The sequence below is a fragment of the Salmo salar genome, chromosome ssa10, assembly GCF_905237065.1.
Source record: "Salmo salar chromosome ssa10, Ssal_v3.1, whole genome shotgun sequence".
In the NCBI taxonomy this organism is placed as follows: Eukaryota; Metazoa; Chordata; class Actinopteri; order Salmoniformes; family Salmonidae; genus Salmo; species Salmo salar.
Genome location: NC_059451.1, coordinates 31,498,134 through 31,620,029, shown reverse-complemented (window position 1 = coordinate 31,620,029; position 121,896 = coordinate 31,498,134). Strand labels below are relative to the sequence as shown.

The following is a 121,896-nucleotide window of genomic DNA, read 5'->3' as shown; positions in this document are numbered from 1 at the left end:
GTTGATTACTTTTTTCAAATCCAATGCATTTTCCACGTATATTCCACTACACAATAAATTGTAAAAACATTTTCAAATCCAATGTATTTTCCACGTATATTCCACTACACAATAAATTGTACAATTATGTTGAAACAACATTGATTTAATCCGTTTGTGCCTGTGGGATGACACAGCCAGCGTCATCTGGGTTCTTTGCAGCGTCCTCTAGTTCAGACAACATCCAAACATATTTCTGACAAACACTGACGACATTCAGATCCTTCTGTTCTCCGCCACTGCCCTGCCCACCTCCCTCCCCTTCCTCTCTCTGTTCTCTCCTTTCCTCCTCCTGAATAACGGTCAGAAACCGACTTCCTCTGACCACGCGCAGAACGGGGCTGTGTGACTACCCGGGGCAAGTGTCCTGCCCTGCCCACACAGCAAAATAAATTCAATATGTCGACCGCGATGTCCCGTTATAACGGATTTAACGGCTCTCTGGCAAAGCAAGCGGGATGAGTTTTAAGTTATAGCTTGCTCGGTTGTTTGGAACATTTTGATTCTTGACTTTCTTCATTTTTGTTTAGAAAACAATAAGATCCCCGCACGCCACATGGAAAGCAAAAAGGAAGTGCAACTAGCTGAGGAAAAATGGAGTAAAAAGAACACGGAGAGGTTTAGAAAGTAAATAATCATCTCCTTATCCTTTATCCCTGGCTCGGCACTGGAGAAGCCTCTTCAGAAGGTAAAGTAGTGAGATTATATGTGCCCTCCGACAGTTCATTTAACACGTGATCATCTGATAACTCTCAACCCTTTGTCTTTGATCTCTCTCTCTCTTTCCTTCAGATTGTGAATGATGGTGTGATGGTGTTGGAGGAGGAGTGTGGAGGTGTGTGTGAGCCAAGCCAGGGGGAAGCACCATGCAGGCAGGAGGAGAGAAAGCGGCCATCTCCCCAGGGTGTCCTGCTATCTCTAGGCCCGGTGATGATGGTAGGAGGGGGCCGCACTCTAGATGTGTGTGTGTGTGTTTACTACCAAAATAATATGTTAACTAAATTGTAGATGGTGTCCTGGCTTACTGTGTGTGTGTGTGTGTGTGTGTGTGTGTGTGTAGGTAGTAGGGGGTTTCCTGACTTTCCTGACTCTGCAAGGTCCAGGGCTGTGGATGGGGGTGCTGATGGCTGTTACCGGGGCAACACTGACCATCGCTGGGCTCTGTATTTTAATGACAACGCTACAGGTGTCGGATGTACCTGGACACTTCCTGTTACACCCCCGCACAGGAACGCGCTATAGCCCACACCAGGCCCTAGCCATCCAGAGGTACAAACACACCAGGGTTTCTGTTAGCCGGTAATAGCCGGCTTTTGGCCGATCGGAAAATAGAAAAGCCGATTAATAAAATTCACACCGGCCAATTGTCCGGGAGAAGAAGAAAAAAATCCCATTGAGAAATAATGCCTTTTAGCCTATTCATTGATGTAAATACCAGTCGATGTAAATACATTTGACTTATCAAGCTTATCGGTCTATAGGTTAAATTGCATTATAAATTGGGTGGTTTGAGCCCTGAATGCTGATTGGCTGATACCATGGGTATGACAAAAAATTACGTTTTACTGTTCTAATTAAGTTCGTAACCAGTTTATAATAGCAATAAGGCACCTCGGAGTGTGGTATATGGCCAATATACCACAGCTAAAGGCTGTATCCAGGCACTGTGTTGCGTCCTGCTTAAGAACAGCCCTTAGCTGTGGTTAATTGGCCATATACCACACCCCTCTGGCCTTATTGCTTAATTATACCATGGCATTGTTGAATACTTGTTTCTGATTGGCTTGAAGGGCATTCTAGAGCGTGCATTATTTCCCTATAAGGCACAGTATCATTGCACCTTACAGTTCAAAGGCTATAGTTAATTCTTACATGTTCTATGTTTGAGCTGCTTTTGAAAGCAAAAGTCGAATTGAAAACATTGTCATTATTGAATTCAATTTTCATAATGGCAAGCTAGGACTGATGGTTTGGTTAGCTAAACTAACAAGTCTGTTTGTTTAGTTGCCACAGCAACTACTGTAGCTATCTAGTAAACTTGCCAGCTACTTCAGTGGATGCTGAACACATTTCTATCAGCAAATTAACACGTTTTTAGCAGCAAATGTGTTAAACTATAGCCATGGTATAAAAGGGATAATCAACTCAGAGCTTTATGTGTTCTCTGGAAAATAATGCAACTCCGTGAAAGGTTCATTTCTATAGAACGCATAGCCACTTGCTGATTATCCCGTACTAATTTAGTGCAATTAAATTAGCGCGTCTGTACAGTATATTCGTTATGTATTGTATGTTATCACACGCTTACAACATACAGATAGAGAGCCTTTGACCGGAAAATCTTTCAGACAGCGTGAGAGCAGCTGTTACATCTCAAACAGCAAATGCATCGGCACCGGAAGGCAGGCTTTATTAGTGCGTCGCACACCACTTTGCAAATAAGCAAGAGGCAGTATGCATTTTGAAAACATACTTAATTGTTTGAAACCTGAGCGTTTTACTACATATTATGAGGTATGTCTTACCTTGCTTCAAAGTAGCCTAGCCAAAAGCAGACCATATCCGTGGAGGTAATTATTTAAACATTCTGTCATTGTCCAATAGCCAAAGGCACAAAGGCTTTTGACAATGGTGTTTTTCCGCTAATTGAATTATGGGACAAACATTCGCACGTAGCCTACTGCCTTGTGCGCACTCCTGTGGTTTTAATGTGAAGAAATAATAGTTTATCAATGTTTTAAGCTAAATGTTCTAATATGTTGCATCAGACTCATTGGTCACTTATTCTAATATCTTCAAAGTGCGCATCAGAATTCGGTAAGAACGACCACACACAATTGCATCCTGGAATTATGAATTACCATAATATAGATGTCATTGTTGTCATTCTGAGCACCGTGGGTGGACACCCTAATCAGGTTACACACCCAATGCATATAGGTCTGGTAAATGTCTCAAATGTCCGGTAAAGTAAAATGCTGCCCGTCAAATGTCAGGCACCACATTTTCCTTACGGAAATCCTGACGCACACACACACACACTCCCCTATCCTCGCCTGCTCTGCTCTGTTGTAACTGTCAGTAAGTTTAAACAAGGTTAGTTCTGCTCAGTGTCCAACCGACTCATGCACGAACACATACATGCATGAGCGCTCACACACACTTACACACAGAGAGAGATAAAGAGAGCAGAGTAGCAGCCAGGAACACTGAGCCATCAGGTTATTATTATTGAAGCAGATGTTGACCAGAGGAGCTCAACACTAATAAACTGTATCTTTTAATCTATTCTTCAGTGGGTACATAGATGGGTTAGCTGACAACTTCACGAAAACAATGCGCATGCCTTAAAGGGGCAGAAGTCCGTGAGGTGTTGTGATTCTGGACGGCCAGATGGCTAGCAACAATGACAAGAAACTATCATGTGGAGAATCGTGGCTTGTTTCATCTAGTTTCATCTTGTTCTTGATACCATGTCTTGTTTTGAGGTGTTTTGATTGATTTCATGTCAATACTAAAATGGCTAAAATTCGCTATCTAGCTAACCAACAACTGTAACGATGTATTTGAGAGACAACAAGTGGTCATTGTACACATTTATTGCAAAATATCGTTTCCAAAATATCGTTTACATGTTGTCAACATTCTTCTGTTTTGCCCCATAGTTTTGCACGCTCGTGCAAGCAAGTCACTAATGCTCGTGCAAGCAAGTCCCCGCAGCAATGTTCCAACATCTAGTAGAAAGCCTTCCGAGAAGAGTGGAGGCTGTTATAGCAGCAAAGGGGGACCAGCTCAATATTAATGCCCATGATTTTGGAATGAGATGTTCGACGAGCATGTGTCTACATACTTTTGGTCATGTAGTGTACTTTGTCCAAATAATCCTTCCCTCTCTCCCTCTCTCTCTCTCTCTCTAGAAGGTTGGACCGGATACGCAGAGAGATGTCTGAGGACTCTGTGCGAGTGCCCCCCTCTCCACCCCTCCCCTTGCCCCCCACCCCTCCTCCCTGGGACCTGGAGGCACCCCCCTCCTACGACTCTGTCATGAAGAGCCGGGGTCCCTCTGACCTCTGAGGGCTGAGGAGACTACTATACTCTACTGTTCTGTAACTTTGGACTATTCCCTTTGTGCCATTACAGTGAAGTAAATCAAGCACACCCGTGCTGGGAGAGACGTTGTTCTGGAATGGAGGGGCTGTAAGGGGTTGGGCGCCTCAGCGTTGTTTACATGTTAACATGACAGGTTTACATATTTGTTTGAAGAATGAGGAGTGTGTTTATAATGCTACTATTAAGACTACTACAGTGTGGTACACTGCACTCCTATAAAGACATATATAACAAATATATTTTTTTTTCTTACTTTCCACCACCTGAAGTTGTTTATGTCACTTTTCAAGTCCGCTCGATGCCCATATATTTGTAGTGGCACACTGAGCTACACCAGGCAGCGAGGCCAGCTGGCAGCATCTACCCAGCACTAAGCATTCTCTATGCAGCAGCACTCAGCCTTTATTACCAGTCCAAATGGATAACCCAGCCTTTAAAACCACTGTCTGACTTTTTTGCTGCTTTGGACTCCATTAGCTGTTTGTGCTGTGACTGCTTGGGGAGGTTGTGTCATTCTCCAGTGTGTGAGTGCGGGTGTGTTTCTGTGGTCATGTATGCACCACGGATTCTTTCTATTCACACAGCTGACATCAGGATAGACGGAAGATCTCAACCAGAAGTGCCTTGTTGTTACAGCACTAGACGCTTGTTGTCACAGCACACGGTTATCCACAGCATTATTCTCTCTCTCTCTGCCCCATTGCTGCAGGGTTCCATTCTATCCACTGTTGCACTTCCTGTTTGACTGTGATGTCATGATCAACTTTAGTAAATGAATAGCCAAAGATCTCTGAGTGGTTCTTGTCTCAGTTGGACTAAGTACAGTGTGTTATTACTCAGTTTCTTTGTTCTGTTCTAACCTCACTTACACTTGAAGTAAATGCTTTCTCAAGGAGAGAGGAAAATAGGACAGAGAGTTGGGGAGCTGAGCTGTGGGCAAGGTGACACACTAGCCAACATACACACACACACACACACACACACACACACACACACACACACACACACACACACACACACAACCCCTGCTCTACAGTCGTCTGCAGGCTGTGAGAACCAGCAGAGTGGAACTGTCTGCCCTCTCTCCCCCTCTTCCTTTTCTTCTCTCCCTCACCTTCAGTGTTTGACCCAGAGACAACAGTCTAACTTAGAACTAACACATACATTAGTATAGCTTAGCTAACTCTAATAGATCAAATCTTAGCTAATACAGCACCTGTGATTAACCCTGGGTTAACTAAGCTGCATCCTAAGGCTGTCCCTGATAGTGGGTTACGGTTAGAGGTCAGGTTTAGGGTAGCAGTATGGCGGAGGGGAAGCCATAACTAGGGACCCAGTTGCTAGGGACTCCTTTTTGGAAGAAGCTAGCTAGCTAACGAAGAACAACAAAGAATATCTAGTTAACAGAAGAAAAGAAAGAGAAAATCAGGACAGAAGAAAAAGGATATCAAAGTGAAACAGTTCTCTAAAGACACAGGAGACAATAATACAAGAAACAACACTTCTGTAGCTTGTCAACTATGTGTCTGTCTATCCCTGTTCTCTCCTCTCTGCACAGGCCATACAAACGCTTCACACCGCGTGGCCGCTGCCACTCTAACCTGGTGGTCCCAGCGCGCACGACCCACGTGGAGTTCCAGGTCTCCGGCAGCCTCTGGAACTGCCGGTCTGCAGCCAACAAGGCTGAGTTCATCTCAGCCTATGCTACCCTCCAGTCCCTAGACTTCCTGGCGCTGACGGAAACATGGATTACCACAGATAACACTGCTACTCCTACTGCTCTCTCTTCGTCTGCCCACGTGTTCTCGCATACCCCTAGAGCATCGAGCCAGCGGGGTGGTGGCACTGGAATCCTCATCTCTCCCAAGTGGACATTCTCTCTTTCTCCCCTGACCCATCTGTCTATCTCCTCATTTGAATTCCATGCTGTCACAGTTACCAGCCCTTTCAAGCTTAACATCCTTATCATTTATCGCCCTCCAGGTTCCCTTGGAGAGTTCATCAATGAGCTTGACGCCTTGATAAGTTCCTTTCCTGAGGATGGCTCACCTCTCACAGTTCTGGGTGACTTTAACCTCCCCACGTCTACCTTTGACTCATTCCTCTCTGCCTCCTTCTTTCCACTCCTCTCCTCTTTTGACCTCACCCTCTCACCTTCCCCCCCTACTCACAAGGCAGGCAATACGCTTGACCTCATCTTTACTAGATGCTGTTCTTCCACTAATCTCATTGCAACTCCCCTCCAAATCTCCGACCACTACCTTGTATCCTTTTCCCTCTTGCTCTCATCCAACACTTCTCACTCTGCCCCTACTCGGATGGTATTGCGCCGTCCCAACCTTCGCTCTCTCTCTCCCGCTACTCTCTCCTCTTCCATCCTATCATCTCTTCCCTCTGCTCAAACCTTCTCCAACCTATCTCCTGATTCTGCCTCCTCAACCCTCCTCTCCTCCCTTTCTGCATCCTTTGATTTTCTCTGTCCCCTATCCTCCAGGCCGGCTCGGTCCTCCCCTCCTGCTCCGTGGCTCGACGACTCACTACGAGCTCATAGAACAAGGCTCCGGGCAGCCGAGCGGAAATGGAGGAAAACTCGCCTCCCCTGCGGACCTGGCATCCTTTCACTCACTCCTCTCTACATTCTCCTCTTCTGTCTCTGCTGCTAAAGCCACTTTCTACCACTCTAAATTCCAAGCATCTGCCTCTAACCCTAGGAAGCTCTTTGCTACCTTCTCCTCCCTCCTGAATCCTCCTCCCCCTCCCCCCCCCTCCTCCCTCTCTGCGGATGACTTCGTCAACCATTTTGAAAAGAAGGTTGACGATATCTGATCCTCGTTTGCTAAGTCAAACGACACCGCTGGTCCTGCTCACACTGCCCTACCCTGTGCTTTGACCTCTTTCTCCCCTCTCTCTCCAGATGAAATCTCGCGTCTTGTGACGGCCGGCCGCCCAACAACCTGCCCACTTGACCCTATCCCCTCCTCTCTTCTCCAGACCATTTCCGGAGACCTTCTCCCCTTCCTCACCTCGCTCATCAACTCATCCTTGACCGCTGGCTACGTCCCTTCCGTCTTCAAGAGAGCGAGAGTTGCACCCCTTCTGAAAAAAACCTACACTCGATCCCTCCGATGTCAACAACTACAGACCAGTATCCCTTCTTTCTTTTCTCTCCAAAACTCTTGAACGTGCCGTCCTTGGCCAGCTCTCCTGCTATCTCTCTCAGAATGACCTTCTTGATCCTAATCAGTCAGGTTTCAAGACTGGGCATTCAACTGAGACTGCTCTTCTCTGTGTCACGGAGGCTCTCCGCACTGCTAAAGCTAACTCTCTCTCCTCTGCTCTCATCCTTCTAGACCTATCTGCTGCCTTTGATACTGTGAACCATCAGATCCTCCTCTCCACCCTCTCCGAGTTGGGCATCTCCGGCGCGGCCCACGCTTGGATTGCGTCCTACCTGACAGGTCGCTCCTACCAGGTGGCGTGGCGAGAATCTGTCTCCGCACCATGCGCTCTCACCACTGGTGTCCCCCAGGGCTCTGTTCTAGGCCCTCTCCTATTCTCGCTATACACCAAGTCACTTGGCTCTGTCATATCCTCACATGGTCTCTCCTATCATTGCTATGCAGACGACACACAATTAATCTTCTCCTTTCCCCCTTCTGATAACCAGGCGGCGAATCGCATCTCTGCATGTCTGTCAGACATATCAGTGTGGATGACGGATCACCACCTCAAGCTGAACCTCGGCAAGACGGAGCTGCTCTTCCTCCCGGGGAAGGACTGCCCGTTCCATGATCTCGCCATCACGGTTGACAACTCCCTTGTGTCCTCCTCCCAGAGTGCTAAGAACCTTGGCGTGATCCTGGACAACACCCTGTCGTTCTCCACTAACATCAAGGCGGTGACCCGATCCTGTAGGTTCATGCTCTACAACATTCGCAGAGTACGACCCTGCCTCACACAGGAAGCGGCGCAGGTCCTAATCCAGGCACTTGTCATCTCCCGTCTGGATTACTGCAACTCGCTGTTGGCTGGGCTCCCTGCCTGTGCCATTAAACCCCTACAACTCATCCAGAACGCCGCAGCCCGTCTGGTGTTCAACCTTCCCAAGTTCTCTCACGTCACCCCGCTCCTCCGCTCTCTCCACTGGCTTCCAGTTGAAGCTCGCATCCGCTACAAGACCATGGTGATTGCCTACGGAGCTGTGAAGGGAACGGCACCTCCATACCTTCAGGCTCTGATCAGGCCCTACACCCAAACAAGGGCACTGCGTTCATCCACCACTGGCCTGCTGGCCCCCCTACCTCTGAGGAAGCACAGTTCCCGCTCAGCCCAGTCAAAACTGTTCGCTGCTCTGGCACCCCAATGGTGGAACAAGCTCCCTCACGACGCCAGGACAGCGGAGTCAATCACCACCTTCCGGAGACACCTGAAACCCCACCTCTTTAAGGAATACCTAGGATAGGATAAAGTAATCCTTCTAACCCCCCCTTAAAAGATTTAGATGCACTATTGTAAAGTGGTTGTTCCACTGGATATCATAAGGTGAATGCACCATTTTGTAAGTCGCTCTGGATAAGAGCGTCTGCTAAATGACTTAAATGTAAATGTAAATAACAGTATGGTCTGATCGGGGCGGGGCTGTGTGTGTCGTTAGTTGGTCTGTTTGTTATGACTCAGGATGGAGCCTATTCCAGTGCTACCCTAAGGTAAGGACATACAGGTGTGTGTTTAGGCAAAGGTAAAACAAGAACTTACCTCGAGGAGGCAGCCAACACAAGTTTTCAGGTCTCAGGTAAGGTTACCCTTCAAGCAAACACTGAACCACCTTGCATCTGTTTATAAAAGAGAGAAAGTGTTGAATAGGATGGAGGTTTATACAACTGTGATGTAGTAGCAGCGTGTGGTCTTTGTCTCCACCATCTTTCCCAGAGACATAAACATAAAATGAGTGTTCGCAGGGTAAACAAATCGCATAATCAAATCTTAGCTTGTGTTTCTGTGTCAGGTGGTGTTGATCTCTCAGAGCCCAGAGGAGAGGAACTGAAGACAGCATTGATGCTGCTGCAGGGGAGAAGAACACCATGTACTGTATACACACACTTGTAATATACTAATATGTAGTATTACTAGGAAGTAATGTGATCATAACTGTATATTGACGATGCGATGTAGCTTCAGGGAGAGATAATCTTCTAGACTAATTTCTCTCCCTTTTCTCAGCCTTCACTCTGTTCCACTGACGACAAGGTCAGCATCTGTGGCCCTGCCCTCTCGAGCTCCTGACCAACCAGATTACTGACTCTGGTTCTGTGCCTCTGGTCCTCCATTCCTCCCACAACTATCCCATACTGCAACTAGCTTGACCTGAAATAAACAGTGATTTTATATTTTACTGTGATCACTCCTGCTTCACACAGACACACAAAGAACACAAAGTGTACAAAAGGCTGTGCATTCCAGTTTATTTTATATCAAATTTCCCCATAATCAAACTCTGATGTACAAATGAAAACTGGGATTCAACATGCAGGGTTCTGCCTCAGCGGACTGGCCATCAGCAGGAGTAATGCTCAAAGCAGACAAACTGACAGAATAAAATCCTGGATCCATGTCATTCCTTCCCTCCTTCCTCACCCCTCCCTTATCACACAGATAAAAAATAAATTATTGATTAGTTGGTACAGTTGAGAAGGACTACAGGTGCTGCTGAGGGTCAACCAACATTCTGCACTGTGAGTGGGGAGTGCTGTGTCACTGGCACACCTGACCACTCTGACAGTCTTCTGAGACCAGGACAATACGCAGCATGGTCACACATTCACACAGTTCATTATAGCAAGTCATCTGTGGACAGGTATGGGATTGGGGTGAGAGGAGGGACAAGGGCCCGAGGCGCGAAGAGGGATGAGGGGAGTTGGGAGATGAAGGCACTTGAATTCTCCCAGGGGTTGGGCTAGGTCAAGAGGTTAGTGGTCAGAGTGGGGTTGTTTGATGTCAGAGCATATATATATATATATATATATGAATGGACAAAGCAATCGATCACATGACACTATTCATTCCTATGTGAAGATTCAATAGCGCATTTGAAGCTAAGGAAGTCGTTAAGATGGTGTCTCGTGTGGGAGATTTATGTAGACATAACATGTGCAGTTTGAGTTACGTTGCAGGCTAGCTCAGTGCTGCCCCCTCTCATCGACTCTCAAGTTGAAGGCAGAACAGGGTATTACAGGCTACTATACAATTTTAAAATAATCGGTACAAGGACATATATCTGGTGTAATAGAAGCAATTATTGGTACCATGATTGTCTTCCATTTATTATTACATGAAGATTGCCATATTCCCATTCGCTATAATGGGGGATCTTGTTTTCTGCAAACAATGCCTGCAGTACCATGGTCAGCCTTGAACTTTGTGGTGTCAATAAGAGGGGTTTAGGTGTCAGAGGTCATGCCACTCTGTGTGTCCCAATGGCAAAGATAAACAAAGGCAAAGAAAGAGAAACCCAGTTTGCAAATAAGCTCCTGAATAATGATAATGTAATGATCAAGCACAGAGGGTACGCTGCGCGTGTGTGTGTGTGTGTGTGTGTGTGTGTATGTATGTATGTATGTATATATATATATATATATAAATAAGAGGGAGAGTATTTCATTGGCACCCAAAATTTAACTTGCTTCTGATCTCACCTCTGGTTGGCACGTTGACCCTCTGCTGTCTTGTGTGTGTCAAAGGGCAGCTGTGGTGGCATAAGGCATGAGTACAGTGATGTCAACTGATAAACAAATGAAACAAAAAAAATAACTAAAATCCAGCACTGTGAGTCACTGTTCATCAGCTGGACGGGGAGGAGAGCGCAGATTGGTTCCTTGGCTTGGTTCCATTTGTGTTCTAGAACCCTCCATAGACTGCATTACCATAAATCCCACTGTGGTTAGTGGAGTGATAGACACAGCCATAGGAGCACGTGTTCTCTATGGAGGAGGTATCAGCTGTGTGTGTGTGTGTGTGTGTGTGTGTGTAAAGCATTGACAACTCAGTTTGATGTGATAAAAGGAGGTGTGTGAGGAGGGTGGTTAAGCTGGTCTAGCAGACCTAATCCCTGCTTCTCTACTTCAATATAGACTGGGGTGGACTATAAAGTGCATACTTAAAAACCCCGGTTAAACGTGTGTGTCACTTCCTCCAGCGCAGGTTATACCTTATACCACAGCCTCACACATACACACCTCTACAGACTGGAGCACAGGACACTTTAAAATATCTTACACTTCAAATTACAGCTATGGAACAGCTCTTTACAATAATGAATGTCTATTTAGTTACAATGGCAAATATGAGCAACAACTTAAAAAACAAACAACCCCGTCCCTTCCTTGTGAGACAATACTGGCTACATCTGAAGACACCCTACTGCCTATATATAGTGCACTACATATGTCACTGAACCTTTGGTCAAAAGTAGTGGACTATAAGCAACAGGGTGACGCCAGTGGAGGCTGGTGGGAGGAGCTATAGGAGGACCGGCTCATTGTAGTGGCTGGAAAGGAATCTATGGAATGGTATCAAACATATGGAAATCACAGTTTGATGCCGTTCCATTTCAGCAATTACAATAAGCCCGTCCTCCTATAGCTCCTCCCACCAGTCTCCACTGGGTGACATTTCAGACTCCCAGTAAGAGGACAAACTGCTTTGTAATCCATTAGTCAGGTCTCTAAACTCTCCTCCAGCTCTGATTCCATTAGTCTGGTCTGGCAGAAAGTCACATGATTATTCACGCATCCTTTGTTACCCCAGCTACCAGGAGAATAAGTGTTCTGATTGGCTGTAGCGGGCCCCTCTCCCTCCATATTCTGGCCAATCAGAGGTGAAAAGCAGTCTTTGATTGGCTGTATGAAGCCGTGCGGTCTTGTCATTGTGTCTGATAGGAGGATCTAAGGGTCAACATCCTCCAGATCACTCTTTGAATCACCAAGCATCATGGGAGACTCGGAACCCTGAGATAAAGAGAGAGGGGAGAGAAGGATTACATGAGACGTGGCATTTCAGAGTAAAGAGATATGTAGATATAGTTTTTATGAAATCGATTCATACGAAACTCTCCAGCCTATATTTAGAGGCCCGTTCTGAGAAGTGACAATATCTCTATTCTTGGGCTGTTACTGTTCTCTTTATACATTCTACCTCTGAAGTTTTCCATAAACACACTGTCAGACTGTGTGTACCTGTCGGAGGCTGCGGTCGGCGTTCTCGTTGGCTGGACTACCGTCAGAGCCGTTGCTGCTGCCAGACGGCTCCTTCTCGTTGAGCAGTGCAGTGGCATAGGCCAGCGTGTCCTGGGCTGAGATGGTGCGCTGGAATGTTTTGGCTGTGGATGTCTCATTGGACACGTTGCTCTGAGGAGTCCAGTAGTGTTCTGACATCTGACAGAGAAACACACTGTTAGTCTAACGCATACTCTACTTTCCCACACACACACACGCCTCACGCATGTACACTCACACCACAGGAGGTTGGTGGCACCTTAATTGGGGAGGACGTGCTCGTGGTAATGACTGAAGTAAGTGCAATGGAATCATATACATCAAACTCATAGTTCAGGTGTTTGATGCCATTCCATTTGCTCTTTTCCGGGCATTATTATGATCTGTCCTCCCCTCAGCAGCCTCCTGTGACTCATACGTACATATGAGAGACAGGTCTGAAATAGTGTGCTGGATTGTGTGTGTTATATTGTGCTTGATGCTTGCCTTTTTCTGCAGCCATTGCACTGCCCAGCTCCAGTGACCAGACAGATCTTTAAAATAGTCCTTAGCAGGAACACACCTGGAGACAGACACACACGTTAGGTGAAATCAGGAAGTGTGAAATGAGAGGTTTTCACAGAACTGAAAAATGTGCATTACTTTGATGTATTTGCTGCAACAGTCAAATCTACCCCCATTCAATATTTTCAGCCTGAGACAATTGTGGCGACATATTTCTCAAAACGGTCTCTGGAGAAACTCACTTCTGTGCCAGGGTAACCAGGAACTTGACACACTGATAGCAGCGGCTGCTGTCCACATTGTTACTCTGGTGCATCAATGCTGCAAACAAGAGAACAGAGTCACACACGCACACACAAAAGCCCAGTGAAGGGTGGAAGGTAGCCTACCTAGCAGGCCTTTCTCTGACTCGAAGGCGTACTTCAGTCTCTGAGTCTGAAGAGGATCCTCCACCACCTGAGAGCACACACACACATTACACACGCAGTCTGGAGCTGGCATTACTCCAAGGACACGCAGAAAGGTTTGATTGCCAGCTGTCACTCACCAGCAGCTCCTGCAGCAGCTGGAACACGTTCTTCAGCTCATGGGGCGGAGCGGTCTCCAACTGAGTCTACACACACACACACACACACACACACACACACACACACACACACACACACACACACACACACACACACACACACACACACACACACACACAGTATTGGATGCGTTTTGTGCTGGGATTTGTAGTTATCTGTGATAATGGATTTGTTTAGGGCTGGGAGTTGTAGTTCTTACCTTGAGCAGCTGTAGTACTCCCAGGGAGAAGGGTTCGTTACAGAAGGAGCAGTACGTCATCATCTCTATCAGCACAGTCAAAGGGCCGGACAACTCCCGCACAGCAAACATCACCTACACACACGGAAAAAGTTACAAATACAACCTCTTCCATATAGATGCGTCAATGTGTGTGTGTGCACATGAGACTGTATGTTACCTCCAGCAGGTAAGGCTGTCCCTCGGGGGTGAAGAGCGAGGCCATGATGTCAGCGTTGAGCTGGAGGAGGGTGGAGGAGGCAGGGACACTGCTCACATTCAGCTTACACACACCTTGATCTGAGAAAAACACACAATCACGTCAGGTTACACACATCAGCGTATTATGGAAGCATCCTAACTGTGGTAATGTGTCTTTGTGTGTGTTACCATGTGTGCACTGTGTGTGTGTGTGTGTGTGTGTGTGTGTGTGTGTTACCATGTGTGTGCTGTGTGTTGAGGTCTGAGTGGAGAGTTATCAGGGCCAGAGTGGAGTGCAGGTGCAGGAACTCTCTGGCCTGGGCTGGACTCCACCTCCGATTCTAGAGCGAGAGAACGAAAGAGAGATAGAGAGGACGCAAGATGGAGGGAGTGGGAAAAAGGTGATGAGCTTCCAGAACCATCAACAACATCCTGTCATATCCATTTCTCTGCAGATGAGCAGGAATTGAGTGTGTGTGCGTGTACCTGGTTGTTCTGTCTGTTGGGTCCGAGGAGGAAGATGAGCATCCTGCGATACGCTGAGTGTTTCAACAACAACTGGCACGGCCCAGAGCCCTGGGAGAAAGAGATACTGGATATCAGAGTGGGTCTGTCCATGTGTGCATGTAATGTGTTCATATGGTGCTTGTGTGTGTTACCCTCTGAGCAAAGTTGCTGAAGAGGCTGAAGTATTGGTTGCAGTGTTTGACGTTCTCAGGAACGTCTTTGTCCAATAGGGAGAGGAGCGCGTCGGTCAGGCTGTCCAATCCAGAGTCAGCGAAGTGGAGCGCACTCTCTAAGGTTTTCTCCAAGATGGCTGCCACTACGACCCTCACCTCCCTCACCCCACACTCCAACAAACACACCCTGGGGGGAGGAGAGAAAGAGAAGATCAGTTGGATTGATGAGTAGTAATGTAAGTACTATAAGCAGTAGTGTTATGTTAGTACTGCAGTGGTTCTGTGTGGAGTGTAGTAGTATTATAGTTGTACTGACTTGGTGATCTCTCGTCCCTCAGGTCCCACCAGGTACTGAGCCATCCAGTGACAGGCTTCACTGCTTTTAGACAGCAGCACCTCCACCGTAGCCATCCACTCCTCGGTGTCCACCCGCAGCTTCTTCTTGGTGTGGAGGTAGGTGTGGAACAGGAAGTGGACCGCCAACTGGAGACTCTCTCTGGCCATGGCCTGGTAGGCTGGGTGCTTCAACTTCGTCTGCAGTACAACACACATTGCTTATAAGACCAGTTTGGAGAGGCAGGCACCACTTGAATTATGCTGACACCGTCTCTGTTTATCCTACACACACACACAGTCACACACACGTACCGCGTTGACGGAGGCCAGTGACAGAGTGAAGTTGAAGTAGTCGCTGTTGTACACATCTCTGTTCTTCATAAACTTCAGGTTCTCATCTCTCACCATCTACACACACACACACACACACACACACACACAAAGACAAACAGAGAGAGAAGGTTGTCTGTGTACCACAAGAGAGTCTGTTAGCTTTTTATAGCTAAAGCCTAAGCATGAACACAGTGTGCTATTAAAGTCTTCTGGTCTCAAGCCAGGTTATTGATGAAAAACCGTGGTCCACTGAACCAGTGTATTTACCTGGTAGATCCTAGCAGGCATCTTTTCCACAAACAGTCCTTTCTTCTCTCCCTTCCGTACGAGGCGGGTCAGGACAGAGAGACGGTCATTGTTGGCCCTGGGGGGCCGAGGGGACGACTGGGGACTGACATCTGGGCTAGAGGGTGCCGAACTACATGGGAGAGAGAGGGTTAAAGTGTGAGTTGTGTGGGTGTATGAGGTGTGTATATTTAGACTGTGTGTGTGTGTGTGTGTGAGAGACTCACAGTGTGAGGTCTTCTGCCTCTTGCCTCATGGCGCTGACTCTGCTCTTCTTGGGAAGGACAGGAGAGTTCTGGTCACTGATCCTCTGGTAGAACAACATGTAGGCGTTCCAATACCGGCGCCGCACGTCAGGGTAGGGGTTAGCTACACACACACAGATACAGACCAACACACACACCTAGAATGGGATGTTTGATCTTTCATGTCATTAAAGGTGCACTACGCAGAAATCGCTCCACCATTTACTGGTTGCTAAAACTAATAGTTCGCCAAATTTCAGTTTATGTTACAAAATAAGATAGTATAGTGTAGAGAATCATTGTACCATCTAAACCACTGTGAAAAACATTCTTGTTCCAGCTGGTGTACAAAACCGAAAGTAAAAAGACACAAAAACAAAACTTAAGGGAAGCATAGAAATACTGCACATAGAACAGATATACTGCTTCTTAGACTTGCTTTCAAATGGAATGATTGATCTATAACTCCCATTTCTATGTAAATTTGGTCGGGTCGCCCAAAAAGTTACATATTACCACTAATGTACAGAAGGAACTGGAAGAGAGGGGGACCAAGGACGCTACCCGAGGGACATCACAACTTTTGCTGCTGAGAATGTTTTGTTGACATCCACTACTTGGTCTACCTGTTAAATAGGACTTACACTGGTCGTAGACTTTAGGCCGGTACTCTCCTCCAAAGCACTCGTACTCCAGAGTCTCGTCATTCATATCAAACTCCTCGACCACGTTGTCATTAAACTTATACCACCTTCCCCTAGCACTGCTGAGGACAGGAGAGGAAAGGAGGGAGAGCAGAGAGGGAGAGGACAGGATGATAAGTTGATCATTTGTGTTAAAAGTACAAGTACTTGTCTTAAACATGAGATATTTTTTATGATACTTAAGTGTTTGTTTGTGTTTGTGTGTGTGTGTGTGTGTCTCTCTCTTACCGTCTGTCTTTGATGAAGGAGTAGTAGTGTCCAGCATGTGCCTGTCCACTGTGGACTACAACTCCCACCAGTTCGTAGTTCTCTGAGATGGTCACCTTCTTCCTGGGTGAGCCCCCTGCCTCGCCCCGGCCGTCTCCCCCCTCCGCCCCCCCATCCTGACGAGCCATGCCAGACACTGTGTAGGGCTCCATGTTCAGCACCCAGGGAAACCTGATCTGCTCGTCGTATTTGATGGAGCGTCCGCTCTCCCAGTCGAAACCGAAGCGCATCAGATGGATACAGAGAACACTGGGTAGGGACTTTATGCAGGTCCGCTTCACTGTGGTACGCTGGAGAGATACGCACACCACGTTAACATACATGTACACCAACACTGGACAGCGACTTAATAAACACCCTCTTTACACACACATTAAGACACACACACACACCTTCTCCTTGCACTTTTCGCAGTAGTAGGCGTTGGTTCCTTCTAGCACCTCCCCCCTGACAAACTGGTCCAATGAGATCTCCAGACTCTGACAGGAAGTCACACCCAGGTTCAGCGCCATAAACGTCTCCTCTCGCTCATACCTATGATCAGGGGTCACAGGTTATAGTTAGGAGTTTATACGTGATGGCTGCCTTTGTGTGTGTGTGTGTGTGTGTGTGTGTGTGTGTGTGTGTGTGTGTGTGTGTGTGTGTGTGTGTGTGTGTTGGCGCTCACCGGTGAGGGCAGTCTTTGCAGATCTTCTGATCAGAGAAAATTCCCTGGAAAGTATTTTTGAAGATCTGCTCACGGCCGATTTTCTGAAAAACAAGACAGACCCAACATCTCTATAATAATAAAGGTGTGTGTTGTGTTACATTGTAGTACACACGTGTTAAGTAGATGTGAATAGTGGAGAGTGTGTGTTACATTACATTTGACATTTTAGTCATAAACTAGCTAGTTGAGACAACACATCACAATCGTATCAAGTACATTTTCCCTCCACAAAGTATTTATCAGCAAAGTCAGTGCTAGTGGGAAAAGACAAGTGCCTTTTGCTATTGTGTGTTACCTTGAGATGCTCATCCAACTGGTCCACCAGTGAAGTGAAGAACTCATAGGCATCCTGCTGCTCCCGTACATACAGCTCCTTATTCCACATCTTAAAGATCTACAGAAACACATACAGCTGTTATTTCTGACCCAAACATGGTAGTCAGTTGGGTATGTGCTGTGTATTAAAATTAGTGTGTGTGTGTAGTGCGTGCGCATGTTTAGATGCCTTCCAGAAGTTCTCAGGGACGTAGTACTGCAGCCTACTCTCCATCAGGTGTCCAAACAGAGACTGGACCTGACAGAAAACACTCTCGTCTGGCTGCTCCGTGTCGTCCTCTATAGACAGAAAGGCCTCAGCCAGGCCAGGCTGCATGTACAGCTGCTGGAATACAGCATTCATATAGCAGGTGGCTCCACCGTTCTTTAACCCTACGAACCCTGACACAGAACAACTGTCCACCGGCGGGAGGAACTGAGAGAGGGGCACAGAGTGAACAGAAGAGAAAGACACGTTGAAGGTAGACTGACTATATCAAGAAGACCTATTAGCCTTTCATACAACGTTCCACACCTGTAACACATCAGTTCTATCACGCACCTGTAACACTTCAGTTCTATCACGCACCTGTAACACTTCAGTTCTATCACGCACCTGTAACACTTCAGTTCTATCACGCACCTGTAACACTTCAGTTCTATCACGCACCTGTAACACTTCAGTTCTATCACGCACCTGTAACACTTCAGTTCTATCACGCACCTGTAACACTTCAGTTCTATCATGCAATTCTCCATTCACTTCTGTTTCTTTGTTGTGTGTGTGTGCAAGCATGTGTGGGAGACTCACGTCAAACTCCTTGCTGAGCGAGGGGTCTGACTGGTGGTGCATGGACAGCAGTTCTCTGGTGATGAGCTGTAGGTTGGCCACAGAGCTGTCTGCCAGCATCACCAGCACCTCGTAGGCTGCCAGTCTGCTGCTGGCCGTGCTGCACTTGGGGTGGAAGTCGTGACTGGGGGGGGAGCTAGAGGCGGGGTCAGACGTGTTCAGGATGATGCGGGACGCTCGGAACAGGAAGTCATCCAACAGCTGCTGGATCAGAGAGGGACCTGCGGAGAACACACACACACAGAGACTTCAGAACACACACCGTCTACGAGCTCCAGATGGCCGTACGACCTCCCAATCAAAATCTCAAAACATGCTTGTGTGTGTTCTCACCCAGATGTTCCTTCTCGGTGCCACAGAGTGACAGTAGTGTTTTGATGAGGCGGAGGTGTCCAGCCTGCAGGATGTTGTCAGCCTCACTGGTCTCCATCTCAGAGCTCCAACTGGGCTCAAAGTTATCCAACCAGCTGATCTCATCTTCCAACATGGCCACCGCACTCACTGACAACACCTCCATTTCTGAACCTGAGGGAGGGGGACAGGAGCATTCCTCATGCGTCAATGACAGTGTTGGAAAACTGTTGGTGCGTGTGTGTGTGTGTACACGCGCGTGTTGTAAACTCACTGGTCAGATCATCCAATAGTTGACATCGCAGTTCAAAGTACTCAGTACACTGAGACAGCAACCTGGACAGACAGAACAATATTATACACTCAGATATAGACAGATAGACAGGCACACACTGAACAAAATGGGCCCTGGCGCTATACATCCAAATACATTTATAACCAACTATAGCTATATGACGCTACATATCAGCTTCCAATTATATTTTCCATTTAGTCAATCTATCATTGGTCACAGACAATTTGGCACCATCTGCTGTCAAACATAACTTCCTACTGCCTCCCAGCAGCAACGACAACAGGTGTGTGTACCTCTGGTTGACTCCTCTCATGACAGACGTGGGGCTCCAGAGGGGCAGCTGGGAGGTGAGGACGACTTGCAGCAGGAACACGTTAGGCTTGATGATCTCAGGGAACGCAGACGTGTCCGATTGGCTCAGAGTGTACAGCTGGTCACACGCCACGCGCCGGATCTGACATAGAGACACGGGTTATAAGACACACACTCAGTTCCACCCCCCCCAAACACCCTAGCTACCTCTCCACTGGCTGATCCCAGCAGGATGTCGATGATGAAGTCGCTGACACAGGGGAGGTTGTAGAATGACCCTGATAGAGAGAAACACTGTTACCATTCGGTCTTCACAAGATAGTGTGTGTGTGTGTGCGTGTGTGTGTGACGTGTTACCTAGCTGCTGTGTTCGTAGCTGTAGGCAGGTGACCAGTAGAGACAGGGCCTCTCTAGCGATGATGCAGTCTTTAATAGAAACACTCTGCTGCTTCACACATATCCCAGCATGCAACGCTGTGGGCGGCGCCTCACCCTCACTGCTGGAGCTGCAGTTACTTCCTGTAGAAAGAGAAACAGACATCAGTAGAAGGCAAAACAATCAGAATACCAGAGAAACAGGCGATAATCCATTTCATTGCTGATAATTCAGGCTGTCGGTGCCATTATTATCCATCAGTTTCTTGTGTGTGTGTGTGTGTGTGTGTGTGTGTCTGTGTGTGTGTGTGTGTGTCTGGTCTCACCAGTGCTGCTAACACGGCTGCGGACCACGAGGGGGAGGAGTGAGCTGTGTTCCGGTCTAATTGGCTGAGGACTGCCGACGAGGTCCAATCGGCCGGCAGCTGCTGCCCAGGTTAGACGCATGAAACACGCCACCGTCGAGGTGAAGTCCCCCACCTCCATCGTCTACAGAGGAGAGACAGGGTTAGAGGTGTGTGTGTTTATTAGTTATGCATTAGAGGTATGTGTGTGTGTGTGTGTGTGTGTGTATTAGGTATGCATTAGAGGTGTGTGGTAGGTATGCATTAGAGGTGTGTGTGGTAGGTATGCATTAGAGGTGTGTGTGGTAGGTATGCATTAGAGGTGTCTGTGGTAGGTATGCATTAGAGGTGTGTGTGGTAGGTATGCATTAGAGGTGTGTGTGGTAGGTATGCATTAGAGGTGTGTGTGGTAGGTATGCATTAGAGGTGTGTGGTAGGTATGCATTAGAGGTGTGTGTGTACCTGTATTAGGTGTGTGTGGTAGGTATGCATTAGAGGTGTGTGTGTACCTGTATTAGGTGTGTGGTGTAGGTATGCATTAGAGGTGTGTGTGTACCTGTATTAGGTGTGTGGTAGGTATGCATTAGAGGTGTGTGTGTGTACCTGTATTAGGTGTGTGGTAGGTATGCATTAGAGGTGTGTGTGTACCTGTATTAGGTGTGTGGTAGGTATGCATTAGAGGTGTGTGTGTACCTGTATTAGGTGTGTGGTAGGTATGCATTAGAGGTGTGTGTGTACCTGTATTAGGTGTGTGGTAGGTATGCATTAGAGGTGTGTGTGTGTGTACCTGTATAGCTACACGTGCAGCAGGGATGATCTCCTCTACTCTGATGGAGGAGCGTTCAGACAGAGACATCTGTCTATAGGAGCTCTTCTCAGGCGTTCCACACAGCGACAGCTGTCTCCCCGGTCGCCCTGCGTTACGGAATGGCCGACTAGATAGCGTGTCGCCCTCTCGGATGACATCATCATCCAGCAACGATGGCATACTTTGGCCAACCAATAAGAACCTGCAGGGAAAAGGAAGATCCAATCACATTCAACCTGTCTAACAATGTACACTGCTCAAAAAAATAAAGGGAACACTTAAACAACACAATGTAACTCCAAGTCAATCACACTTCTGTGAAATCAAACTGTCCACTTAGGAAGCAACACTGATTGACAATACATTTCACATGCTGTTGTGCAAATGGAATAGACAACAGGTGGAAATTATAGGCAATTAGCAAGACACCCCCAATAAAGGAGTGGTTCTGCAGGTGGGGACCACAGACCACTTCTCAGTTCCTATGCTTCCTGGCTGATGTTTTGGTCACTTTTGAATGCTGGCGGTGCTTTCACTCTAGTGGTAGCATGAGACGGAGTCTACAACCCACACAAGTGGCTCAGGTAGTGCAGCTCATCCAGGATGGCACATCAATGCGAGCTGTGGCAAGAAGGTTTGCTGTGTCTGTCAGCGTAGTGTCCAGAGCATGGAGGCGCTACCAGGAGACAGGCCAGTGCATCAGGAGACGTGGAGGAGGCCGTAGGAGGGCAACAACCCAGCAGCAGGACCGCTACCTCCGCCTTTGTGCAAGGAGGAGCAGGAGGAGCACTGCCAGAGCCCTGCAAAATGACCTCCAGCAGGCCACAAATGTGCATGTGTCTGCTCAAACGGTCAGAAACAGACTCCATGAGGGTGGTATGAGGGCCCGACGTCCACAGGTGGGGGTTGTGCTTACAGCCCAACACCGTGCAGGACGTTTGGCATTTGCCAGAGAACACCAAGATTGGCAAATTCGCCACTGGCGCCCTGTGCTCTTCACAGATGAAGCAGGTTCACACTGAGCACATGTGACAGACGTGACAGAGTCTGGAGACGCCGTGGAGAACGTTCTGCTGCCTGCAACATCCTCCAGCATGACCGGTTTGGCGGTGGGTCAGTCATGGTGTGGGGTGGCATTTCTTTGGGGGGGCCGCACAGCCCTCCATGTGCTCGCCAGAGGTAGCCTGACTGCCATTAGGTACCGAGAGGAGATCCTCAGACCCCTTGTGAGACCACATGCTGGTGCGGTTGGCCCTGGGTTCCTCCTAATGCAAGACAATGCTAGACCTCATGTGGCTGGAGTGTGTCAGCAGTTCCTGCAAGAGGAAGGCATTGATGCTATGGACTGGCCCGCCCGTTCCCCAGACCTGAATCCAATTGAGCACATCTGGGACATCATGTCTCGCTCCATCCACCAACGCCACGTTGCACCACAGACTGTCCAGGAGTTGGCGGATGCTTTAGTCCAGGTCTGGGAGGAGATCCATCAGGAGACCATCCGCCACCTCATCAGGAGCATGCCCAGGCGTTGTAGGGAGGTCATACAGGCACGTGGAGGCCACACACACTACTGAGCCTCATTTTGACTTGTTTTAAGGACATCAAAGTTGGATCAGCCTGTAGTGTGGTTTTCCACTTTAATTTTGAGTGTGACTCCAAATCCAGACCTCCATGGGTTGATAAATTGTATTTCCATTGATTATTTTTGTGTGATTTTGTTGTCAGCACATTCAACTATGTAAAGAAAAAAGTATTTAATAAGATTATTTCTTTCATTCAGATCTAGGATGTGTTGTTTAAGTGTTCCCTTTATTTTTTGGAGCAGTATATATTTATTTGTGTTTGTGTGGGCTTGTATTGCTATCCTCGTGGATACCAGAAATCCCCAGAAGTCCCCACAAGGATAGCAAAACAAGGAAAACCTCTCCCTCGTGGGAACATTTCCCATGTCCCCATGAGGGCAAAAGCTATTTTAGGCTAAGGAGTTCAGTTTAGGAGTTAAATGTTAGGGAAAATAGGATTTTGAATGGAAATAAATGTTAGCCCCCCACAAGGCTAGAAAAACATATGTGCTGTGTGTGTGTGTGTGTGTGTGTGTGTGTGTGTGTGTGTGTGTGTATACCTGGCCAGTTGTAGACAGATGGAGTAGACTCCCTGTCTGGTCTCGTAGTCCACCTCAGAGGGAATAGAATCCCGCTGCATCACGTTCACCACCAAACTGAGTCCTCCTGCTTTCAGGAAGTTCTCACAGAATGACTTGACACTGGTCTTAGCCATCTCATCATCTGAGGTCGGCATCAACTTAGAACTCAACACCTATTGAGAGAGAAAGAGAGATTTCAAAGGAAGAAATGTGTCCGTGCACAAATGTGAGTGTTGTGTGTGTGTATATTTAGTGTGTGTGTGTGTATATATTTAGTGTGTGTGTGTACCTCTAGGTTGTAGAGGACTCTGAAGGTGGACATCCCGGGAGCAGAGGATCTGAAGAGTGATTCTAAGATGGAGGCAGCACTGGGCTGGTGCTGCTGCTTAGAACCCAGAGACGGAGACCGAGAGCCTGACCCCTGACCCAGGGTGAACAATGTCTTCTACAGGAGACACACACACACGTTATCACACTGGCTCAGGTCAGAGGAGTTTAACTCTCCTCATCATAATTTCAACCTAAACACAGCCTTACCCACTGGGCCCGACCTGATGGTTGTTAGTACAGGACTAGAATAGAATAGTACTGATGTGTTAGTAGCTAGAGAACTAGTTAATATATATGTACCTGGTGACTCCAGACACTGGACTCTTTGGGAACAAAGTTATCTAGAGCGTCCTGAACCTCTGGGTCTGTTGGGATCAGCAGCAGCAGCTTACGTACACGCAGAATTATCCTGGAATACACACACACACAGAACGTTATACATTTCTGACCATTCGGGAGTCAGGTTCAGATCCTTGAAGTATCTGCGTGAGTAACTCACCGTGGTTCGTCCAGGTTGGCCAGCTGGTAGAGCATCTCAAACACGTTACACACCAACGCCATGACAACACCTGGAAGGGACTTCTCCTACACACACACACACACACACACCGTTAGCACATAATCAAACATTAACTCAACGTGTTTCTATATACATGTGCGCGCATGTGTGTGGTGTACCTGTTCCATAGCATAGGCTGAGTTGAAGACAGCGGAGCTGGAGGAGGAAGCGGAGACGGAGGACTCTGAGCTGCCACCAGAGGGTGTCCCTGTACCAGAGCTCTTCACTGTCAGAGACTGCTCATCACTGAACCCCAGCTGGGACAGCAGCTTCTGGTCCCGGTTCATTGTCAACTACAGACAGAGAGAGAGTTACACAAAACACACACATATGATACACAGTCACACACACACACACACCCCCACCAATCTTTTGGCTTACAGAGACACAAATAACACACTCACCACACTGTCGTTGGCAAAGATCTGAACGTTGTCGACTGGACAGTTGAGATGCTCAGCGATCTTCCAGCGGATGCTGCCTACAGTCTCGTTACTGTGGGCCTCCAGGGTGAAGCTGTCTTTGGTGGACTCATAGGTGACGTGTAGAGAGACAGGGTGGCCGTTGAACGACGCTCCGTGAGGTAGAATGGTACGAGGCACAGAATACAGGTCCTACACATAGAAACACAGAGTCATCTTTTCATGTGTCCATCTCGTTCTTTCACCCCCCTTCTCATCACTCAAATGCAAATAGTTTGTAACTATGGGTGATATGTTGGGGGGTGAAAACCAGTTGAAATTGCTTGGTTAGTGTGATGTCAGAGCCAGAGAGAGGACTACCTCGATAGTGATGACATAACGCTCAGCCAATAGCAGCAGCCTCTCAATGATCACCAGCTTGGTGGACCTGGAAGGTGATTGGACAGACGTGGCTACAGTCGGCATGGTGGTTGCGGTCAGCATCTTGGTTGCCCTGGTAACAGCATGAGTCAACGTGGGCCCTCCTAGAGCTGAACTGGCCGCCTGAGAGAGAAAGAACAAGGCAAGGAGACTTAATTTCATCAAGTCAGTAAGCTCTATTAGCATAGTATGTAATTATCTTATATAAGAAGTTAAACACATTCCATCTGATAGTTGTGATGAATGAAGAACTCACCTCCAGTCGTTTGTAACAATCAGCAATGAACTTCTTGTGTAAAGACACAGAATCCTACACAGACACAAAGAGTGAATACCAGAGACTGTAGTCCTGCTACACACACACACACACACACACACACACACCTTCTTCATCTTGGGGTTGAGGTTGGTGTAGCTGTATGTGATGATCAGCTGTATGGCCTCGTTAGCGATCTCCTCGTCAGGCGTTTCCATGGCGATGCGCCAGATAAAGTCCATCCCAGCCAGGTCTAGCCGTTCCACACACTACACACACACACACAACAGGGTTAGGGTTTCTAAGTCCCACACATGACGCCACTACATGTCGTCATGTGATAACATTTTATAAAATCCTTGAAAGTAACAAAAAATGGTTTTACAGGTTACTAGTTCTATCTTCTCCCTTGGCAACCCTAGTGTGGACTGACTCACCAGTTGAGTCCCCTGGCGTTTCAAGCGATGGTCACACAGGTTGACGTTCTCAAAGAAGGTCTTAAACAGATTAAAGCCTGAAATATCCCAAATAAAACACTGGTTAAAGCCACTATGTAAGCTCTACAGTGCATTCGGAAAGTAATCAGACATTTTGTTACGTTACCGCCTTATTCTAAAATGGATTAAATGATTTATTTCCTCTCTTCAATCTACACACAATACCCCATATTTTAGAATAAGGCTGTATCGTACCAAAATGTGGAAATGTCAAGGGGTCTGAATACTTTCCGAAGGCACTGTATAAAATATTAAAAAAGAGTGGGTCATCAACAAAAATGTTAACGAAATAATGTATCAAATGTGTGTGTGATTGTGTGTGTCTCACCATTCATAGTAATCTCGTAGGGCTCCAGTTTGAGGATCTTCTCTTTGAAGAGCTGCTGCTGAACATCACTCTCCAGATCATGCTGGCCCTTAGTGAACCACTCAAAACACATCTACACACACACACACAGCCAAAGTTAGTATATAGATGGAGTAGACTATGGAATATAGAGTATGTAACACGTGCGTGTACCTCTCTGTCCAGCTCGCAGACTTCGGGTCCAGAGACCAGGCAGTCCCATAGTTCTTTGGCTCTGTTCCAGACCAGGTAGAGGCTCGCCTCCTGGAGGAAGAAGGCCAGGAACCTCAGGTGGCCATCTAGATACTGGAGGGGGAGGGAGAGTGAGTCAGGAACCAGCAAGGACTTCATGTGTTTATCTCACAGATATCAAAATCCTCAATCCATCATCCAGCATCTCAAACCACATAAACTTCTACCAAAGCAAATCAGACAGACAGAACTGTACCTCCTGGTAGGTGTATCGTCCGTCCACTAGTGTGTGTCCGGTCAGTCCATTGTTCCCAGCGGCAGACACCGCTAGTCGATGACAGACCACCAGAGATCCTGTAATCAGTTTGACGATCTCAAAGTTTTTCTTCAAGTCCTGGATGATGCTCTGCTGGGGGAGCACATGTGCTATGAAGATGTGTCTGTGGATTTTGATGTCTGTAACAGAGCCCGACTTATCGGTTGACTGATATTGTCGACCAATATTAGCCTTTTACCGATGTATTTGTATCAGCGTTTAATCCATTGAAAAGGACCGATATAAGATGCGGAGAAAACGCTGTTCTTCATAGAAGTTGACGGTTTCTGCATGTTGTTATTTGTACTGAAGAGGTCGCTCTTTAAATAGCTATAAGCCTATATTGCTTTGGCACGCTACACTAAAAGTAAATTTATGCTTGATCCTGAAATGTGGTCGGAGGCTTTGTATGGCGGGTGCGACGCAATTACAGAGCTTCTGGAGACATACAGAGGCCAAATCCAGCTCCGTACCCTTTCACCATGTGCCTCAAGTTCTGTAACAATGTGGAGGGCTCCGTATGGCTCCGCATTGACATGATTGGTTGATGGTAGTTGAAGGTGGGAAGTCTTGTATAAACACAAAATCACTTCCTTAACAACTTCCTCCACAACAGCTCTGTGCTGCTCCGTGAAGCACAAGAAGTATGTTTTGCTACAAATTGGGCTACTTTCAAAACGATGTCGTGGGTGAAAATGGATGAAAATGTGTTGGTCGCGGGTTGGAGGTTTTTGGGCTACTTCTAAATTGCACCGCGGCCGCCATGGCATTTTTCTTAAAAATATATATTTCACTGTGACCTGCTGCTGCTTACTATCAGGTAGTAAGGCAGCCTGTTGCTGAGTGTGTGAGTGGTGGGGAGGGGGCGGAGACTGAGACTATGTTGAGACTGAGCGCTGCAGCACGCAGGAGTCACATGAGCAGCACGCGCGCACGTCATGACAACTTTTTACCAGTTGTAGGTAGGCCATTTGGATTGTCATTATGGAGACACCTATTCCCAACCGTATGCTATTTGGATTGTCATTATGGAGACACCTATTCCCAACCGTATGCTATTTGGATTGTCATTATGGAGATACCTATTCCAACCCTTTTTCTATAAAACATTAATGTGCTAGAACTGAAATAAGGCGACAATGCTAAAGAAAACGACTTTAGGCGCTCTAGAGCACATTAGATGAATTCGATTGGAAGTGGTTTAAACTGCACTCTAATGTCGACTTTGCTTATGGAAAACCATATCAAGTGAAGGGTTTTATGCATGCTCCGTTCTTGGGTCTCGAGTGCTACACAATGAAACTGACATTGAATGTGGAGTGATACATCTGATACATTCATTTCTATGCCATGTTTTATTTTATTCTTTTTACTTAACTAGGCAAGTCATCTAAGAACAAATTCTTATTTACAATGACGGCCTACCCCTGCCAAACCGTAACCCGGACAACGCTGGGCCAATTGTGCGCCCCCTATGGGACTCCCAATCACGGCCGGTTGTGATACAGCCTGGAATCGAACCAGGTTCTGTAGTGATGCCTCTAGCACTGAGATGCAGTGCCTTAGCCTCCCTAGTGGCGTAGCGGTCTATGTTGAAATGACGATATCACTGGAGTCATTGCAAATCAATGTGCCACTAGCGTAGCCTACCTGGAGCTGGCAAACTGATTTAATACATAGCCTTTAACTTCAGTTCATTGTTGTTGTAGCCTTGTGTTATTATGCAGTTATTAATTGCCATGTTTCGTTAATGAAATTGGAAGTTATCAATTGTGATCATGGGTCACAATTCTATCACAATTGCAGATCAGCTGTTGTTACAATGCATTAGATTGAAAAATCTGTCAGATTAGGCTACAGGTAAACATAAATAAAAATAAAATAAAAAAACACTGGCTGTTGTTGACAAGCCTTTTCAGTTCATATCCATATTATTAATATATGATTCAGTGATTGAAATTAAGACCCCATCCTCAGTAGCCTCTTCCAGCAGGCTATTGGGCAACAGAAGCACTTCTTACCTCGAAATCACCTCGTTATTCATGTTATATACATTAGTCTGTCAATATGAACTAAGCAAGCTGTTAAATCATTCATCTTACATCTTGCCTAAGCTAATGTAGGCTATCAGGGGCTATAGGCTAGCTAAACCAAGTTGAATTACAATCATAAACCCTGATTTTAGTAGGCCTAGCCTAAGCCTATTGAAATCGCAAATAGGCCATTTATAACGGTTTGTAGTCTTAACATCTTGCACATAATAAGACCGCAATTGCCAGAAAATAGCCTAACATTATTTTGAAATTTGTCCAAGTGTTTTTTGAACAGAGATTTTGAGATCCTCTGTCAAACTTTCCCCCCGCAAACTCCTCGGTTGGATTTATCTACTGTTATGGACATGCGCATAAGTGATTTTTTACAGTCATAAACTGGGTGGTTCGAGCCCTGAATGCTGATTGGCTGAAAGCCATGGTATATCAGACCGTATACCATGGGTATGACAAAACATTTATTTTTACCCCTCTAATCACGCTGGTAACCAGTTTATAATAGCAATAAGGCACCTTGGAGGTTTCGTGGTTATGGCCAATATACCACACCCCCTCGGGCCTTATTGCTTAATCATAGCAGTCAAACAAGTTAAATCAACATCAATTGATGGAAAACATCTGGCGAGTTTAATAAGGGCAAATTATCTTCTCTCTTGCAGCATATTCAAATTCCATTATTAGTCACGTTGGCTGACAATAATTATTATTTTAATGGAAAACTAAATTTTGCTTCTTATGTCAACCTTATGGAAAAAGGGTTTATTGGCTAAATGTGGCAACTCCTCTCTTGCTGCAGGAAAAACATTTTGGGCTAGTTTTCAGGCTTTGTGGGCAGGTTTTGAGTAGTCATTGGGCTAGAAATTTTAGCTATACCTGGCAACCCGGGAGGAGAGTGAACTATTGTGAACAAACTACTGTTTCTATGGTGAGTGCTGAGTAAAGTGCCAAAAATGCACACGGCCATATAGTGTAACATATAGTGTCATGAAACAACAATTGATGCTATGCCCAAATGTAAAGTACGTGCCGTTACAGCCCTTTAGTGAAGCCAGTGAAATCTGGGGTGTTATATTTGCTCATTGCGAAGGTTATTCCTCAACCAGTTATTCAAATGTTTTCAGAGACAAAAAAAACTACCTTTACAGGATACAAAGTAGAACTTCGTAGCTACGTTTTGATGTATGGGTTCATTGCCACTTGATAGGGACTGGTCCAAATTCACGTTTCACCAATCATCATCCCCCTTTCCATGACATGTACTAGCTAGCCAACTAGCTGTGTGAGAGAGTACTTGACGCCGTTCACGGAGGGTTAGTGCTATCCAGAATCCTTGGGACCCTAACCCAAACCTTAGCGTAACCATTTGTAGGGGACGTCCCACGGATTCCAGATAGCACTTAGGCAACGCTTGGTGCGAGATGCAGCGCTGTGCCAGCGAGTAATTTTGTGATTGAGGTTTTTCCTTAAAGTGACAACTACCAGAATTTAGTGGCTAAAGCCCTACAATCGAAGAAAACATAGCTAAATACTAATACATTGAAAATGTGTCCTATGTCGTTGTTTTCCAGCTGGCTAGTATGAGGAAGCACATTCTTCAGAGCCAAGTCAAATCTTTAGCTGGAATCAGTGCAGTTTATTCTATTTTTACTAGACTAGAGGAATACACAATTTTTCCATAAAAAAAAATCAAATTTTTCTCAGTGCTCCTAAATTCTATGTGGGGCTTACATTCACTTTCTTTCCTCAAATGTAAGAAATCAACTTTGAGTATCTTTGTAGGGCTGCTTTAAGCACAATCCATATAGACTTAATTTTTTCCCCAGCTATATCGGTTATCTGTGAAAATGTCAATACATTTTTGTAATTTTTATTTTTTTAATCGGAATCCAAAAATCACATATGGGTCCGGCTCTAGTCTGTTAGTTTTAAATGCATTCCGTTAATGTGCTGTATTCATGTATTTTTAATGCTGTCGACTGCTGCCATCTTGGACAAGGGCTCTCTTGCGAGAGAGGGGGTGAGGGGTAATGTGTGTGTGAGTGTGTACCTTGTCCTGTTTCTGGTAGGTCTGTTTGATGAAGGAGCGTGTGATCTCATGGAGCTGCCGCAGAGCTGGAACCACCCAGACCGCCTGGGGACTGCCCTGTTGAGAAGACTACACACACCCACACAGGTTAGACACCCATCTACCACCCCACAATGTTTGTAAAGTTTGGTGGAGGAAGAATAATGTTCTGGGGCTGTTTTTCATGGTTCGGGCTAGGCCCCTTAGTTCTAGTGAAGGGAAATCTTAAAGCCACAGCATACATTCTAGACAATTCAATTCTGTGTTTCCAACTTTGTGGCAACAGTTTGAGGAAGGCCATTTCCCGTTTCAGCATGACAATTCCCCCGGGCACAAAGCGAGGTCCATACAGAAATGGGTTGTTGAGATCAGTGTTGAAGAACTTGATGTGCTTGCACACAGCCCTGACCTCAACCCCATCGGGTCAGAACTTCTCTGCAGGCTTCACTAAGCACATTCCAATATGAATAAAACAAAGGCATTCCTTCCTCCTCTCCTTTGTGACTGCTGTAATACAGAGCAGATGAAGGAAGGAGAGGATAAAGCAAGGTGTCTAATAGTACTGGAACATTGTCTTTCTCTGTGTCCCCCCCACAGGCTGTTGTCCAGTTTGTTGTGTTCTGTGATGCTGCGTTCATGCACACCCTGCCTGGTAAACATGATGTGACAGAGGAACTGACAAGATTGACAACAAGGGAATGAACTGTGTGTGTGTGTGTGTGACTAAGGGGTAAAGGAAAACAAGGACTGTGGAGAATGTGAGAGAACATTAATGCCCATGATTTTGCAATGAGATGTTCGACGAGCAGGTGGGTGTCCACATATTTTCGGGAGGTAGATTTTTTTTTATTTGAGCAAAACATTTGAGTGAACCAGCAATTCATAATGTTTGAATGGATTTTCTGACTGATGCACGCTACATTTGGATGGGTTTGAGGTTCTATGGACCGATGCACTCAGATCTTAAACAGTTGGACCGGGACCGATGTGTATCGGTGAGTCGTTACATTCCTACTATACACGCACGTCACTTATCCAATAACTCACCCCTCACACCTTGACTCGCACACATACCCCTTACAACCTCAATGAAGCCTGGCCCAACCCACACCCACTGTAGTACTGGAACAGCTCGTTAAAAAAATCAACAATACAGCAATCATTCAGTTACAAATCAACCCCCCCATCCAGCCCTCCTTCAGGATTGGTTTGTGTGAGCAGTGAAAAGATTGTAGGTGAATGCTGATTGGTCATTAAGAGTTTTAAGGAGGGGCTTCTCTTACTTTGGCCAATGAGTTCTCTTTGGCTTTCTTCTTGCCCCAGGAGCCAGTAAGAAATGAGGTCTGAGTGTCGCTGGTTTTACCCTCCTCCTCAGTCTGAGTCTATAAACATAAACTGGCTTATTCAGGTTGTGTGTGTGTGTTCAATTGATATTAGACTTGAACTCGAAAGCTGTGAGTGACATAGCGCTTCAACCTTGAGAGAAACAGTGTGTTTCTCACCTTCTTGATGTCCTCTATACATTTGATGATGTAGCAGCGTTTGACAGTCTCCTTCACAGCGTATGCGTCAGTGAGGATGGCCAGGTGTTCCTCAGACGCCTGCTGTACCAGGGAGGTGGGCAGGGTTGGCAGGTGGGCTAGCTCCCACAGCACCTCCAGCACCTTCCCTGTGGTGGCCTCAGAGCGGGCCTCTCTACCAATCCTCCCGATCAGACTGAGCAGCTTCTGCCTCACACGGTCACTCTCTACCTCCCAGCTCTGGAACACACACACACACGTTACACCCAATCATTACTAACACATACAAACACACACAATTTACTGTCCCACAGAAACGTTCCTAAGCACACATACAGACCTTCTGTATAAGGACAAACAGGTGGCTGAGCTGCTCGAAGTTGAACTTGACGGCAGCCGCAGCCATGATGGTGTGGATGTTCTCAATCACAGTGGACGACTGTCCTGCCTGTATCATCCAGATCTTGGAGAGCTCGTCCAGAGACAGTTTACTGCCCAGCAACTCAATGATACCTTTTATTCGATCACAATACTGGGCCTGGTCTATGTTACCTGGAATACACACTCCACAGTTATATTACTGGTCTATGTTACCTGGAATACACACTCCACAGTTATATTACTGGTCTATGTTACCTGGAATACACACTCCACAGTTATATTACTGGTCTATGTTACCTGGAATACACACTCCACAGTTATATTACTGGTCTAGGTTACCTGGAATCACTAGTCAAGATAATAGAATAACATTAACAGTAATAATATGTTGTTCCATTGTTAACATTAAGATTGTCTTTACCCTCCAGTGCTATTGAGAGGACAGAGTTTTCCACCAGCCAGTCCAGCAGTCTGTCTGTGTCAATGGCATTCTTCACCGTCTTAGACACAGTACTCTCCTCAATCAGCTTAGTCACCTAGACACACAAACACATTTTATAAAGTTTATATAACAAGAAACGTCCACATGGACAGTAGCATAATAATAAGGAGAGCGGTTTGACCTCTAACTCTTGACATTGCAACCCCTGACCTCTCACCTCTTTGAGGGAGTTCATTTTGGTGGAAAAGTGAGGAGTCTTCAACATGCGTAGCAGAGTGTCCAGGCGCAGGTCGTCCACCACAGTGACCAGGGCGGTCTGGAACCTCATACACAGCAGCTTGATGGCCGACAGCAGCTCTGGGATGCTCACCAGCCTCTACAGGAGGTGAGGGGAATATAAATGATGAGGCATCACCTTACGCTGCGTTCATAGGAAACTCTGAACAGTCTGACTGGGAAACAAAGAGTTGCTTCAGACATGGAAGCTCATAATGAACAATTTTGGACACATATTTCTAAAGTTCCCGGGAGCTTTCCAGGGTATGTAGAACAGGGCATTGTGGTACCTTGTCTTTGAGATCTTTCTCCTCAAGGTTCTGAACGTAGGTGATCATCTTATGGATAACAGGATCCAACATGGGCTGCAAACACACACGTCATTATTAGCCTCATTAACTAATCAACAATGCTGAGGATGTAACGTTTGACTCATGTTGGAGGAAAAGGTGTTACCTGCACAAGGCTGGAGTTGAGGTATTCTGCACACACAGCTAGAGGCTGGACCAGAGCAGACACACACTGCAGAGACACACACAGTTACATACACACATACTCTCAAAAACCAGAGTGGTGGTCTCCCACGGGTGAGGGGGTGGGGGGCTTGGGCAGCTGCATTCTCCGGTGCCAGAGAGAGATTAACATGCTAATGGTGGAGATGGTCTGGGCTGTGAGAGGGATCAAATGTGTGTGTGGTTCCGGTTAGGATCCTGAAAAGGAGCGATTCACACAAGGAGGCCTAAGAGTAGCCACACAACGGAGCATTTATCTGAGCGAGGCTTCAGGACTGTGTGTGTGTGTGTGTGTGTGTGTGTGTGTGTCCTTACCCCGATCTCTATCTCCTCTGTATTGAGTTTAGCCTGGATAGCAGTGAACCCTCCCATCTCTCCAAACTAGAGAGAGAGCAAAAAAAAAAGGACATGAAGAGAGAAACACACAGTCACATGACTAAATACAGCAACAACACTGAACCATAACCGATATGCGTGTGTGTGTGTGTGTGTGTGTGTGTGTTTGTGTAGGTAGGTAGGTGGGGCTTACCAGATTGACCAAGTCTACCAGCCAGCCATGAGGCTCCTGTAGAAACAAAAGCACACATCCATAGGTGATCAGTCAGTCATTTTGTTTGTCCTAGAGCAACAACCATGTGACCTCACCTTCTGGTAGTTGTTGCTAGGCGAAACAGCGAACATGGCTTCCTCTCCAAACACCTCGCTCCAGTTCCTCTGACACGCCTTCATACGGTTCTTAAAGTGGTACTCATTGTCTGGGTTAAAGGCCTACACACAGAGAGAGACAGAGACAGAGGTTCTCCTTTGTAAGGGAGGTGTGATGTGATGGAGTAGCATATGTGTACTATATGTAACAGGTGTTTGTATACCCACCATAGCCAGTACTCCCATCAGCCCAACAGGTATGGGTTCCTGTTTGACCCTCTCAGCCACCAGCTCCACCAGTAACATCAACATGTTATAGATCCCCTCATGGATCTCTGTCCCCCACTTATGGACCGCACTACTGGTAAGGAGCTACGAGGGGGAGAGCGAGGGCAGCAGGAAGGAGAGTCAGTGAAAGTGGCAAAATTATACCAAACAGTCCTGTTAAAATATTTTTTTTCTTCTTGAAACTGGTGTTATAAACAGGTTATACAGCGCTCACTCATAAGTGTTATGTTTATATACATACACACACACACACACACACACACACACACACCTCCTCTTCTTCTTAAAGGTTCATGCATGCATACACACACACGACTCACCTTCTTAAAGGCCTCGTGCATACACCGGTCCATAAACCGCTTACAGTTCTCATCTGCATCTGCCAGCCCTGAGAGAGAGCGTGTGAGAGACAGAAAGTGAGCGGAGGAGAAAGCGAGACAGACTGTAGTTATTGTTTGACAACTGGGTGCAAAATAATAATGTGTGAAAAGCATTCAACAGGGACAACATGACCCAAAACCCACACACTCACTCTCTCTTACCGTGTTTGGCTAGGCAGGTGGCTGCGACCAGACATTTGCCCAGTGACTCCTCTCTCTTGTAGGGGATGGACCAGTGGTCAGTGAACACTCTGCTCTCCAGTTCATACAGGTTAGTGGTGGGGAACTCCATACTGCTCCCAGAACAGTTCCCATTCTCATCATTATTCCTCTGAAACAGAAACACTTTATAGTTCTACTGTACTTATGATGCTTTATGACAGTGTCAACAGAATGATGGAGAGGGTGTGTGTGTGTTCTATCCATTCAGTAATGCATACCAATATATGATGGATGGAAGGAGGAGAGAGAGAGAAGCATCAGGTTTCAGCACTCCTCCTTCATTGAAAGAAGTGGAGCGTTAAAGTCTGGATGGAGGGAGTCATGGAGATGAGCCTTTCTCTAAGACGCAAAGGTCAACAATCAAACATTCCATGGTTGGAAAGCACCTACCAATCAGAAACCTCCGAACAGCACAGTCCAATCAGATACCTCTGAGGTTAAGACAGTATAGACAATTGTTGACCTACCGCTTCCAGAATAACTGTGGATTAACAAGTGGCCAGTTTCCCAGACTGGAGTCAACTCCAGGATCACTAAGCATGTTTATAGGATAATCTCCATAGAAAGATGTTTTAGTCTAGAAATAAACTAATCTGGGTTAATAGATAGAAAAACAGCCCCAGGTAGTAACTAGCTGCTGCTGATCCAATAGACAGCACTGTTTCCTGTCAGCATTAGGCCTATTAACACAGTAATAATAACAGGACTAGTGTTGTTTTCCTGCATGAGGAGAAGGGGAGGACTGGAGCTCTGGGATTCTCTCAGGGGGACAGGGTGTGGTGTCTGTGTCTTTCCGGTGTGTGTGCTTTTGTGTGTGTGTGTGTTGCACAGGGCAGCTAAGTAACTGAGCCCCTAGTATGTCTGGCATATGAGACTGCAGGGCTGTGTGTGTAGAGCTATAATTAGGATGGGAACGTAGGGCCACAGACCTGTGACATGTATCCTAAGGCACAAACAGCAGAGACACAAGCTGGAGAGGAGGATGGAGGAGAAAGAATGAGATAGAGGGAGGGTGTCTGGTACAATGGTCTGAATGCGAAATATTTTTCTAACCTGGACGGACACGTTTAATTTAAAAACAGAACAAGGCTGCTTTAATGTCACAGTGCACTGTTCCTGGAAAATGGGGTACATTTAAAAACATTTTGCAATGCTGTGCCCTGCAAAATGCATCCCCGGTGTCATGTTTCTTCTTAGGGACCGCTTTTCTTCAGCACCTCAACATCCCACTAAATCAACAACACCAGACACACCCTGGTGAGCAACGTTTCCCTACACACCGTTTCCCTACACACCGTTTCCCACAGCGATAAAGACATCTGACATGATCTACTGTGTGTAGAGAACAGAGACGTACCCACCCGAACCCTAGAGAGATACACACCTGGTGGCCGCTACACATTAGGCTTCCTCTCCACCTCGTCCTTCAACAATCCTCCCCTAGATTCATCTGTACTACAGTGGCTTCATCTCCTCTCCTTCCTTTCAATAGTCTACTGAGCCATTAACTCCTTCATTAGCACTTATCTGAGAGAACTGGATTAGTGAGAGCCAATACCATTCACCTTCACCTGTCCAGTTTGGAAATAAAATGATTTGCAAAACTGCATCTCCAGGTGTGCATTCTCTATGCATGACATTTACTGAATGAAAACAGACAACTGTTGACTTACTGTTGAAGCACCCACCCCCCTCCCTCTATTCTGTACATGATTGACAGCTGTCCTCCAGCGGAGGTCGTCACACGACAATTGTGTCAAACAACCAATCAAATGTGAAGTCATAATTGATGAAACAGTGAGATTGTATATGATACTGAATCAATGCACTAGATGCAAAACTCTAGCGATCCATTGAGATTCATAAATGCATGCTGATGTATCGAATCAGCATGTATTTTAACTAGATAGCTGCTTATTGTACAGCGCTTACATAGATAGCTAGTTGTCTTTGCAGGTATTGTAACGATAATGTTCAGAAAATGGCTAGCTGGAAACACTTGACGCTAGCTGGCTAAGACTGCAGCTATGCTGGTGCTTTTCCAGAAGATACCGACCCTACGGTTATGCTTGTTTACATTGAGCTGCACTGGGGTCGGAACGGAATTATGGTTACATTAAGACACCGTGGAGCCGGCGCGAGATATGGGTCGGAAAACGTACCTCAATGCAGGGATGGGATATGTCACTAGTGATGGAGGGAAAGTTGATACAGTTGCATATCGGGATATTATTTTTCATGATATATTGTATCGTTTTGACAATATTGCAATATCATTTTTTCACTAGGTTTGCTGTACCTGTACCAAAATTCCAGTATTTTTCCTTCATAGCTTGTTCTCCAACTTCTTTTTAAATAGGGAGACAATTTGTTTAGAGCACTCATTTCCATGACTGCTCAAAACTCATTTCAAATCAGTGCCCTCCCTTGTCCCTCTGCAGCAGCAATATGTTTGGAACATCGAATTGCAATAAAATCATAGTATCAAAAAGCAATACATATAGAATCGTGAGAATCGAATTCCAAAATGGCTGCAGTAGCCAGTGCTAGCTAGAATGAGGATGAAATGGTCCGTTTTCCAGGAAAACCAGCAGTATTTCAATCTTCTTGATGGAGCAGTGTGGATAAAGGTACAATTTGGAGTACAGTGGCATGTCCCATCCTAGCCCTTGATCATGACTCTCAGATCCATTACATTACACATATGAGTCAATGGATGAATGCGTCTTCTGTACGGGGGAGTTTTGTTAAGAACCCCGACGCTCGGTCTGAACATTGCCAAGCATCACTTGCGGTACGGTTTTGGAAGCATAAGGACTTTACCTTTCATATTAGTGACAAATAATTTTCTAAAAACTAAAAAGGTTCAATCTCTACACACTTGTATAGGGTTAGTATTTCCACACGGCCATATTTCCATGTTACAGCGCTTGTTTACGGAAAACAGACAGAGTGGACTACCTGTGCCAATTAGCTACAATGCCTTCAGAAAGTGTTCACACCCCTTGACCTTTTCCACATTTTGTTGTGTTACAGCCTGAATTTAAAATTAATTCAATTGAGATATTTGGTCACTGGCCTACACCCAATAATATCAAAGTGGAGTTGTTTAAGAAAATATTTACAAATTAATAAAAAATGAAAAGCTGAAATGTCGAGTCAACGATTCAACCCCTTTGTTGTAACATGCCTAAATAAGTTCAGATGGAAAACAATTGCTTAACAAGTCACATAATAAGTTGCATGGACTCACTGTGTGTGCAATAATAGTGTTGAACATTATTTTTGAACGACTACCTCATCTCTGTACCCCACACATACTGTACAATTATTTGTAAGGTCCCTCAGTCGAGCAGTGAATTTCAAACACAGATTCAACAACAAAGATCAGGGAGGTTTTCTAACACCTCGCAAAAAAGAACACGTATTGGTATGTGGGTACAAATTTTAAAAAGCAGACATTGAATTGAGCATGGTGAAGTTACTAATTACACTTTGGATGATGTATCAATACACCCAATCACTACAAAGACGTCTTTCCTAGCTCAGTTGCCGGAGAGGAAGGAAACCGCTCGGGGATTTCACAACAAGACCAATGGTGACATTAAAACAGTTAGTTTTCTCATATTACAGTCATTAAACTGAGGATGGATCAACATTATTGTAGTTACTCCACAATAGTAACCTAAATGACAGAGTCAAAAGAAGGAAGCCTGTAGAGAATAAAAATGTTTTATTTATTTAACTAGGCAAGTTAGTTAAGAACAAATTCTTATTTACAATGACGGCCTACGAATTCTGTTTGCAATAAGGCACTAAAGTAAAACTGTAGAAAATGTGGCAAAGAAATTAACTTTTTGTCCTGAATACAAAGTGTTATGTTTGGGGCAAATCTAACAGAACACGTCACTGAGTACCACTCTTCATAGTTTCAAGCATGGTGGTGGATGCATCATTTTATGGGTATGCTTTTCATCGGCAAGGACTGGGAGTATATTTTAAGAATAAATGGAAACGGGCTAGGTCTAAGCACAGTCAAAATCCTAGAGGAAAATCTGGTTCAGTCTGCTTTCCAACAGACACTGAAATTCACCTTTGAGCAGGACAATAACCTAAAACACAAGGCCAAATATACACTGGAGTTGTTTACCAAGATGACATTGGATGTTCCTAAGTCGCCTAGTTACAGTTTTGACTTAAATCGAATTGAAAATCTATGACAAGATTTTAAAATGGCTGTCTAGCAATGATCAACAACCAACTTGACAGAGCTTGAAAAATGTTGTACAATCCAGGTGTGCAAAGCTCTTAGAGACTTACCCAGAAAGACTGACATCTGTAGTCGCTGCCAAAAGGTGATTCTAACATGTATTGACTCAGGGTTGTGAATACTTACATAAATTAGATATTTCTGTATTTCATTTTCAATAAATTAGCAAACATTTCTAAAAACATGTTGTTTTCACTTTGTCATTATGGGGTAGTGTGTAGATGGGTGAGAAAAAAATATGTATTAATACATTTTGAATTCAGGCTGTAACACAAGAAAATGTGGAATAAGTCAAGAGTATGAATACTTTCTGAAGGCACTGTATCTGCATCTTTGAAACAAAAAGGAAGCCACAAACCTGTTGTCACTGAAATATACTGTTGGCTGCAACGGTGTTAAAACAGTGCACAGTAAGTGTGTATTTCGTAGAGGGATTTATGTCTCTACAACCGTAATTGAGAATCTATTCACGTTTAGATGGAGCATTTGTCTGTTTTGGCTTCCAGAGCCATTTCCCCTTCAAACAGAACATGGGCTAAGGAGTAACATTCGGCTCCTTTAGTCCAATATTGGGTTAATCCCATCCCTGCATTGAGGTAAGTTTCCAACCCATATCTTGCGCCAGCTCCACCGTGTCTAAAGGCCAATTTATGTTTGATCCTGCAATGCAGTCCGGAGGGTGTGAAGCAATTGCGGAGCGTCCAGAGGCTTGTGAAGGCCAAAATGAGCTCCGTACGACGATGCCGTGCACCTCCTAAATTTGTAACAATGCAGGGGGTTCCGTATAGCTCCGCATTGACATGATTGGTTGACGGTAGGTGGGGGCGGTATTTCCTATATAACCCAAACTCACTTCCTTGACAACAAACATGGAGAACTTTGACAAAAGAATATCATAACAAGTTCACAAATAAAAAAACATCTTTATGATACCTCATGTAGGGATTTCATAGACATGAAAATGAGTGAACTCCTGGAAAGAGATCGGGAGGTAATGGGAATAGTTGTGGTAAATAGGTCAATGGAATGTAGACCGTGGGGATAGAACATTTATCAAATCTGATCTAACAAAGAGGATATTTGTCAAATTCGTCATGATTGATGCATTGTAACAGGCCCACATTATGATTACTAAATTCTGATTTGGATAATTTTGGCTGTTTTCACTGCATAACATTTAGAATTTGCCTCTTTTCAGGTTTAGAAAAATTGACTGCTAAATGCTGACTCCCATTTGTATAAGCTGGTAGCATAGCTAGCATACAGAAATCAGTGGTGGTAGTCAAAGTAGTTTTTAACTGTAATGCAGTTGATTGATGACATGAACATGTATGGATGTCAATCCCAATACAAGCATTATATTCTGATTTTTACCTCGACAATGTGAAATACACATAAATAATAGCCTAAATGTAGGCTAATTTTGCTGGGGGGGGGGGGCAATGGGGAGATATGGGATGGAGAAGCAGGTGGGAAAACAGTATGGTCCCGTGTGGCTCAGTTGGTAGAGCATGGTGTTTGCAACGCCAGGGTTGTGGGTTCGATTCCCACGGGGGACCAGTATGGAGAAGAAAAAAAATGTATGAAATGTATGCATTCACTACTGTAAGTCGCTCTGGATAAGAGCGTCTGCTAAATGACTAAATGTAAATGTAAATGTTTTTACTTCATGCCATCTTGGCTGAGCTCCTATGTTAAGCACCGGGAAAGGGACTCCAACATCTCAGAAGAGGTAAGGTCTTGTCTTTTCGTCTAGCCAGTTGCTTGTGATTAGCTGGATGGTTGTAGAGATTAGCCCTGAATCACTACGAGTGGTGCGGTGCAGACCAATTTATTGGACGCGTATGACAGCTCCCCGTAGCGCAAGAAGTATGAATGCTCTGACTTCTGTGGAGGCCCCATCACAGTAAATACTGTACCAATAAAATGCATTTATAAAGCCCTTTTTACATCAGCAGATGTCATAAAATGCTGTACAGAAAACCAGTCTAAAACCCCAAACAGCAAGCAATGCAGATGTAGAAGCACGGTGGCTAGGAAAAACTCCCTAGAAAGACAGGAACCTAGGAAGAAACCTAGAGGAATCAGGCTCTCAGGGGTGGCCAGTCCTTTTCTGGCTGTGCCGGGTGGAGATAGTACATGGCCATTGTATGGCCACTGCAGACATGGGATAAACCACGCATTTAAAGCGGAAATGACAACGTTATAAATACTTTGCGGATATGAAACAATCAGTCAAAAATACCATATTCCCAGTTTATGCTTCAAAACCAACTTTATAAGAGGTTTACAAAATAGGTTTGATTTTACTCAAACTTACATGATGTACAGTAAGGCATTGTTGTTAATATAATTCATCAATACATTTCTTGGTAGTCCAAAAAATATTGGTATCAGGTTGTAAATCACAGCTGGTCTGGTACATCGTTTGCTGACTCCACCCATTCAAGATGCACTGTTTCAATGAATCAATATTTTGAACAAAAACGGACGACTGTAACTAATACAATCAAACTAGCAAGGGCAATAATCACAAGTCATTCATAAAGTGGCTAATAGGCTAGCGCATGTGTCAAAAACACGGATCGCGGGCCGAATAGGACAAACAAGCGAGTATAAATGAGTCAACAGTTGACTCATCTACTTTCTAAAATTACAGCCTAATGTGCTCGCATCAATGAATTCAACTTAATTTGCGCTGCTTTAGTGTACCCCGTTTATAGCCCATAGCACTATACTAAGCTAGTATAGTGTAGAGAATCATTGAACCATCTAAATATATTTTCTATAACCAAAAATACAGTGGGGGAAAAAAGTAGTTGATCCCCTGCTGATTTTGTACATTGGCCTACTGATAAGAAAGAATCAGTTTATAATTTTAATGGTAGGTTTATTTGAACAGTGAGAGACAGAACAACAACAAAAATATCCAGAAAAACGCATGTAAAAAATGTTATAAATTGGTTTGCATTTTAATGAGGGAAATAAGTATTTGACCCCCCTCTCAATCAGAAAGATTTCTGGCTCCCAGGTGTCTTTTATACAGGTAACGAGCTGAGATTAGGAGCACACTCTTAAAGGGAGTGCTCCTAACTGCAGCTTGTTACCTGTAAAAAGGAAACCTGTCCACAGAAGCAATCAATCAATCAGATTCCAAACTCTCTACCATGGCCAAGACCAAAGAGCTCTCCAAGGATGTCAGGGACAAGATTGTGGACCTACTCAAGGCTGGAAGGGGCTACAAGACCATCGCCAAGCAGCTTGGTGAGAAGGTGACAACATTTGGTGCGATTATTCGCAAATGGAAGAAACACAAAAGAACTGTCAATATCCCTCGGCCTGGGGCTCCATGCAAGATCTCACCTCGTGGGGTTGCAATGATCATGAGAACGGTGAGGAATCAGCCCAGAACTACACGGGAGGATCTTGTCAATGATCTCAAGGTAGCTGGGACCATAGTCACCAAGAAAACAATTGGTAACACACTAAGCCGTGAAGGACTGAAATACTGCAGCGCCCGCAAGGTCCCCCTGCTCAAGAATACATATACACGCCCGTCTGAAGTTTGCCAATGAACATCTGAATGATTCAAAGGACAACTGGTGAAAGTGTTATGGTCAGATGAGACCAAAATGGAGCTCTTTGGCATCAACTCAACTCGCCGTGTTTGGAGGAGGAGGAATGCTGCCTATGACCCCAAGAACACCATCCCCACCGTCAAACATGGAGGTGGAAACATTATGCTTTGGGGGTGTTTTTCTGCTAAGGGGACAGGACAACTTCACCGCATCAAAGGGACGATGGACGGGGCCATGTACCGTCAAATCTTGGGTGAGAACATCCTTCCCTCAGCCAGGGCATTGAAAATGGGTTGTGGATGGGTATTCCAGCATGACAATGACCCAAAACACACGGCTAAGGCAACAAAGGAGTGGCTCAAGAAGAAGCACATTAAGGTCCTGGAGTGGCCTAGCCAGTCTCCAGACCTTAATCCCATAGAAAATCTGTGGAGGGAGCTGAAGGTTCGAGTTGCCAAACGTCAGCCTCGAAATCTTAATGACTTGGAGAAGATCTTCAAAGAGGTGTGGGACAAAATCCCTCCTGAGATGTTTGCAAACCTGGTGGCCAACTACAAGAAACGTCTGACCTCTGATTGCCAACAAGGGTTTTGCCACCAAGTACTAAGTCATGTTTTGCAGAGGGGTCAAATACTTATTTCCCTCATTAAAATGGTAATCATTTTATAACATTTTTGACATGCGGTTTTCTGGATTTTGTTGTTGTTATTCTGTCTCTCACTGTTCAAATAAACCTACCATTAAATTATAGACTGATCATTTCTTTGTAAGTGGGCAAACGTACAAAATCAGCAGGGGATCAAATACTTTTTTCCCCCACTGTAGAATCGATCTACCGCCTTTTAGACTTGCTTTCAAGTAGAATGATAGATCTATAACTCACATTTCTATGTGAATTTGGTTGGGTCGTTACATATTGACACTAAGTTTAAATGTTACAACAACCTATAGGTAAATTTGCTATTTGGAGTTATGAAATACTTTTTGATTATGCACATCTGCAAGCAAAGCAGCAAAGGCTGGACAAATATTATTTCTCTTCTTTTGTATTAATATGTTAAAATGCAATACATTTTTTTCTAATAAAACAATGACCAGTTTGGGTTGCAGTTGCATGTTTTTTTTGTAAAATATGGCCCGTGCGCTGATTGAGTTTGACACCACTGGGCTACCGTATTTATTTATGTAGCTAGCTATTTATTTAGCAAGCTAAAAACACAGAGCCTAACGTTAGCTAGCTAGCTTCTGGGAGGATGTCATGTCATTGGAGGAGTGGGTGCGTGACCGACTTATTCCCCCTCATATCGTTTTTCGGTGGCTATAGCTAGAGCTGCAGGTGTCATAGCAAGAAATGTGAATCACTTTGCTAGCTAGTTATGCTGAACTTGAACGACTGTTATCCACAGTTAGCATATCAAATGTATTTGTCATCGATCAAATGGGTGGGAAGGCAAGTTCCCATTCAGTTGTCAAAAAGTGGGTTGGGACAAGCATGCATTGGTAGGCAAGCTGCAGAAGAACGAGGAGGCTACTATTCCCCATCGTTTATCAGTGCAATTTTGACGGCCAACTAGCTGAAAATGTTTGAGGGTTTATCCAATGTTCCCTCATTAGATTTTACCTCATCTCGCTCTAGCTAGCATTAGTTTTGATCTTGTTGTTGTTTATGTGCATAGGCAACTGAGGGAGAGATCCTACCTTTTCATGGTTTGATCAATAGGACTGTGAAGTTCCCAAGAGGACTCCTGCGGTATTTACATATTTGCAGAAATTCAGGTGTATTTTGTGGCTTTTGGCAAATGCGTTCTAATGATCTATAATCATGCTGTTGTAACTGCCTGTAAAGACAGTCCAGTTCAAAGTGAATTATGGCAGGCCTGTGTGGCAAATGGTTTATTTGCATATGGGCCTACTGTAGCTCTGATTGGCTATGATGCACCGGTCTGCGTAGACTCTGGTCCTGGACAAGACAGATGTTTTTATTAGGTTTTATTTATTTATTAAAGGCACAGCTGCTTTCCCATTCTATATTGCTATAGAATTTTCACAAACGTCTTAGTATATTTGATTCCAAAACATTTTATGAACACTTAGATATGGTAATTTGTAAGTTCTCGCTGGGGGGGGGGGTCATATTCTTCCTGGGGGGTTATATTAACATATTTGTTATGAGATTTAATGTTGCAAAAACGCTGTCAGTTCCACTTTAATGTAACCATGACTGTGTTCCAACACCAGTGCAGCTCATTGTAAACAAGCGTAAAGGTAGGGTCGGTATCTTCTGGCAAGCTGATGTTCAGACATTTAGACTTGTGGTTCTGACGGGTACGTGAGACATCAAGTTGTCAGTGAACTACAAACAATTTAAAAGAGCTTTGATTATAAAATGTTTAGCACAAAATGGCCATATCAGGTTAGCCACAGGCGGTTGCGAAATCGCACCGTCTCACTCCACTAGTACAGCTACATAGCCAGCTAGCGTTGCTCCATTACATTCTGCTCAGCTGTAGGCAGACGTGCATTTTCCCAAGAGTGCGGAGTTCACCACATTCACTCTCTGCAGACCTTTATCGGCAACTATTGCAAAACACTAACTAGGTGTTTAAAGTAAACTAACCCGCTGGTTTGCCCATGTAGATTCGCGCAACGACCATATCCCCTCCCCCAAGCGTTGGGATAGCTAACTACATACAGTAACCAACAAGCTAGGCAAATCTACGTTTCTGATGTTGGCTAGTGCACCCATTTTCAATATTGATCATCAAAGTACTGAATTTGTAACTCAACTAGCCGAGGTCTTTCGAATTTTGTAGCCCGATTTTGAGAAATTATGTCGCGCATGCCGCGGGTTTTCCCTCCCTATTTTGACAGCAAGGCATGAGTATAGCGCGCTATGGAATGCTATGAGCGAGCCCTTTCTCCCTATTTAGCCGGCGTCGCTAGCTAGTAGCTTTGATGCTAACTAGCTTCGTGTTCTCGCTAACTAACGTAACCAGCGAGCTACCATGCTTCAGCCTTACCTCGCTCTCCACCACATCGTGGTAAGCGGGAGGTGGGTCGAACCCTCCAGTCCCAGACCGCCCGGTGGTCTCCCCGTCTCCGCATGGGCCCGGGGCAGGGCCACTCTCCATCGGCTCATATCCATACCCAAGCCCGGGGCTTTCGTTGGTCAGGAGCGCCACAGCCTCGTTGATGTCGTTTTTCGCCAGGCGTAGCGCCTTGCGTATAGCCACAGGATCTGGGAAACCCATGCAGAGGAGGGTCGTCATGTGTTGCTCCTCTTCTGTCTCCATTGTTAGGTTGTGTGCGTCTCAGGCTAGCTAGAAACGGGGTGTAAAACAGCACAGCCCTGTAACCGTGCACGGCGCCATGTTTACAGTCACACACAGGCTGTCACGATGGTTCACTGGACGCTTCCTGTGTAGAGCGTCACCACCCTGACCCACCCATTACAAGACCAGCGGACAGAGGAGCCCTCTTTCCCCCTTTTTAGCCCAAAACATATATAACGTAAGGTTGACTAACTCTATAAACACTTGTCAAACTAACATGATTCACACTGATTCGAAGTGTTTATAATGCAAAATGAATACAGGCAAAACAGCATGGAAAGCTCGAGCTCACTAACGTTACACTCGAACAATCTGAAAACAATAGAACATAAAACTATCAGTCAATATGAATAGGAACCCTATAGCTACAATAATCGTGGTAGTATTGTTTGTGTGATGGTAAGGCACATGTCAAGGAAAAGGGTGTGGCTCGAATTTGGAATTGTAGGGGGAGGAAAATAATCAATGTCACGTGAAGCTCTGTATCATGTGACTGGAGTAGATGCAAAATGGCGGCCACGGGAGAGGAGGCTGCTGAGATGGACTGCATCTCAAGAGTTTCCTTGGCCCATCCCACCGTCCTCAGCCTGGGAGGGAGCTCAGAACCCCGGGGAGAGCCTGGCGAGACTGCCTCTGAGGGCCAGGAGGTTGTGACTGCGGCGCCCAAGAAGCCCATCATCATCAACAGCAGTGAGTGGTGCTTGCTAACTAGCCCGTGTTCATGACTCTCAGTTCCATTACACATAAGTAATTGGACTTAAGGGCCTTCGTTAAGAGCACATACGCTCGGTCTGAATTGTGTTTTGCATTTATTTATTTTTGATGTGAAGTGAAAGAGCGATTTATGTTTCTAGAAGCGTACTACAATTCAATTGATTCACGTCTAAAGATTGAGTTGGCTGTTTTGGCTTCAAGAGCAAATTTGCCCTTAAATGGTAACAGATGGACGAAAAGACAAGTCCTAACTGCAAGTTGATGCGCTGTTTCAGTTATTGAAAGGAAGAAGATTAGCAACTTAGCTATCTAACTATTTGATTGCTCTGTGACCATTTATCTATCTGCTGAGATGAGTTTGGTGTTAGTACCAACACATTAGAATGCAGTAGCCCTACTAAGGGAGTGGCAAATTCGTCCTTCCTCCTTAGAGAATTTAGCGACCTGTTAGTTAAAATCTGAGGGAGTGGCCAGCAACATAATCAGGAGGTGGGCTGTTTCTCAGAAATGAAAATGGTGTAACTACTATACGTCTGTGTGTAGGTGACGGTGGGGTGGAGACTGCAGAGGAGGCCGTGGAGCCAGCAGAGCCAGACATCAATGAACTCTGTACAGACATGTTCGATAAGATGGCTGTCTTCCTACAAGGAGAACTCACTGGTCTGAATATCTGTCTGTCTGTCCATCTATGTTGTCTATACAGGCCTATATAGTCACATACTATATACTGTCTTGTCTTCAGGATAACAACTGTCATAAGAATCTCCTGTTGTGGAGAAAATGTAATTATCATGTTCCCCCGTTTTCCTCTTCCCAGGCACCTGTGAGGACTACCATCTACTGGAGAACATGAACAAGCTGACCAGTCTGAAGTACATGGAGATGAAAGACATCAGCATCAACATCAGCAGGAACCTGCAGGACCTCAACCATAAGTGTATGTTTATTAGTCCATCAGACATGAAGGGGACGAAATTCTCATAGGTCTTTACGAAAACAAAATATAACCTTAATTTAGCTGACTTTTTAAAAAAGAATTGTGTGTGTTGCAGACGCCAGCCTGCAGCCCTACTTAGACCAGATAAATCAAATAGAGGAACAAGTGTCTTCTCTGGAGCAGGCTGCTTACAAACTGGACACCTACTCCAAGAAACTGGGTAACACACACACAGTAGCATGCCTGTGGAGACAGACCATATCGTCATATTGCAGGTCTATATTTATACCAGGGCTGTAAGGGGAGAAGAGCCTACTGAGTTCCAGTGTGTAACCCTCACCAGACTGACTGAAGTGGTCGATATAAATAAATATCTATATTTTCATTGAGTTTCTATGGCATCTGTTATTAGTCTCTATTGTAGATGTACTAATAATAGCCATGATCCAGTGTTCAGCTCAACATTAATGTTAGGGATTTGATTTAGGACACCCTGAGAGTGCCCTCTGCTATTTGAGTTTACCTCTCCACCCTGAGCTCCAACAGCAGAGAGCGCTAGCACACTGTCCCAAATCAACAGCTAAAAATACACTTCTCCTGTGTGTGACTAACTGCAGGAAGGTGAGTGAGTTCATCTCTTTTTCTGTTTCTCTGCAGAGGCCAAGTTCAAAAAACTGGAGAAGCGATGAGGAGGAGGATTATGGAAGGAGGAAGTTGTTGGAGGCCTGAGGGTTACTGGTCCTCCTTCACCCAAGCTGTAGACCAAACCTAACATATATGATCTGAGGAAGCAGACCCACACCTCTACAACATATGCCTGATATAGAGAGGAATGGGGCACCCTGGGGTTGGTCGGAGGAATATCCCAGATGTTACACCTAGCATTATCATTTTGGTTGGATCATTTAAGTTGCATCTTAATACCAGGTATAGATGGCGCTTTGGGTAGTTTGTGTCCATATTCCTGTTGGTAACATTACAGGTCACTCTGTCAGTCCTGTCAAAATTGCAATTCACTTCCTGGATTTAATGAGTTTATCCTGAATTGTCCCCTGCTGGGTGCACACAACTGTAGAATCACCACCCTCCTAACCTAGAAGTTAGTTACACAGATGACAACCAAATTCACTTTGACTGAAGGACTTGATCTTCTTTAAATGTTTTCCTGTGCTGCTGGCATCACTGAATTAACATGAATTACTGAATTAACATGACAAAATGACCTTTATATTTTGTTGATTTGGGTGAATGCTACGGTCTCTTAATCATTGTCATACATGTGATTGTAGCATGTGTAAAATGTATCATCTAAAAACATTAACTTTGAACTGAAAATACATTTATCAAAAAAACTGTCATTTCACCAGCAGATGGCAACGGTACTCCATGTTCATACTGCAATCCTGTGTGTGTGTGTTTGTAAGATTTGGGGTACATTTAATTAATCAGAGACAGTGTGGTGATGATCTCCCAGAGAACATTATTGATTCACATGACATTTAGACAGAAATATGCCCTGGAACCTAATCAACACACAGATCCCCCCCATTTGTATTTCTTTTATTTAACGAGGCAAGTCGGGGGGAGTCCTAACCATCCACACACACAGACTACCGCTACAACCAAACCCACACTCAGAATCCCTCTAGTGCCCTAAACAACTACAGAAATATAATTCTATTGGTCACATGCTTTGTAAAAAGTGTACACTAACAGTGAAATGCTTACTTACAGGTCCTTCTCAACAATGCAGAGAAAGATAAATACAAGTAATAATAAATACACAATAAATAATGATAACTTGGCTACATACACTAGGTACCAGTAGCGAGTCGATGTACCGGGTAGATATGTACATGCATTGCCTTCAGAAAGTATTCCTATCCCTTGACTATTTCCTACTTTTGTTGTGTTACAGCCAGAATTCAAAATGGATTTAAATAAAAACAATTATTGTGATCAGACAGCCTTAGACTGACCTCATCACCATTTTAAAGGTCTTTAGTTGATATTATCTAAGATGCTTAAAGTGTGGTTTATATAAAGTGTACTAGTCCGTTGCCATGCATAGCTATCTACCAGTGTAGGTGTTCCTGCCCTTTATTGTTTGCTACTGAGTTGGTTGTTCAGGTTTAAGCCAGGTGTGCTGCGTTAGATAATTAGCGTGTAGTTCACCCATGCTTTGTTCTGTTAGATCACAGGCGTCAAATTCATGCCATGGAGGGCCGGCCAAGTGGCAGCGGGTTTTCGCTCCTCCCTTGTACTTCATTGATGAATTAGGGTTGCTAATTAGTAATGAACTCCCCACACCTGGTTGTCTAGGGCTTAATTGAAAGTAAAACCCCAAAACCTGCAGACACTAGGCCCTCCATGGAATGAGTTTTACACCCCTGTATTAGATGTGGCACTGTCTTGTAAACTAAGTGTAAATGACTAAATATGGTTATTTAAGCTAATGAATGCCAGTAACTTCAATCATAGTTTCCATCCTCTTACCTGGTCTAATTAACAAAGTAAAGTCGTTGTCATTAAATGCTCATTCTCATTGTTTAGCACGTGTGGGCGGAGTTGAGGTGTACAGTGATAAATGCTTTCCTTTTTTACCCTGTGCGCCATAGCAGTTTGTTGCATCATGTATGTACAGGCAGTTGCTTTAGGACGTTGTAGACTCTTTAGTTCTGCTAAGGGGACAGTTGGACTCTGTTTAAAACTGGAAAAAGGGGTAATCCCAAGATATGTTTTAGTATTTAGGCCTAGTATTAGCTGCAGTAGGAACCCTATTGAGGGGCTGAGCTTTACACTTGCCATCGTCTGTCATTTTTATGAGTTTTTGTATCATTAATGTTGCTGCTATTGACAACTGTTTGAGACAAACCATGTATCCTGAAATCCTGCATCTGTAATATATTAAAGTATTACTTTGTATCCTCCCCATTTCCACCTATCACCTCCCTTGGCTACTCTGGGTCCACTCTTCTACACAATACCTTATAATGACAAACTGGACAAGTTTTTAGAACATTTTATTGAAAATGAAATTTACAAAAGTATACACTGAGCCAATACTTTGTAGAAGCACTTTTGGCAGTCTTGTATGTCTATTTTTTATTTAACTAAAGTCAGTTAAGAACAAATTCTTATTTACAATGACGGCCTACCCCGGCCAAACCCTAACCCCAGACGACACTGGGCCAATTGTGCACCGCCCTATGGGACTCCCAATCACAGCCACTTGTGATACAGCCTGGAATCGAACCAGAGTCTTTAGTGACAACTGTAGCACTGAGATGCAGTGCCAAAGACCGCTGCGCCACTCGAGAGCTTTGCTAATCTGGATTTCCTTGTAGATTTTCTCAAGTTCTGTTAAGTTTGATTGGGGAGCGGTGGTGAAAAGCAATCTACAAGTCTTTCCACAAATTTTCACTGAGGTACGTTCTTGTTCTGAAGACATTCCAGCATTGCTTTGGCTGTATGCTTGGGGTCATTGTCCTGTTGGAATCTAAATCTTCGCCAAAATCGTTTCCACTCTGAAGCAGGTTCTCATGAAGGATTTGCTTGTGTTTGGCTCCATTCATCCTTACCAGTTTCCCAGTCCCTGCCGCTGAAAAGTATACCCTTAGCATGATGCTCCCACCACCATGCTTCACGGTAGGGATGGTGTTAGACAGGTGATGAGCTGTGCCTGGTTTACTCCAGACATAGCACTTTGCATTAAGGCCAAGAGTGAATCTTTTGCTTTATGATCTGTCTTTCAAGTGCCCTTTTGCAAACTTCCGGCGTGTCATCGTGCCTTTTTCTCAGGAGTAGCTTCCGTCTGGCCGCTCTCCCATAAAGCCCAGATTGGTGAAGTGCTGTAGAGACTGTTGTCCTTCGGGCCGGTTCTCCCATCTCAGCCAAGGAACTCTGTAGTTCTGTCAGAGTGGTCATTGGGTTCTTGGTCACCTCTCTGACCAAGGTCCTTCTACCCCGGTTGCTCAGTTTGGTCAGATGGTCAGCTCTAGGCAGAGTCTGGGTAGTTCCAGATATTTTTCAATTTCCCAGTGATGGAGACCACAGTGCCCTTGAAACTTTCAACACTCTAGAACTAGTTGTTTACCCTTCCTCAGATATACAGTACCAGTCAAAAGTTTGGACACCTACTCATTCAAGGGTTTTCCTTTATTTTTGTACTATTTTCGACATTGTAGAATAATAGTGAAGAAATCAAAACTATGAAATAACACATATGGAATAATGTAGTAACCAAAAAAGTGTTAACCAAATCAAAATATATTTTATATTTTTCAAAGTAGCCACCCTTTGCCTTGATGACACCTTTGCACCTCTTGGAATTCTCTTGGAATGCTTTTCAACAGTCTTGAAGAAGTTCCCACATATGCTGAGCACTTGTTGGCTGCTTTTCCTTCACTCTCATCCCAAACCATAACAATTGGGTTGAGGTTGGGTGATTGTGAGGCCAGGTCATCTGATGCAGCACTCCATCACTCTCCTTGGTCAAATAACCTTTACACATTGTCCTGTTGAAAAACAAATGATAGTGCCACTAAGTGCAAACCAGATGGGATGGCGTATCTCTGCAGAATGCTGTGGTAGCCATGCTGGTTAAGTGTGCCTTGAATTCTAAATAAATCACTGACAGTGTCAGCAGTAAAGCACCATCTTACCTCCTCCTCCATACTTCATGGTGGGAACCACACATGCGGAGATCATCTGTTCATCTACTCCGTAGAGTAGAGACACGTTGGTTGGAACCCAAAATCTCAAATTTGGACTCATCAGACCAAAGGACAGATTTCCATCGGTCTAATGTCCATTGCTCGTGTTTCTTGGCCCTAGCAAGTCTTTTCTTATTGGTGTCCATTAGTAGTGGTTTCTTTCAAGCAATTCGACCATGAAGCCTGATTCACGCAGTCTCCTCTGAATAGTTGATGTTGAGATGTGTCTGTTACTTGAACTCTGTGAAGCATTTATTTGAGGTGCAGTTAACTAATGAACTTATCCTCTGCAGCAGAGGTAACTCTGGGTCTTCCTTTCTTGTGGCTGTCCTCATGAGACCCAGTTTCATCATAGTGCTTGATGGTTTTTGCGACTGCACTTGAAGAAACTTTCAGTTCTTGACATTTTCAGGATTGACTGACCTTCATGTCTTAAAACCTGTTGGGGCTAGGGGGCAGTATTTGCACGGCCGGATAAAAAACGTACCCGATTTAATCTGGTTACTACTCCTGCCCAGTAACTAGAATATGCATATAATTAGTAGATTTGGATAGAAAACACTCTAAAGGTTCTAAAACTGTTTGAATGGTGTCTGTGAGTATAACAGAACTCATATGGTAGGCCAAAACCTGAGAAGATTCCATGCAGGAAGTGGAAATCGGATTTGTGGAATCACCTTCAACACTTTGCCTATGAAACACACCGTGAGTTAGGATTCATTTAGCACTTCCTAAGGCTTCCACTAGATGTCAACAGTCTTTACAAAGTGGTTTGAGTCTTCTCCGGTAAAAACTGACCGAACGAGAGGCCTGGAAAGTTGGTCATAAGGGGAGGGCCATTATTACTATGATGCGGGTGCCCGTGGGTACCCTTTCGTTCCGAAACGTTTAGTAAGACAATGCAATCGTCCGCCTTGAATATTATTGAAGCTCTGATTAAAAAAGGCCCTAAAGATTTATGTTATACAACGTTTGACATGTTTGAACGAACGTAAATATATATTTTTTGCACATTCGTGACAACAAATCCCACGCGCCTCGTACATTATGAGTAGCCTTCGGAACGCGCTAACAAGAAGGAGCTATTGGGACATAAATTATTAACTTTTTCAAACAAAACTACATTTGTTGTGGACCTGGGATGCCTGGAAGTGCCTTCTGATGAAGATAATCAAAGGTAAGGGAATATTTACAATAGTATATTTGATTTTAGATGGTTCCAAGATGGCGCTAACCTGTATCGCCTAGCCTATTTTTCTGAGCATAGCACCTCATTTATTGCAAAGTGTGATTTCCCAGTAAAGTTATTTTTAAATCTGGCAATGCGATTGCATTCACGAGATGTTAATCTATAATTCTTTGAATGACAATATTACATTTTAACAATGTTTTCGAATAGTAATTTTGTAAATTGTAGCACTGATTCACCGGAAGCATTTGGGGGAAAATATTTTCTGAACGTCACGCGCCGATGTAAAATGCTGTTTTTATATATAAATATGAACTTTATCGAACAGAAAATGCATGTATTGTGTAACATGATGTCCTAGGAGTGTCATCTGATGAAGATTGTCAAAGGTTAGTGCTGCATTTAGCTGTGTTTTGGGTATTTGTGATGCATGCTAGTTGCTTTGAAAATGGCAGTGTGATTATTTTTGGCAGGGTACTCTCCTAACATAATCTAATGTTTTGCTTTTGCTGTAAAGCCTTTTTGAAATCGGACAACGTGGTTCAATTCAGGAGAGGTGTGTCTATAAAATGGTGTAAAATAGTCATATGTTTGAGAAATTGAAGTTATAGCATTTATGAGGTATTTGTATTTCGCGCGACGAGATTCCACTGGCTGTTGACTAGGGTGGGACGCAAACGTCCCACTGGCCCAGACAGGTTAAAGTAATGATGGACTGTCATTTCTCTTTGCTTATTTGATCTGTTATTGCCATAATATGGACTTGTTCTTTTACCAAATAGGGCTTGCTTCTGTATACCACCCCTACCTTGTCACAACACAACTGATTAGCTCAAACACATTAAGAAGGAAAGAAATTCCACAAATTAACTTTTAACAAGGCATACCTGTTAATTGAAATGTATTCCAGGTGACTAACTCATAAAGCTGTTTTTTAGAATGCCAAGTGTGTGCAAAGCTGTCAAGGCAAAGGGTGGCTACTTTGAAGAATGTCAAATGTAAAATATATTTTGATTTGTTTAACACTTTTTGGGTTACTACATGATTCCATATGTGTTATTTCATAGATTTGATGTCTTCACTATTCTACAATGTAGAAAATAGTAAAAAAATAAAAAACCGTTGAATGAGTAGGTGTGTCCAAATGTTTTGACTGGTACTGTATGCCTCATCACAATTCTATCTCAGAGATTTACAGATTTAAAAAATATATTTTTTTACTAAAGTATTTATTACCATCAATTCTCATACAAGAACCTCCAATGATTCAAACAAAATCAATTATATACCAAAATCCAAATGGATATTTCAAAACTAATAAACCATAACCGAAACAATAATCAGGGGAGCATCTTCCCTCCCCTTCTCACATACAAACCACCCATAAGCACCCCAAAGAAAAAATCTCACCCGACCGACGAGGACGTCTCCTCCACTCCTAACTCCCCCCCTTCAACCACCATACCCTCACCCTTGGATGCAGGACCGGCGCCCGGCACCTGCGCAACCCGCATCATGTGCTTCACTCCAAAATCCACCACCCTGCCTCCCTCCGGGCTCTTGACCGAGGACCCCGCATCCCCAAACAGGAAGCTTGGTTCCCCCTCCATTGCCCAACCCTGGGCCATGCCTGGGAGGTCTATCTCAGACAGGGGTGAAAGAGAAGGCGAAGAGGGGGCCACCCAGGGCTCCGAAACTTCACCCTCTCCCATCTCCAGCTCTTCCACCCTTATCTTCCTTCTCGGAGGAGACCGCGGCAAGGGAGAAAACCTGTTCCCCCCCCTTGCCAGCTCCTGCTTAGCCCCCCCCCCTTTACCACCCCCTCTCCCCCTGTTGTCCAAGCGCCCCTTCCTCCTCGTCCTCCTGTTTGGAGGAGAAATCGGCATGACCCTATCCCCACCCTCGCCAGCCCCTCCACCAACCCTCTCATCTCCTCTACTCGGGCAGTTGATGCCTCACTGTCTCTCCCCCCTCCACCTCTCCTTCTGGTCCCACCTCCGATTCCTTCTCAGTCTTCTGCTTCTCCGCTGCTGTCCTTTCTGGTCCCTCCACTCTCCTGTGTCCGTCCTCCTCCTGCTCCTCCTCTCCTTCAACCACTTACTCTCCTCTCAACATCTTTTCCACCTCCTCCTGCTCCTCCTCTCCTTCAACCACTCCCTCTCCTCTCAACACCTTTTCCACCTCCCCCTGCTCCTCCTCTCCTTCAACAGCTCCCTCTCCTCTCAACACCTTTTCCACCTCCTCCTGCTCCTCCTCTCCTTCAACAGCTCCCTCTCCTCTCAACACCTTTTCCACCTCCACCTGCTCCTCCTCTCCTTCAACAGCTCCCTCTCCTCTCAACACCTTTTCCACCTCCTCCTGCTCCTCCTCTCCTTCAACAGCTCCCTCTCCTCTCAACACCTTTTCCACCTCCTCCTGCTCCTCCTCTCCTTCAACAGCTCCCTCTCCTCTCAACACCTTTTCCACCTCCACCTGCTCCTCCTCTCCTTCAACAGCTCCCTCTCCTCTCAACACCTTTTCCACCTCCTCCTGCTCCTCCTCTCCTTCAACAGCTCCCTCTCCTCTCAACACCTTTTCCACCTCCTCCTGCTCCTCCTCTCCTTCAACAGCTCCCTCTCCTCTCAACACCTTTTCCACCTCCACCTGCTCCTCCTCTCCTTCAACAGCTCCCTCTCCTCTCAACACCTTTTCCACCTCCTCCTGCTCCTCCTCTCCTTCAACAGCTCCCTCTCCTCTCAACACCTTTTCCACCTCCTCCTGCTCCTCCTCTCCTTCAACAGCTCCCTCTCCTCTCAACACCTTTTCCACCTCCTCCTGCTCCTCCTCTCCTTCAACAGCTCCCTCTCCTCTCAACACCTTTTCCACCTCCTCCTACTCCTCCTGTCCTTCAACAGCTCCCTCTCCTCTCGGTTCCTTCTCCTCCTCTCCTTCAACCGCTCCTCTCGGCACCTTTTCCTCCTCTTTCCTTGTTGTCTTCCCTTCCGATCCTGTTCGAAATCCCATGTCCGCTCCTCCTCCTCTACTTCCCCCATCCCCCGCACCTGCTCCCCCTCCAGCTGCAGATGCATATGACCCGTGACGAGCCGGGCAATTCTGCCACAGGTGTGTAACCGAGCCACACCCGTGGCAAGCCTTTGGCTCGTCACAATCCCTTGCCTCATGCCCGCTCGACCCACAGAACCTGCAATTCCTTGTACTACACGTGTCCAAACAAATGAATTGGCCACAGGGGGACTCCAATCAAGCTGTAGTGACGTATCAAGGATGATCAAAGGAAAATGGATGCACCTGAGCTCAGTTTGGAGTGTCATAGCAAAGGGGTGTGAAAATATATGTAAATGAGTAATTTCTGTATTTCATTTTCAATAAATTGGCAAACATTTCTCAACATGTTCTCACTTTGTCCTTATGGGGTATTGTGTGTAGATGGGTGAGGAAAAAGAAATGTAATCCATTTAGAATTTAAGTGGTATGAATAGGAATTAGGAATAAAGTGACTAGGCAACAGGATAGATAATAAACAGTAGCAGCAGCGTATGTGGTGAGTCAAAGTTAGTGCAAAAAGGGTCAGTGCAGGTAGTCTGGGTAGTTGTTCGGTTAACTATTTAACTAACTATTTAACAGTGTTATGGCTTAGAAACTGGGGAGAAACTGCTTATTGTCCTGTTGGTTCTAGACTTGGTGCCTCTGTACCGCTTGCTGTGCGGTAGCAGAGAGAACAGGGACACACCTCTGCACCCTTGCCACAGCCCCTCGCTGAACTTAAATATCGGACAAGCTTTCTATAGACTATACATGTCCCTCTCTTTCTATGTTGCTTTTTCTGTCTCTCTCCCACTTTATGTCTCTCTTCTCCCATCCCCCCCTCCCCCTCTCTCTCTCTCTGTTGTTGATTAGCTGTCCTGGAGCAAAGCACATCTGATCCCATTGCCAGGGGCAACAGATTATCAGAGCAGATATGGCCTCCTGCACCGGTATCCTGTGAGTGTGTGTGTGTGTTTGCTGTATTGAGTGATTGCGTGTGTTTTTTGAAGGGGCTAATTTAACGTAAAGCAGGTCTCTCTCATTAGGCAGTGGAGTCCCAGCTCATTATTCATACTGTAACTCTCTCTCTCTCTCTCTCTCTCTCTCTCTCTCTCTCTCTCTCTCTCTCTCTCTCTCTCTCTCTCTCTCCTAGTTGATAAATGCTTCAACATGGTATTTTCTCTTGTTGCTACAACTTACTTTCTTCAGGGCGTAGAATATATGACCATCTGGGTTTCAACTCGAGTTGTCTGCGTGCCACGGGGCTGTCCCTTTAAGTGCCCATACAGTTTACGCTTTTATATGAATCTGTGTACCCATTGACAGACAAACACAGCCTGACAATCACACACTCTAGGACAGTGGTTTTCAGACCTATCCTTAGGGACCCCACACCACACTGTTGGGTAAGTGAGGAATTCTTGGAAAGCTCAGTTGTATTCTTTGTGTTTGTGGGTGTGTGTGTTTTCTGCTTTGATATATGGTTTGATCTCTGGTCCGAGCACCATGTCTAACTGGGACCAGGTCTCACACACAGCAGGTCTTTCAGACCTACAGGTACCTGAGTCCCTCTGAGTGAGACTGGGGAGGGGTCAGATGGACTTTTGCATAGTATTCATCTCCACCACATGCATGTTTGTGTGAAATTAAATGCTCCAAAATGTCTCACACCAAGACACCAACAAATGGCGACAAATACTGAACACCACTAACCCCAGAGTGAACAGCACGGTGCCTTGCTTGGCCTGCAGAACTTTCTAGAGTTTCTAGCAGCCATCTTCTGTCCAGATAGTTAGTGCTGGTCGGTCAGTGGTCACGTCATTGTTGTGGTTGACACGTAATATGGCTGACGGAGAAACACATAACTCTTCTTTGTTAACAAGTCTCTCATTTCCTGTCTGAGAGAGGAAAATAAAAATGTGTGAGTAGTTTGGTGTTAGATCATCGTTTAAAGTTGGTGTGTGTGTGTGTCTTAATGACGCCGCTTTCTGGTTGAGGAGACGTCAAAACTAGATTACAACCAACTGGTCTCTGTCACAACCAGGTAAAGACGTCTTTTTCATGACAACATCAAGACGTCAAAGAAAATCCATTTATTACTATCAACCAGATAAAGATGTCTTCTGGTTTCTAAAAAAGATGTTAACAAAATGTCCTCATACAACGTGTATACAACCTGACTATGACTTTATAAATCAGCCAGTTTTGCCCGCTGGGCTGTTAACTCTGTTAGCTCACTATAACTGAGTGTTAGGTTAGCTTGGCTGTCTATATATTATAGCCACGAATCACATCAAACTGTTATTAGACTCCAGACCCCTCCAGGTTTAAAAACCAAAGCTCTGTGTCCATTCCTCCTTCTAGCTGTGAGATACTGGCCTGATGTCCTTCTGGTTGTTATCTGTTTTCAGACCTCAAACCAACATGTGATAAATTATTTAAATAACTTCTCCTCCACCTCCACCTCCACCTCCCCCCAGCTGTTTGAAAGAGCGGACCAAGATGCAGCGTTTTCGTAGTTCCACATGTTTTATTAAATCAGTGAAACCGAATGCAACCATTAAACACTACAAGTATATACAAAACAACAAACCGTGACGCTGGAGGAACAATAACCTCACGAAGAACAATCACCCACAAACACCTGTGGAACAAACCTAACTTAAATAGGACCTCCAATTAGAGACAACGACAACCTGCTGCCTCTAATTGGAGGTCATGCCAAACACCACCAACATAGAAATGCAAACCTAGAACCAAAACATAGACATACAAAACCCAGACAAACACCCCCTGTCACGCCCTGACCATTACTACCATAGAAAATAACACTCACTATGGTCAGGACGTGACACAGGGGAGAAGGACTTTGGTCAGGGAGGTGACCAAGAACCCAATGGTCACTCTGACAGAGCTCCAGAGTTCCTCTGTGGAGATGGGATAACCTTCCAGATGGACAACCATCTCTGCAGCACTCCACCAATCACGCCTTTATGGTAGAGTAAAAAGGCACATGACAGCCCGCTTGGAGTTTGCCAAAAGGCACCTAAAGGACTCTCAGACCATGAGAAACAAGTTTATCTGGTCTGATGAAACCAAGATCGAACTCTTTGGCCTGAATGCCAAGCGTCACGTCTGGAGGAAACCTGGCACCATCCCTATGGTGAAGCATGGTTGTGGCAGGGACTAGGATACTAGTCAGGATCGAGGGAAAGATGAACGGAGCAAAGTACAGAGAGATCCTTGATGAAAACCTGCTCAGGACCTCAGACTGGGGCGAAGGTTCACCTTCCAACAGAACAATGACCCTAAGCACACAGCCAAGACAATACAGGAGTGGCTTCAGGACAAGTCTCTGAATGTCCTTGAGTGGCCACAGTCAGACTTGAACCTGATTGAACATCTTTGGAGAGACCTGAAAATAGCTGTGCAGCAACGCTCCCCATCCAACCTGACAGAGCTTGAGAGGATCTGCATAGGAGAATGGGAGCAACTCCCCAAATACAGGTGTGCCAAGCTTGTAGGGTCATACTCAAGAAGACTCGGGCCTGTAATCACTGCCAAAGGTGTTTCAACAAAGTACTGGGTAAAGGGTCTGAATACTTACGTAAATGTGATATTTAAGTTTTTTTTTTTTTAATACATCTGCAAAAATGTTTAAACCTGTTTTTGCTTTGTCATTATGGGTATTGTGTATAGATTGATGAGGGGGAAAAAATACAATTTAATACATTTTAAAATAATGCTGCAATGTAAAAAAATGTGGAAAAAATCAAAGGGTCTGAATACTTTCCCGAATACACTGTGCTTAATTTTAAGAAGCTATTAGTCTTGATACAAACCTTATCAAAAGATATAGACCTGTGGGCTAGGCTACATGAGGTGTGTGACTATGATTGGAAAAATGCATGTGCTATTTCTTGCCTTAAGTTGGGCATCATTCACAAGTGATAATAAATAATTTACAAGTGATAATATATCATTCACAATATAATATTGTCACCCATCACACTATTCTTGATTTAGTCTTGTCTTTACATATACTAAGTAATATATGTGTGAAATTAGTATTGATTTAGAATGGACCCTTATCATGTACCTTTCTCGAAACAGGTCATCTATGCAATTAAATATTGAATGGAGGACGCTTTTCCCGTGGTTCATTTTCATGCCAGCCAGGTAGGCTATACTCCTGTTGTAAATATAAGTATTGTGCTTAATATTAGGAAAGTTGAGAAATAAATATAGTAGGTCTAGCCTATAGAAAGCTGATGGGGTCCTCTTTTTAATAGAGGCCATCAAAACTATGTTTTCTCACACAATTACATAGCCTATAGAAATGTTGCGCAACATGAGCTCATGGGCTCTCATGAAGTGTTTGATTAGATATTCATACATTTGCATTGATGTCAAAGTGATTAGAAGGACAATAGAGTGCTGAGTACCAGGCAGTTATAAAGTTTGGTAGGCTACTAATTACCATCAGCAGCAGCAGATGTGTCACGCTCATCGTAGTGAATGGACCAAGGCGCAGCTGGTCGAGTGCTCATCTTAACTTTATTAGTGAACACTTAAATAAACAAAACAAGAAACGAACTAACTAACAGTCTTGCAGGCTAAATACAGCAGTGCTAAGAACAACCTCCCACAATACCCATAACAAACATACTCCTAAATATAGGACCTTCAATCAGAGGCAACGATAACCAGCTGCCTCCAATTGAAGGCCCCAATCCCAATTACCTAAACATAGAACTATACAACATAGAACTAAACCAAAAACCCCGGAATACATAAATCAAACCTCCCTCTACATAAACACACACTCAAAACCATATAAAACAAATACCCCCTGCCACGTCCTGACCAAACTATAATAACAAATAACCCCTTTACTGGTCAGGACATGACAAGATGCCTCTTTGCTTGACATCATGGGAAAATCGAAATAAATCAGCCAAGACCTCAGAAAAAAATTGTAGACCCCCACAAGTCTGGTTCATCCTTGGGAGTGATTTCCAAATGCCTGAAGGTACCACGTTCATCTGTACAAACAATAGTATGCAAGTATAAACACCAATGGAGCACGCAGCCGTCATACCGCTCAGGAAGGAGACGCGTTCTGTCTCCTAGAGATGAACATACTTTGGTGTGAAAAGTGCAAATCAATCCCAGAACAACAGCAAAGAACCTTGTGAAGATGCTGGAGGAAACAGGTACAAAAGTATCTATATCCACAGTAAAACAAGTCCTATATCGACGTAACCTGAAAGGCAGCTCAGCAAGGAAGAAGCCACTGCTAAAAAAACGCCATGAAAAAGCCAGACTACGGTTTGCAACTGCACATGGGGACAAAGATCATACTTTTTGGAGAAATGTCCTCTGGTCTGATGAAACAAAAATAGAACTGTTTGGCCATAATTACCATCGTTATGTTTGGAGGAAAAAGGGGAAGGCTTGCAAGCCGAAGAACACCATCCCAACCGTGAAGCATGGGGGTGGCAGCATCATGTTGTGGGGGTGCTTCGCTGCAGGAGGGTCTGATGCACTTCACAAAATAGATGGCATCATGAGGAAGGACAATTATGTGGCTATATTGAAGCAACATCTCAAGGCAACAGTCAGGAAGCTAAAGCTTGGTCGCAAATGGGTCTTCCAAATGGACAATGACCCTAAGCATACTTCCAAAGTTGTGGCAAAATGGCTTAAGGACAACAAAATCAAGGTATTGGAGTGGCCATCACAAAGCCCTGACCTTAATCCTATAGAACATTTGTGGACAGAATTGAAAAAGCGTGTGAGAGCAAGGAGGCCTACAAACCTGACTCAGTTACACCAGCCCTGTCAGGAGGAATGGGCCAAAATTCACCCAACTTGTTGTGGGAAGCTTGTGGAAGGCTACCCGAAATGTTTGACCCAAGTTAAACAATTTAAAGGCAACGCTACCAAATACTCATTGTAAACTTCTCACCCAGTGGGAATTTGATGAAAGAAATAAAAGCTGAAATAAATCATTCTCTCTACTATTATTCTGACATTTCACATTCTTAAAATAAAGTGGTGATCCTAACTGACCTAAGACAGGGAATTTTAACGAGGATTAAATGTCAGGAATTTTGAAAAACTTTAAATGTATTTGGCTAAGGTGTATGTAAACTTCCAACTTCAACTGTAAATGCATCCCAATATAGCTATAAAAACACAGTATACACACACAGATACAACATCCTCATGACCCCTACAGTAAATATCCTTCCCACCGAAGCATAGAGGAAAAGGAAACGGCTATAAGAAGACCGGCACAGAAGACCTTGGGTGCGTGTGTTTATTAATGTGGGTGTATTACATGTGTGAAAGGTTCCATTAAGTGTGTGTGTGTAAACTTTGTACTGTGAAGTCCCTGGGTGTGTCGTCCGTGCCACAAGTTGACCCTCTAGTTCCTGCTGTGCGACGTCATCTCTCTTCCCTCCTTTGTTTCCCTGCTCAGGAGGAACTTTCTAAAATTGTCTTTTTGTTTAAACGTTCACAACAGCCCTGTTTCCTCTAGAGTAGGGCTGTAGAGTGTGTGTGTGCATTATTGATACTCTATTAAGTACTTCCTGAAAACAGGAACCATAAGGAAATAGGCGAGGATGAGGAAGGGTGTGAGTCTTCCTCTCTGATATTATTTATACTTTATTTATATGGTATTTATACATGTTTCATAACTTTGTGTCCCTGTGGAGGTCTGTCCAGCTTGTATTGACACACACCCATTAACAATACTATATTTAGACCCGCAGTCAGGCATTACAGGTGCAAAGCACCCAAATATTTCTGAGGTCTTAGATATGTTGTCTTACCTCTGTAAAGAGTAAACTCTGACCCAGACAACCACAAGCATTATGGGATTTATTTTCCCTGGGGGGTTGTTAGCAACCGTGAAGTTATGTTCTCACTGCGTTTCAGCAAACACAACGTATCTGTCGTGTAGAAACTATTATGGAATGGTTGCATTGACATTGTGAAAGCGATGTAGTTACCCATATGATGTGATAGTTGTGGTTATATTGTTAAAGCGTTGTAGTTACGTAGTGAAAGAATTGTGTACACTTTCTGTGGAAAGGGTTCTACATGGAACCCAAAAGGGTTTTATCTGCAACCAAAAAGGGTTCTTCAAAGGGTTCTCCTATAGGGGCAACCGAAGAACCCTTTTAGGTTCTAGATAGCACTTTTTTTCTAAGATTGTAGTGTGAAAGAGTTGTGTTGTTCACAGTTCTGTGAGATTGATTGCCTTTTATGAATAACTGCTTACCAGCCTCACACGCGCACACACACCCGACATACGCACAGCTTTCCAATAGCGGAAACACACATGCGTTTCTCCTCAGTGCTCAGCCAGGTAAATTGGAGTCTTCCAGTAAACACTGAGTCAGGAGCACAGGCCTGGGCAATTATTTTCCATTGAGGGCCATATTAGAATATATTTTTGCCATCGCGGGCCAGAATCATATTTTACACGTGGGATAGGAGCCACCAAAGCTCCCCCCCCCCCCTGTGCTTTCTTTTCGAAGAAGCTCAGCCCAGCAGAGCGAAACTATGATGTGGGGGACCGTGAGCTTTTGGCTGTTGTCAAGGCTCTGAAGGCGTGGAGACATTGGCTTGAGGGGGCTTAACACCCTTTTCTCATCTGGACTGACCACCACAATCTGGAGTACATCCGGGCGGCGAGGAGACTGAACCCTCGCCAGGCAAGGTGGGCCATGTTTTTTACCCGTTTTGTTTTCACCCTGTCCTACAGACCAGATTCCCAGAACGCTAAGGCAGACGCACTGTCCCGGATGTATGACACAGAGGAGCGGTCCATAGATCACACTCCCATACTTCCGGCCTCTTGCCTGGTGGCACCGGTAGTGTGGGAGCTGGACGCGGACATCGAGCAGACGTTATGTACAGAGCCCACTCCCCTCTAGTGTCCAGCTGGGTGTCTGTACGTTCTGTCTGCTTTCCGCGACCATTTGATTTATTGGGCCCACACGTCACCCTCCTCTGGTTATCCTGGCATCGGTCGGACAGTGCGCTGTCTTAGTGGGAAGTACTGGTTGTCCACCTTGGCCAAGGATGTGAGGGTTTATGTTTCCTCCTGCTCCATGTGTACCCAGTGCAAGGCCCTAGGCACCTGCCCAGAGGGAAGTTACAGCCCTTACCCGTTCCACAACGGCCTTGGTCACACCTATCGGTGGACTTCCTCACGGATCTTCCTCCCTCACAGGGTAACACCACGATCCTGGCCGTTGTGGATCGGTTCTCTAAGTCCTGCTGTCTCCTTCCTTTGCCCGGTCTCCCTACGGCCCTACAGACTGCGGAGGCCCTGTTTACACACGTCTTCCGGCACTACGGGGTGCCTGAGGATATAGTGTCTGATCGAGGTCCCCAGTTCACGTCAAGGGTCTGGAGGGCGTTCATGGAATGTCTGGGGATCTCGGTCAGCCTTACCTTGGGTTTTCACTCCGAGGGTAACGGGCAGGTGGAGAGAGTAAACCAGGATGTGGGTAGGTTTCTGCGGTCTTATTACCAGGACCGGCTGGGGGAGTGGGCGGCGTTCATCCCCTGGGCAGAGATGGCCCAAAACTCGCTCCGCCACTCCTCCACTAACCTCTCCCCCTTCCAGTGTGTACTGGGGTATCAGCCGGTTCTGGCACCTTGGCATCAGAGGCAGATTGAGACTCCTGCGGTGGACGAATGGTTTAAGCGCTCGGAGGAGACCTGGGACGCCGCTCATGTGCACCTGCAACGGGTCGTGAGGCGTCAGAAGGCTAGCGCTGACCGCCACCGCAGTGAGGCCCTGGTGTTCGCACCGGGGGACCGGGTCTGGCTCTCGACCCGAAACCTGCCCCTCCGCCTGCCCTGCCGGAAGCTGGGTCCGCGGTTTGTGGGGCCATTCAAAGTCCTGAAGAGACTAAACGAGGTTTGCTACAGGTTACAGCTTCCCCCCGATTACCGTATTAACCCCTCGTTCCATGTGTCTCTCCTCAGGCCGGTGGTGGCTGGTCCACTCCAGGAGTCTGAGGTGCGGGAGGTTCCTCCGCCCCCTCTGGACATCGAGGGGGCCCCGGCGTATGCTGTTCGAGCCATAGCTGACTCGAGGCGTCGGGCGAGGGGACTTCAGTACCTGGTGGAGTAGGAGGGGTACGGTCCGGAGGAGAGATGCTGGGTGCCGGTGGAGGACGTTTTGGACCCTTCGTTGATGCAGGAGCTCCACCGTCTCCATCCGGATCGCCCTGCGCCTCGTCCTCCGGGTTGTCCCCGAGGTTGGTGTCGACGCGCTGCTGGAGACGAGCGTCAAGGGAGGGGTACTGTCACGACTTCCGCCGATGTCGGTCCCTCTCCTTGTTCGGGCGGCGTTCGGCGGTCGACATCGCCGGCCTTCTAGCCATCGCCAATCCACTTTTCATTTTCCATTTGTTTTGTCTTTGTTTTACACACCTGGTTTCAATTCCCCAATTACATGTTAATTATTTAACCCTCTGTTTTCCCCATGGTTTTTGTGCGTGATTGTTTTATGTATGTTCGGTCCATTATTGTGGGCTCGGTATTACGACATGTTATTGGAATATTTGAGTAAAGTTACTTGTGTTACTCATCTCTGCTGTCCCGCGCCTGACTCCTCTGCACCAGCTACACCCAGACCACTACACATCATGTGTATGACTGTGTTGACAGATATATCTACTGTAAATCACATCCAGATATGCTACTTATTTTACTTTTTTAACATGCACAGAAATAAACCACATCCATGTTCTCCTTTTGGTAGGTATTTTCATTATTAAACACACAATGAACTACACGGAGGGAAAAGTACACTGTGCATTCAGCACCACGGACAGAACTCTTGTTAATGGATATGCACAAAAACACAACAAAGAGAGAGAGCTCAACATTACATTTAAATTACTCAATCAGTGTGAGGAGTGAAGTCTCTGATTGGCATTGACTAGAGCAGTGAAGTCAGGTATAGTTTCTGACGTTGCTATGCGCAGGATTACTGAGAGGTGAGAGTCAGTAAGAGATGATATGTACTTTGACTTGTTATATTTCATCACTGAAAGTGTCAGTTCACATACATACGTTGACTCAAACAGTACAAACATCTTCTAAACATGACTCCTAATCTTTTGAAAGTTTTGTTCATCGAGAGATGCATAGAACCTCGTCAGTGACATTGTTTTGAATAGCTTTCCTATCACTGCATCAGACTGAAGATTGATAAGCTCAAGTTCAAATCAAACTTTATTTGTCACATGTGCCAAATACATCAACTGTAGACCTTACCATGAAATGCTTACTTACAAGCCCTTAACCAACAGTGCAGTTCAAGAAGAGTTAAGAAAATATTTACCAAATAAACTAAAGTAAAAATAATAAAAGTAACACAGTAAAATAACAATAACGAGGCTATATACAGGGAGTACTGGTACAGAGTCAGTGTGCGGGTTACAGGTTAATTGAGGTAATTTGTACATGTAGGTAGGGGTGAATTTAAATAGTCCGGTGGTCATTTGATTAATTGTTCAGCATTCTTATGGCTTGGGGGTAGAAGCTGTTAAGGAGCCTTTTAGTCCAAGACTTGGCGCTCCGGTACCGCTTGCCGTGCGGTAGCAGAGAAAACAGTCTATGACTTGGGTGACTGGGGTCTCTGCCAATTTTATGGGCTTTCCTCTGACACCGCCTATTATATAGGTCCTGGATGGCAGGAAGCTTTGCCCCAGTGATGTACTGGGCCAGAGCACTACCCTCTGTAGCGCCTTAGGGTCGGATGCCGAGCAGTTGCCATACCAGGCCATGATGCAACCGGTCAGGATGCTTTCGATGGTGCAGCTGTAGAACTTTTTGAGGATCTGGGGACCCATGACAAATATTTTCAGTCTCCTGAGGGGGAAAAGGTTTTGTCGAGCCCTCTTCACGACTGTCTAAGTGTGTTTGGACCATGATAGTTCGTTGGTGATGTGGACACCAAGGAACTTGAAACTCTCAACCCGCTCCACTACAGCCCCGTCGATGTTAATGGGGGCCTGTTCGGCCCGCCTTTTCCTGTAGTCCACGATCAGCTCCTTAGTCTTGCTCACTTTGAGGGAGAGTTTGGTTTCCTGGCACCACACTGCCAGTTCTCTGACCTCCTCTCTATAGGCTATCTCATCGTTGTCGGTGATCAGGTGATCAAGTTGCAGGTCAGTGGGAGTGTTATCCCACAATGAAGGTGAAAGGAGAGGAAACCAACAGCATGTCATTTTCCAATACTTTGAAATCCTCAAAACGATGAGAAAACTCACCGTTCAAAGCATGCAGCAGCAATGTATACTTTTCCCGCTGGTAATCTGATAGGGAACAGACTAGTAGTGTCGGAAGGTGGGTGAGATTGTTGGCTTCTACTTGGCGGGTCGGGAGGAGTAATTTTCTCTTGAAGGCTTTGTAGTTTGGAATTCAGTTAATTCATGAGGGCCATGATATCCATGGTGAAGGCAAAATCAGCCAACCATTCTTTATCTTGCAGTTATCTTGCAATCCACATATTTTCCTTTCATTTGCAAAAACTCAGGAATCTCCGACTTCAGGTCCCACACCCTTTTTAAGCACCTTCCCCAAACTCAGCCATCTCACGTTTGTGTGGTAGGGGAGATCCGCATGACCCGACTCTGTCTCTTCCAACAGTAAGACAAACTGCCTGTGGTTTAAAGATTTTGCTCTTATGGAGTTTACCACTTTAGTGACTGTATCCACAACATGGCTCATTTTCAGAACACATTTACAGATCACCTCCTGATGAATAAGGCAATGCAAGAAAAAAAAAAATCTGATCTCGGCTCAGCTATTTGATCTTGTATCCTTTTCAAAAGGCAAACATTATTTCCTGTCAAGTTTGGGCACCCATCAGTGGTCACACTGGATAACTTTTCAAAACTCAGTCCCAGCTTTGCCACACACTTATTAGCCTCCTCCAATAAATCTTTCCCTGTGGTTGTGCTCTTCATTGACTGCACTGAAGCAAACTCCTCTGTAATTTCAAAATCTGGGGTTATGCCTCGTAAGAATATCAACAACTGCACCGTGTCACGTGCATCACTGCTTTCATCCAGGGCCAAGGAGAAATCCTTTACCTTGTTTTTCAGCTGTTGTTCCATATTCTCTGCTATGTCCTCAACACGCCGCGTCACTGTTCGCCTTGACAGAGAAGTATTGCTGCAGAGCCAATTAAACATTCTTTAATGAATTTAATGGCTTGCAATGTTTTGCAATTTTGTGGGACAATACATAGCTAGCTCTCGCAATTCCGACGTTTGTGAATGCAGTTTTGTGAAAAGTCCTTGCTGTTTTTGCAACTGAGAAAGCAACTCTTTCGATGCACTTGCCCTCTGCTCAGAAGACATTCCTATGTTTCTCTGCATGCCTTGTCTGGAAGTGTCGGGACAAGTTGTAGTCTTTCAAGACAGCGATGCTCTCTTTGCACAATAAGTACACAGCTTTCCCTGATACCTCAATAAAGAAATATTTCGATGTCAACTCTTGCTGGAACACCCTACATTCATTGTCTACTTTCCTTTTCTTTTAAATCTTTGAAAACTCATTTTTGCGCAATTTGTAACCTGTCAGTCACTGTCTGCCGCATACGCATAGGTCAGAGTGCTGATAATCGTCCTCCAGGGATAATCCACATGCCTGACAGATCTATCTGGGAACACTGATTACTCAAACAGACCTGTCGTGTGTGTGTGTGTGTGTGTGTGTGTGTGTGTGTGTGTGTGTGTGTGTGTGTGTGTGTGTGTGTGTGTGTGTGTGTGTGTGTGTGTGTGTGTGTGTGTGTGTGTGTGTGTGTGTGTGTGTGTGTGTGTGTGTGAGGTTCATGCATTGAGTACCAACAACATGGCAGCACACTCATGCGGTATCATCTTCTCTTCTCTCCTCTTCCTGCTCCTCTCTCTCCGCAGCAACAAGACCATCAAGAGTCCATCAGCTCTATTTACAGTCCTCTCTGTGTGTGAACGTGTGTGCGAGCGAGCCAGAGTGACACCAGACACACACGTCTCTGTCAGCCTCAACACCTTTCTCCCCCTTCTCCTCACCCCTCACCCACTGCCATGAACTGACCCAGTCTCTCAAAGGGGCATCATCATATATAGGAAACGAGAACACCCTTGATGTGTCTACAGCTGAGTTCATGGCCACGATAGCTGTATACCATCGCCGGCCTGCTGATGGTTCTTCCTGCTGTCACATCTCCTGCCAACACACACACACACACACACACACACACACAGACAGACAGACAGACAGGCAGGCAGGCAGGCAGGCAGGCAGGCAGGCAGGCAGGCAGGCAGACAGACAGACAGACAGACAGACAGACAGACAGACAGACAGACAGACAGACAGACAGACAGACAGACAGACAGACAGACAGACAGACAGACAGACAGACAGACAGACAGACAGACAGACAGACAGACAGACAGACAGACAGAACTGGCATGTGTGCATGGCTCAGAAACAGAGAGCTGTACTAACAGTAACATTTAGATCAACAGCATCTGGTAGGAGGATTGAGCCAGTACACGCACGCTCACACACACACACGCACGCAGTCGCACACATACACACTCCCCTGCAGTCATAAATGGAGAGAGTGTCTGGTCTTTGATCAGTTTGGACAAACAACAGGCTGTCTAATGACTCAACAACAGAAACATGCTGCAACCATGTGTGTGTCAGTCCCTTGTGCGTGTGTGTGTGAATCTGTGGTGTGAGTGTGTGTTACTGCATGTTGCATGTTTGCGTGAGTGTGTCACTACTGGGGGCAGGGTAGTGACGTCAGTCACTGTAGTGTTTGACAGAAAGGATGTCCTGTGGGCAGGGCTGTTTACCTGGAGCCTTGGAGGAATCGTGGGGTGTCAGCTCAATGCACAGAGAGATAACAAGAGAGGGGGAGAGAAAGAACAAAAAGTGACAGAGAAAACGAGAACAGTGTATATTCATGGCACATGTAACAACGTGGCAGACTGTGAGAAAGGGAAAGGAGAGGGAGGAAACGGAGAGTGGGAATACAGGAAGAGAGTAGGAGAGCGTTAAAAGGAGGGGTGAGGGAGAGAGTGGGAAAGGAAAGGGGGAATGGAGTCATTAAAGGATAAGGATGAAACGGAAGGAGAAGAGGAAAAGGGGAATAGTGATATGTGACTCAGCAATAATCAATAAAACACTCTACATTCTGTGTGTGTGTGTTGGCCAGGGCACGCCTGTTAGTGCACTCAGCTGCAGTGTATCCCCCAGCATGCTTTGCAGCGTTCCAAGATCAACAGCAGAGGCTTTGGAGCTGGAGAGGCTATTTCCTGCCCCCACAACCCCCCACTGACTTGAGAGAGGCATTGCATAGTGATATCAGGGGTCCAACGTCAGAAGATGGCTAGCCTCTGAGGTTCAAGTTGGTATTGCAGGGTTTGGGTTGAGTATTGATCAGAGGCCTGTGTGTGTGTGTGTGTGTGTGTGTGTGTGTGTGTGTGTGTGTGTGTGTGTGTGTGTGTGTGTGTGTGTGTGTGTGTGTGTGTGTGTGTGTGTGTGTGTGTGTGTGTGTGTGTGTGTGTGTGTGTGTGTGTGTGTGTGTGTGTGTGTGTGAGGGAGGGAGACTGCAGGGATGTTTATATTGAAGGATGAACCAGGAGCAGCCAGCTGGTTTGAGTTCAAGACAATAAGAGTGATTCAACCTGCATGTGGTTTTCATTTAACATCCCCTTGTCCCTCTTCCCTTCACTTGTCCCCCCTTCTCTCTCTCATCCACACTAAAGGCTGAGTCATCTGCCCCTCCCTACCTTCCTTGATCCCTGAATTTCCTGGGCAATCTCTCCTCACCATTGAGATAGGGTGTATGTTTCAACGGGTTGGGGGAGGGGAGAATGGGAATGATGCAAACGTATGAGAGCCAAATGTCTATCAATAACCTATTCTCCAGCCTGCCTGTTGTGATGTGTATTAATGTCCAGTGTATGAAGTCATGTTGACATTACCATCAGAGCAGCACACTGTCCTGCTGTTCCACCCCAGAAAGAACCTCCTCCTCTTGCTGTTCCACCCCAGAGAGAATCTCCTCCTCCTCCTGCTGTTCCACCCCAGAGAGAATCTCCTCCTCCTCCTGCTGTTCCACCCCAGAGAGAATCTCCTCCTCCTCCTGCTGTTCCACCCCAGAGAGAATCTTCTCTTCCTCCTGCTGTTCCACCCCAGAGAGAATCTTCTCTTCCTCCTGCTGTTCCACCCCAGAGAGAATCTCCTCCTCCTCCTGCTGTTCCACCCCAGAGAGAATCTTCTCTTCCTCCTGCTGTTCCACCCCAGAGAGAATCTCCTCCTCCTCCTGCTGTTCCACCCCAGAGAGAATCTCCTCCTCCTCCTGCTGTTCCACCCCAGAGAGAATCTTCTCTTCCTCCTGCTGTTCCACCCCAGAGAGAATCTCCTCCTCCTCCTGCTGTTCCACCCCAGAGAGAATCTCCTCCTCCTCCTGCTGTTCCACCCCAGAGAGAATCTCCTCTTCCTCCTGCTGTTCCACCCCAGAGAGAATCTCCTCCTCCTCCTGCTGTTCCACCCCAGAGAGAATATTCTCTTCCTCCTGCTGTTCCACCCCAGAGAGAATCTTCTCTTCCTCCTGCTGTTCCACCCCAAAGAGAATCTCTTGGGGTGGAACAGAAAAAAAAACAAGTGTTTCTTGTTGGACAAGTTTCACCTCGTTTTAAAACGTTTTCTCCTTTTTCGTATCAAATAACTAACCCTGATTACCATGCGGTCCAAACCCTTTCATCACTCCCCAGGCTGTGGTCGACGTTGGTCAGTGTGAGACTGGTTGATCTGTGGTCAGAATCTCCAGCAGGAAGAGGTAATGTGGAGGGTTCTGGAAACGCTCGTTAAAACTGCCAACAGTATGATAAGTAATCATGAGGTCAGCATATGAGTCAGAGTACAGGGGGATGAGAGGTGCAGAGGGATGAGTGGGAGAGACAGATGGGTGCAAAGGGAATAGAGAGAATTAAGGGTGTTTTCACACATACTTTTGAGCTATAGTTTGATTCAGTGTTAGATTATTTGTTACATAGTTTTTTTTATTTGGTCCAGTTGATTTCACATTGCCAAATGTCAAACGAACTAAAACGCCTAAACAAAACCATGTCTATGCAATTCATTTGTTTATTGGACAGAAATGCTCACGTTAAATAATCTATGATTACCATGAAGCATCACTTGTGTGTACCAATCTTCATATTACCTTTGCTCTGGTCTTCCAACAACAAATGCGGGAGGAAACTGACCGTGACTTGAATAGGCTATATTCAGTAGCCTATATCCCCGGTATAGCCCTCGTCTCCCCTATTCTGCTTGGGATGCACTCATAAACGCGTTGTTATACTCAGAATGTTGCACAGATCTCAAGTTCTGATGCTGCTTGCTGCATTTCATCAAATGCTCCCAGTCAAACAACCAATAAGACTGCGCGACTCACGTTATTTTCCTGTGTTTGGTCCAGACAGCGTTCTCATCTACAGTGAACCGCACCATGGTACAAATTGAATCGGACCAAGACCACCTTTTTTGAGGGAACCACTTTGCGTTGTTTAGTGCACTCCAGAGTGTGGATAGTGTTCATACCAGTCCAAACAAACCAAACTAAGAGGGTAAACACACCAGAGATTGGAAAAACCGCTCCAAACCAATATGGTGAGAAACCCCCTTAGAATATATCTGAAGCAACGAACAAAAAAAACAACTCCCAAACACATGTTGCACGTACGAATGAACACACACTGCCCTGATAAAAGCTTGGCTTGAACTCTTGCTACTGCCATTGGGGACAGTGAATGAAGTTGCAGTGGGCTGTGTTGTATTTGACTCCAAAAATTGGTTGAAATGTTTTCAATTTGATTACATTTGTAGGTCAGCTTATCAGTCATCGCAGAATCAGACAGGCACGCAGGTATTTACGCTCGTACACACACACACACCCACCCGCCCACCCACCCACCCTCATACCCTCATTGGACAGAGTATAAATAAAGCAGATGTGGAAATTTGTGCATCTGTTTTGAATTAGACGCCACAGTATGGATAAACTCATTACTGTAATGCAAAGGGGGAAACGGTGTCACGTCCTGACCATAGAAAGCTGTTATTTTCTAGGGTAGAGTAGGTCAGGGCGTGACAGTTTTTTTTCTAGTTTAGATTTTCTATGTTGTTATGTTCTAGTTTTATATTTCTATGTTGGGTTTCGTTTGGGATGATCTCCAATTAGAGGCAGCTGGTCATCGTTGTCTCTAATTGGAGATCATACTTAAGTAGGTGTTTTTCCCACCTGGATTTGTGGGAGATTGATTTGGAGTACGGTTATGTTAACTCTTCGTCACGGTTTGTTGTTGTGTTCAGTCAGTTTATTTTGTATGTATTGCATAGTTTCACAGTGAAAATAAAATGTGGAATGACACACACGCTGCACTTTGGTCCGCTCCTTCCTACGACAACCGTGACAGAATCTCCCACCACCAAAGGACCAAGCAGCGTGGAATGGACCAGTGGACTTGGGAGGAGATACTGGATGGGAAAGGACCCTGGAGGCAGGCTGGGGAGTATCGCCATCCTAAAGAGGAGATTGAGGCAGCGAAAGCGGAGCGGCAATATTATGGGGCACTATACCAACCACGAGGCAAGTGCGAGAGGCAGCCCCAAAAAATCTTTGGGGGGGGCACATGGGGAGATTGGCAGAGTCAGGGTGGAGACCTGAGCCAACTCCTCATGCTTACCGTGGGGAGCGAGTGACGAAGCAAGCACCGTGTTATGCGGTGATGCACACTGTGTCGCCAGTGCACATTCACAGCCCGGTGCGATCTGTGCCCGCGCCCCGCATTTGTCGAGCTAGGTTGAGCATTCAGCCAGGAAGGGTGGTGCCAGCTCAGCGCTCCTGGTCTCCAGTTCGCCTTCTCGGTCCAGGATATCCTGCACCGGCTCTGCGCACTGTGTCGCCAGTGCGTATTCACAGCCCAGTGCGTCCTGTGCCAGCGCCACGCGTTTGCCGGGCGAAAGTAAGCATCCAGCCAGGACGGGTTGTGCCAGCTCTACGCTCCAGACCACCAGTGCGCCGCCACGGCCCAGTATATCCTGTACTTGCCCCACGTACCCGGCCTAAAGTGAGTCTATCCAGCCTGGTATGCCCTGTGCCTGCTCCTCACACTTGCCCTGAGGTGCCTGTCACCAGTCTGGCGCCACCTGTGCCAGCCTCACGCATCAGGCTTCCAGTGCGCCTGCCCAGTCCGGGGTGTCCTGTTCCTGCTTCCCGCACTCGCCCTGATGTGCGTGTTCCCAGTCTGGCGCCACCTGCGCCAGCCCCACGCATCAGGCCTCCAGTGCGCATTCCCAGTCCAGAGCTTCCGGCGACAGTTCCCAGTCCAAAGCTTCCGGCGACAGTTCCCAGTCCAGAGCTTCCGGCGACAGTTCCCAGTCCAGAGCTTCCGGCGACAGTTCCCAGTCCAGAGCTTCCGGCGACAGTTCCCAGTCCGGAACCTCCTGAGACGGCCCACAGCCCGGAACCTCCTGAGACGGCCCACAGTCCGGAACCTCCTGAGACGGTCCCCAGTCCGGAACCTCCAGTGACGTTTCCCAGTCCGGAGTCTTCAGCGGCGGTCTGCAGTCCGGAACCTCCAGCAACGTTTCCCAGTCCAGAGTCTCCAGCGGCGGTCTGCAGTCCAGAGTCTCTAGCGGCGGTCTGCAGTCCAGAACCTCCAGCAGCGTTCTGCAGTCCAGAACCTCCAGCGGCGGTTTGCAGTCCAGAACCTCCAGCGGCGTTCTGCAGTCCAGAACCTCCAGCGGCGGTCTGCAGTCCAGAACCTCCAGCGGCGTTCTGCTGTCCAGAACCTCCAGTGGCGGTCTGCAGTCCAGAACCTCCGGTGATGATCCATGGTCCGGGTCCTTCGGCGACGATCCAGGGTCCGGTGACACAAAAGCGGAGGGATCAGCGGGCGGAGCGGGGGTTACGCTCCGAACCGGAGCTGCCTCCTCTGCTGGAGGATCCGCGGGATGAGAAGGTTCTGCGTACTACACCAGAGCCGCCATAGACATTAGTCACCCTCCCTTACCCTCCCCTTTAAAAAAAAAAAAAAACGTCCTGACCATAGAAAGCTGTTATTTTCTATGGTAGAGTAGGTCAGGGCGTGACAGTTTTTTTTCTAGTTTAGATTTTCTATGTTGTTATGTTCTAGTTTTGAATTTCTATGTTGGGTTTCGTTTGGGATGATCTCCAATTAGAGGCAGCTGATCATCGTTGTCTCTAATTGGAGATCATACTTAAGTAGGTGTTTTTCCCACCTGCGTTTGTGGGAGATTGATTTGGAATACGGTTATGTTAACTCTTCATCCCGGTTTGTTGTTGTGTTCAGTCAGTTTATTTTGTATGTATTGCAAAGTTTCACAGTGAAAATAAAATGTGTAATGACACACATGCTGCACTTTGGTCCGCTCCGTCCTACGACAACCTTGACAAATGGGGAGGCAGCGCAAGAGGCGTGGGTTGTGTTCCTCTCACTGTAAAATGAATGGCGTTTTTTTTCCAGATCATATGTGGATCTGATTCCTTTGACAAATATTTCCCAAACATGTTGATTTTGTTCATCCTCAGAATGAAAAGTGAGTTCAAAAAATTATTGCAACACAGGGCCATAGATACATATAAGGACACAGAGGTCTGAACCTGGTAAATGTTTTCAAATATATATATATTTGAATTTTTTTCAGGAACTCAGTCGGTGTCTCAGCTTACTGTTGAGAGTTAGAGTAGTAGAATACACAAGGTGCAATTTCGAAACTTGGTTGTGCATTAGCCCATGTCAGTTAACATTTTTTAGATTGGTTAGTTAATTTAGCCAGCTATCAAAACTTGTAATAATCATGGCCGAATACCGACCAGGTACACAGGACACAACATTTTCTCCCCACCCTGTGGCAAAATGTGTAGAATTTCAGGAAATGTTCTGTAAGTTAGATTTTTGTTTTTGAAAAAAGGTTCTGTAAAGTACCTTTTCTGCTAACAGATCAAGGTCTCTACATCAGTTTTTCCTGCTGACAGTTCATGTGTAACAGCTAATTGTATAGCTAATAGTTTATGTGTTTGTGAAGAGGGCTCGACAAAACCTATTCCCCCTCAGGAGACTGAAAAGATTTGGCATGGGTCCTCAGCTCCTCAAAAGGTTCTACAGCTGCACCATCGAGAGCATCCTGACTGGTTGCATCACCGCCTGGTATGGCAACTGCTCGGCCTCCGACCACAAGGCACTACAGAGGGTAGTGCGTACAGCCCAGTACATCACCGGGGCCAAGCTTCCTGCCATCCAGGACCTCTATACCAGGCGGTGTCAGAGGAAGGCCCTAAAAATTGTCAAAGATTCCAGCCACCCTAGTCATAGACTGTTCTCTCTGCTACTGCATGGCAAAGTCTAGGTCCAAGAGGCTTCTAAACAGCTTCTACCCCCAAGCCATACGATTCCTGTACACCTAATTAAATGTCTACCCAGACTATTTCCATTGCCCCCCCTCCCCCCTTTTTCACCGCTGCTACTCTCTGTTGTTATCTATTCATAGTCACTTTAATAACTCTACCCACATGTACATATTACCTCAACTAACCGGTGCCCACATTGAGTCTGTACCGGCACCCCCCTGTATATAGTCTCGCTATTGTTATTTTACTGCTGCTCTTTAATTACTTGTTACTTTTATTTCTTATTCTTATCCATATATATATATTTTTTTAACTGCATTGTTGGTTAGGGGCTCGTAAATAAGCATTTCACTGTAAGGTGACACCTGTTGAATTTGGCGCATGTGACTAATAAAATTTGATTTGATTTGAGATTGACTGAGGTGAATGAAGCTACATGCAGAAATCAATGTGTGATCATGGCTGGGGTAATTCATGCTTGTTTTTGCTGTTCTCCAAATAGTATTTTTGCATTGTATAGAAATGCAATAAATGAGCTTGAACTTCTTTACTGGAGTCGAAGCCTCCTGACCTCACTAAAACTCAGACCCTAGGTACAACCCTGTAGAAACAGACATTGAACAACAAATTATTAAAAGCGAGCTCATTTGTATGCATGACTTGAAATAAACTGAGCAGGTCTTGTCAACATTTTCAATCTATGAAAGAATGTAAGACTTACTGTTTCTTTTTCCTTTTTTGGAAACATGCAAGACTATTTTACATAGTTCCATTGGAAAATGACTGGGACATGTTTTTGACAAAGCAAAGCATTATACCTGTGTTCTAAGAGATCAAATCATATCTTTGTCATGTCAATGTCTAATCACCATCTATAGGTCAGCCAATATATCCCATAGATACATGTCTGAAGAGGAAGAAGTGAGTAATATTGACAACTCATTGGGCATATTAATGTGAAGGGTCATAGTTGTGGTAATTTTTATCCCTAATAGCTACACAAAGAAGTATGACAATGGGCAACACATCCTCTGGAAATTATGGGAATGAGAGTCAGTATTAAACTAATTTTTATGCAAATAAAAATATGGCGGTGTTATCAGCTAACAATATATGAATGTACTGACTCTGTCATGGAAATAGTATGGGGGAAACAGTGTGGCTAAATCTTATACGTTATTTCTTAACAGCTACTTTAATGTCAAAGTGAAGTGACAATGTACATTCTTACACAGGAGACTCGAAGTCAATCTTAAATGAATCTTTGTTTATTGTCAGCCCGCTGGAGAGGTTCCAACAAACTTGATGCACCATAGTGAACGTCTGTCAGGAGCTCTAATGGGACAGTCCCGTTTAGTTTCCTTATATACTGACAAGTCATATTTGCATGATTTAGCTTATTCATGATAAATTAATCATTAACGTTTGCTTCATTCATGTGACTGTCCAATACTGGTTCATAACATGTGACAGACCAATACCTCACGAGGCTTCTTTTCTCTAAGCTGAGACCTTGAAACTGAGATATCCCTTTCTCTAAACAAGGTTCTGGGCGTACTGCCAAATTGCAGACACTGATAGTGAGGATTCGTTCAATCAGTAACTTGCATGAACACAGAAATTGGTTTATAGAAAAGCACAAACAGAGAATACAGAAATGTATAAATAGAAAAGCACCAACATAACATTTTCCACCACACAGCTTTGTGGCAGCAGTTTGGGGAAGGCCCTTTCCTGTTTCAGCGTGACAATGCCCCCGTGCACAAAGCGAGGTCCATACAGAAATGGTTTGTCAAGATTGGTGGGGAAGAACTTGACTGGCCTGCACATAGCCCTAACCTTAACTCCATCAAACACCTTTTGGATGAATTGGAACACCGACTGCGAGCCAGGCCTAATCGACCCAACATCATCACTAATGCTCTTGAGCTGAATGGAAGCAAGTCCCTGCAACAAGGTTACAACATCTAGTGGAAAGCCTTTCCAGAAGTGTGGAGGCTGTTATAGCAGCAAAGGCGGGACCACCTCCTTATTAATTCCCATGATTTTGGAATGAAATGTAAAACAAGCAGGTGTCCACATACTTTTGGTCGTGTAGTATAACTCATAAATGCCTCATGAGCTTAGTTCAACTGTCATACCCCATCAGAACCCAGAATTTAAGTTTGTTTTGCTCCAATGTTGGTAAACATACACTAAATAGTCTCAAAACATGGTTAAAACTATAATTTTGAAATCATGGATGGTCAATCCTTGCATCCATACCTCTGTCTATGAATTTGAGTGGTTACATTTTTCCAGGCCCATCCCTCAGCTTTCTTCCAAAACTGAGGTGGGGTGCCCGCTTTGTTATTGTTTCAATAAAGGATTCTAGCTTTAATGTGATTGACACCCCAGGAAGGAAGTACAAATATTTGAAAAAGGAAATAGGTAAGTATTTGAAGCCACACACAACCACCGTTTAACAGGTGATCAGACTGGCGAGATTGACGGAGGAGGTAAGGAAAGCTGTGCACTGGATTCAGAATAATTTTGGAAAGGATGCTGCGTCACATACCATTGTGCTGTTCACCCATGTTGATCAGCTTAAGGGACAAACAACCCAACTCTACAAGCCCTCACCAAGGACTTTGCTGGTCAATATCAATCAATAACGATAAAAAGGAAGCATGCGATCAGGTTATAGATCTGTTGAGGACGATAGCGCAGATGTAGAGGAATGGCGGAAAAGGCTACAACAGTGAGATGTTGAACCAGAGAGAGGTAAAAAAGAATAACATATTGGAGGTGTTAAGAAAGGGGCTTTTGTCACATGACCAGGTATTACTACTGGAGCTCCAGAATTGGCATTGTTCACAGCTCCAGAATTGGTATTGTTCACAGCTCCAGAATTGTCTGCATTGGCAATAGCAGCAATAAGTGCAGGAGCTGCAACATCAGGAGGAAAGTAGGAGATCTGTCAGTGTCTGGGGATCGAGAGAAGTGACAACCTACAAGCAACACTCCTGTAAAATTAACATCAACACTTAGATTGTAGTAAAGCTACATTATGACAAGATCTGCGTAGACCAGGAACACTGTTAGGTGAGGCAAATAAGGGTTTAGGGGATTTTAGAACACATTTCAGTTAATGATTGTGACATTTGTCATACACGTCTGAAATAAACAATTTGATGATTAGAAAACATTTAAATATAACATGTTAAATCAATTCTATCAATTTCTGAACAGGTTCTAGGAGGGGGCTGGGTGGGGATGTGTAACGATCGTCGTTATGGGTAGACCAAGGCGCAGCGTGAGTTGGGGTCATCATTATTTTATTTAAGGTGAACCAGAAAAAAACAATAAACAACACAGCGAACGAAAAGTCTTGCCGGCTTCTAACGGCTATACAAAAACAAGATCCCACAACTGAAGGTGGGAAAAAGGGCTGCCTAAGTATGATTCCCAATCAGAGACAACGATAGACAGCTGCCTCTGATTAGGAACCATACTCGGCCAAACACAAAGAAATAGAAAACATAGAATAGAACATAGAAATACAAAATCTAGAATGTCCACCCAAATCACACCCTGACCTAACCAAAATAGAGAAATAAAAGGGCTCTCTATGGTCAGGGCGTGACAGGATGGCCTTGGGCACGAGCATTAAATAATTCCACTTAACAGTTCACCTATAAGTCTGATGGTTGGTGTGCTCAGGGATCCCACACGATGCAGCCAACAGTTAAATCATCTAATTTCAATTCCAATGGTATTATTCTCAACATAAATCCACTGCTCTGTATTTAACAGGCTGGCTTAGCGCAGGCAGGTATGCACACAGTTATGCATGCACTCACACGCACACACACATAGTAGCAGAAGACTGAGGTACCATTCCGTTTACCCAGGGGACTGTTTAAATCACACAGCTTAACTACTTTTCCTTCTGTCTGCTGTACCGTCTGAGTTACCAACTATGTGTGTATAGGTACGTGAACATGCATCAATGTTAACCCAGGTCTGTGTGCCACAAGACTGTGTTAGCCTGTTGAACTAAAGCCATTAACTCTGTAAGCCAACACAAGTCTTAAAGTCTCAGGTTCACCGTCTCTTACTCTGTACACAATACATTATCTGTATATTCACTTTATCTCTCTATTTATCCCTTCCTTCCTCACTTACTATCTCTATTTCTCCCTTCCTCACTTACTCTCTCTTTCTCCCTTCCTTCCACACTTACACTCTTTCTCTCTCCCTCTTCTATCTCTCTTTAAATCTCCCTCTCCTATCGCTCTATATATCTCCCTCTCCTATCTCTCTTTAAATCTCCCATCTACCATCTCTCTTTAAATCTCCCTCTCCTATCTCTCTTTAAATCTCCCTCTCCTATCTCTCTTTAAATCTCCCACCTCTCCTCTGCTCTTCTCTTGTATTTTATTTAACCATTATTTAACTATCTGAAGAGGGAAAGTTATGCGAGGCCTGCCCAAGGGACTTTACAATACAGAGCTGTGTATGTGTGCTTCTTTGTGTGTGTGCCGTCAGAGACTTGACAGCACAGAACGTTCCTGGATGTTGTGCCCAGTCTCAGGGAGAGCCAGTGTGGTCTCTCCCCTTCCTTCTCTCCTCCTCTCTCTCTTTGCTCTCTCTTGGAATTTGAGTGTAGATGTGGAACCAGGTTCCATAGGGGGTTACTCTGCTGGTCAGGGAGCAGTGAGAGGACAACAGAACCAAGCCGAGAGTTCTGAGTCATGGAACGATCATAACTCAGGAATGAAAAACACAAAACTCGTTCACCACTGAGAGAGAGATATGAGTTAGGCCTATGGGTTGACGTGACTAATCAGTAATGTTTTACTACCACAGTTTTACAGTTAATGTCACAGTCATATTTCATGCATTCTGGACAGCTGGAACAGGGTTTCCTTTTTTGACATGAAAACCTCCATTATTTTCCTCCCAAACTAAGTCTGAGGTCATTGCTAAGAGAAAGATCTATCTGTCAACATAAAATACATCAAGAAAAAACATGAGCATAAGAACCTAATCACCAGCTAATCATCTAACTACAGTTGGATCAGAACAATGATAACAGCCGTAGTGCCCTATTAGTCTGCAGGTCTGGAGGCTGTATAAAGCTGTGCTGGATAAACAGAGACAGAGCCTTATCTTTCTTCCTGACTGGAGAGGGATGTGTATGGCGGTTTGTGTATGTCTGTGGAGACCATGACTGAGCCATGACTGAGCTGTGAGTTGTGTGACTGAGCCGGGTGACAAACACACATTTTCCGCCCTGATAGCCTGAACAGTGGGAACATCCTGCCTGCTGCAGACTCTCAGGCTAATCTTTATACCAACTAACCCGGCCTGATGTACATACTAATCAGGCTTGATACTACCTGTAGGTTTATACAACCTCTGTAGGCTAACCAGTCCTGATACAAACATGGTACAGCAACAAGTTAGTTGCTTAGTTCTGAAAAGACTGAAATAAACTACCCGCATTGCCACACAGTCGTTCTAATGGGTGAATTATACAGTACCAGACAAAAGTTTGGACACGGCTACTCATTCAAGGGTTTTTCTTTATTTTGACTACTTTCTACATTGTAGAATAATAGTGAAGACATTTAAACTATGAAATAACACATATGGAATCATGTAGTAACCAGAAAAGTGTCAAACAAATCAAAATTTATTTGAGATTTTAGATTCTTCAAAGTAGCCACCTATAAGTCTGAGCCAATCAGTTGTGTTTTGACAAGGTAGGGTTGGTATACAGAAGATAGCACTATTTGGTAAAATACCAAGTCCATATTATGGCAAGAACAGCTCAAATAAGCAAAGAGAAATGACAGTCCATCATCAAGGAAGACCCAGAGTTACTCTGCTGCAGAGGATAAGTTCATTAGAGTTAACAGTCTCAGAAATTGCAGCACAAATTAATGCTTCACAGAGTTCAAGTAACAGACACATTTCAACATCAACTGTTCAGAGGAGACTGTGTAAATCAGGCCTTCATGGTTGAATTGCTGCTAAGAAACTACTACTAAAGGACACCAATAAGAGGAAGAGACTTGCTTGGGCCAAGAAACACAAGCAATGGACATTAGACCGGTGGAAATCTGTCCAAATTTGAGATTTTTGGTACCAACCGCCATGTCTTTGTGAGATGCAGAGTAGGTGGACAGATGATCTCCACATGTGTGGTCCCCCCCGTAAAGCATGGAAGAGGAGGTGTGATGGTGTGGGGGTGCTTTGCTGGTGATTTATTTCGAATTCAAGGCACACTTAACCAGCATGGCTACCATAGCATTCTGCAGCAATACGCCATCCCATCTGGTTTGCGCTTAGTGGGACTATCGTTTGTTTTTCAACAGGACAATGATCTAAAACACACCTTCAGGATGTGTAAGGGCGATTTGACCAAGAAGGAAAGTGATGGCGTGCTGCATCAGATGACCTGGCCTCCACAATCACCCAACCTCAACCCAATTAAGATGGTTTGGGATGAGTTTGACTGCAGAGTGAAGGAAAAGCAACCAACAAGCGCTCAGCATATCTGGAACTCCTTCAAGACTGTTGGAAAATGATTCCAGGTGAAGCTGGTTGAGAGAATGCCAAGAGTGTGCAAATCTGTCATCAAGGCAAAGGGTGGCTATTTTGAAGAATCTAAAGTATAAAATATATTTTGATTTGGTTAACACTTTTTTAGTTACTACATGATTCCATATGTGTTATTTCATAGTTTTGATGTCTTCACTATTATTCTACAATGTAGAAAATAGTAAAAATAAAGAAAAACCCTGGAATAAGTAGGTGTCCAAACTTTTGACTGGTACTGTGTATCTGACAGAAGGTTGAAATATATATTTGACAGAGTGAGTGTTGATGGGGCTGTAAGTCATAGCTTCCTAGGGGGCGCCATAATGATGAAATACTGCAGGGTCCAGACATTATGCACAGAGTAGGGTCCATGAGGGGAGCTTTCTCAGAGAGAGGGGAAAGGGCAGGGGGTTAAGAGAGGGGTAGAGATGGAGAAAGGAATGGAAAGAGAATGAGGGGTAGAAGGAAAGAGAGGATGGGGAGAGAATAAAGAGAGGGAGATTGTGTAATTAGTGGGATCTTCTCTGGTTTTGTTTTTATGGATCTGCCTTGCGTCATTGGCCGGGAGGCTGAGAACAACATTTTGCAAGGCTCTAAATGTGTGTGTGTGTGTGTGTGTGTATGTGTGTCAGAGGCCTCAGTGGGGGACGAAGCCTTGCTGGGTTTTCATTGGCTAGCTGGGGCAGGCGTGTAATTATTGGCGTCTGGTGTGTGTTACTGATCTCTGTGTCTAAAGAGGTCCTAACTCCGCTATGATCACACACACACGGCTGTTCTTACTCAGTTGGGGTTCTGTTCCGGCTCAGTTTCGGTTCCTCAGAGGGAACAGAGAGAACTGCATCAGATGATGGTTACCAGCAGAGCAAAGCAGAGTCATACATTATATCTCACTGTGATTACGAGCAGAGCCATACATTATATCTCACTGTGATTACGAGCAGAGCCATACATTATATCTCACTGTGATTACCAGCAGAGCCATACATGATATCTCACTGTGATTATGAGCAGAGTCATACATTATATCTCACTGTGATTCCCAGCAGAGTCATACTGTATATCTCACTGTGATTACCAGCAGAGTCATACTGTATATCTCACTGTGATTACCAGCAGAGTCATACTGTATATCTCACTGTGATTACCAGCAGAGCCATACTGTATATCTCACTGTGATTACCAGCAGTCATTCAGTATACAGTTTATCACTGTGATTACCAGCAGAGTCATACAGTATATCTCACTGTGATTACCAGCAGTCATTCAGTATACAGTATATCACTGTGATTACCAGCAGTCATTCAGTATACAGTATATCACTGTGATTACCAGCAGTCATTCAGTATACAGTATATCACTGTGATTACCAGCAGAGTCATACTGTATATCTCACTGTGATTACCAGCAGTAATTCAGTATACAGTATATCACTGTGATTACCAGCAGAGCCATACTGTATATCTTATTGTGATTACCAGCAGTCATTCAGTATACAGTATATCACTGTGATTACCAGCAGAGTAATACTGTATATCTCACTGTGATTACGAGCATAGTCGTATTGTATATCTCACTGTGATTACCAGCACTCATTCAGTATACAGTATATCACTGTGATTACCAGCAGAGCCATACTGTATATCTCACTGTGATTACCAGCAGAGCCATACAGTATATCTCACTGTGATTACCAGCAGAGTAATTCTGTATATCTCACTGTGATTACGAGCAGAGTCATATAGTATATCTCACTGTGATTACCAGCAGTCATTCAGTATACAGTATATCACTGTGATTACCAGCAGAGCCATACTGTATATCTCACTGGGATTACGAGCATAGTCATACTGTATATCTCACTGTGATTACCAGCAGAGTAATACTGTATATCTCACTGTGATTACGAGCATAGTCATATTGTATATCTCACTGTGATTATGAGCAGAGTCATACTGTATATCTCACTGTGATTACCAGCAGAGTCATACTGTATATCTCACTGTGATTACCAGCAGAGTCATACATTATATCTCACTGTGATTACCAGCAGAGTCATACTGTATATCTTACTGTGATTACCAGCAGTCATTCAGTATACAGTATATCACTGTGATTACCAGCAGAGTCATACAGTATATCTTACTGTGATTACCAGCAGAGCCATACAGTATATCTTACTGTGATTACCAGCAGTCATTCAGTATACAGTATATCACTGTGATTACCAGCAGAGCCATACTGTATATCTTACTGTGATTACCAGCAGAGCCATACTGTATATCTTACTGTGATTACCAGCAGTCATTCAGTATACAGTATATCACTGTGATTACCAGCAGAGTAATACTGTATATCTCACTGTGATTACGAGCATAGTCGTATTGTATATCTCACTGTGATTATGAGCAGAGTCATACTGTATATCTCACTGTGATTACCAGCAGAGTCATACTGTATATCTCACTGTGATTACCAGCAGAGTAATACTTTATATAACACTGTGTTTACCAGCAGTCATTCAGTATACAGTATATCACTGTGATTACCAGCAGAGTAATACTGTATATCTCACTGCTATTACCAGCAGAGTTTTTATTTATTTTATTTGATTTATTTCACCTTTATTTAACCAGGTAGGCCAGTTGAGAACAAGTTCTCATTTACATTCTAGATTTAATCTCAGATTGGAGATGCTTAATGGGAGTCTGGAAGGAGAGTTTACAGTCTAACCAGACAACTAAGTATTTGTAGTTGTCCACATACTCTAAGTCAGACCCGTCTAGAGTTTGTGATGCTAGTCAGGCGGGCGGGTGTAAGCAGCAATCGGTTGAAGAGCATGCATTTAGTTTTACTGGCATTTTAAAGCAGTAGGAGGCCACAGAAGGAGTGTTGTATGGCATTGAAATGCGTTGGAGGTTTGTTAACACAGTGTCCAATGGGCCAGATGTATACAGAATGGTGTTATCTGCATAGAGGTGGATCAGAGAACCACCAGCAGCAAGAGTGACATCATTGATATATACAGAGAAAAGAGTCGGTCTGAGAATTGAACCCTGTGGCACCCCCATAGAGACTGCCAGAGGTCCGGACAACAGGCCCTCCGATTTGACACACTGAACTCTATCTGAGAAGTAGTTGGTGAACCAGGTGAGGCAGTCATTAGATAAACCAAGGCTGTTGAGTCTGCCGATAAGAATGCGCTGATTGACAGAGTCGAAAGCCTTGGCCAGGTCGATGAAGATGGCTGCACAGTACTGTCTTTTATCGATGGTGGTTATGATATCGTTTAGGACCTTGAGCGTGGCTGAGGTGCACCCATGACCAGCTCGGAAACCAGATTGCATAGTGGAGAAGGTACAATGGGATTCAAAATCGTCGGTGATCTGTTTGTTAACTTGGCTTTCGAAGATTTTAGAAAGGCAGGGCAGAATGGATATAGGTCTATAACAGTTTGGGTCTAGAGTGTCTCCCCTTTTGAAGAGGGCAGTAATACTCCGCTCTTCAAAATAATAACAAGTAATAAGAGTAATACAGTATATCTCACTGTGATTACCAGCAGTCATTCAGTATACAATATCTCACTGTGATTCCCAGCAGTCATTCAGTATACAATATCTCACTGTGATTCCCAGCAGTCATTCAGTATACAATATCTCACTGTGATTCCCAGCAGTCATTCAGTATACAATATCTCACTGTGATTACCAGCAGAGTCATACTGTATATCTCACTGTGATTACCAGCAGAGTCATACTGTATATCTCACTGTGATTACCAGCAGTCATTCAGTATACAGTATCTCACTGTGATTCCCAGCAGTCATTCAGTATACAGTATCTCACTGTGATTCCCAGCAGTCATTCAGTATACAGTATCTCACTGTGATTACCAGCAGAGTCATACATTATATCTCACTGTGATTACCAGCAGAGTCATACTGTATATCTCACTGTGATTCCCAGAAGTCATTCAGTATACAGTATATCACTGTGATTACCAGCAGAGTAATACTGTATATCTCACTGTGATTCCCAGCAGTCATTCAGTATACAGTATATCTCACTGTGATTACCAGCAGATCCTTTCACTGTGATTACCAGCAGAGTCATACTGTATACCCTTGTCCTCATTCAGTATACAGTATCTCACTGTGATTACCAGCAGAGTAATACTGTATATCTCACTGTGATTACCAGCAGTCATTCAGTATACAGTATCTCACTGTGATTACCAGCAGAGTAATACTGTATATCTCACTGTGATTACCAGGGAATCTACATTTAGCTACAAGCAGAACCACGCTAAATTAGCCATCCAAACTTCATCAGCACCATATCCTTGAAACACATAGTGGAACTTCATTAGACAACAACGCTCTTTTCAAATGGAAATCACCTAGAGAGAGTCACCCTGCACATATAACATGGTTCAGCTTTGCCTTGGCGGACTACATAAGGTGTGCAAACAACCCTTTCTCCAAAGGGAAGTAAAAACTAAGGAAGTGGCACATTGAAGAGAATTAGGCTGTCCTCACCATGGAGACCCATTGACCTCAAAGACATGAGCACAACATAACACATACCTCAGCTAATTCACTTTACATTCTGTAGGTAATGTGTAGCACAGGACACATCTGAACACAGGACACTTGCCATGCTCAGTCAGCAGTTTGGGAAATATTTAAATGAAAAAGTGAAAATGTCTCTTTTTCTTTTGGGCCAGAGAGAGGACATATAGCTATAAATGACTGGGATCACTCAGTGCAGTCAGGCTCTGAGAGGAAACATCCGCTCCCCTGGTTCTCTCACACGTCTAAGGCCCTTTGTAGAAGTGTGTGTGTGTGTGTGTGCCTCACACATTTAGGCCCTTTGAAGATGTGAGATGGGAGTGTGTAAGTGTGTGTGACACAGAGCTCGGGGAAGTCGAGAGTAAACATACACAGCTTTTCTTCCAACTCCATTATCACACACATTCTCGCACGCACGCACACACACACACACACACACACACACACACACACACACACACACACACACACACACACACACACACACACACACACAAGCTCAAAGTAAAGATAACAAACCTCTGGTTGGAAGTGAGAAAACAGACCAGTTCTCTGGCCATACTAAGGCCACCCCGTTGCATAAAATCCCTGTGGAACTCTGAAACTCTGTGTCCAGGCCTTCACTGTGTATAAGTAACTTGATATAGTTTCAGAACTAATTTGGATTACTTAATGCTTTTTCAAAGCCACCATTTCATAATAGCAGCACACACAGACATTAGAGTGTGTATGTGAGACTGTTGGCTTCTGGTTTGTTTTTGTAGAAGAAAAAATGAGTTAGGAAACTTCCATTGTATACAATATGCTTCCATCGTATACAATATGCTTCCATCGTATACAATATGTACAATAAATCCACCAAATTATTATCTATTACGGCTAATATTATGACAAAAAGGGATTGACCTGAAGTTGAAAGAACTCAGTGAGAGAGCTTGACTGCTGCAGAAGGAAAGAGGAAAGTGGAAGGAGAGAGAGAGAGGGAGGGGAGAGGAGGGGAGAGGAGAGGATGAGAGTGGAGAGATAGCAGACTTCACAGACAGAGCAGGCTTTGTGAGAGGAAACAAAATAATGAACCAGTTTAGAGGCTTTAGAAACTTCACTCCCTGAGGCCCATGGATGGATGGACCGCTCCAAAGCAGACATCCTGCACACTGGTTACATATGGCCGCTCAGGCCTCAAACTCAGCCCACAGTCTCACTCTGTCTCTAACCCCGAACCTCCTAACCCCTAACCTAACCCCCTAAACCTCAGCCCCCTCTGTCTCACTCTGTCTCTAACCCCGAACCTCCTAACCCCTAACCTAACCCCTAAACCTCAGCCCCCTCTGTCTCACTCTGTCTCTAACCCCGAACCTCCTAACCCCTAACCTAACCCCCTAAACCTCAGCCCCCTCTGTCTCACTCTGTCTCTAACCCCGAACCTCCTAACCCCTAACCTAACCCCCTAAACCTCAGCCCCCTCTGTCTCACTCTGTCTCTAACCCCGAACCTCCTAACCCCTAACCTAACCCCCTAAACCTCAGCCCCCTCTGTCTCACTCTGTAACTAACTCCTGAATCTTAACCCTAAGCTAACCCTTAAAAATCAGCCCTGTCTCTTACTCCAAACAGCCTTTTCCTGTCCTTTTTGCGGTTACTCTCCTAATTTCTAGGAACTAATACCCCTCAAAATCGAAGAATTTCTCAATAAAGAGAAAATGCAGTGTTTTCGTCCAATAAGAAATCACATTGCCTTGGCTTTCATCAGCAAACGTCAACATGAAATACTATACAGTACCATAGCTTCAACTCTGTCACTTGATCTAATAAAGATTCAGCAGGCATCCCAGTGTATTTTAATCCCCGTCAATGAACTCTTAAGATCCGCTATATGACGTGGTGTTCGTTGATACTCGCTGGGTTTCCAGACTGATAGACATTCCTCACACACTCCTAGCATTGAGGGTACATATGGGTTATGGTTAGGGTCAAGGTTGAAAGGTGAACAAGTCATGACCTGATCGCCATGGGAACTTCAGGAGCCCAGCAGTAGAGCAGCTTTCTGTTAGTGTTGGGGTCCGTCTCTCCCTCGCTCTCTCTCGCTCTCGCTCTCTCTCTCTCTCTCTCTCACTCTCTCTCTCTCTTCCTTCTCCTCTAGTCCCTCCTTCCACTGAACTTTTCCTCTCCCTTCTTTCTCCCCTGTTGCCCTGTCTCCATTTCCCCCCTCTATCTCTCACTTTCTCTCCTTCCTTCCCACTCCTGGCTCCCCACTTTAGAGTCTTATCACCAGAGAGAATAGAGGATCCTTTAACACAGCATTTCCTAAACTCGGTCCTGGGGACCATAAAGTGTGCAAGTTTAGTTTTTTGCCCTAGCACTTCACAGCTGATTCAAATAATTAACTCATCAAGCGTTGATTATTTGAATCAGCTGTGTAGTGCTAGGGCAAAAACAAAATGTTCACCCCTTGGGAAACGTTGCATAACAGGAGGTGCCAGTCAACAACAGTCAATAAGTCCTCCCTTCCCTGGTGGATCTCCCTGTCTGCATCCAGCTGGTTAGTCATTCCCTTCACGATCAGCTTTCTCCTCTCATTTCCCAAAACTAAAAATACTAGGACAAATACAATCTCACTGTCTTGTGTTTTCAATAAAGGACCAACAGAGAGAGCAGGGGACAGCATCCCATCCTGGGAAGGAGGGGAGGGAGGATGCGTGTTTTGGATAGGAAGTGGGAGGACATTTGAGATTACACTAACGTTTTTAAAACATCTTCTGGTACGTAAGGTTGCATTCCTCAAAACCTCTAGGAACATAAACACACACACGCAACCTTCAGGAACTTTGCTTCCTTGTTTTGTCTGAAACCTGACCAAGTTAGACTGTGTTTTCCTTCTTATACTCCAGGGAATTGGTGAATACGAATGTTAGTCAAATCACATTTTATTTGTCACATGCTTCGTAAACAACAGGTGTAGACTTACAGTAAAATGCTTACTTACGGGTCCTTTTCCGGCAATGCAGAATTCAAAATAAAAGCATATAAATGATTAAACAAATAGAAATAGTGACACTTGGAATAAATACACAGTGAATAACAAATAAAAATAACAAGTAAAAATAACATGGCTATATATACTGTAGGTAGAAGAAAATAACATAGATATATTGTCAAACGGTGGGTGTAGCTGGTGCATGGAAGTCAGGCGCAGGAGAGCAGAGATGAGTGGACAAAGCCCTTTACTGAGGCATTTATTTGAACAGAACGCAACAGTGTCACAAAAACAAAATGCCCAAAGAACAAGTGAGGGAGCACAATGTACAATAACCAAGTACAAAGTACCAGCTGCCACAAAGCACGGTTGTAAAACAAAACCCGGCGCACACCAGCCGGAAGCGAACCAACCTGACAATAAACAATACCCCACACAGACATGGAGGGAACAGAGGGCTAAATACACATAGTAATTAAGAGGAGATGTAAACCAGGTGTGCAGGAAAACAAGACAAAACAAATGGAAAATGAAAGGTGGATTGGCGATGGCTAGAAGACCGGTGACGTCGACCGCCGAACACCGCCCGAACAAGGAGAGAAACAGACTTTGGCGGAAGTCGTGACAGTACCCCCCCTTGACGCACGGCTCCAGCAGTGCACCGACACCGGCCTCGGGGACAACCCGGAGGGCGAGGTGCAGGGCGATCCGTACGGAGACGGTGGAACTCCGGCAGCATTGAAGGGTCCAACACGCCCTCCACCGGAACCCAGCATCTCTCCTCCGGACCGTACCCCTCCCAGTCCATGAGGTACTGAAGGCCCCTCGCCCGACGCCTCGAATCCAGTATGGAGCGAACGGAGTATGCCGGGGCCCCCTCGATGTCCAAAGGGGGCGGAGGAACCTCCCGCACCTCAGATTCCTGGAGCGGGCCAACCACCACCGGCCTGAGGAGAGACACATGGAACGAGGGGTTAATACGCTAATCGGGGGGAGTCTGTAATCTGTAACTCACCTCGTTCAGTCTCCTCAGGACTTTACAGTGAGGGAAAAAAGTATTTGATCCCCTGCTGATTTTGTACGTTTGCCCACTGACTGTAACGGCTGTCTATGGAAGAAGTGGACCAAAATGCGACGGAGTTAGGTTTCGTCATATTTAATTTACGAACACTATGCATTTCACAAAACCAACAAAAACTGACAGCCAACACAGTCCTGTCAGGTACTACCACAATGACAAGAACAATTACCCACACCACACAAAGGAAACGTAGGCAACTTATGTGTGACTCCCAATCAACCACAACCCTCTACAGCTGTGCCTGATTGGAAGTCACACGGCCAAAATCAATGAAACAATAAAACACTCACTCCCTTCTGCCACGTCCTGACCCAACTACACCCTCTACTGGTCAGGACGTGACAGTACCTCCCCCTCAAGGTGCAGACCCCGGGATGCACCTAAAAAAGGAAAACACAAGACAATCCCCAACAAAAAGGAACACCTAAACAATAAGGGAGGGAAGGGAGGGTGGCTGCCGTCACCGACGGCACTGTGCTACACCCCCCCTCCCCAACCCACCTATATCTGGCGGTGGCTCCGGTTCTGGCCGTTCCAGGCAGTCTGGCCACTCCGGCAGTTCGGGGCAGTCTGGCCACTCCGACAGTTCAGGGCAGTCTGGCCACTCCGGCAGTTCAGGGCAGTCTGGCCACTCCGGCAGTTCAGGGCAGTCGGGCTCTCCGGCAGTTCAGGGCAGTCTGGCCACTCCGGCAGTTCAGGGCAGTCTGGCCACTCCGGCAGTTCAGGGCAGTCTGGCCACTCCGGCAGTTCAGGGCAGTCTGGCCACTCCGGCAGTTCAGGGCAGTCTGGCCACTCCGGCAGTTCAGGGCAGTCTGGCCACTCCGGCAGTTCAGGGTAGTCTGGCCACTCCGGCAGTTCAGGGCAGTCTGGCCACTCCGGCAGTTCAGGGCAGTCTGGCCACTCCGGCAGTTCAGGTGACTGTTGACTGGCGGGCAGCTCTGACGACTGTTGACTGGCGGGCAGCTCTGACGACTGTTGACTGGCGGGCAGCTCTGACGACTGTTGACTGGCGGGCAGCTCTGACGACTGTTGACTGGCGGGCCGCTCTGGTGACTGTTGACTGGCGGGCAGCTCTGGTGGTTCCGGCTCAGGATTCACCAGGCTGGGGAGACATAACGGAGACGTGGCTCTGGGCGCAGGCCCTGGACTCACCAGTCTGGGAAGACCCGCTGGATGCCTGGTTTGAGGAGGTGGCACAGGAGAGACCAGGGTGGAGAGACCCACTGGAGGACTGGTCTGTGGAGGAGACACGGGCTTGACCAGGATAGGGAGACCCACTGGAGTACTGGTCCGTGGAGGAGGCACGGGCTTGACCAGGATAGGGAGACCCACTGGAGTACTGGTCCGTGGAGGAGGCACGGGCTTGACCAGGATAGGGAGACCCACTAGAGGACTGGTCCGTGGAGGAGACACGGGCTTGACCAGGATGGGAAGACATGCAGGAGGCTTGGTTCTGGGCGTAGGCACAGGACGTGCAGGGCTGGGAAGACATGCAGGAGGCCTGTTTCTGGGCGCAGGCACAGTCTTTACCAGACAACCAGCACGCACCTCAGGAGGAGTATGGAGAGCTGCCTCAGGTGACATCATTCCCACGACACGCTCATTAGGGCGAATGCCGTACTTTATGCACCACACTAGCAGCTCTCTCATCTCTCTCTCTCCTAATTTCCCCATTAACCCCGTCACAGTCTCTGTCTCATATCCCTCGCTCACCTCCAATGTCATCCCGACTGGCTCTGGTTCCGACCTCAGCTCCACCGACTGTCCCGTGTGCCCCCACCCCAAAAAATTATTGGGGCTGCCTCTCGCGCTCGTTGCGCTCTCTCTCCTCGTAATAGCGCCTCTCCGCTCTCGCCGCTTCAATCTCCCACTGCGGGAGGCGATAATCCCCAGCCTGAGTCCATGGTCCCTCTCCGTCCAGGATCTGTTCCCAAGTCCATTGGTCCATAACGCTGTACTCCTGCTGCTCCTTCCTCTTCCGCCGCTTGGTCCTGGTTTGGTGGGTAATTCTGTAACGGCTGTCTATGGAAGAAGTGGACCAAAATGCGGCGGAGTTAGGTTTCGTCATATTTAATTTACGAACACTATGCATTTCACAAAACCAACAAAAACTGACAGCCAACACAGTCCTGTCAGGTACTACCACAATGACAAGAACAATTACCCACACCACACAAAGGAAACGTAGGCAACTTATGTGTGACTCCCAATCAACCACAACCCTCTACAGCTGTGCCTGATTGGAAGTCACACGGCCAAAATCAATGAAACAATAAAACACTCACTCCCTTCTGCCACGTCCTGACCCAACTACACCCTCTACTGGTCAGGACGTGACACTGACAAAGAAATGATCAGTCTATAATTTATTTTAATGGTAGGTTTATTTGAACAGTGAGAGACAGAATAACAACAAAAAAATCCATCAAAACGCATGTCAAAAATGTTAGAAATTGATTAGCATTTTAATGAGGGAAATAAGTATTTGACCCCCTCTCAATCAGAAAGATTTCTGGCTCCCAGGTGTCTTTTATACAGGTAACGAGCTGAGATTAGGAGCACACTCTTAAAGGGATTGCTCCTAATCTCAGTTTGTTACCTGTATAAATGACACCTGTCCACAGAAGCAATCAATCAGATTCCAAACTCTACAACATGGCCAAGATTAAAGAGCTCTCCAAGGATATAAGGGACAAGAATGTAGACCTACACAAGGCTGGAATGGGCTACAAGACCATCACCAAGCAGCTTGGTGAGAAGGTGACAACAGTTGGTGCGATTATTCGCAAATGGAAGAAACACAAAAGAACTGTCAATCTCCCTCGGCCTGGGGCTCCATGCAAGATCTCACCTCGTGGAGTTGCAATGATCATGAGAACGGTGAGGAATCAGCCCAGAACTATACGGGAGGATCTTGTCAATGATTTCAAGGCAGCTGGGACCATAGTCACCAAGAAAACAATTGGTAACACATTACGCCGTGAAGGACTGAAATCCTGCAGCGCCCGCAAGGTCCTCCTGCTCAAGAAAGCACATATACATGCCCGTCTGAAGTTTGCCAATGAACATCTGAATGATTCAGAGGACAACTGGGTAATGTTGTGGTCAGATGAGACCAAAATGGAGCTCTTTGGCATCAACTCAACTCGCCGTGTTTGGAGGAGGAGGAATGCTGCCTATGACCCCAAGAACACCATCCCCACCGTCAAACATGGAGGTGGAAACATTATGCTTTGGGGGTGTTTTTCTGCTAAGGGGACAGGACAACTTCCCCACATCAAAGGGACGATGGACAGGGCCATGTACCGTCAAATCTTGGGTGAGAACCTCCTTCCCTCAGCCAAGGCATTGAAAATGGGTATTCCAGCATGACAATGACCAAAACACACGGCCAAGGCAACAAAGGAGTGGCTCAAGAAGAAGTACATTATTAAGGTCCTGGAGTGGCCTAGCCAGTCTCCAGACCTTAATCCCATAGAAAATCTGTGGAGGGAGCTGAAGGTTCGAGTTGCCAAACGTCAGCCTAGAAACCTTAATGACTTGGAGAAGATCTGCAAAGATGAGTGGGACAAAATCCCTCCTGAGATGTTTGCAAACCTGGTGGCCAACTACAAGAAACATGTGACCTCTGTGATTGCCAACAAGGGTTTTGCCACCAAGTACTAAGTCATGTTTTGCAGAGGGGTCAAATACTTATTTCCCTCATTAAAATGCTAATCATTTTATAACATTTTTTACATGCGTTTTTCTGGATTTGTTTTTTGTTTTTCTGTCTCTCACTGTTCACATAAACCTACCATTAAAATTATAGAATGATCATTTTTTTGTAAGTGGGCAAACGTACAAAATCAGCAGGGGATCAAATACTTTTTTCCCTCACTGTAAATGGCCCCACAAACCGCAGACCCAGCTTCCGGAAAGGGCAGGTGGAGGGGCAGGTTTCAGGTCGAGAGCCAGACCCAGTCCCCCGGTGCGAACACCGGGGCCTCACTGCGGTGACGGTCTGTGCTGGCTTTCTGGCGCAGCACGGCACGGCACGCTGAAGGTGAACATGGGTGGCGTCCCATGTCTCCTCTGCGCGCCGGAGCCAGTCGTCCACCGCAGGAGCCTCGGTCTGACTCTGATGCCAAGGTGCCAGAACCGGCTGATACCCCAGTACGCACTGGAAGGGGGAGAGGTTAGTGGAGGAGTGGTGGAGCGAGTTCTGGGCCATCTCTGCCCCGGGCACGAACACCGCCCACTCCCCCGGCCGGTTCTGGCAATAAGACCGCAGAAACCTACCCACATCCTGGTTAACTCTCTCCACCTGCCCGTTACATTCAGGGTGAAAGCCCGAGGTAAGGTTGACGGAGACCCCCAGACATTCCATGAACGCCCTCCAGACCCTCGAAGTGAACTGGGGACCACAATCAGACAATTTGTCCTCAGGCACCCCTTAGTGCCTGAGGACGTGTGTAAACAGGGCCTCCGCAGTCTGTAGGGGCGTAGGGAGACCGGGCAGAGGGAGGAGACGGCAGGACTTGGAAAAACGGTCCACAACGACCAGGATCATGGTGTTACCCTGTGAGGGAGGAAGATCGGTAATGAAATCGACCGACAGGTGCGACCAAGGCCGTTGTGGAACAGGTAAGGGGTGTAGCTTACGTCTGGGCAGGTACCTAGGAGCCTTACACTGGGCGCACACCGAGCAGGAGGAAACATAAACCCTCACGACCTTAGCCAAAGTGGGCCACCAGTATTTCCCACTCAGTGCACTGTCCGACCGATGCCAGGATGACCAGAGGAGGGTGACGTGTGGGCCCAATAGATCAGCAGGTCACGGAAAGCAGATGGAACGTACAGACGCCCAGCGGGACACTGGAGGGGAGCGGGCTCTGCACGTAACGCCTGCTCAATGTCCGCGTCCAGCTTCCACACTACCGGCGCCACTAGGCAGGCACCCGGGAGTATGGGGTTGGGATCCATGGGTCGCTCCTCTGTGTCATACAGCCGGGACAGTGCATCTGCCTTCACGTTCTGGGAACCTGGTCTGTAAGAAAGGGTGAAAACAAAACGGGTGAAAAACATGGCCCACCTTGCCTGGCGAGGGTTCAGTCTCCTCGCCGCCCAGATGTACTCCAGATTGCGGTGGTCAGTCCAGATGAGAAAAGGGTGTTTAGCCCCATCAAGCCAATGTCTCCACGCCTTCAAAGCCTTGACGACAGCCAACAGCTCCCGGTCCCCCACATCCTAGTTTCGCTCCGCCGGGCTGAGCTTCCTCGAGATGAAGGCACAGGGGCGGAGCTTCAGTGGCGTACCTGAGCGCTGAGAGCACACGGCTCCTAAGCCAGCCTCGGACGCGTCCACCTCCACTATGAACGCCAAAGAAGGATCCGGATGGGCCAGCACGGGAGCCGAGATAAACAGAGCCCTCAGGTGACCAAAAGCCCTGTCCGCCTCAACTGACCACTGCAAACGTACCGGGCCCCCCTTCAGCAGTGAGGTAATGGGAGCCGCTGCCTGACCAAAACCCCGGATAAACATCCGGTAGTTATTGGCAAACCCTAGAAACCGCTGCACCTCCTTTACCGTGGTGGTAGTCGGTCAATTACGCACGGCTGAAATGCGGTCACTCTCCATCTCCACCCCTGAGGTGGAAATGCGGTACCTTAGGAAGGAGACGGACTGCTGGAAGAACAGGCATTTCTCAGCCTTGACGTACAGGTCATGCTCCAACAGTCGACCAAGCACCCTGCACACCAGGGACACATGCTCGGCGCGTGCAGCGGAGTATATCAGAATGTCATCAATACACACCACTACACCCTGCCCATGCAGGTCACTGAAAATCTCATCTACAAAGGCTTGGAAGACTGATGGAGCATTAATCAACCCGTATGGCATGATGAGGTACTCATAATGCCCTGAGGTAGTACTGAACGCCGTCTTCCACTCGTCTCCCTCCCGGATACGCACCAGGTTGTAAGCGCTCCTGAGATCTAGTTTGGTGAAAAAGTGCGCCCCATGCATTGACTCAATCGCTGTGGCTATGTGAGGTAGTGGGTAACTGTACCTCACAGTGATCTGGTTTAGGCCTCGATAGTCAATACACGGGCGCAGACCTCCCTCCCCTAAACACCTCTCCGATCACTCTTGCGACCACCCCGTGAGAGCCCTCCAATGCCATGAAACAGTGGGGTCATGACAGGCTAACCAGGGTAGGCCTAGCACCATGGGAAACACAGGAGAGTCAATGAGAAAGAGACTGATTCTCTCCTTGTGACCCCCCTGCGTCACCATGCTCAGGGGAGCGGTGGCCTCCCTAATCAACCCTGACCCCAATGGTCGACTGTCTAAGGTGTGAACTGGGAAGGGCACAGCCACTGGAACAATGGGGATCCCTAAACTACATTTACATTTACGTCATTTAGCAGACGCTCTTATCCAGAGCGACTTACAAATTGAGCGAATGCTCTGTCTATAAAATTCCCAGCCGCGCCTGAATCGACGAGCGCCTTATGCTGGGAATGCGGATAAAACTCAGGAAACATGACATGCAAAAACAGGTGTGCAACCAAGGGCTCAGGTTGAGAATGTTGCCGACTCATCTGGGGTGATGCTAGAGTGCCCTGCCTGCTGCCTCCACCCCCAGAGGAACCAACTCGACACCGACCGGCAGTGTGACCTCTGCGGCCACAGATGGTGCACGCGAAGGCCCCTCCTCCGGCCTCCCTAAGCGCAGCACCTCCCAGCTCCATAGGTATCAGAGTGGTGGTGCTGGGGGATGGAGCCAACAGAGCCCGATCTGGACATCCGCGGGTGGCCAGCAGGTTATCCAGCCGGATGGGCAGGTCCACCAGCTGGTCAAATGTGAGGGTGGTGTCCCTGCAGGCCAACTCCTGACGGACATCCTCGTGCAAGCTGCAGCGAAATTGGTCGATCAGGGCCCTGTCGTTCCATCCCGCTCCGGCGGCCAGGGTCCAAAAGTCCAGAGCGAACTCCTGGGCACTCCTCGTCCCCTGCCGCAGGTGGAAGAGACGTTCATCTCCTTCCACCCATACGGCGTTGGCCCACTCAAGGGCTTTCCCCGAGAGGCATGAGACGAGGGCGGACACCCTCTCACGGCCTGAAGGAGCCGGGTGGACGGTCGCCAGGTATAACTCCAACTGCAGCAGGAAACCCATCCCATCGTACTCCCCGAGGAGGGCGAGGCGAATCCCATTGGAACTGGGTGCGGGGGGAGCGAGTAGTGGAGGCGCCTGTTGTGCTGGTGGAGGTGTGGGAGGGACTCCCTGTCTCTCCCAGCTGTCCATTGTTTGGACGACGAGGTCCATGGCGGCGCCGAGATGATGGAGCATCGCTGCGTGTTCCTGGACGCGCTCCTCTACCCCTATAACAGGGACACCTGCTCCTGCTGACTCCATCAAGTGTGGGGTATTCTGTCAAACGGTGGGTGTAGCTGGTGCATGGAAGTCAGGCGCAGGAGAGCAGAGATGAGTGGACAAAGCACTTTACTGAGGCATTTATTTGAACAGAACGCAACCGCGTCACAAAAACAAATGCCCAAAGAACAAGTGAGGCAGTACAATCTACTATAACCAAGTACAAAGTACCAGCTGCCACAAAGCACGGGTGTAAAACAAAACCCGGGGCACACCAGCCGGAAGCGTACCAACCTGACAATAAACAATACCCCACACAGACATGGAGGGAACAGAGGGCTAAATACACATAGTAATTAAGAGGAGATGTAAACCAGGTGTGCGGAAAACAAGACAAAACAAATGGAAAATGAAAGGTGGATCGGCGATGGCTAGAAGACCGGTGACGTCGACCGCCGAACCCCGCCCGAACAAGGAGAGGAACCGACTTCGGCGGAAGTCGTGACATATGTACAGGGAATATCAGTACCGTGTCGATGTGTAGGGTATGAGGTAATTGAGGTAGCTATGTACTGTACATATAGGTAGGCGTAAAGTTACTAGGTAACAGGATAGATAACTGACAGTAACAGCATCATATGTGGTGAGTGTGAAAGTGTGTGTGGCGTCAGTATGCATGTGTGTCCGTGTTATGTGTGTGTGGACGTCAGTGGCGGGTGGGGCCGTTTAAGATTAGGTGCTCCAAACAAACACTAACACCACGAGTCTCTCAGTCTCAACTACAGAGTTAGTCTTTCAGGAGTCTTGTGACTACGCTGTGATCTGCACAGTACTCCTGGTGTGCTAAGAGACACAGGTAAGGCGTGTCCCAGTGGAGCTGGGTCTGAGGGCACAGGAGCGGGTTGGGTGCTTGTGAGAGAATGTCCATCACCCTCTGCTGGAACCACTGAATGCCCCTGTTCCTCAGATACTGTTTCCTGTGGGATTTCAACTTGTCGACTACCACCCACAGCTGTTCCGTCTGAAAACATGGTCTTGTCTTTGTCATAGCGCAGGCGGAGATGGTCCTGGTGTCTGCGCATGACTTGCCCATCAGTCAGTTTGACCACAAAGGAGATGGGACCACTCTGACTCAGAATGATACCTGGCAACCAGTGTTGGCTGCTTGTGAAGTTGCGGATGTAGACAGTGTCATTGGGTTTTAACTGTCTCTCCCTTGCGTGGTGGTCATGTCTCTCTTTTTGTTTCTCCTGCTTCCGTTCCACTCGTGCTCTGATGTTCGGACGCAGTAGATCCAGGTGAGCTTTTGGCTTTCTGCCCATTAACATCACCACTGGAGCCTGTCCTGTTGTTGTTTGTGGCGTGATGCGGTACTGGAACAAGAACCGAGAGAGCTTAGTTGTGATGGTTCCCCCAGTCATCCTTTTGCGCCCCTCTTTCAGTGTCTGCACAGCCCGCTCCGCTAAGACGTTTGAGGCCGGGTGAAACGGGGCGCTGCGGACATGGCGGATCCCGTTTCTCAGCATGAATTCTTGGAACAAGTCACAGGTAAACGTTGTTGCGTTGTCGGACACCAGAGAGTCCGGCAGACCATGGGTTGAAAACACCTGCCGAAGCTTTTCGATGGTTGTGGTCGCTGTGATGTTGCTCATGATGTGCGCCTCCAGCCACTTGGAATGTGCGTCCACCATGACAAGGAACATGTGACCCATGAAAGGGCCTGCAAAATCTATATGCAGCCTGGACCATGGGCGGTCAGGCCACTCCCACAGATGTAGTGGCGCGGGCGGCGCCATCTTCTGGTTGATCTGGCACTCAGAACATAATTTAACTTTGTCTTCTACCTCCTGATCCATGTTAGGCCACCAGATGTAAGATCTGGCTAAACTTTTCATCCGGGAGGCACCCGGGTGAGCCTCATGGACCTCATCCATGACTTGTGCACGGCCAGGGGGTGGAACAACCACTCTGGACCCCCAGAGTATGCAGCCATCCTGCACACTCAGCTCAGTTTTGCGCTTTGCATAAGGTCTTAGTCCATCATCCTCTATGACAGGAGGCCAACCCTGCATCAGGAATCTTTTCACTTGGGACAGGATAGGATCCCGGTCTGTCCACTGTTTGATCTGTTTGGCATTCACAGGTGAGTTTGACAATCTCTCCATTAGGAAAATTGTCTCGGGAGGCACCACAGTTGTGGCAGGCGTCTCTGGTAGCGGGAGACGGCTGAGCGCGTCTGCATTTGCATTGTCCTTCCCCGCTCTATACACTATCGTGTACTGGTAAGCTGACAGTGTCAGGGCCCAGCGCTGTAACCTTGCTGAAGCCATGGGCGGAATGCATCTTGATTCACTAAAAAGGCGCATCAGTGGTTTGTGGTCAGTGCATATGGTGAAATGACGACCGTAGAGGTACTGATGGAAGCGTTTCACAGCAAAGACTATGGCCAGACCTTCCTTGTCTAACTGTGAATAACCCTTCTCAGCACTCGTCAGCGTACGTGATGCGAATCCAAGGGGTCTCTCTGACCCGTCCTCCATCTGATGAGAGAGTACTGCCCCGACGCCATAGGGTGAGGCGTCACATGACAGGATGATCTCTTTGTCTTGGTCAAAATGAACCAGAAGTTGTGCTGATTGTAGTAGTGCTTTCACTTCCTTGAAAGCTTTCTCTTGTGCTGGCCCCCACTTCCATTTACAGTCTTTGTGGAGCAACTGATAAAGTGGAGCCAACACTGTTGACAGCTCCGGAAGGAACTTACCATAGTAGTTCACCATGCCCAGGAACAACCTGAGCTCTGACCCATTCTTGGGGTTTGGAGCATCCTTGATTGCCCTGACTTTGTCCTCCACAGGACACAGACCCTGCGCTGTGATCTTGTGACCTAGGTATGTCACACTCTGTGCTTGGAATGTGCACTTGCTACACTTCATGCGCAGCCCTGCCTCAGAGAATCTCTTTAACACCTGGTCCAGATGGTGGAGGTGCTCCTCCTCCTTCTCTCCTGTAACCAGGATGTCATCCAGGTACACTGCTACATGAGGGATCCCCTGCAGCAGATTATCCATTGTCCTCTGGAAAATGAACCTGAACAAGCCTTTGTGCGTGTTCACTTTTGAGTCCTCGTCCAGGAGGAGCTGTTGGTAGGCGTGACTCATGTCAAGCTTTGAGAATGTCTTGCCTCCTGCCAGTGTCGCGAACAAGTCCTCCACCCATGGCAGCGGGTAAGCGTCTAGCTTAGAGGCCCTGTTGATGGTGAGTTTGTAGTCCCCACATATACGCACCGTGCCGTCACTTTTCAGAACGGGAACGATAGGAGCTGCCCAGCGGGAGAACTCAACGGGAGTAATGACGTTTGCTTCCTGCAGCCGCTCCAACTCATCTTCCACTTTCTTTTTCATGGCGTAAGGCACTGTCCTGGGCTTGAAAAAGCGAGGCTCGGCCTGAGGATCCACGAACAGCTTAACTGCAGTACCCTGCAGTGTGCCCAGTTCATCTTTGAAAATCTCTGGGTACTTTTGAATGACATCCTTAGTCACTCGGGTGTGTTTTATCTCACCCCAGCTCAGTTGTATTTTGTTTAGCCAGTCACGCCCTAGTAAACTAGGCCCATTCCCTTTCACCACCAGGAGCCGTGCTCTCGCTTCCTGGTTGTTGTATGCGATGTCCACCTCTAGAGCCCCCAGCAATGGTATGGTCTCCCCGGTGTACGTACGCAGTCTGATCCCTGCCGGTGTGAGGGCAGAAACCTGTCTTGAGCCCCATTTTTGTTTGTAGGTCTCCTCACTTATGACAGAAGCAGAGGCCCCCGTGTCAACCTCCATCCTCATCTGCTTTCCATCTACCTCCATTGTAGCATAGATAGGATCTGTGCGCGGCTCCCTCACATTAAACATGTTGTAGGAACAATGCTCTTCCTCCTCCTCTGTGCTCTCTAGGTGGTGTGCTGCTGACTGAGGCTTTGGTGCTGTGAACTTGCCCAGCCCAGTCCGCCCACCCTCTGGCTTGCTCCTAGGACCCCTGCATTTTTTTGCTAAATGTCCCTTTTTGTTGCAATTGTGACAGACAGTCTCCATGAACTTACAGTTGTTACCATAATGTGTCCCTTCACATCTGAAACATTCCACTGCTTTTCCCCTTTTTCCTGCCACCTCTTTTGTCACCTGATGCACTGCACAACTTTCACTGTTGGCCTTTTGAATATTTTTCACATTACTAGCGGCCATCTCCATCCCTTGAGATAGTTCCAATGCTCTCTTGAAAGTCAGTGTGGCTTCCCCCAGCTGTATGCTGTCCTCATTAATGCCTACAGACTAATCTGTCACGGAGCATGTCCTCTAAAATAGCCCCAAACTCACAATGTTCAGAGAGTTCACGTAATTCAGCAACAAAGTTAGCAACAGACTGACCTGTTTTCTGAAAATGGCAGTTAAACTTGAACCTCTGGACAATCACTGACGGCTTTGGATTGTGGTGAGTCTGAACGAGAGCAACTAGATCCCCAAAAGGAATTTCTCCCGGTCTCCGTGGTGTAGCCAAATTCCTCATTAGCTTGTAGGTTTTAGCCCCACACACACTCAAGAGAATAGAGTGCTGTTTAGCCTCATCTATGATTCCATTTGCTAAGAAAAAGTATCCCAACCTTTCCACATATTCCGTCCAGTCCTCGTTCTCTTCCACAAACTCAGTGATAGTCCCAAACATTGTCATTATAATGCCAACTTGTCCTTGATCCTCGTTAGCGATTTTCACTTGCTGCTGATTGTCCTCGTCGGCGTTTCTGTCCAGCGGCACCTGCTCTCCGTCGCTCATTAAGCTAGCTAGCTAACTGACTACCTCCACTGTTTCTTAGCTAGCTAGTACCTCGCCCTGTACAAGTTGATAAAGTTTTATCCTCGTCGCCAAAAAGGTGTAGTAACTTGACAAGGAATGCCCACACGCATTTCGATATTACTTTCCTTTACTTTCAACCCAAACCTAAAGGTGTATTGCCAGGTACAAACGGTACAAATATAGCAGAACCATATAGCCCACTCAACCGGTGGTAGAATCACATTGCACAGAACTCAGTCTTAGTGATGACATCATCAAAAGGGAAAGGTCACGGTCAATACCAATAATAACCATGTCATTATTTATATAGTGTCCACACTATAACACTGACGGTAAGGGAGAGGTTGTTGTCCTGGCTTTCTGACCTCCGTATAGGCTGCCTCATCGTCGTCTGTGATCAGTCCTACCGCCATCGTGCAAACTTGATTATGGTGTTGGAGTCGTGGCGGCCATGTAGTCATGGGTGAACAGGGAGTACAGGAGGGGACTAAGTACACACCCCTGAGGGGACCCCGTGTTGAGGGTCAGCTTGGCGGGTGTGTTGTTGCCTACCATCACTGCCTGGGGGAGGCCCATCAGGAAGTCCTGTGACTGTACTTGTGTGTGTCTATGTTAGTCTGAGTCTGAGAGCATTAGTGTAATCAGGCCAGAGCACATCCCTCCTGTCGACTTCCCCAGAGAAAGAGAAGAGCTGTCAGGCTGCATGATGCTGGTTAGTTCTGCTTAACGTTGCCAGATGGAGCTGGTGGCCAAGTTCTCATCGCACCATAACGTAGAATATACATTATGTATGTGTGTGTATGACACGTAGGGTACACTCTGTCCACCTAAATAACTGACTCCATCTCAGAAACATTTGTCTGGAATCACAAACACATGCAAACACACACATGCACATACGCACACAATTGTAGATGTAACCCAGATGAGGTTTCTACACTACATTGTGTTCCCATTAAGAAATACTATTTGTTTTCTTATTGTGACTCATTCAAATGAAGAAAAAAAACACTAAACATTGAACCTTAGCAAAGAGGTCTTCAGTATTATGACAATATTTAATTTCAGATGATGTCTAATTGCATGGTCACATTTCAGCTGTTACCAAACACCTCAGACCTGATAGTAATGATGGCTGTATCCTGACCGTCACAATGACTCCACTCCACATATTACAGTATAACTACGTCTGTCTACACAAAGCTGCTTGTTGGGAAATACAGACCATTTCTCTAAAATAAGCACCAACTAATCACAACTCCAGAGGATCAAGCCAAACAAACATTTATATTGGATCTCCCTGTGGGTGCTTCAGTGGTCTTGCTGTGTTTGTGTATGTGTGTGTGTCTGTTATAATTGTATTATGTTGCCTTTATTTAACCAGGAAAGTCATTGAGAACACATTGTATTTTACAGTAACAATCTGAGTGTGTGTGAGAGTGTGCGGGTGTGTGTGCATGTGTATGTATGTGTGTGTGTATGTGCTTAAATTACATTGACCTTATTGCAATTACATGTTGAAATTTCAAGGATAGAGTTTAGGAATAATCATCATCCATTGATAACACAGTCAAATATAGCATGTTTATTTGAGCAGTGTCAGTGAGATGAGATGGGACCTGCACCATGCAGCTTCTTCCTTCTATCTCCAGAGTCTAGAACCCTGCACATACTGACCCTAGGGACCAGTAATGGACTGCACATATAATAGCTACTTACACAGAAAGAAAGCGAGAGAGATAGAGTAAGAGAGAGAAAGAGACTATGAAAGAGAGAGCGATACAGGGAGAAGGAGGAAGAGTGGTTCCTGTTGATTGACGGGTAGCAGGAGTGTACAGGGGGGTGGGGGGGGGGGGCTTCTGTCTGGAACAGCTGAGTTGGTGGCGTCAGTCAGGACAGGAAGCACCAGGACAGAATCATGTGTATGTGCAAGCTTGTGTGCGTGTGTGTGTGTGTGTGTGTGTGTGTGTGTGTGTGTGTGTGTGTGTGTGTGTGTGTGTGTGTGTGTGTGTGTGTGTGTGTGTGTGTGTGTGTGTGTGTGTGCGTGTGCGGTGTCCGTTGTCTTAATGGTTAAACCTGAGAACAGTAGAGAGTGTACAGGACACATTACTTCCTGATTTAAACGTCATACATTCACAGGGCAGCTTACAACATTACAAGAAGCCAACAGAGCAGCAGGATAGAAAAGCCATCTTACCCCGACTATTCCTAAACTCTATCCTTGATATTTCATTATGTAATTGCAATAAGGTCAATGTAATTTAAGCACATACACACATATACATACACATACACACACACCCGCACACCCTCACACACACTCAGATTGTTACTGTAAAATATAATGTGTTCTCAATGACTTTCCTGGTTAAATAATGGCAACATAATAGAATTATAACAGACACACACACATACACAAACACAGCAAGACCACTGAAGCACCCACAGGGAGATCCAATATAAATGTTTGTTTGGCTTGATCCTCTGGAGTTGTGATTAGTTGGTGCTTATTTTAGAGAAATGGTCTGAGGGTTATGCAAGCTCCCTTACGCAGGCACACACGCACACACACGCACACACGCACACGCACACGCATACGCACACGCGCACACGCACACACACACACACACACACACACATCCCAGGCCAGTCTATATCTGCCAGCCTTCACACCCTCTCTCCTTACCACCAGGCACCCCTGGTCTGAAAACTGATCCACTTGCTGATTGTTGCCAAGAAAACACTGAGATAAACCGTGTCTAAGGGAATAGGGATAATTAATTTCAGATGCAGTCAAGAATCTGTACTTTGCTACAGGTCAGCTCCTGCTACTCTTCCTTATTAGAATGTCTTACACCAGTTGCATCACAGTCTTGGTGTACCAGTGACGATTCTTCCAGTAACTGTTTCAAACCTGAGCGAGGGAGAGACCTGCTGCTCCTAGAGATCACAGCTTCCATGACAGCTGTGTGTGTGTGTGTGTGTGTGTGTGTGTGTGTGTGTGTGTGTGTGTGTGTGTGTGTGTGTGTGTGTGTGTGTGTGTGTGTGTGTGTGTGTGTGTGTGTGTGTGTGTGTGTGTGTGTGTGTGTGTGTGTTACTGCTAGTGTGCAGATTCATACATTCTTTCTGAATGCAGTCAGAACTCTGCGACAGCACTCATCACTCTAACCTTTCAGAGAGAGAGAGAGCAAGAGCAAGAAAGAGTGCATGTACTAAATGTTATGCTAGCAAAGCAGTTTAATAGAATTGAGAGACTGTATTTGAGTGGTAGTGGCATTTCAGTGTGTCATATCCTGTCATTAGCTTTAATATGAGCTCTAAGTCATGCTTATGACAACCTTATGTAGGTATAATAATGGAGCACACACACACGTGGACTTGGACACACAGATCTCCTATAACCTCAGTTGGATCAAGGAGGTAACTTCCGCCCCTGGCTGACCCAGAACCAGCTCTACCCCAGGGTTCTCACACACACTTTCTCTAGGGCTCTCTCGCACACACACATTGAATCATTCAGCTTCTCTGCGTTGGTCCTCCTCCTTCCCAGAAGCCTCTCTGCCTGGGGGGCCTGATTACATTGGGGCTCTGTAAGGATCATGAGCTGGATCCCTGCAATTACCGCTGTGAGCCTGTGTGTGTGTGTGTGTGTGTGTGTGTGTGTGTGTGTGTGTGTGTGTGTGTGTGTGTGTGTGTGTGTGTGTGTGTGTGTGTGTGTGTGTGTGTGTGTGCACGCGTGTGTGTGCGCGTGCGTGCGTGCGTGTGCATGTGTTTGTGTGCCCTCTCTCTCTTTCCCTTTCTATGTGCCTCTCTTTGTCTCCCTCTCTCTGTGTTCCTTTAATGTGCTGAGAGCAAAACACACTCATATGTGGAAACATGAACAGTACCAAAAGTTACTACATAAGTTATACTGAACAAAAATATAAACGCAACATGCAACAATTTCAACGATTTTACTGAGTTACAGTTCATATAAGGAAATCAGTCAATTGAAATAAATTCATTAGGCTCTAATCTATGGATTCTACATGACTGGGCAGGGGCACAGCCATGGGTGGGCCTGGGAGTTGTCATGACGTTGGCCTGATGGGGGAGGTTTATGACCCCCATAAATACCTTTCCTCTTTTTCCTCTCTCTACTCTACCGATGTGACTATTGAAAATCCCTTTGTTAACATGGAGAGTCTGGTAACATCAAAAGGTGGGAAACTGAACCATATTTCGGTAATCCAACCAGTTGAAAATATGCGTTGTACTTAATGAATATGATGTCAGATCAGTTGGCATCTGAGACATTATGTCACGGCTGTTCGAATGATCGGACCAAAATGCAGCGTCGGTTTCATTCCACGTATTTATTGGACAGTGAAACTTAATGCGATACAAAATAAACTGAAGGAACAAAACAAACCGTGACGCAGGAGGAACAAACACACTCACAAAATATAATCACCCACAAAACACAAGTGGGACAAACATCAACTTAAATATGGCCTCCAATTAGAGACAACGACAACCGGCTTCCTCTAATTGGAGGTCATGCCAAACAAAACCCAACCTAGAAATACAAAACTAGAAACTAAACATAGAAATACAAAAACGGACAAACACCCCCCTGTCACGCCCTGACTTACTCTACCATAGAAAATAACAACTTACTATGGTCAGGACGTGACAGTACCCCCCCCCCAAAGGTGCGGACTCTGACCGCACCTACAAAACCAACAACAAAACCCCCTAAACAACAACCCCCCAAAAAAAACACAACACAAAGGGAGGGTAGGGTGGGTGACTAATGTCTATGGCGGGGGCTCTGGTTCCGGGCGTAGTACCCCCACCGCCCGCTGATCCCCCCGCTTCTGTATGTCCAGAGGAACCAGACCATGGATCATTGCCAGATGCTTCGGACCGCCAACCGCCGCTGGAGGCTCCGGGCTGAGGAGCGTCGCTGGAGGCTCCGGACTGGGGAGCGTTGCTGGAGGCTCCGGGCTGAGGAGCATCGCTGGAGGCTCCGGGCTGAGGAGCGTCGCTGGAGGCCCCGGGCTGAGGAGCGTCGCTGGAGGCTGCGGGCTGAGGAGCGTCGATGGTGGCTCCGGGCTGAGGAGCGTCGCTGGTGGCCTGATGCGTGGGACTGGCATAGGAGGCGCCAGACTAGTAACACGCACCTCAGGGCCACCTCAGGGCCGTCTGGATTACTGCAACTCGCTGTTGGCGGGGCTCCCTGCCTGTGCCATTAAACTCCTACAACTCATCCAGAATGCCACAGCCCGTCTGGTGTTCAACCTTCCCAAGTTCTCTCACGTCACCCCGCTCCTCCGCACACTCCACTGGCTTCCAGTTGATGCTCGCATCTGCTACAAGACCATGGTGCTTGCCTACGGAGCTGTGAGGGGAACGGCACCTCCGTACCTTCAGGCTCTGATCAGTCCCTACACCCAAAGAAGGGCACTGCGTTCATCCACCTCTGGCCTGCTCGCCTCCCTACCTCTGCGGAAGCACAATTCCCGCTCAGCCCAGTCAAAACTGTTCGCTGCTCTGGCACCCCAATGGTGGAACAAGCTCCCTCACGACTCTAGGACAGCGGAGTCAATCACCACCTTCCGGAGACACCTGAAACCCCACCTCTTTAAGGAATACCTGGGATAGGATTAAGTAATCCTTCTAACCCCCCCCCCTACCCTCCCCCCCCAAAAAAGATATAGATGTACTATTGTAAAGTGGTTGTTTCATTGGATATCATAAGGTGAATGCACCAATTTGTAAGTCGCTCTGGATAAGAGCATCTGCTAAATGACGTAAATGTAAATGTAAAATGGCTAGTGCGGGGAGCAGGAACAGGACACCCCGGACTGGGCAGGCGCACTGGAGACCTGATGCGTGGGACTGGCATAGGAGGCGCCAAACTAGTAACACGCACCTCAGGGCGCGTGCGAGGAGGAGGCACAGGATGTACTGGGCTCCGGAGGCGCACCGGAGGTCTGGAGCTTAGAGCTGGCACACCCCATCCTGGCTAGATGGTGATTTGAGCCAAGCAATGGCGGAGCACCGGCACAGGACAAACTGGGCTGTGCTGGTGAAAGGGGGGTACTGTGCGTAGAGCAGGCGCAGGGTAACCTGGACCGAAGAGACGCACTGGAGACCAGATACGCTGAACCGGCGCACTTCTACCTGGCTGACGGCCAACTCTAGCACGGCAACGGTGAGGAGCTTGCACCGAGCGCACCGGGCTGTGAGTGCGCACTGGCGACACAGTGCGCATCACCGCATAACACGGTGCTTGCTCGGTCACTCGCTCCCCATGGTAAGCACGGGGAGTTGGCTCAGGTCTTAAAATCGCCTTTGCCAATCTGCCTGTGTGCCCCCCCCAAATTTTTTTTGGGTGCTGCCTCTCGTCCTTGCCTCTTGGTGGATATAGCGCCTGATAGTATTGCCGCTCCGCTCTCACTGCCTCGATCTCCTCCTTCGGACGGCGATACTCCCCAGCCTGCCTCCAGGGTCCTTTCCCGTCTAATATCTCCTCCCAAGTCCATTTTTCCCGCTGCTCCATTCCACGCTGCTTGGTCCTTTGTTGGTGGGTGATTCTGTCACGGCTGTTCGAATGCTTGGACCAAAATGCAGCGTCGGTTTCGTTCCACATATTTATTGGACAGTGAAACTTAATGCGATACAAAATAAACTGAAGGAACAAAACAACAAACCGTGACGCAGGAGGAGCAAACACACTCACAAAATATATTCACCCACAAAACACAAGTGGGACAAACATCAACTTAAATATGGCCTCCAATTAGAGACAACGACAACCGGCTACCTCTAATTGGAGGTCATGCCAAACAAAACCCAACCTAGAAATACAAAACTAGAAACTAAACATAGAAATACAAAAACGGACAAACACCCCCCTGTCACGCCCTGACCTACTCTACCATAGAAAATAACGACTTACTATGGTCAGGACGTGACACATTATTACTGATGATAGGACGACATAAACTGTATCTTGGAAAGTCTACACATTCTAGTTATCAGATTCACATGGAATTGTTGTGCAATTTAAATGTTTAAATATGAAACTATTTGTGAAAAGATTACATTTAATTTTAGCTTCTAAATGAGAGAATTGGTTTTCATGAGTGAACTATGCTCAACTCAGTGGCCCCGCCCATGTGAACAGACACTGGTTGTAAAGTATGAAACACGGCCTTCTCTCCCAACCCTATATAAGCCCCTTTACGAAAATGTAACTTCCTGTTCCAAGGATGTGTGGACTTGATGTCCCCACGTTGAAAGGACAAAGACCACCTACAGAACTAAGCCAACCTCAGCAAGAACCTAACGAAATTAGCATTGAATTTCAATGTGAAGGTGACGACCTACATGCCGGAAGGATGAATTTCGACTATACCAGCCAGAATATAGCATGAGCATAGAGCATGGCAACTTGGTATGAACTTTGAACCCTTATTCACTAAAGAAGTGATACCTCCTAGCCGTTGCGTTAGCGCAGCAGCTGTAGACGTGGGCTAGGAGAGCACGGACAGAGTAACTGTCCTACAACACAACGACGGTACTACCAAGTATCCGTTCTACCAACAGACATTCTTCAAAGGACAACCCGGCCTCCCATCTACAACCAACCGATCGAAGTGCAGCTCAGAGTAAATATTTATTGCATTTTCCTTTTCCAAATGGGCGGTAATTTAGAATTTATAAGATACTGTATTTACGATAGCATAGCTGATAGAGACACACAAAACCTTTTTGCTTTAAAACGGGCTTCCCTCTCTTTCACTCTAACCCAACCCCCTTTCTTTGTGTAACCAGCTGTCATATCTGTTCCGTCCGCAAGGGACATTTTCCTTTATGACATAATTTGTAATCAATGTATGTTACGTTCTGTGTATATGTCATTCTGTGTGATTCTTTAGATATTTAGTAAATAAATAATTAAACCAAATGTTGTATTGCTGATTCAACTTGTTAGCCAGGGTTCGTGAAGATAACCAAGAATTTACAACTTTCAGATGAGACTAAATAAGGTGAGGATTGAATATTGACTGCTACTGATGTAAAAGATTACCAGGTCTTTAAGAGTTTATTCGGAAGATAACAGCTCTATAAACATTCTTTCGTGGTGCACCGACTTTCTAGTTAATTATTTACCTGATTAGCTTAATCAGGTAATATTAATTACAGAGAAAATATTTTATAGAATAACATGTCATATCACTTAATCCGGCATAGCCAAAGACACGACAGAGGGCGTAGGCCCACCCACTCGGGAGACAGGCCCACCCACTGGGAGCCCGGCTCAGCCAATCAGAATGAGTTTTTCCCAACAAAAGGGCTTTATTACAGACAGAAATACTCCTGTGTAATGATCATGCTGTTTAATCAGCTTCTTGATTTTCCACAGCTGTCAGGTGGATTATCTTGGCAAAGGAGAAATGCCCACTAACAGGGATGTAAACAAATTTGTGCATAACATTTGAGTGAAATAATATTTTTGTGCGTATGGACAATTTCTGGGATGTTTTATTTTAGCTCATGAAATATGCATCTCTATTTTTGTTCAGTATAAATATTAACCATTCCAAACCAGAAATTCTTCATAAATGAATCATCCATATGTTCCAGATGACATAAACTGATTAATATGTGATAATCTATCATTGCTGGTAATTGATTTGACAGATTCATGGTTGGTTTTCTGTTTGAGGGTGTGATCCATGGAGGGGTGTGTCAGTTCAATATAACCAATATAATCTCACCAGGTCAAGAGACTCATTCATACTAACACAACATCCATACACACACACACGTATACATACATACACACGCACACGCACACATGCACTAACCCTAAACTATGATCTACACAGCATCCATAGATGAGGCTTTTCATTACAGAACAATGAACCCTGTCTCCCCATTTTTCCCATCTCCCCACTGTCTATCCCTGTCTCCTCCTGTCTCCCCTCTGTCTCCCCACTCTCTCCCCACAGTCTCCCAATGTCTCCTCACTGTCTCCCACTGTCTCCCCACTTTCTCCACCTGTCTCCCCACTGTCTCCCCCTGCCCTCTATAGTTGCCCACTCTGTTTCAACATTCTGTAAAGATTGTCTCCACATGTTCCTGAGGAGAAACCAGAAAACACACACACACACAGTCAGAGTGCTGGTAGATGTGTTCATGTGTTCATTTTCTGGTAGAAATGTGTTCAACATCCACTGAAGTAGCTGGCAAGTTTACTAGATAGCGACAGTAGTTGTAGTAGTTTAGCTAACCAAACCACCAGTCCTAGCTTGCTATTATGACAATCGAATTCAACAATGCCAAATAACGTTTTCAATTCGACTTTTGGGTTGCGTCGTGCCTAAGAACAGCCCTTAGCCATGGTATATTGGCCATGTACCACACCCCCGGGCCTTAATGCTATTATAAACTGGTTACCAATGTAATTAGAGCAGTATAAATAAAAGTTTTGTCATACCCTGTAACGGCTATCTTCGTCGTCAGACGAAACAGAGAAGTCATCGTCTGAGAAAGTGGACCAATACGCAGCGGAGTTAGTGTTCATCATAGAAGTTTAATTTACTAAAGAACACTACACAAAACAAAACAAGAAAACCGACAGCCAAACAGTCCTGTCAGGTGCAAAACACTAAACAGAAACAATTACCCACAAAACCCAAAGGAAAAACATGCTCCTTATGTGTGACTCTCAATCAGCAACAACACTCTACGGCTGTGCCTGATTGGAAACCACACGGCCAAAATCAATGAAACAAACCAACATAGAAAAATGCACATAGAACGCCCACCCAATGTAACACCCTGGCCTAACCAAAATAAAGAACAAAAGCCCCTCTCTATGGCCAGGGCGTTACAATACCCCCCCCCCAAGGTGCGGACTCCGACTGCAAAACCTGACTCTGAAGGGGAGAGTCCGGGTGGGCCTTCTTACGGCGGCGGCTCAGGTGCGGGACGTGGCCTCTGCTCCACCCTCGGCGTCGCCCTCTTAGGTGGCGCACCTGGCCGCGCCGAAGGTCTGGTGGGCGACCCTGACTTCGCCCGGCTGGCGGGCGGTGATAGCTGCGCCCGGCTGGCGGGCGGCGATGACTGCGCCCGGCTGGCGGGCGACCCTGGTTGCGCCCGGCTGGTGGGTGGTGATGGCTGCGCCCGGCTGGCGGGCGGCGATGACTGCGCCCGGCTGGCGGGCGGCGATGGCTGCGCCCGGCTGGCGGGTGACCCTGGTTGCCCCCGACTGGCGGGCGACCCTGGTTGCGCCCGGCTGGCGGGCGGTGATGACTGCGCCCGGCTGGCGGGCGGCGATGGCTGCGCCCGGCTGGCGGGCGTCCCTGGTGGCTCCGGCGGCACTGACCCAGGATTCACCAGGCTGAGGAGACATGTAAGAGGCCTGGCCCTAGGCGCAGGCACAGGACTCACCGGGCTGGCGGGCGGCTCTGACTGCTCCGGACAGGCAGGCGGCTCTGGCGGCTCCGGACAGGCGGGCGGCTCTGGCGGCTCTGGACAGACGGGCGGCTCTGGCGGCTCCGGACAGGCGGGCGGCTCTGGCAGCTCCGGCGGCTCCGGACAGGCGGGCGGCTCTGGCGGCTCCTGACTGGCGGGCGGCTCTGGCGGCTCCTGACTGGCGGGCGGCTCTGGCGGCTCCTGACTGGCGGGCGGCTCTGGCGGCTCCGGACTGGCGCGCGGCTCTGGCGGCTCCGGACTGGCGCGCGGCTCTGGCGGCTCCGGACTGGCGGGCGGCTCTGGATTGGCGAGACCCACTGGAGGCCTAGTCCTAGGAGGCGGCACAGGATGGACCAGGATGGGGAGACCCACTGGAGGCCTGGTCCGAGGAGGAGGCACAGGCTTAACCAGGATGGGGAGACCCACTGGAGGCCTTGTCCTGGGAGGTGGCACAGGACGGACCAGGATGGGGAGACCCACTGGAGGCCTGGTCCGAGGAGGAGGCACAGGACTCACCAGGCTGGGGAGACATGTAGGAGGCCTGGTTCTGGGCGCAGGCACAGGATTCACCAGGCTGGGGAGACATGCAGGAGGCCTGGTTCTGGGCGCAGGCACAGGACGTGCAGGGCTGGAGAGGTGCACAGGAGGCCTGGTGCGTTGGGCTGGCACAGTCTTCACTAGACGGCTAGCACGCACCTCAGGACGAGTATGGAGAGCTGACTCAGGTGACATCAACTCGAGGACACGCTCCGTAGGGCGAATGTCGTGCCTCATGCACCAACACAGCAGCTCTCTCATATCTCTCTCCTCCAATCTCCCCATCAACTCCTTCACTGTCTCTGCTTCGCTCCCTTCGCTCACCTCCAACTTCACCCCGACTGGCTCTGGTTCCATCCTCGCATGGCACTTGCGGGGGGCTGGGATGTAGCGCACCGGGCTATGAGCGCGCACTAGAGACACCATGCGCTTCACCGCATAACACGCCGCCTGACCAGTACCACGCCGCTTCCGGTAAGCACGGGGAGTTGGCTCAGGTCTAACGCCTGACTCCGCCAATCTCCCCGTGTGCCCCCCCAAAAATAATTTTTGGGGCTGCCTCTTCACCTCCACCTGCTTCCCTGGCAGGTTGCTGCAATGGTCAAATAGCTGTTCCCTAGTCCAGTCTATTCTTGCCTCCAATACTTCCAGCGACCAGGATGCCATCTTCTCCCGAGCGCGCTGCTTCTTATAGTCCTCCTCTTCTCCGCTGCTTGGTCTTCTTGTGGTGGGTAATTCTGTAACGGCTGTCTTCGTCGTCAGACGAAACAGAGAAGTCATCATCTGAGAAAGTGGACCAATACGCAGTGGAGTTAGTGTTCATCATAGAAGTTTAATTTACTAAAGAACACTACACAAAACAAAACAAGAAAACTGACAGCCAAACAGTCCTGTCAGGTGCAAAACACTAAACAGAAACAATTACCCACAAAACCCAAAGGAAAAACATGCTCCTTATGTGTGACTCCCAATCAGCAACAACACTCTACAGCTGTGCCTGATTGGAAGCCACACGGCCAAAATCAATGAAACAAACCAACATAGAAAAATGCACATAGGACGCCCACCCAATGTAACACCCTGGCCTAACCAAAATAAAGAACAAAAACCCCTCTCTATGGCCAGGGCGTTACATACCCTTGGTATCAGCCAATCAGCATTCAGGGATCGAACCACCCAGTTTATAATACCTAATACCAGCTGGCAAGCAGTGTTTGAACCCAGATTGGCAGAATCATTTATACTGTATGGAGAGTTTGGTCAACTGTAGAGCCTCTTTTCTTTATTCATTTCATTACATCTCCATCCCTGCTTTATCTCCATCCCCCTTCACCCAAGCCTGGTTATCACTCCCTCTTGAGAAACTGTAAACATGTTTCTAATTTTCCAATGTTGACTTTCTCTCTCATGCTCGCTCTCTCTCCTTCTTTTTCAACATATTCAAGCTAATTGCAAACGTTTGTTTTTCATTGTTCCCATACATCTAGTTTACAGAGAGAAAACGGTCATGTGACACAGGCTAGAGTTACAGGAAACCTAGGGGCTGAGAGGGGAGCAGAGGGGCGAGAGAGAGAGGTACAGAGGAGGGAGACTATCTGGTACGGACAGGGCTAGAGTGGAAGGAGAGGATGGGGGAGAGGAGAGGGGAAGGAGAGGGATAAATTAGATAAGAGGAGAGGGGTAGAAAAGAGGAGAGGAGGAGAAGGAGAGGGGTAGATTAGATAGGTGGAGAGGGGTAGAAAAGAGGAGAGGAGGAGAAGGAGAGGGGTAGATTAGATAGGAGGAGAGGGGTAGAAAAGAGGAGAGGAGGAGAAGGAGAGGGGTAGATTAGATAGGCGGAGAGGGGTAGAAAAGAGGAGAGGAGGAGAAGGAGAGGGGTAGATTAGATAGGAGGAGAGGGGTAGAAAAGAGGAGAGGAGGAGAAGGAGAGGGGTAGATTAGATAGGAGGAGAGGGGTAGAAAAGAGGAGAGGAGGAGAAGGAGAGGGGTAGATTAGATAAGAGGAGAGGGGTAGAAAAGAGGAGAGGAGGAGAAGGAGAGGGGTAGATTAGATAGGAGGAGAGGGGTTGAAAAGAGGAGAGGAGGAGAGGAGGAGAAGGAGAGGGTTAGATTAGATAGGAGGAGAGGAGTGGAGGGTTAGAGAGATGGGATACAGCAACAGTACAACTCAATTTACATCTTGAACACTGATGGATTTTGATGGCTTGTAGGGCAGGAGAGAGTGAGAGGGTGAGGAGGGGAGGAGGGGAAGGATGAGGAGAGGTTGTTAACTAACGGTAACACCAGGCTGAGTGGTTCCATTCTCTCTGAGGAGTTTCAATTAGATGAGAGAAATATGGATAAAATACTGAATGTCAATAGATCAGAGTGACTTGAGTAAAAATACACACAAAAAACCCACCAATGCTGTTTTAACTTTGACAAGGAGGGAGGGAGAGGATAGGGCATGGTTAAGTAAAAAATATTACAGCATCGACAGTCAGAGGCTTCCTAATTACACCCTCCCACCAGCCCAAAGCACAAAGAGAGAGAATATATTAAACATCAGGAAGTAATGGTGTTTATCCAACCACAGATCTCACCAGCGTTAGAAGCACTGTCAGACGAGTGTGTCTGTGTGAGTGTGTGTGTGTGCGTTTTCCTCTGTCAGAGGCGTCATGTGTTTGTCCTCCTCTCATCTGACCCATAGGTGAGTTCTACAGCAGATGATGATGACTCTGGAAGACAAATTACCATAGTAATTCAAGACAAGAGTTTATCAGCATCCATATGTTTTATTCCCTGGCTTTACTGTGGAGCTGTGGATCTTTGCGCACACACACACATACTGTAAGTATACTGTTGGTCTCAGGTTCTGGTTTGAGTTAAAGGCTTCCCGACGCAAAATGAAACAACTGATCCCCCTCCTGCCAAGGGATTTCACACACACACACACACACACACACACACACACACACACACACACACACACACACACACACACACACACACACACACACACACACACACACACACACACACACACACACACACACACACACACACAGGTCTTTATAGACCAAACTGGGCTACGGTACATTGGGTGTGTTGTACAATTGATTACAGCTACCTCTGGCTCGTAGGCCAGAGAAGAAAAGCAACATGAAAGAGAAGTACTGTAACTCACTTTATTAAATTATCTCTTTGTAACCAAGTAGCATTTTACCACCTAAACAGTCTTCTGCAACCCAGGGACTAATTAAACTTGCCATTTTCTCTCATGTACACACTCAGACTAATTTCCATTTTCCATCCTCTAGTATGAGTCATGCTAGCAGTGAATACTTTTAGACTTGGTCATTCTGCAGTAGAGTCCTCTAACTCACAGATGTTAATACCAACTGTCTTCATCAGTCAGTCACACTAGAGATGTGTGTATGAGGTGTGTGTGTGTGTGTGTGTGTGTGTGTGTGTGTGTGTGTGTGTGTGTGTGTGTGTGTGTGTGTGTGTGTGTGTGTGTGTGTGTGTGTGTGTATGGGATAGGTGTGGGGGGTGTTGGGGCAGTTAGTCACGCTGCTAACGATGTTAGCAGATTATCACCTGCTTATCAAAACCAGGCCACAATATTCACCGCTTTCTCAGAATAAATACTTAGAATTAATCCATTAGTTTAGCTCAGGCGATATATTAATGTTAAATTATTGTGAAAGAGGTAGATTTGTGTCTCTTATACTGGGCCATCAAATGCAGAGATTTATCTCTGTGTACTCTCTACAGTAAACCATCTCGAGAGCTCAATGTTTTATCTACATTTTAGTCAAAATTGAGTTATTGACATAGCTTTGTTCTGTTCAATGTTCTCTACTTATATAGTACTCTAAATACCAAGTTGTTAAGATAAAAAGAAAACAAGTGTGGCACCGTGAGAGGCATTAACATAGGTGTGGCTGAAGGACTCAAGGTGCAGCACCATGGACAGACCCACCCACCTCAGTACAGGAGACAGGTGCGCTCACTTCAGCACCATGTACAGTGGCACTGGCTGCAGCACAGTTCACTCAGTTCAGCACTGAACGAATCCTATAGAAGTTTTACTGGCCCGGAATCTACATGGCTGTCGCATGTTACTGTCGGAGGTGTCCCACCTGTCATCGGACTGCCCCAGTAGGGCGTACCTGAGCTCCTCTTATTCCACTACCCATCAGTGAGACTCCATTTAATATGATAGGGATAGACCTAGTTGGACTTCTCCCAAAGTCTGGGCGAGGATACCGACATGTCCTGGTGGTGGTAAACTATGCCACCAGGTACCCGGAGGCAGTTCTCTTGCGAACCATCACCACCAAGGCCATAGCCAAGGAGATGGAACATACACTACCGTTCAAAAGTTTGGGGTCACTTAGAAATGTCCTTGTTTTTGAAAGAAAAGCACATTTTGGGGCCATTAATATAACATCAAATGGATCAGAAATACAGTGTAGACATTGTTAATGTTATAAATTACTATTGTAGCTGGAAACGCCAGATTTTTAATGGAATATCTACATATGCATAGAGGCCCATTTTCAGCAACCATCACTCCTGTGTTCCAATGGCAAGTTGTGTTAGCTAATCCAAGTTTATCCCCAAACTTTTAAACGGTAGTGTATATTTCCCAGGGTGGACCATCCTAAAGAAATTCTGACGGACCAAGGGACCCCCTTCATGTCAAGAATCATGCGGGACATGTGTAGTCTCCTGAGGATCAAACAGCTGCGTTGGGTCTAACCTCCACAAACCAATGGACTTGTAAAGTGGTTCAACCAGACCCTCAAGAGGATGGTGAAAAGGGTGTTGGACCAAGAGGAAATAACTGGGATCAGCTACTGCCTTATGTCCTTTATGCCATTCGTAAAGTGCCCCAGTCCTCCACAGGGATTTCTCATTTCAAGCTCTTCTACGCTCACCGTCCAAGAGGACTCCTCGATGTAGCCAGGGAAGCCTGGGAAGACCAGTTGTCTGCCCATCGTACCCTAGCTGAACATGTGGTGGGGATGCAGACCAGGATCACCCGGGTGATGCCCATTGTTCGCGAGCATATGAAAGAGGCATAAAGAGCAACAAAGAACTTACGACCACCCTGAGCAAGCATGTGAGTTCAATCCTGGTGACCGACTGCTCGTCCTTCTCCCCACCACAGAAAGCAAGTTCCTCACCCGGTGGGAGAGGCCCTACGAAGTAATAAGGAAACTTGGCCCAGTGCAGTACAGGGCGGACAGATGTGATAGAGCATGATATCCGTACACCACCAGGGAAGACTGTACACCTGAAGCTGTACAGGGCCCCTGAAGCATGTCGCAAAGCCATCTGCGCTGAGGTCAAAAGGATGTGTGAGTTGGATGCCATAGAGGAGTCAAAAAATCACTAGACCATCCCCATCTTCCTGGTATCCAAGCCAGATGGTACATTGCACTTCTGCAACGACTTCTGATGACTAAATAAGGTGTCAAAGTTCGACTCCTATCCCATGCCAAGGGCTGAGATGCTCATAGAGTGACTTGAGTTCACTACATCACCACCACTAGACCTTACCAAAGGGTACTAGCAGGTCCAACTTACTGCCTCTACACGTGAGAAAACTGCCTTCTTCACACCTGATGGGCTCTTCCAGTACAAGGTTCTTCCTTTTGGCTTTCACGGGGCCCTAGCCACCTTTTTTTAAGCCGTTCGACATTGTCCTATGGCCACATTGTGACTTTGCTGCGGCCTAACTGGATGATGTGGTAATCCATTCGGAGACCTAGGAGACTATTTGAAGAAGATAGGCCATGTCTTGAGTTCTCTCCGACAGGCATGCCTGACAGCCAACCCAAAGAAG

At 46.3% G+C, this 121,896-nt stretch overlaps 4 protein-coding genes across 9 annotated transcripts; 2 read left to right on the top strand and 2 right to left on the bottom strand.

Annotated features, from left to right (window-relative positions):
* The first annotated feature begins 314 nt into the window (after positions 1-314).
* Positions 315-4,936, top strand: LOC106560233 (uncharacterized). 3 transcript variants are annotated; one of them, XM_014122878.2, is made up of 4 exons: positions 315-727; positions 832-999; positions 1,100-1,308; positions 3,960-4,936. In XM_014122878.2, the coding sequence occupies exons 2-4, from the start codon at positions 850-852 to the stop codon at positions 4,111-4,113; spliced, it is 513 nt and encodes a 170-aa protein (XP_013978353.1). In that variant the 5' UTR covers positions 315-727; positions 832-849; the 3' UTR covers positions 4,114-4,936. The 3 variants fall into 3 exon arrangements, with proteins under 3 accessions (XP_013978353.1, XP_013978352.1, XP_013978354.1); XM_014122877.2 differs by having other exon boundaries at positions 320-727; positions 3,957-4,936; XM_014122879.2 differs by having other exon boundaries at positions 329-727; positions 832-975; positions 3,957-4,936.
* A 4,658-nt stretch (positions 4,937-9,594) lies between these two features.
* On the bottom strand, positions 9,595-46,959 carry LOC106560231 (ubiquitin carboxyl-terminal hydrolase 24). 4 transcript variants are annotated; one of them, XM_014122872.2, is made up of 57 exons: positions 46,269-46,959; positions 35,341-35,509; positions 35,119-35,186; positions 34,739-34,882; positions 34,511-34,633; positions 34,395-34,430; positions 34,181-34,246; positions 33,810-33,875; positions 33,644-33,718; positions 33,295-33,453; positions 33,057-33,171; positions 32,595-32,806; positions 32,237-32,494; positions 32,018-32,116; positions 30,717-30,824; positions 26,559-26,711; positions 26,285-26,416; positions 26,093-26,204; positions 25,705-25,781; positions 25,396-25,536; positions 25,268-25,321; positions 24,952-25,134; positions 24,574-24,783; positions 24,289-24,462; positions 24,110-24,195; positions 23,911-24,019; positions 23,570-23,725; positions 23,260-23,453; positions 21,117-21,339; positions 20,312-20,474; positions 19,968-20,129; positions 19,818-19,888; positions 19,592-19,752; positions 19,278-19,339; positions 18,986-19,177; positions 18,614-18,873; positions 17,993-18,238; positions 17,783-17,881; positions 17,446-17,528; positions 17,171-17,312; positions 16,740-17,068; positions 16,452-16,573; positions 15,790-15,931; positions 15,545-15,695; positions 15,257-15,352; positions 14,925-15,142; positions 14,588-14,795; positions 14,415-14,504; positions 14,167-14,269; positions 13,909-14,027; positions 13,710-13,823; positions 13,471-13,536; positions 13,313-13,379; positions 13,166-13,244; positions 12,906-12,981; positions 12,381-12,578; positions 9,595-12,152 (listed from the first exon to the last, which is right to left on the bottom strand). In XM_014122872.2, exons 1-57 carry the CDS (start codon positions 46,539-46,541, stop codon positions 12,090-12,092), a joined length of 7,857 nt encoding a protein of 2,618 aa, XP_013978347.2. In that variant the 5' UTR covers positions 46,542-46,959; the 3' UTR covers positions 9,595-12,089. The 4 variants fall into 4 exon arrangements, with proteins under 4 accessions (XP_013978347.2, XP_013978348.2, XP_013978349.2 ...); XM_014122873.2 differs by having other exon boundaries at positions 26,559-26,708; XM_014122874.2 differs by lacking the exon at positions 32,018-32,116.
* Positions 46,960-47,046: 87 nt separating this feature from the next.
* LOC106560232 (biogenesis of lysosome-related organelles complex 1 subunit 2) lies at positions 47,047-51,161 on the top strand. Its single transcript, XM_014122876.2, has 5 exons — positions 47,047-47,270; positions 47,838-47,954; positions 48,112-48,231; positions 48,347-48,451; positions 48,889-51,161. Exons 1-5 carry the CDS (start codon positions 47,090-47,092, stop codon positions 48,918-48,920), a joined length of 555 nt encoding a protein of 184 aa, XP_013978351.1. The 5' UTR covers positions 47,047-47,089; the 3' UTR covers positions 48,921-51,161.
* A 49,843-nt stretch (positions 51,162-101,004) lies between these two features.
* Positions 101,005-105,029, bottom strand: LOC106560218 (uncharacterized protein K02A2.6-like). The gene is given in 3 exon segments (XM_014122853.2): positions 101,005-101,100; positions 101,228-104,524; positions 104,526-105,029. Coding segments are annotated over 3 exon segments (3,897 nt in total).
* Between the last annotated feature and the right edge of the window lie 16,867 nt (positions 105,030-121,896).

Coding starts and splice junctions, on each gene's coding strand:
- LOC106560233 (XM_014122877.2), top strand. CDS start 850: ATGGTGTTGGAGGAGGAGTGTGGAGGTGTGTGTGAGCCAAGCCAGGGG. Junction 1,000..1,099: donor GAGGGGGCCGCACTCTAGAT/GTGTGTGTGTGT, acceptor GTGTGTGTGTAG/GTAGTAGGGGGTTTCCTGAC. Junction 1,309..3,956: donor CAGGCCCTAGCCATCCAGAG/GTACAAACACAC, acceptor CTCTCTCTCTAG/AAGGTTGGACCGGATACGCA.
- LOC106560231 (XM_014122872.2), bottom strand. CDS start 46,541: ATGGAGACAGAAGAGGAGCAACACATGACGACCCTCCTCTGCATGGGT. Junction 33,719..33,809: donor TCAACTCCAGCCTTGTGCAG/GTAACACCTTTT, acceptor GTGTGTTTGCAG/CCCATGTTGGATCCTGTTAT. Junction 14,796..14,924: donor GAGGGACGAGAGATCACCAA/GTCAGTACAACT, acceptor TCCTCCCCCCAG/GGTGTGTTTGTTGGAGTGTG.
- LOC106560232 (XM_014122876.2), top strand. CDS start 47,090: ATGGCGGCCACGGGAGAGGAGGCTGCTGAGATGGACTGCATCTCAAGA. Junction 48,232..48,346: donor GCAGGACCTCAACCATAAGT/GTATGTTTATTA, acceptor TGTGTGTTGCAG/ACGCCAGCCTGCAGCCCTAC. Junction 48,452..48,888: donor CACCTACTCCAAGAAACTGG/GTAACACACACA, acceptor GTTTCTCTGCAG/AGGCCAAGTTCAAAAAACTG.